This window comes from Drosophila rhopaloa, unplaced genomic scaffold (genome assembly GCF_018152115.1).
Source record: "Drosophila rhopaloa isolate 14029-0021.01 unplaced genomic scaffold, ASM1815211v1 contig_2, whole genome shotgun sequence".
Classification (NCBI taxonomy): domain Eukaryota; kingdom Metazoa; phylum Arthropoda; class Insecta; order Diptera; family Drosophilidae; genus Drosophila; species Drosophila rhopaloa.
The window spans coordinates 6,047,568-6,178,511 of NW_025335083.1; the positions used below are offsets into that span (position 1 = coordinate 6,047,568).

Genomic DNA, 130,944 nt, shown 5'->3' on the forward strand with positions numbered 1-130,944 from the left:
GAACAGAACAAATTGGCCAAATTTGCTTGACTTGCTAGCAAGTTTGCATTCGTATTTGCCGCTCTTTGTTTATATTAACTGAGCAAGGGTGACACTTTTTCTTGTTTTTCATTTGCTTGGTTTTCCTTTTACTTTTTCAGTTCCTTTAATGAGGGTTTAAGTATTATTTGCTCAAGGGTTGCCTTTGGCCTTTGTTTGACCGGTAGGTCCCCATTTCCTAAGTCGAATACCTTGTCGCCGTAATTTGGGAAGGAAATGCCAAGCGAAAAAAGGTTTGCGTGTAATAATTTTTAATTTTAATTTTTAGTTCGCTGCGGCCAGGAAAGTTTTCCCGGCCCCCTTTATTTTTTGAGCCACTTAAGCGGGCTTAGGGTCAAGTGAAGAAGGTTGGGCCAAAATAAATGTGGCAACAACAAAAGTGTTTGTACTTGGCGGATGCGAGATAACCAAATGAGATGTCGCTGGCGGAGTAAATAACCGGCGAAACTTATGACAAAGGCAAAGTCCGAGTCTGATGTCATTTGCAAGATTATTTCTAGCAGTTGTGGGGCTATTTTAATACAAATTTACTTAATTGTTGAGGAAATGGTAAGTGGACGAGTTTCGATGGCGGCCTAAAACAAAAAAGTCAACGAAATCAAATAAGTTTTATTTTTGGCACATTTTTTGTAAGAACACCAAAGCCATGGCATTCAAATCTGCACATGCAATTATATACATTCAAACTTAAGATGAAATACGTTACAATTTAAAATGATTCATTTCAACATTTTTATGTTTTAAAGAAACTTTGGAAATATACTGAGAAGTAAGCTGAATCCCAACCTCTTCATGCAAATGCTGAATATCTGAAAGTGACATAAAATAATGTTGTTAAAATGTTATATCAAAGAGAAAACAAGGAAGTTATCATACTTAAAAGAGTATTTGCTTAAGTATAAATCAAGTGATGGAAAAACTTTAACAGTTTACTCAAAAGATGATCAATAAAGCGACAATCAGAGAGAGCTGTAAGCCTCCTTGTGTTTTCCGCTCATTCGCTGCTTTTCCCCGCTTTTCGTTAAAGTAAATAAAGGCTCTTCCCCGCAGGAAGTTGATCAACAAAGGCTTCAATCAGTCGGCGCATTGAAAGCTACTTTGTTTCTCGGCAGACCTTCCTCGTCCGCCGATGCCGTAATTTGATTGACTGTTTTCGGTATAAATCACTCCCAGACGGCCGGCCGCATGGGTCAATCGATTATTTCAACAATCTTTGCGAAAACATTTTCGCTCTCGACTCCGACACTCACTCCACGCAATTATCGTTATGATGAGATGCGGAATAATTTGCCAACAAGTGCACGAAAGGACGAAAGATGGTTTGACATTGCCATTCGAAGGACTGGCAGGATGTGCAGAGTTTGCGACGACGAGACATATAAAAGTAAATTCCATTTTTATTAATTGTCCGCTTTCTTGTTTGTCCTCGGATCGGAGTCCGTTGGGTTTTCATCTTTAACCCCACGATTCCACTTCAACGGCACTCGACTAGCGAACCGCTGAGGGCGTGGCAGGGGCGGTCGGTGGAATGCCACTTCGAGTGGCTGGCATCCATTGAAACACTATCGAGTGTCGGCGGTCCTGCGGATTCCGAGGGCTGGTCCTCGTTCCGGTCGGGTCCTTTTCAATAATTATAATTTGTGTGCTTTAATGAGACGCGAGGAGAACGGGTGGGAACGGGCGAAAAGGGATCAGCTGCCAATCCTGCACATTAAAATTATTTTAAATCAGCTGCATATTTACCCAAAGCCTTATTTGATTTTAATTGATTTTTTCGCCAGCGATATTTGCTTTTAATTTGCCCGGCGAAGGCGCAGCGCCTCTGCAGACACGTATTTGCCCATAATTCGACTGTTTGATCTGACGAAAAAATATACGCGTACGTTTACACACACGTTCGTGCGTATTTTAATTTTATTTGCTTTTCAAATGAAGCGTCATTGGCCCAAAGCGAGCGCAACTGATTGTGTCTCCGCCCCGAGCGATTGACAATCAGCTGGCCGGGGTAGCTGCAATCCTTCGGTCCACCCACTCCACCCACTCCACCCACACCACCCAAAACACCCACTCCAATCACATCCCCTGCAAAAATTAACCTCAATGCAAGTTATGCGCACGCCACCAGCGAATAAATAAGAACCGTTTCAACAAAAAACACAAAGTGGAAAAATTACTTTTGCCCATGGTGAATTCTGAATATACTTTCACTACTTTTTTCAAAAGTAACTTTTTTATTTGAAATCATAAAATCATTATGATGATTTAAATTGACTTTGGCTTAGACTTTAGGGAATAAATATACATACGTTATAAAGCTGAATTTTCATTAAAAAGCGAGATATTTGAATGTGACTATTTTGAACACTTTTTGTATTTGTGTGGAAACTAAGCTAAAATTGTTGCTCACATCACATGTTTTTCTTTCATTTTTATTGTTTTCTAAATTCTTAAATCTAAATTGATAGTTTTATTGTTTTTATGGTTGGATGACAACGACATTGTAGTCCTTATAATCAAAATTATATAATGATATTTAATGGTTTTCTCATCAATTTAATTTAATATTATATCAATTACTTAGCTTTGTTGACTTTCTATGATTTTAAATTAGTACTCGAATCGGGCTAATTTATTTCAAGTTTATTGGCCAGATCGCAGTTCTAGTGTAAATGACCGAACTAAACTTTATACAAAATAAATTTATAGAAATAAGCTCTTAATTATATAAAATAAAAAGGTAAACACATTTATTGGGTTACCACTCTAAGAATTTTCCTTAACCAAATGACTTATATATTTATTGTTTACATTTCAATACATTTTTCCGGTTATTATTTTATTAGATTGCTTCAAGACTTTTGTCACAGCCTTCTCAGTCTAGTTAATAATGCCACCGTAAATATTGTTCAACAAAAATAAGGGAAAATTTTATTTACTTTGTTTCTTTGCACGCCTGAAGCTACTTAAGTTCTTGGCTTTTCCCTGATTTCCCAGTCTTGTTGTTTTGGTTGTTGTGTATCGTAAAATATTTGCGTTATTATGCTAGTAATTTTTCCTCTTTTTTGTTGTTTTGCCCTCGCCCCTTTTTGCCAGGTTTATATTGTTGTTGTTTTCCCAGTTGTTGTTGGCTAGTTGGCGGTTGGGTTTGTGACGTTGTCGTCGCAGTTCGGTAGCTCATTTTTATTTCACTAGCCCCGGGCGGGAATGACAAAATCAGGGCTTGCATGTGAGTGCCGGGCTGCGACGTTCTCGGGTCCTGTGGCAGCTTTTCCAGCTTTTTGCAGCTCGTCATAAAATGCCAAGCATTTCCCAGAAATACACAGCTCAGAGTAGCAACAGCAACCAGAGATACTGCCATTAAAACTAAATAAAGTACGGACAGCTTCCCCCAACACTGGATTCCGGTTTCTCAGAAATTTTCAACTTCTACTTCAACTTTGTTTGAACAAAAAAGCGAAAAGGTAAAACATCGAAAATATTAGAGTAAAGCTAGAGCCAATTGCCGAAGCCGGGCGAAATGTCCTTAAGCCAGCAAATCGGATGAGGAACTATGTCGGGACACAGACTGGCATTTTAATGACCTTTAACTTTGACAACAAGGCATAAATGGGCCAACAATTGGGGCGTTAACGGAAATTGGCTTAAAAAGCTATAAAATTTGCTCGACAGCTCGGACAGAGAGCGAACACATTTATTGGTAAATAAAGTTTCGTCCAAGGTATAAAAGTTAATAATAAATTGAAACAATGAGGCAAATTTTGTTGATCTGCGTTAGAACAGGATGAAATCTCAAGCTACAAAAGTCGACTTTTATAGCTGGCAATAAATTTGGTAATTGGTTGAAGGGCATATGAAATTAGCTACCGAAATGGGAGTTGATTTAATTAAACATCAGAATGCAAGCTGTTGATTAAAAGTTATTTTCATGGGTTCTTCGGCTAGACTACATTTATTTATTTTGTATTTTAAAAAGTTAACAATATATAAGTTCTGTGTATTAGCTCTCTATTGATTTAAAAACCATAAAAATATTTGTTTAAATTTATTTATTTCCATTTTAAAACAAATGAGTTTTAAAATCTTCTGTTAAATAAGGAAAATTTCCATTACCCCAATTTTTAAATCATGTTCACCTTTTTCATCACTTCAACTCGGTTCTGTTTGAAAAGATCACGTTTAATTTTTAATTAGCCCTCGCTTTTCTTGATGCCTTGAGTGCTTAATATACAAGGTAATATTAGAAAAAAAATGGAAAAGAATATATCAGACATAATTAAATATTAATAAGGTTTGCCAATTAAGAGGCCGCGACAAATTCTCAAGTAGGAAATTTCCACGTCTATTCATGTCATCAAATAATCGCATAAAGTGAGAAAGGTAAAAATTCAGTAGAAATTGGCCAAGGACATGGTGGGGGAAGGGGGGCCGGAGAAGTAAGTGGCAGAGGACATTTGCCCCTAATAGATGGCAATCTTGGGTGTGTGTCGTGATTGCTATGCTACTCGCCTCGCAGATGAAGACGCAGTGCGCATGTGACATAATTGAAGGCGACAGCCGCCTCGTATGAGCAGGTGAGCAGGATACCTGTCCGTCTTTCGTCCTTCGTCCTTCGTTCTCCGTCCAATAGAAGATTATAATGTACGCATTGCTTAATTTGAATGGTGCGTGCTGGGCCTCCTGCCATCTTTGAAATGCTGTCAGAGACGCTAAATGAAATTAAAGACTGCCTCCCCTTTTCTCACTCCGCTTTTTGGTCGCAGATAACAGGGCACTCATGTTTTAAAATTTAAGCGAAAATAACGAAATTAGCATAAATAAGCGTCGCTAATAGGATTTCCTTTGTAATTATCAAATTGCCAGGCGGGCAAAAAAGTCACAAGCAATAAATAAAAACTGTAAAATAAATTAAAGAATCACCCCGGCATTAAGCATTCTTTTGTGGTGAAACGTGAAAAAGTGCGCGAATTTACACACATGTTGGCACCTGTTTTTCGTTTGTTGATTTCTGTTTTGACGCCTGCGCTTGTTTTGTGGGTAATTTATTGCCTTCCTCGCCAAAATCGATTTCGCATTATTCGCGTACATCAATGCACTGGCTAATTTGCTTAAAAGCATAATTAACACGGCTCACGCAGACAGACACAATGCGCCCCATTTTATGGGTGCACGTGAGTCGTAAAAAACCGGCAACACGCGAGGTGCAAAAGACACGGCAAAAACATGCACAAAAAAAACAGCTGTAAATCAGCGCACAGAGCAGGCAATGCCAATAACAAAGGTCCACGCCACACCTCGTATACGTAATGAATATTTTGTATGTTTTGTTCGCCTGTTTTGTGGCTTTTGCGCTATTTTTGAGCGCGGTAAAAAAAACTATCACTTGGGATGATATTTTCCAAGAGAATGCATAAACAAACGATAAGTGAAAGTGTAAAATATATATACAGCATTTTTAATGAATGTAATTTTAACTTAACAAGCTTTAAATTAAACTGGAGTGACAAGAACGAAACAGAATGACTGTTTAAAATTCAATTTATAATTTGTCTTTAATAAATTTTACACATTTTCCCCAAATACAAGTAGCTGCTTGAATACACAATTCTTTATATGGGCCAAAATGTCTGTGGAACCATCTGCCACAATGCTATTAAACAGATGGGAACGCAACTCAGTTTAAATCATTGTTTAAAATAATTGTAATATAATAATAATTTTAGTACTCTAAAATAATTATTTAATAAATAGTTTTAAGGTAGCAAATGCAACCAATTGTGACTAGCGCCATTAATAAATGTTCAAAACTTGTCGCGCTGGGATAATAAATAAAATAAATAATATTAAAAAAATGTACATTCAAAAATCAGAAATAGATAACCATAAGATAATACTTATTTTTGGAGTAGAACATTTAAAAAATTTAATAACAATTAAATTAAATTGATTTAAGCATTAGTAATTAAACTAAAGTGTTAAGAATTAACAGGATAATTAAAGTTATAGTTAGCCAAAATTGGTGTTTGATTATCTTTCAGTCCCTTCTCAATAATAAACACTAAATTGCTAATTAAAAACTTGACGTAATAATGTTCAGTTGCAAGCATTTTCGGGTCATCAAATTCTCTGTCACAGAAACTTAATGTGGTCCCCTCTTCAAAACAGCTTAGTATATTAAATAAAGGACGTCATTTTTCTAATTTCATTTGTGACTTGTTGGCTCAAAATGGTTTCACGTCTTTACTTCAATGCTTTGCGGGCCAATTAAAAGCGATTAGTTTCATATTGCGCGCCATTTATATTATTTTTATTATTGCTCAATGCGAGTTCTGTGTTTCGAATGGCTAAAAGTACGAAAACCTTTTTGAATTCTGTGGTAATTAATTAGCCTGCCCATTCAAATTGCCCAGCGGTCCCAGGCACTCACTTTTCACGGGACTGGAAAAGCTTTTCGGCAATGCACGTAAGCGTTTACCTATAATTTTATGACTTTATGTGGCGGGGCCAGGGGCGGGAAATAGCGGGTGGACTTGGTGTTGCCTGTAAACAAAGTTTTTGTTGGGGCCAAAAACTTTTCTAATTATAATCTACATAACTTAAATTTGCAAATGAGACGCGAGGGCAAAGGCACAAAAGTTTACCGCTGCCAAGGCATGTGAAATTAAATTATGTCGGTGTCTACGCCATGTGTGTTTGTGTAAAACAAAAACAGCTGTTCAGAAAAAAAAAATGTAAATACGCAGACACACATTTATATTTAAGAGTCAAAAGCAATGCAACCAACGAAATTCAAAATTGAAAACATCTACAGTTGAAATGGCAGCCTTTGTACAATTTTTTTGATTGCTTCATTTAAATACACATACTCATACTTAGGGAAATGTACTTTGGAGGCATTTCCTTGGATTCGAAAAGTGGCTACCAACTTTCTGCGTTTATCTTGAAAAATCATCTAATCTTAGCTAGACTTCATATTTTTCTCAACGCTAAGCTGGCTGCCATCTAAATGTCTATGGCTTTTGTGTACTGTTCTGAAAAAGAAAAACTCTAAAAATGATAAAACATTTTACCAGAAAACTAAAACCTTTCTTGAAAATATGAATAATAAATATAATTGTTATATAAATAACAAATATTCACCATTTATTTATTTTAAGAATTGTAAAATCAATTCATATAATTTTTTAGCTATGGTTAATTTTTGATAAGCTTAATTAATTTGAATTTGTCTTTATTAGTTCCTAAATTATATAGTTGCAAATATGCCTGTTGAATTGTTATTAAATAGATTCCATTTCAATTTATGTATATTCTAATAAGTGATATCCATTTTAGTATTTTCATACTTAAAAACAGTATGCCAGCTATCCAGTATTCGCCTTGGTGATCCTTTGAAAACTTGCACACAATTTATAGTCTGAATTTAATATTGATATAACTTGTAAATTATGATTGCTTTCCCATCTTTACCAAAGATTCCAATTTTTTTTTTGAGAAATTGGTTTTAAAAACACAATTACCGAGCCGCACGAGGTATGTGTGTGTGGTTGAAAGCTATTGGCTTCCTTCTTACCAAACACCCTTGGGCATATTTTAGAGGCTCATGTGACAAATTGCGGCAGCACGTGTATCGCATGCTCATTTCTGGAATATGCCAGGTCCTGTTCCCGCTGATACGAGTATCTCTTAGTTGCGCACACGCTGACAAATCCAATTCATTCTCCGCCGCCTTACGTGGCGTATACGTAATGGGCCAGCAACTAAAGGTAATGTGATGGGTGCTACGCTACCTGCCATCCACTCTGATTTCGTGTTTATGCATGTACACTCCTCAAATTGGCTCCCACTTCAATCATTTCCAGCTGCCTCGTTATTTTTTTTAGTTTTCCATTTGCTTGTTTCGCCGGCGGTCCATCAAGTGGAAGGCAATCGAAAATTGGCGCTTCGCAACAAAATGCTCAATGTTCAGCAAGAAATGGCCGGACTTCACTTGGCCGGAATGATATTGTTGCACCGACATGGACATGGGCATGGGCATCTGCATCGGCATCGGCATCGGCATGGGCATCATCCAGCAACTGGCAACAATTACGCGCCGCCTTAATTGCCACATACACACACTCGCTAACAGGAGGATGTTGGAAACACGCCAACAATAACAACACAATTGGGCAGACAGGGGCGGATCGGGCTGGGCATCGGACCTGAAATCAAAATCATTGGTGTAAAAATAAACTAATTGAAGAAAAATTTCATTTGCAGCACCGGCAGCAAGAGCAGCAGAAACGGCAGAAAAAGCAGGAACAGAGCCACTCGACGCACCGCATCTTGTTGCATTTGACCCGGGGTCAAGTTGCAGGCAGGCCAGGCCACGGCACACATGCCGGGCCACATCCTCGCGCCGGAACAGGAGACTCCCGAGAAGGGGACAGTGGACACTGGACAGTGGACAGTGGACACGGGCACGGGACACGGACACCGGGGAGTCCGGTGCGACGTGTGCTTATTTATCAGTTGAACCAATCCCCGCAACCGCACAGTGGCTATATGGAATTATCCCATGGCAACAGCGCTTTTTGCCAAATGCAATTGTGATAATTTTAATCAGTTTAATGAGGAATTAGGGTCTCTTTTCATCATAATATTTACGAAAGTCAAAATGTGTTAAAAAGTTCAACCACATTTACATTACATTATCGGAGTTGACGTCTTTAAATTATTTATATGGGCAAAATTACTTTTTTTAAATATGCAGACTTTAAGTTATGATAAGTTTTTTTTATAGATATTCTAAGATGTACTCGCCCAGCTCAAAAAAAAAGTTTAGTAGTCAAGTAAAATATTTCTTATAATTTTAAAAGGCAATATGTTTCTGCCTAGGAGCAATAAAAGCATTGCCCATTTTATCAACAGATATAAGAAATTATAAATTTAACAAGAATCTTAGTTAAAATCAAGATAGATCTCAAAACAAATATGCCCACTTGCAATTCTATAGGCCCAGGTAACAAAAACGATGAGACGCTATTTAGCATGTTATGTTCTTGTTAGCAAGGGCTAAAAATATTATAATTTGTTTGTTTTTTTTTAAATAAACCTTCGCTTCTTAGACAGCACTAGAATCTTCTATCTAGGTCTCAATACTCTAGCTCTTATAGTTTATCGATAGTTTATTGGGCAGATAGAAGGCAAAACAGACGGACTTGGCAAAATGGACTTGATGGATGATAGTGATCAAAAATGTTTATACTCTTAAGGTTCGATAACTTATCTTTCCACCTGTTACATACATTGCAACGATTGGAGTTCTAATATATAATTAGCATTTCTTAATATTATACTGTTGCAGCTATTACTTTTGTTTTGGTCCACTGTGCAGGTAGGAAGGTCCCTTAATGCCTGGCGCACTTCGGTGTACTGTCCTTGTCTGGGTAATATTTTCAGGGAGTTGCCTGCCGCCCGGCTAACTATCGGAATGAATGCATGAAAAACTACGAAACGGTAATGTGCAGTTGCCACGCAGCAGTGGACCAACGACAGCAGCAACAGCAGCAGCAGATGTTGCTGATGGAGCCGCCCTGAGTTGTATGCTACACTTTTTGCACAACACATTCGATGGCATTCGTGCGATAGTGTGAGTGGGCGAGGGCGTGGCACATATCCTTGACTGTTTATTTGCCGCTGCCTACTAGCTGCCAGCGGCTTACGCGTTTCCAATTCTGTTGCAAAAGCCGATGTTGCTGTTGCTCCCAGCGTTGTTGTTGCCGTTGTTGCCGTTGCTGCCGTGCAGTTGCCAGCAGCAACAGTTGCGTGTAGATAGATGGACAGCCATCTGGCTGACCGTAGATATTGCAGCTTGTTTGCGTGCGCACAAGCAACAAAAGCGGCAAAAAATATATATGAAACACACTCAGGCTTCGCCGAATGGTTTTTCAAATTTTTCACCTAATTGGCAGCCAGCCGATTGTTTTTCAAGTGTGAATTCATCGTGCGAATTACAGTTATTATTGATACGAATCAATGGTCTATATTGGCTTCATTTTTAATGAGTGTATTCAAGGGTCTTCTGGGGAAATCATTCAATAGCAAAGTTACGAAATTGATAGTCGATTCCGTGCTAAAATATAAATTCATAATAAAGTACTGGTTTTCATAAAATCGAATAGCAAAAAATCTAAATCTTTTGTTTAATAAAGTAAATTTTTCCACAATGTTTATTCCTAACAGGATTCTATTATTATTTAATTAATAATTTGATTGAATATGTTTGTCAGTAGTAGTAATATTACTATGTTTGAGTTGTATTTTAAAATAAATAAATAGATACATATTCTTAAAAGAAAGTAATATTTTAGATTACTTGAAGCACCTATTATCTAAGACACCCATAATTTTAAATATAAATTAATTTATCACTTTAATTTTAATGGATGTGGGAGGCAAAGCATCCCTAGATTATTAGGTAATTTGAAGCCAGAAGGCTTAAGCTTTAGATTTTAGAAAATACTTTCCAGACACTTAATCCACCAAAATTTAAAATTGAATTCTTTTCTACACTTTTTGACCTAGTCACAAATCAAATCTGTGATTCTTACGTTGGATAAGAAAGAGGAGCCACTCCCTCGTCTGAACTAATTTCTTTCACGCTGCGGTCTGAGTTATGGAGCTTAAATTGGGCAGCCCCCATCCCCTGGCGGCGACCAAGAACCACAAAATTTGCATCTCACCCAGACTTCGTACCGCCCCACCGTCCCAGTCCATCTAGTCTATTTCGTTTCGCTTCTGGAAGTGTGGAGGCATCTACATAAATGTGGCTTTTCATTAAAATCTAAAAGCATAAATCTAAAAAGTGAAACCAACAATGCCCGAGCAGACACAGGCGGACATCTGCGGTGTGCACCACCCCTGCTCCTCGTGATTCCACAGGATCTGTGGGCTGACTGCTTTATGCCTTTCTTCCTTCCTGTCTGAATCTGTGTGTGTGTGTTGCTGTATCTGTGTGTGGGTTTGTCGGGGTGTGCGTCGCAAAAACTAATTGAATTTTGAAATTCAAGTCGAAATTAAAAAATTACGAACAGCCGGCCGCATTTGGCAATCGCTGGCCGAAATAAACTGTAAAACGGAAATGTATTCGGCAGGTGGAAATTGAAACTGATTGAATTGTAAAGTGAAGCATAAAATGCTTTTGCCTGCGTTGTTTTTGTTTACAGCCGCTGGCACGCCCACCATCCACCGCCCACCGCCCACCGATTTTCCCCAGTTGTTTTTGTTTTTGTATAATTTATGGTTTTCGATTTTAATTTGCGCACTTAGGCGCGTATTTTATGGGAGCTTTCTTCATTTTTTTTTTGCATATTTCGACGCGCCTTCTGTGTTTTGTCACAACAAAATGTGGGAATGATTTAGAACGAGAGTTGATTAAGGAATTTAAATTGGTGAAAATAAAAATGATTTTCGAGTTCTAAATTTATACCGCAACATAATATTTAAATATTATAAAGCAGAAGGAATACACTTTTTAATTATATATCCCTTTGAGATTTACTTAAACAAAAGAAGTGAACCCTTCCAAAATACATCCTAAAATAAGTTTTATTAAAAATACATTTATTTCAGTTAATTTTTAGTAATATTTCATTAATATAAATAAAAAAAGACTTTCAAACTTCAGTTGGTTTCCAACTTACCTACAAATGGATATCTGCCCTCGCTGGAAACTCTAAGACATATGCATTATGATTAGCGACCGTAATTGAAGTTTAACTGCGCGTGTAATAAAAGCGATTTTTGGCCATTTGCAACGCATTAAAACCATAAATAATACAAGGCGACTGTGTGAAAATAAAGACACGCGATATGTTGTGTTTTCGAAGGGCTTCGCCCATTTCGCAAAAGAAATCCGAAAGCATTTCTCAAAACAGGAGAAAATACGGCACAATTTTTGATGAGTTGAGGATTTGGGGCACGCGAAATGGGCGCGAGAAAATGTGCGAAATGCGATATTGTAGCAAGGCATTAAGAACGTGCTGGCATTACCAAACCTAGACCGACTTATATGCGTTTGTATGGAGGTGGCGGGAAATGTGGATGTGCTGTAGACCGCAAACAAACGACGGCGACTTATTCATTGCGCTTGCCATTAAGGTGGCTCTCGCTGCCATTTGGCCATGCCCACTGCCACTGCCACTGCCTTTTTCCACCCCCTCCCTCCGCCAGGGTGATATATAACACGCTCATAATTGGTCATAAATCTGACAAATGTAATTTGTCATCACTCAAGCAGCTAGGAAACCGGGGCCAGCATCACCGCAATCTTTCTCAGCACCAAAAAAAGGACAAAGGTATTTTCCGACTTACAGATACCTAGTGTTTTTTCAACGAAATGCCATCCTTGAGAGCATTCCATACCATTAATATATTTTTCAGGGCTTCATTTTATATTATCAAAAGTATCGTGAATCATACAATGCCATCAAATGATTACTATTCTATTTTTCGTAGTTTTTTGTATAAAATAAAATTTGTTGAATTTTTTTGCTAAAAGCAGTTCAGGGTTTTATATGTACCATATGGATACATCATATTTATTATTATATATATTATTATTTTTTAAAAATATAATCCTCTCGGATGACAATATTTGAAATGATTTGATAGTTATTTAAGGATTATCCCCATAAAAACATACATTTAATTTAATTAAAATTTTAAGTAAAATAAAAAGAAAGCTGTTGTCAACTTTTATTGTCTTATATATTATATTTAAGTATTCTGGATATTCATGTTAAATTTAACCTTTTTTTAAAACATATACACACTTTTATTAGAATAAGAGATTGTAAATTAAATTACAGTCATAGCTGAAAAATATAATATTTCAAAGGTTTTAAGCAAAATATATGCCTTAGCGTACTTTACACTTTTTAAACTTTCAAAAGCTTTAATCCACATCTAAAATTGTTTTAATATTTATTATTTTTTTGTGTATAATACACCCACACCGAGCCGTATATCCTTTGAACTTCCTGGAATGGGAATAACCCTGATTCCTTTGGCTTTTCCCCAATCCCCACAGTTCCTGCTTTTGGCCCAGTTGGTCGACTTGGTCATGCGACGAGTATACTGAAGTGCCAAAATGAAAAAGGTGCTTGACACAAAATGTCAGCTGGATATTTTTTATTACACAATCACAACATACACCCACACGTACGCACACACACACACACTCGGACACCTTCGAATATGCCCAGAAGCCGACTGTGTTTTTGTTTTAGTTTCCGCTCGACACCCACACATAGACAAACAATATTTTCGGGCAGTCCGCACATAAGCCACAAAGTAGTTACTTTTTATGCTCTCGACTCGCACACACTCATAATCGGACTTGGGCCCCGATTCTGATTGTTTTCCCCAACGCTCACTTGAGCTCGTAAATATTTTACAAGTTTGGCCCGGTCCCCACTCCCGGAACTAACTGAAGCTCTTGTAGATGACATACGACGCTTTTTTGGGGCTCGTTGAGTTCGAGACCGGTCCAACATCTACATTTCGTTATAAATGACTTTCAAAGGGCCTAAACGTTGTAAATGGAGTAAGTGCGTGTTTCTGGTCAGAGCATCGTCATGAACATTAAGTTTAAATGGGCGGCAGCAATCAATAGGCCATGATAATTTATGACGATTAATTCACAAAAGTTGAGAAAGTTGTCTAAAAATATGACTTAATATCAAACTTTCAGTTTTTAGTAGAGGTGGAAAATCAAGTAAATATAATTGTAAATTGTTTGCAATATTGATAAGAAAATACAGCGTTATAAAAAAGGGGTTCAGTAGCACACTTTTAGGCAGCATTATAATATTTAAGCAAACAAATGTATTAATAATAATTATAATAATATTAATAATTATTCACCAGTAAATCTTAAAATTCAATTTCTAAACTTCAGTTATTTAAATGATGAAGAGTGGCGAGGGGAAGCATCCAACCGTAGTGCATCATCCATTGGAGAGTCACATAAATAACCGTCAATATCAGGAGGTAGAAAAACAGGGAAATGCGAAACTCATAGCCACTCATTGCGATGTGAAGCAGACTGGTGGACACGATGAGAAAAATGAAATAAATGCCTGTCTCCGTTGTGGCCGTGGTGATTTTCTGGAGACGAAAATAAATCAGTTTACCAAAACCAAATTAATAATATAATTACCCAGCAATTGGTGTTGTAGCATCCCTGGTAGTACAGGAGGGGAAATGCCAAGAAGACCGCATAGGTTACCATGCTCATCACGACTCCGAAGGTGGCATCCCACATCTTCATCTGCTGCAAACACCTGACCACAATAGCCTCGCTGAACATTTCACCGAATCCAAAGTACAACAAGGCCGTGACATCGGGCATCAGATCGAAATGTATGCTTATATACTGCCAGGTGATGTTGTCTATCTCACGACTGAGAAAACTCATGGCAACTGAGCTGATGATCAGCCCCAGAAAAGTAAAGATCCAAACATTATCGGGTCGCCTCAAGGAGTGGGTGGACATGAAGGTCAGGATGCTGAGAGTCCAGCAAACCATGAGCAACATAATCCATCTGACAGCCATGAAGCCATGGGGAAGTCCAATAAATGGCAGGACGATCAGACAGAGGCAGCTTGTATATTTGGTCCACCCAACCAAATAGCGGTCTTTGGATATGACAGGGACAAAATTAGATATTATAAAATAGATGGGCATCTGTAAAAGAAATTATGTTTTAAAGTCAAATAACATATAACAAATTAAACAGTTAAACTTAAAGATTTTTAAATTATTATATCCGGGGATCGGTATATATATGTATTGAATATATATTTTAAGTACTTTAACGATTTGTATATACCTTGAGAAAAAACATATTTAGGTATTTATATAAACATTTATTTTTAAAATTTAAATTTGCCTGATACCAGAAAATTATTTATTTTATTACTTATAAATGTTAATTTGATAATTACCTTTAATTCAAAAAAGGAGTTATGTTGGTTATAAATAAATAAGTGTCGGTAGTTACCAGATACTAGATGTATCTATGTAGAAAATTCTTGCACCTATCCCAAAACTAATTAATAGATTGAATGATATGACTTAATTGAATGATTTGGTTACCCACCATTAATATCCTATATATCACATGCGAGTCCTTCATGTTTTTGTATCCATTCACCGTCTTTAACCAAAGTTCACGTCTGGAAAACACTCTTTGCTTCTGGTATTTGCCTAAGACTTCATCCCCGCTATCCATATCCCAAAATAAGTTTGATCTTGGGTTTGCTTTCCGGGCACTTTGTTGAAATGTAGCGTACGACACGACCAGGACTACCAATAAAACGATCACAAAGGTGTAGAGAAACACAGTCACCCGAAATGTGAGCAAATATGAATCTGTATACTCTGGATCAATATGGTATGATTTCTTGGTAACGACAAACAGGTAGCCCAATCCGATCAAAATGAATGTCATGCAGGACCAGAGGGTGACTCCATCAGCTCGATATCCTTGCATGCAGATAACCATAACGCCCATCACAAAGTATCTCATAATGTCTCCCACCATTTTCGAAAAATGCAAGGGGCTCATGTTAAATTTCGGAAAATAACATACCCCACAGAAACTGTTATAGTAGGATACAAAAAAACTTGGACCAAAGAATAGAAAACTGAATCCGAACATTGTCAAGGGTGCAAATTCAATGAGCGTCACTAAATTAGGAACGAAGCTGCAAGAAATCATCAACAAAATATGAATGAAATGTCATATTTTAAATTACCTACAAATATTTTGTCACCATGAATAGCAGACTAAATTGTATCACCAATATAACAGCACTTATGACGCCATATGCTACCATTTTGTGCAGATTGAATTCGCAGAAGAAAATCTCTAAGTAGTTAATAAGGTGCACAAACGATCCACAACTGAATGTACTCTTTGCAAGATCACAAGTCTGATTGGCAAGTCGAAAAGATTCATGTGGCAGTGAACAGCGTTTCTGGAAAAAAAACATTAAATTATTCTGAAATTTTCACCTCTTGAGTACTTGCCACTATTGAGAGGTTTACGAACGACATAATTAATTAGTTAATTTTTGATAATTCGTATTTTATTTGAACACGTTTGCTAAGGTGTCTGAGCTGCAGCTAAAATTTGTTATTATCGTCTTCCCTTTTTAAATATTTGCAAATTGAATTTGGTATTATTTTTAACAAGAAAGGAACCAAACTTAGGCTAGTCAAAGCTTATACATATACCCTTGCAGCTGTTACAAAAATTAAATATTCTATATTTCGATGACGTTGCTTAAAAACAATAAAGATAGGTCAAATTTCCTATCAATTTTTCGATCATTTCTATTTTTTGAAATTACCCAAAAATATTATATCTCTTTTTTAATCTTAAGTTACAATTTTATTTATCTTTTTTCCCGATTGTTTATACATATTTAAATATATTTCTATAACTAAATACATTTAAAATAGATAATTAATACTTTGAAAATATATGTCATTAAATTATTTTTTTACCAAAATACATTTAAAATTATATTTTTAAATTAAAATCTATTAACTAATATTTATACGGAATGGGAATAGATTTGTATGAATAGTACCAGATTTCAATTCAAAGCCTGCAGTCAAGCTTAGATTGGCTCAGTAAATTATTTTTAGTGAATTTATAACTAAAGAAACTGAACTACTAAGTTTTCCAACAAAATAATGGATTCCAATGGCCTCACGGCGTCAAGGTGCAGATGCAAATGCACTGCCTTCGAAATGGGTCATCATAGGGTTCATGTGCGATCGCCGTCGTCATCGTCAACGTGACGATGCTCAAGTACGCGGCACATCTCTCCACAGTCGTTATTTATCTTTTGTGATTGCCCGGCCCCAACAGCTAAAGATTCGAATTCCTGCCGTAATGAAACTTGATGCGACACATTTGGCAAATTGCCGTCGCATCAACGGCAGGCATCAACATCGCCCGAGAACATGATATTCAGCTTTTCGGGCTCCAAGAGAAAATCCGAGAAGTTTTCGAGCTCGTCTCAATTAGCGCCAATTGAATTATTACACGGCGGCACTCATTCAATTTTCAGCTATAGGGGAACAGGCGCACTTCTGATATTCGAGTGCGACATGAGTGCGGATTCGACTGGATAAAGGAATCACGCAATCACCCTACCTCAGTAAAACTTTATCGGAGTTCGTTATTCTTTAAAATTTAATAAAAGTAAGATCTACTTTTAAAAATTATTGAATAAGGCGAAATTTCCTGCAATTGGGTTAAAAATGCCTTATTCAGAAAATGTAATATTGTCTCAAACAAGTTCTCAGCATTTTTAAGTAGTTGGATTAAGAATGTTTGTTGTATGCGTACTTGGCATAAAAATTCTTACCTACCGTACGATTTGTAGCATTCGTTCTTAATTTGTCAACAAATTATCTGATTTAGAGATATGCCCTCCCATCGAATCGTAGCGCATCGTGCCACACATTGCCACTTTCCTCGGATAAACGCGTCGCAGTTGTGCCGCCTGTCACCAGTTCGTCCGCACCACGCGATCAGTTGGGATCAGTTGAGATTCGACGCGATCAAGATGAGATCCTGGTACTTGGTACTCTGCCTGCTGCTAATCGCAGCATTCACATTTCAGCCCGCCGAAGCTCGGGGCGGAAGGGGGCGTGGCGGCGGCTCGTTCGGCGGCCTCTTCGGTGGATGGCGCAAGTACAAGAAGCCCTCCTCGTCGGGCGGTGCGCGGCGGGTGGTGAGCGGATCGCCGGTTCACACGGCCATGACGGTGCCGAAGCTACCGCCGCCGCCCCCTGCACCGCCGAAGCCGATGATGCCGCCCAAGCAACAGATCCCCAGCTATCCGCGCCAGCAAATGCCAGCGGGCTACGGATACGGGTCGCATCCTGGCCAGGGAAGCGGGACGTACTACGCCAATGCACAGGCCCTGCCCGCAGGAGCTGTCTACTACGCCCAACCACCTGTGGGAATGAACAGGGGACTGGGTGAGTACCAGGGGCAAAGTAGCATTAGATTGCAGTATATATAGATCACAAACCTACATAAATAGTTCACTCTGAACAAATTGAATTTTTAAAAAATATAAACAGACTGTGTGCTGAAAATAGAACTTATGATTCTTATGGCTATATCCTCAATGAAACTTACATACATAACATACATATTAACATCCGTCTTCTGGCTAAACGAATTACCTAAGTCTATGTCATATTTTTCTAGCAATTGATATACATATATAAAGTACCAAAAAATAATATTCAGACCACATTAAATGGTAAAATTTATATCAATAATTATATTCTTCTTATTATAATAATTAACAGACTCAGACATAATTACATGAATACTTTTAAAAAATATGTTGGTCAAAAATAGAGCTTAATATGCCAATAAATCATTACATTAATTTCTTATTTATGTTAGCTTGGAAGCAGAAGATTGCTTTTATTCGTATAAAAAAACATACTTAAAATGAACCAGTCATGGAAATTAAAGATTATCATCTTTTGAAGTCAAGCACCATCAGTGAAATACTGTGTCCATATGCACCGAACCAGTTCGAAATTTTAAAGTGTCCCTTATGTTTTTGTAATTTCAGGAACGGGTGATTTCCTCACCGGAATGCTGGCGGGGCACATGATGAACAACCTGCTGTTTGGCCACCGACATCATGTGTACCACAGAAATCAGGAGGGAGGACCGTCACCTCAGGGAAATGGTCGCCAGATCATCATCGTCAATAATGGTCAACAGGAGGGAGTTTTGCAGAACGAAACCACTATTTCGGGGGAAGCCTCCGCTGTGGTGCCCCCCGAAAATCCACTCACTGAGGAGGAGGAGGAGGAGCCGGAGGAGGGGCTGGGCGAGGGGGAAAGTGAACCCGTTTCTAGTGAGGAATCCCCAGAATTTGAGGCAACTTCTCAACCCTATCCAGATGGTGGCATAATTTGCTTCCCCATCACTTTGAACGAAACAGATCCCCAAAACTCAGAGGTGATGCGAGAAGTGGAGCGGGTGGTTTGCTTCCCAGCACCGCCCAACAATCCGGACCAATTCCAACCCACCGCAACCACTGAGCCACCCATTGTTGCCGGCGATATTGTTGGTGGTGCAGAGGATGGGTCGCACGGTGGTGCAGGTGACGAGGTCAGCAATGCCAATGCCGGTGCCCCTATCGAGGTGGCCAACTTTGTAGCAGCAAGAGCCGCACAAGTCGAATTGGACTCCTAAGATTTTAGCTAAGTGAAATAAAGTTAAATAAACATAATAACTTATTTGCAACTTCAATTTATATTTTCTGGTAAAACACACATGTGTGTTTAGAACTAAAACAATAATGATGGTAGCACTGACAAGCAAATGGAAAATGCTAAACTTTTTAGCCTCTTGTAAAAGAACATCTTTCCAATTCATAATAACAATTTTTTAAAGAAAAACTATGTTATGACATTAAGGATAACTTATTTTAAGGCATATAGTATAGAAACCAAAAATGAAATTAATTTGTGACGTTGTGTCAATTTTGGCATCTAATAAAATGTATTAAATTTACCCTTAGGTGAAATTACATTATTTTATGAAAAAAAGAATTTATTTTCGCTTACAAATGAATGACTTTTTACAATTACAAGGTAATTAAATACCGTTTGTTTTTCTATGTGAGCCGTTTCAACAAAACGCTTGGAAACACAAATACGGCAATACAAAAAATTCGTCAAAGATTTATTCTAATTAAAATAATGGAAGAAAATTAATGATAACAATGGTTCCGTATGTGTTAGAAGCTTAAATACGTGAATGAACCTATTATATACTTAAGTGTCGAAATCATTTCTAAGAAAGATTAGCAGAAATCACCAAAGTCATTTGGCATTGAACGTACCTATTAAAACAGAAATCACAATAACTTAAGCCCCTTGTATTATATTTAGTTATTTCACCGAAGATAAGATTTCAGGTGATTTTCAGTAAATATTATCAATTTTTTTTTTTTACATATACATATTTGTGCTTGTGGAACTGACGTATATGTTAACAGTAGCTTTTAACCAAATTAAAAACAATATTTCAACCATAATCACGCAAAAGTGACGCAAAACATAAGACTATGAATAGAACCCACGTCACTGACGCCCCAGTGCACCGTCCTAATGTTAACCTTTTATTAGAAGACTTGTCTATGTAAAAGCACACTTAACAACACACTGGAAATAACTTTACACTTAGTATATCATATTATTTAATAGGTTTACATTTTTTGTTTAACAGGTCGAAGTGTATACCAGGTCAAGCTTACCATATAAAACAAAAAAGTATATTCACCACGATTTACTTGACATTTTGACTCTACAACCTCATAAAAACATTAAATTATAAAACCCTACTCTTTATTATTTAAAATATCGAAAGAAAAATGTATGTTCGCAGATCCAGTTTTAAAACTCAGCTGATTGGCGAAATATCACATGACAGCATTGTTTTCGAAGTATTATGCGAATATCTCGATGGTTTTCCCTTCTAAGAGCCCTTGAGTTAACTATTCCTACAGTTTTCTTATATCTTTTTGAACAATCATCAATTTTTGGTATAACTGCAAAGGTATTACAATTTTAACTTGCCGAAGTTAGTTTTCAATCTCATTTTAGTTGTAACTTTTTTATTCTTCTGTTTATTTAGCTCGAATTTTAAACATAAGATCGCAGTGATAATTAGGTCAATAAGTTTAAGTACAAAGATGGGGAGAGTGGGTAAATATATTTAAAAAAGCTTAGACCAACATCGCAACTATAATTAAAGTGGCTTATGATGTAACGTGTAACGTTCGACTGAAGTGCTGTGTTATAAAGGATTCCACTGATCTGTATTGGAGGGGCACCCTATAGGGTCCGGCACTAGCTCGTCGGCTTGGGGGGTGGAGGTCTTGCTCGTACAGATCGGCCACTGTCTACGCATTACTATTATTAAATCTAGAATTGAGCGAGCTTGCGACAAAAATAAGAAAGCTAGTTGACTAAACCGGAAGAAAAAGATTTATAAATTCAAATAAAAGACTAGAGAAGCTAGAGGAGAGTTTGAGGAGAGAAAAGTAGAAAAGAAGAGAGACTGAGAGAAGCTTAATGTTTGGGAAGCCTGAGATGTAATGGGGCTCGCATGTTTGCCCACCCTACCTATGATCTCCTGCCGCTAGAACATGACTCTGGAGATCCCTTTTATACCCTATGTTCGTCGAGACATCAGCTGAGTTCAGTAGAGTTATGTTTAAGCTATCATTTTAATTCAGATAAATCACAACATTTTAGGAACAGGTGTATGTAAACATATTTACAAAAGGTAAATAAATGCAATAGCAATATTATTGTCCGATAGAAATATTAATACAAAATTTATAATAAAGTAAATAGTAAAAATAAAATTTAAATGTATGGATAAATATGGTTGTATTATATAAGCATGGGAATTTCAATAATAATTCGGGATAAATTTAGAATTTAATTTAATTTTTACTTCAATGGGTGTCTTATTTTTCTCATTCAAAAATGCTCTTAAATAGTAATTAATAGCAAATGTTTTAGCTTAATATAGCATAGCGCTTGGAGTTACGTTAACAATAATCGGGGTAAAATTTTAATAATTAGTTTTCTCCATGCAGGGCAATTTGTGTTTCAAAAAAAAGGTGTGAAGGTAAATAAATGTTGTAAAAGAAACTTATCCATCGGCGACGGATCGATCTCCCGGTGTGGTGTGCTGAAAAAGAATTCTAGGATGTTTTGTAACACCCCATATTTTTGGAATAACTCACTTTCACACGGTAATTTTAGAGAAATGGTTTTAGATAAACTTTTGGCCCATTTTATCCGATATTTTAAACGCGTATCACCATCAGAAATTTAACATTTAAATAATAATAGATTTTAAGAAAATTATTCTAATAATTGTTATAGCTAGGTTGATCTGGAAGATAAAATTATTTCTAGAAAAATGAGGCAAATAAAGCCGAATTGATTTGGTTTCAATTTATGTTAAATTAAGTTTCGATTTTTTTTTGATCAGAAGTCTTTTTACATCTTGAGCTTGGTTTTAGAACAAAATCGTATCGAACGCAGATTTTCTAGGATTAAAGCCCTTTAAATAGAAGGCCGAAACATGAGGCCGACAACAGCAGATGGTTAGCGGACGACGGTAAATGCACTGCGCGCATGAGGTTAGGCGGTAGAGGTCAGCCGGACAGAGGTTAACACTGCACGCGTTGTTGGGGCGGCCAAAACCATTACACAATCACACACGTTTAAACCATCCCGAGTCGCACTGCGGTTTATACAACTTTCTGGGCGTTGTACATGATTTGGGATGATTATTTTTCTATAACCCCCACGGGGTTATTATGTGTGCCGCTGGCGGTAGTTTGGCTGAAGTCCCCAAAAAAAAACTGCTTAAGTTGACGGATTTTCCATTAAACTTTTCCGGCGAAACTGATGCTTGAGATGGCTGCGCATGCACATAGGTACCTACCTGTTGTTGTTGCATGCGCATGCACATATGTAGGTGCGCCGATGGCGTTAGGTTTGGTTTATGCACACATATTTATGCTGGGGGTGCTCCCGGGGACATCGACTTATTTACTGCTCTCGCGGGCACAATCTAAAGAATTCACAATGATCGGGGTCAGCACCAGATAAAAATGGGATTTAATAATTTTAACCAACCTTCTGAAGAAATGGTGAGGGTGCTGCCGGCCAAATTCGGAAAAAATCCAGAAATACCTTTTTATTTTCCTCCAGCCAGGCAGCCGCCGAGAGTTGCGTTTATATTTTTCACAGATATTTTCGATCAATATTTATATGCCCTGCACGTGGCTTTCACAAAATTGAATTCTTTTTTAAAAGACATCGAAAAGAAATAGACCGGCATCGGAAACGGATGACTTAGGCTGTAAACGGAAATGCCGTGCAGCTGGTGTAAAACCATGTTTAAAACTTGCAGCTTTCCGGAGCCTCCCTGGCTCAGATGGTATTTTCCAAAAACACTAATTACTGCTAATCATATGGGATGCACCTGACTAGTCTCCAAGTGTGAACTTACAGCATCCGTCCGATAAAGCATACATTTAGAATGAACCAAAAAAAACGTTCTTCAGGCGCCGCTACAATGATTAAAATATATCATTAGAAAACCTGACTCTTACTTTGTCATCTATCATTTTGAAGTAAACGGGATATGTCTTGGATAAATTTTCAGAAATGTCCAAAGACGTTTGAAACTAATTTTTTAATACATATATTTTTTATTGAAAACGCCACTCAAGAATGAACCTTGTCTTCGTGTATTTTCAAAAGAATTCTAATGATCCCAAGAATGCGAGTAGCGGGTGCGCCATTCTTGAGCAAATTATGTGTACGGATATCCGGTCATAGTGAATCACGATGTGTGGTTATAGAAGACGCCCGTGACTGTCAGTAAGAGTAAGAGTATTTGAGTTCTCAATTAAAGTTCAGAATTTCCTGGTAAAGTGAATTTAAAAATCCATCATTTAAGTATATACAATAGATACAGATGCTGTCGGCTCCCAAACCCTCCCCATCTCCTCTTACACGCAACTTGAAAGATCGGTTGATAGAATGAGTGATGACGAATAAATATTTTAGTATAAATGTATATTTATTGTATAAATTAAGTTTAAGATTTGATTACACTCTAATAGAGACAATTAGTTAAAAGTGAAAAAGAATTTAGAAAAAAAATGTTTATATTTATGTGGCATATCCGGCATATATGTACAACGAATGTACATTGTATGTGTACCGGTGGTCTTCTTGATCTATTAATGAAGCATAAAAAAATAAAAGCAAAAAAAAAATACTTTATAATTATATAATATATCATTTGGACCTGTAGAATTTGCATAAACATCTTGTCACTTTTCTTGCGAAAAGAGTATGCATAATTTCGGGTGCACGGTGCAACAAAAAACCCTGTGTAGTCAAAACCATTAAAGCAGAAAACTTTAGGACGTGTAGTTACTTAGTGCTTACTTAGTTTTCGTCACAAAACTTTGATATCAACGTTTTGTGTTTTGAAAATGCGATCGTCACGACTTTTTTACTTCGTTAGGAGGTGTTTTTGCTTGAAATCAAATACAAAGAGAAAACGGTTGAAGGCAGAGCACAGAAAAAAATGATCTATAGCTAAAGTTTAGTCTGTATTTCTAGCAAATTGCCTTTTATCTGCGGCCTATTATTACAATTTAAATACAGCTATTTCACCTTTTATTTATATTTATGAATAATATATCATCTTACGAAATAAATAGAACTATATTTACAAATGTAGAGAAAAATGTAACATTATTAGATTAAGTTGTATATCAAATTAATAAACTTAGATTGTTGCAGTGTATTTTTTTTAGTATACTGACCACTTCCACATGGCGACAGTTTGTCTGTGCTTCCTCAGTCGCTGCTCTGCCGCCGATCTGCGCTGCTCTGCAAAAACACTTAAAAGGCGAGCGATCTTTTACTTCAGATCAGTTTTTCGAGAATCCTTGCGCGAAACAAAAGTGAAAATCGCAATCTGCAAAACATCAAACCACGGAATACACAGCAAATCAAAGTAAATATCATACAAATTAGCGTTACATTTATTACATTTAAGAACAAGGACGTTTTGAGTGATTTAAAATTTTTTAAATTTGTTTTTTTTACCAAAAATGTGTATCGTTACTTAATTTTTTTATTAGGTTTATGGAAGCAATCCGAACGTTGTTACTAACTGAGCGTATAACCCATTCCAGAATGTTCCTTTATACGAGGCGGCTCAGTACCTTCGTGTTGGTGGTAGCGCTCATATTATTGGCGCTAACCACCGAGGATGTGCATGCCAAGAGGAATTCCAAAAGCAGCGGCAGCTCCAGGTCCACTTCCAGCAGAAAGACCACTCCGCGCACCACCAAAGCTCCCCCGCGCTCCTATTTGGCTCCTTCGCACCGCTCAGCTCCTTCGAACCATGCTGGTCCTGCGCACCACTCAGTTCCTGCCCACCGCTCGAAGTCGGACAACGAGAGGCTGAGCTACGGAGGTGGAAAGGAGAGCAAGGTGTTCAATCCGCAGACGGTGCCCTCGGTAACCACCTCGCCATTTGGCCGGAATGCCCCGGCCCAGCCCCAAGGACCTCCGCCAGTCTCCTCCCCTAAGGAAAAAAAAACCTCCACCATTCTACACCCCGCCCACCCACAAGAACGGCAGGCCAAATATTCATAGCCCATCCCGTCCAGCCGCGGGGGGCCAGTCCCAGTTCCAGAGGTTCCCACTACGGCGCAGCACACTCCAACACTGGCCACCGCGGTCGCAACAACTCCACGGGAAAATATGGATCGTCGGGTGGCTATCAGCCCATTAAGGCCACCAATGCCCACAAAGTGCAGTCGAGCTATCCGCGCGAGCAGTTGCCACCCGGAGCCACCTACCACCCGGCGGGGCAGATTCCAGCTGGAGCCACATACCATCCGGCGGGGCAGATCCCGGCCGGAGCCACCTACCATCCGCCTGGTCAGATTCCAGCCGGAGCCACCTTCCATCCGGCTGCTCAGATTCCGGCCGGAGCGTCGTACCAAACGGCTGGCCAGGTGCCACATGGAGCCACTTTTAACCCCGGCAGCCATCCGGCCGGAGGCTCATACTATCCCCAGGGACCCGTGGCCGGAGGAGTCCCTCCAGGCGCCACCTTCCTGCCCGCCGGAGGAGCCCTGCCCGCAGGAGCTGTTTTCCATCCACAGGCGCCTCAAAAATCTAGCTCAGGCTTGGGATTGGGTGAGTTTAAGTCCACTTCTGAATAAGGATTATCTTTGCTGACTTGTATTCTGTATTGTTTACAGGCACTGGTCTCATTGCTGGAGCCTTGGGTGGTGCCATCCTGAGAGAAACAATATCATCATCAATCCCTTCAACCCAAACCAGCATGGTGGACAGAGAGGAAGGCGGCGACGACGAGATCACCATTATCGACAACGGAGCAGTCCCACCTGTTTTTGCATCTCCTCCTGCTTCTGACTTCCAGGAAGATCTTGTTGCTGATCCTTCGGCTCTTGCCCCTGAAACTCCAGTTGCCCCTGAAACTCCAGTTGAAGCTGAACCTGTAGTTGATCCGGATGACCTCTATCCAGCGGATCCCAGTTACCCAGTTTATTCTGCACCTGACGCCTCTGCTGACCCCAGTGCCCCGCCCGCTGGACAGAGTATTTGTGTGGTCGTGAAAGTACCACAACCAGATCCGAAGGATCCCACCAAGACGATCGAGGTGGACCAGAGCGCCTGCTATGAAGAATCAACGGCGGAAACTGATCCTTCGGCCATTGGATGGGACTAACTAGCTCCCTTCAAAGCCCTGATTGTAGCCTACTGTCTCAACTAAATGCCCATATCCGCACAATCTATTCCTCGAAACGAATTTTTTTACATGTACTCATATTTAGACTTCAAACCAATAAATGTACTATATTAAAATATTAAAACACAGTTATTAATGTTATTTTTCAAAATGGTTTATGAATTTAGTTTCATTATTTCAATTACGAAAATTGTACAAAATGTATTTGTAAACACGAAAATATAATCATAATTCGTTACAACACTGAATTGGAAATTTTGAAAAGAAATTCACAGTTTACCAAGTATAATTTGTTGTATTTTCACCACAATTTTTATACCCTTGCAGAGGGTATTATAATTTTGGTCAAAAGTGTGCAACGCAGTGAAGGAGACATCTCCGACCATATAAAGTATATATATTCTTGATCAGCATCACCAGAAGAGTCGATCTAGCCATGTCCGTCTGTCCGTCTGTCTGTCCGTCTGTCTGTTTCTACGCAAACTAATCTCTCAGTTTTAAAGCTATCGAATTGAAACTTTGCGCACACCCTTCTTTCCTTTGCACGCAGTATATAAGTCGGAACGGCCGGGATCGGCCGACTATATCCTATAGCTGCCATATAACTGATTGATCGGAAATGCCATAACTTTCGTGTTTGTAAAGTTAGGAAGTTGGGATTTTCTATGGGTCTTATATTTGGCCAATCAATCCGACCTACCAAATTTCATAAGGATCGGCCGACTATATCCTATAGCTGTCATAAAACTGAACGATTCGAAATGCCATAACTTTGGTGTTTTTAAAGTTAGGAAGTTGGGATTTTTTATGAGTATTAAGAATGCATCATATGAATAATTTTGGAGAATATAATTTACAGAGTATTCTGCAAGGGTATATCAACTTCGGCTCCCCCCGAAGTTAGCTTTCCTCTCTTGTTTACTTTACAGATCCGCAGGAGCTGTCTACTACGCCCAACCACCTGTGGGAATGAACAGGGGACTGGGTGAGTACTAGGGGCAAAATAGCATTAGATTGCAGTATATATAGATCACAAACTTAAATAATTCACTCTGAACAAACCAAATTCACTAAAAATATAAATATATATATTAACATCCGTCTTCTGGCCAAACGACTTACCTAAGTCTGTGTCATATTTTACTAGCAATTAATATACATATATATGAAGTATAATAAAATAATATTCAGACCACATTGAATGGTAAAATTGATATCAATAATTATGTGGGAATAGGTCTGGCAGCTCCGTTCAGCCCAACCCATCTCTAATGAGGGGATTTCAAAAAGTATTCAGGAAGAGAAAAAAAGGATTGAACGAGCATTAAGATCGAGAGAAGCGAGAGAAGAAGTGCAAGACAAACGAAGTTGAATAACGACGCGATCGAAATATCCAAAAAACGCAGTTTAACGCGATTTAAATTTATTATAATACCTAAAATTATTATCAGAACTACTTATCACTAATTTCATTTAAATAAAACTATAAGCTTATTATAATAAAACAACAAGTAGTGGGACTTCTTATTTAAATAGGAAAACCAATCCCGCAATTATGTTCATATTATTATAACTGGTTATAACTAAGACATAATTACTTGAATACTTTTAAAAAATATGTTGGTTAAATATAGAGCTTAAGGTGCCAATAAACCATTACATTAATATCTTATTTATGTTAGCTTGAAAGCAGAAGATTGCTTTTATTTGTATATATAAAAAAACATACTTAAAATGAACCAGTCATGGAAATTAAAGTCATGCACCATCAGCGAGATACCGTGTCAATATGCTCCAAACCAGTTCGAAATTTTAAAGTGTCCCTTATGTTTTTGTAATTTCAGGAACGGGGTATTTCCTCACCGGAATGCTGGCGGGGCACATGATGAACAACCTGCTGTTTGGCCACCGACATCATGTGTACCACAGAAATCAGGAGGGAGGACCGTCGCCTCAGGGAAATGGTCGCCAGATCATCATCGTCAATAATGGTCAACAGGAGGGAGTTTTGCAGAACGAAACCACTATTTCGGGGGAAGCCTCCGCTGTGGTGCCCCCCGAAAATCCACTCACTGAGGAGGAGGAGGAGGAGCCGGAGGAGGGGCTGGGCGAGGGGGGAAAGTGAACCCGTTTCTAGTGAGGAATCCCCAGAATTTGAGGCAACTTCTCAACCCTATCCAGATGGTGGCATAATTTGCTTCCCCATCACTTTGAACGAAACAGATCCCCAAAACTCAGAGGTGATGCGAGAAGTGGAGCGGGTGGTTTGCTTCCCAGCACCGCCCAACAATCCGGACCAATTCCAACCCACCGCAACCACTGAGCCACCCATTGTTGCCGGCGATATTGTTGGTGGTGCAGAGGATGGGTCGCACGGTGGTGCAGGTGACGAGGTCAGCAATGCCAATGCCGGTGCCCCTATCGAGGTGGCCAACTTTGTAGCAGCAAGAGCCGCACAAGTCGAATTGGACTCCTAAGATTTTAGCTAAGTGAAATAAAGTTAAATAAACATAATAACTTATTTGCAACTTCAATTTATTTTCTGGTAAAACACACATGTGTGTTTAGAACTAAAACAATAATGATGGTAGCACTGACAAGCAAATGGAAAATGCTAAACTTTTTAGCCTCTTGTAAAAGAACATCTTTCCAATTCATAATAACAATTTTTTAAAGAAAAACTATGTTATCACATTAAGGATAACTTATTTTAAGGCATATAGTATAGAAACCAAAAATGAAATTAATTTGTGACGTTGTGTCAATTTTGGCATCTAATAAAATGTATTAAATTTACCCTTAGGTGAAATTACATTATTTTATGAAAAAAAGAATTTATTTTCGCTTACAAATGAATGACTTTTTACAATTACAAGGTAATTAAATACCCTTTGTTTTTCTATGTGAGCCGTTTCAACAAAACGCTTGGAAACACAAATACGGCAATACAAAAAATTCGTCAAAGATTTATTCTAATTAAAATAATGGAAGAAAATTAAAGATAACAATAGAGTTTGTGGAAGTACAGCTTTAACAATGGTTCCGTATGTGTTAGAAGCTTAAATACGTGAATGAACCTATTATATACTTAAGTGTCGAAATCATTTCTAAGAAAGATTAGCAGAAATCACCAAAGTCATTTGGCATTGAACGTACCTATTAAAACAGAAATCACAATAACTTAAGCCCCTTGTATTATATTTAGTTATTTCACCAAAGATAAGATTTCAGGTGATTTTCAGTAAATATTATCAATTTTTTTGTTACATACATATATGTACATATTTGTGCTTGTGGAACTGACTTATATGTTGACAGTAGCTTTTAACCAAATTAAAAACATTTTCCAGCGACCTTTACAATATTTCAGCCATAATCACGCAAAAGTTACGCAAAACATAAGACTATGAATAGAACCCACGTCACTGGCAACCCAGTGCACCGTCTTAATGTTAACCTTTTATTAGAAGACTTGTCTATGTAAAAGCACACTTAACAACACACTGGAAATAACTTTACACTTAGTATATCATATTATTTAATAGGTTTACATTTATTGTCCCGTTACCCGCCGTAAAAATATTGTATTCTTTGAAAAGTATTCAACAGGTCGAAGTGTATACCAGGTCAAGCTTACCATATAAAACAAAAAAGTAGATTCACCACGATTTACTTGACATTTTGACTCTACAACCTCATAAAAAAAATTAAATTATAAATCCCTACTCTTTATTATTTAAATTATCGAAAGAAAAATGTATGTTCGCATATCCAGTTTTAAAACTCAGCTGATTGGCGAAATATCACATGACAGCATTGTTTTCGAAGTATTATGCGAATATCGCGATGGTTTTCCCTTCTAAGAGCCCTTGAGTTAACTATTCCTACAGTTTTCTTATATCTTTTTGAACAATCATCAATTTTTGGTATAACTGCAAAGGTATTACAATTTTAACTTGCCGAAGTTAGTTTTTATACCCGTTACTCGTAGAGTAAAAGGGTATATTGTATTCGTGCAAAAGTATGTAACAGGTAGAAGGAAGCGTTTCCGACCCTATAAAGTATATATATTCTTGTTCAGGATCACTAGCCGAGTCGATCTAGCCATGTCCGTCTGTCCGTCTGTCTGTCCGTCTGTCTGTCCGTATGAACGCTGAGATCTCGGAAACTATAAAAGCTAGAAGATTGGCATTTTGCATGTAGATTTTAGGAGTTCCTACGCGGCGCAAGTTTGTTTCAAAATGGTGCTACGCCCCCTCTGACGCCTACAAGCCACAAGCTGTGGCCACAGTTTTGATGCTATTATGAAAATTTTAATTGATATGTATTTGTTTCGTCAATACCTATCGATTGGCCTAATAAAAGTTTGCCACGCCCACTCTAACGCCCAAAAACCCATTAAACGCTAAAGACTGGCTAGCGCCTACATTTCCGCCTTTCATGGCCCGTAGCGCCATCTAACGGATGACTTTGGAACAGCTGGCCAAGGTGCTAATTCGAGCGGCGAAAAACATACAAGAAGGCTAATTTATATTAAGTTGTTTAGCTGAGTAACGGGTATCTAATAGTCAAGGCACTCGACTATAGCGTTCTCTCTTGTTTTCAATCTCATTTTAGTTGTAACTTTTTATACCCTTGCCGAGGGTATTATAATTTTGGTCAAAAGTGTGCAACGCAGTGAAGGAGGCATCTCCGACCCTATAAAGTATATATATTCTTGATCAGGATCACCTCCTGAGTTGATATAGCCATGTCCGTCTGTCCGTCTGTCTGTCCGTCTGTCTGTTTCTACGCAAACTAGTCTCTCAGTTTTAAAGCTAACGAATTGAAACTTTGCACACACCCTTCTTTCCTTTGCACGCAGTATATAAGTCGGAACGGCCGAGATCGGCCGACTATATCCTATAGCTGCTATATAACTGATTGATCGGAAATGCCATAACTCTGCTGTTTGTTAAGTTAGGAAGTTGGGACTCTCTATGGGTTTTATATTTGGCCAATCAATCCGACGTACCAAATTTCATAGGGATCGGCCGACTATATCCTATAGCTGCCATATAACTGATTGATCCGAAATGCCATAACTTTGGTGTTTGTAAAGTTAGAAAGTTGGGATTTTCTATGGGTTTTATATTTGGCCAATCAATCCGACCTACCAAATTTCATAAGGATCGGTCGACTATATCCTATAGCTGCCATATAACTGAACGATTCGAAATGCCATAACTTTGGTGTTTTTAAAGTTAGGAAGTTTGGATTTTTTATGAGTATAAAGAATGCATCATAGGAATAATTTTGGAGAATATTATTATAGAGAATTCTGCAAGGGTATATCAACTTCGGCTCCGCCCGAAGTTAGCTTTCCTTTCTTGTTTTTCTTCTGTTTATTTTGCTCGAATTTTAAACATCAGATAAGTAGGTCAATAAATTGTACAAGGATGGGGAGAGTGGGTAAATATATTTAAAAAAGCTTAGACCAACATCGCAACTATAATTAAAGTGGCTTATGATGTAACGTGTAACGTTCGACTGAAGTGCTGTGTTATAAAGGATTCCACTGATCTGTATTGGAGGGGCACCCTATAGGGTCCGGCACTAGCTCGTCGGCTTGGGGGGTGGAGGTCTTGCTCGTACAGATCGGCCACTGTCTACGCATTACTATTATTAAATCTAGAATTGAGCGTGCTTGCGACAAAAATAAGAAAGCTAGTTGACTAAACCGGAAGAAAAAGATTTATAAATTCAAATAAAAGACTAGAGAAGCTAGAGGAGAGTTTGAGGAGAGAAAAGTAGAAAAGAAGAGAGACTGAGAGAAGCTTAATGTTTGGGAAGCCTGAGATGTAATGGGGCTCGCATGTTTGCCCACCCTACCTATGATCTCCTGCCGCTAGAACATGACTCTGGAGATCCCTTTTATACCCTATGTTCGTCGAGACATCAGCTGAGTTCAGTAGAGTTATGTTTATGTTAGCTATCATTTTAATTCAGATAATTCACAAAATTTTAGGAACAAGGTGTATGTAAACATATTTACAGAAGGTAAATAAAGGTAATAAATGTAAATATTAATACAAAATTTATAATAAAGTAAATAGTAAAAATAAAATTTAAATGTATGGGTAAATATAGTTGTATTATATAAGCATGGGAATTTCAATAATAATTCGGGATAAATTTAGAATTTAATTTAATTTTTACTTCAATGGGTGTCTTATTTTTCTCATTCAAAAATGCTCTTAAATAGTAATTAATAGCAAATGTTTTAGCTTAGGCCACTTATTTTTATACCCTTGCAGAGGGTATTATAATTTCAGTCAAAAGTTTGCAACGCAGTGAAGGAGACATTTCCGACCCTATAAAGTATATATATTCTTGATCAGCATCACCAGGAGAGTCGATCAAGCCATGTCCGTCTGTCCGTCCGTCTGTCCGTCTGTCCGTCCGTCCGTTTCTACGCAAACTAGTCCCTCAGTTTTAAAGCTATCCGCTTGAAACTTTCCCAAAAGTTGTCTTTCTATTGCAGGTAGTATATAAGTCGGAACGAGCCGGATCGGGCTACTATATCATATAGCTGCCATATAACTGAACGATCGGAAATGCCATAACTTTGGTGTTTTTCAAGTTAGCAAGTTAGGAAGTTCTATGGGTTTTATTTTTGGCTAATCAGTCTAACTTACAAAATTTCATAAGGATCGGACGACTATATCCTATAGCTGCCATATAACTGATTGATCGGAAATGCCATAACTTTGGTGTTTGTAAAGTTAGGAAGTTGGGATTATCTATGGGTTTTATTTTTGGCCAATCAATCCGACCTGCCAAATTTCATAAGGATCGGCCGACTATATCCTATAGCTGCCATATAACTGAACGATCGGAAATGCCATAACTTTGGTGTTTTTCAAGTTAGCAAGTTAGGAAGTTCTATGGGTTTTATTTTTGGCTAATCAGTCTGACTTACCAAATTTTATAAGGATCGGACGACTATATCCTATAGCTGCCATATAACTGATTGATCGGAAATGCCATAACTTTGGTGTTTGTAAAGTTAGGAAGTTGGGATTATCTATGGGTTTTATTTTTGGCCAATCAGTCCGACCTGCCAAATTTCATAAGGATCGGCCGACTATATCCTATAGCTGCCATATAACTGAACGATGGGAAATGACATAACTTTGGTGTTTTTAAAGTTAGGAAGTTGGGATTTTTTATGAGTATTAAGAATGCATCATATAAATAATTTTGGAGAATATAATGCAAGGGTATATCAACTTCGGCTCCGCCCGAAGTTAGCTTTCCTTTCTTGTTAGTTATAATTTTCACTAATTAAATTTCATGTAGTTTATTTAAAATTTACCAAAAAAATGTATTTTTTCTTTCCAAAGAGAGCTGCTGCAATATGTGCAAGCATAGCGCTTGGAGTTACGTTAACAATAATCGGGGTAAAATTTTAATAATTAGTTTTAAAAAAAAATTAGTGTTTTAAAAAAAAGGTGTGAAGGTAATTAAATGTTGTAAAAGAAACTCACGGCAACTTATCCATCCGCTAAAGATTCTAAAATGTTTTCTAACACCCCATATTTTTGGAATAACTCACTTTCACACGGTAATTTTAGAGAAACGGTTTTAGATAAACTTTTGGCCCATTTTTACCCGATATTTTAAACGCGTGTCACCATTAGAAATTTAACTTTTAAATTATAATAGATTTTAAGAAAATTATTCTAATAATTGTTATAGTTAGGTGGATCTTAATGACGAAATTATTTCTAGAAAAATGAGGCAAATAAAGCCGGATTGTTTTGGTTTCAATTTATGATAAATTAAGTTTTGATTTTTTTTTTATCGGAAGTCTTTTTACATCTTTAGCTTGGTTTCAGAACAAAATCATATCGAACGCAGATTTTCTAGGAAGGCCGAAACATGAGGCCGACAACAGCAGATGGTTAGCGAACGACGGTAAATGCACTGCGCGCATGAGGTTAGGCGGTAGAGGTCAGCCGGACAGAGGATAACACTGCACGCGTTGTTGGGGCGGCCAAAACCATTACACAATCACACACGTTTAAACCATCCCGAGTCGCACTGCGGTTTATACAACTTTCTGGGCGTTGTACATGATTTGGGATGATTATTTTTCTATAACCCCCATGGGGTTATTATGTGCCGCTGGCGGTAGTTTGGCTGAAGTCCCCAAAAAAAACTGCTTAAGTTGACGGATTTTCCATTAAACTTTTCCGGCGAAACTGATGCTTATAGGTACCTACCTGTTGTTGTTGCATGCGCATGCACATATGTAGGTGCGCCGATGGCGTTAGGTTTCCCTGCAGTTCCGAAATTCATCACTACAAAAATTCATCACTGTTTAATCAGCAGCGGACTGCGACGCCGGCAGAGACAAAGGCAAAGTCGGCAGAGCCGAGTGCGACGCAGGCAGAGCCGAAACTCTCAGTCCCCGATCGTAGGCAACGCAGAAAAATTTCCATCTCCCTCTCTTACTCTGACTCTCTCCCCATAAAATGAGCTGACAAAATGGAGTGGAGTGATGAATTACTGATTAAAGAGTGATGAAAAACTGAAAAAAGAGTGATGAATTACTGATTAAAGAGTGATGAATTTTTCACTGATTAACTCCTAGGACATGCCAATGTTAAATTCATCACTAATTTGTATGAAGTTTCATCGCCGATTAATCAGCAGTGATGAATTTTTGGTGATGAAAAAGCGATTAAAAGGTGATGAACGGTACTGCAGGGTTGGTTTATGCACACATATTTATGCTGGGTGTGCTCCCGGGGACATCGACTTATTTACTGATCTCGCGGGCACAATCTAAAGAATTCACAATGATCGGGGTCAGCACCAGATAAAAATGGGATTTCATAATTTTAACCAACCTGCTGAAGAAATGCTGAGGGTGCTGCCGGCCAAATTCGGAAAAAATCCAAAAATACCTTTTTTTTCCTTCAGCCAGGCAGCCGCCGAGATTTGCGTTTATATTTTTCACAGATATTTTCGTTCAAAATATTTATATGCCCTGCACGTGGCTTTCACAAAATTGAATTCTTTTTTAAAAGACACAAAACTTGTTGCATGTGCACGCCACGAAGGTTCGATCGAAAAGAAATAGACCGGCATCGGAAACGGATGACTTAGGCTGTAAACGGAAATGCCGTGCAGCTGGTGGCCGGAGCCTCCCTAGCTCAGATGGTATTTTCTAAAAACACTAATTACTGCTAATCATATGGGATGCACCTGACTAGTCTCCAAGTGTGAACTTACAGCATCCGTCCGATAAAGCATACATTTAGAATGACCCAAAAAAAACGTTCTTCAGGCGCCGCTACAATGATTAAAATATATCATTAGAAAACCTGACTCTTACTTTGTCATCTATCATTTTGAAGTAAACGGGAAATGTCTTGGATAAATTTTCAGAAATGTCCAAAGACGTTTGAAACTAATTTTTTAATACATATATATTTATTGAAAACGCCACTCAAGAATGAACCTTGTCTTCGTGTATTTTCAAAAGAATTCTAATGATCCCAAGAATGCGAGTAGCGGGTGCGCCATTCTTGAGCAAATTATGTGTACGGATATCCGGTCATAGTGAATCACGATATCCGGTCATAGTGAATCACGATGTGTGGTTATAGAAGTCGCCCGTGTCTGTCAGTAAGAGTAAGAGTATTTGAGTTCTCAATTAAAGTTCAGAATTTCCTGGTAAAGTGAATTTAAAAATCCATCATTTAAGTATATACAATAGATACAGATGCTGTCGGCTCCCAAACCCTCCCCATCTCCTCTTACACGCAACTTGAAAGATCGGTTGATAGAATGAGTGATGACGAATAAATATTTTAGTATAAATGTATAATTATTGTATAAATTAAGTTTAAGATTTGATTACACTCTAATAGAGACAATTAGTTAAAAGTGAAAAAGAATTTAGAAAAAAAATGTTTATATTTATGTGGCATATCCGGCATATACAATGAATGTACATTATATGTGTACATGTGGTCTTCTTGATTTATTAATGTAGCATAAAAAAATAAAAGCAAAAAAAAATACTTTATAATTATATAATATATCATTTGGACCTGTAGAATTTGCACAAACATCTTGTCACTTTTCTTGCGAAAAGAGTATGCATAATTTCGGGTGCACGGTGCAACAAAAAACCCTGTGTAGTCAAAACCATTAAAGCAGAAAACTTTAGGACGTGTAGTTACTTAGTGCTTACTTAGTTTTCGTCACAAAACTTTGATATCAACGTTTTGTGTTTTGAAAATGCGATCGTCACGACTTTTTTACTTCGTTAGGAGGTGTTTTTGCTTGAAATCAAATACAAAGAGAAAACGGTTGAAGGCAGAGCACAGAAAAAAATGATCTATAGCTAAAGTTTAGTCTGTATTTCTAGCAAATTGCCTTTTATCTGCGGCCTATTATTACAATTTAAATACAGCTATTTAACCTTTTATTTATATTTATGAATAATATATCATCTTACGAAATAAATAGAACTATATTTACAAATGTAGAGAAAAATGTAACATTATTAGATTAAGTTGTATATCAAATTAATTAACTTAGATTGTTGAAGTGTATTTTTTTTAGTATACTGACCACTTCCACATGGCGACAGTTTGTCTGTGCTTCCTCAGTCGCTGCTCTGCCGCCGATCTGCGCTGCTCTGCAAAAACACTTAAAAAGCGAGCGATCTTTTACTTCAGATCAGTTTTTCGAGAATCCTTGCGCGAAACAAAAGTGAAAATCGCAACCTGCAAAACATCAAACCACGGAATACACAGCAAATCAAAGTAAATATCATACAAATTAGCGTTACATTTATTACATTTAAGAACAAGGACGTTTTGAGTGATTTAAAATGTTTTAAATTTGTTTTTTTTACCAAAAATGTGTATCGTTACTTAATTTTTTTATTAGGTTTATGCAAGCAATCCGAACGTTGTAACTAACTGAGCGTATAACCCATTCCAGAATGTTCCTTTATACGAGGCGGCTCAGTACCTTCGTGTTGGTGGTAGCGCTCATATTATTGGCGCTAACCACCGAGGATGTGCATGCCAAGAGGAATTCCAAAAGCAGCGGCAGCTCCAGGTCCACTTCCAGCAGAAAGACCACTCCGCGCACCACCAAAGCTCCCCCGGGCTCCTATTTGGCTCCTTCGCACCGCTCAGCTCCTTCGAACCATGCTGGTCCTGCGCACCACTCAGTTCCTGCCCACCGCTCGAAGTCGGACAACGAGAGGCTGAGCTACGGAGGTGGAAAGGAGAGCAAGGTGTTCAATCCGCAGACGGTGCCCTCGGTAACCACCTCGCCATTTGGCCGGAATGCCCCGGCCCAGCCCCAAGGACCTCCGCCAGTCTCCTCCCCTAAGGAAAAAAAACCTCCACCATTCTACACCCCGCCCACCCACAAGAACGGCAGGCCAAATATTCATAGCCCATCCCGTCCAGCCGCGGGGGCCAGTCCCAGTTCCAGAGGTTCCCACTACGGCGCAGCACACTCCAACACTGGCCACCGCGGTCGCAACAACTCCACGGGAAAATATGGATCGTCGGGTGGCTATCAGCCCATTAAGGCCACCAATGCCCACAAAGTGCAGTCGAGCTATCCGCGCGAGCAGTTGCCACCCGGAGCCACCTACCACCCGGCGGGGCAGATTCCAGCTGGAGCCACATACCATCCGGCGGGGCAGATCCCGGCCGGAGCCACCTACCATCCGCCTGGTCAGATTCCAGCCGGAGCCACCTTCCATCCGGCTGCTCAGATTCCGGCCGGAGCGTCGTACCAAACGGCTGGCCAGGTGCCACATGGAGCCACTTTTAACCCCGGCAGCCATCCGGCCGGAGGCTCATACTATCCCCAGGGACCCGTGGCCGGAGGAGTCCCGTCAGGCGCCACCTTCCTGCCCGCCGGAGGAGCCCTGCCCGCAGGAGCTGTTTTCCATCCACAGGCGCCTCAAAAATCTAGATCAGGCTTGGGATTGGGTGAGTTTAAGTCCACTTCTGAATAAGGATTATCTTTGCTGACTTGTATTCTGTATTGTTTACAGGCACTGGTCTCATTGCTGGAGCCGTGGGTGGTGCCACCCTAGGTGCCATCACTCCAAACAAAACCAGCATGGTGGACCATTTGAATTCCTTTTTCGGCAGTAATGGAGGTAATGGCAGAGAGAAAGGCGGCGACGACGAGATCACCATTATCGACAACGGAGCAGTCCCACCTGTTTTTGCATCTCCTCCTGCTTCTGACTTCCAGGAAGATCTTGTTGCACCAGTTCCAGAAGCTGTGCCCTCTGATCCTTCGGCTCTTGCCCCTGAACCTCCAGTTGACCCTGAAACTCCAGTTGAAGCTGAACCTGTAGTTGATCCGGATGACCTCTATCCAGCGGATCCCAGTTACCCAGTTTATTCTGCACCTGACGCCTCTGCTGACCCCAGTGCCCCGCCCGCTGGACAGAGTATTTGTGTGGTCGTGAAAGTACCACAACCAGATCCGAAGGATCCCACCAAGACGATCGAGGTGGACAAGAGCGCCTGCTATCAAGAATCAACGGCGGAAACTGATCCTTCGGCCATTGGATGGGACTAACTAGCTCCCTTCAAAGCCCTGATTGTAGCCTACTGTCTCAACTAAATGCCCATATCAACACAATCTATTCCTTGAAACGAATTTTTTTATATGTACTCATATTTCTGCTAGACTTCAAACCAATAAATGTACTATATTAAACTATTAAAACACAGTTATTAATGTTAATTTTCAAAATGGTTTATGAATTTAGTTTCATTATTTCAGTGACGAAAATTGTACAAAATGTATTTGTAAACACGAAAATATACTCATTATTCGTCACAAAACTGAATTGAAAATTTTGAAAAGAAATTCACAGTTTACCAAGTATAATTTGTTGTACTTTCACCACAATTTTTATACCCTTGCAGAGGGTATCATAATTTTGGTCAAAAGTGTGCAACGCAGTGAAGGAGACATCTCCGACCCTATAAAGTATATATATTCTTGATCACCTCCTGAGTTGATCTGTCCGTCTGTCTGTTTCTACGCAAACTAGTCTCTCAGTTTTAAAGCTATCGAATTGAAACTTTGCACACAGCCTTCTTTCCTTTGCACGCAGTATATATGTCGGAACGGAACGACTATATCCTATAGGTGCCATATATCTGATTGATCGGAAATGCCATAACTTTGGTGTTTGTTAAGTTAGGAAGTTGGGATTTTCTATGGGTTTTATTTTTGGACAAACAATCCGACCTATCAAATTTCATAAGGATCGGCCGACTATATACTATAGCTGCCATACAACTGAACGATTGGAAATGCAATAACTTTGGTGTTTTTAAAGTTAGGAAGTTGGGATTTTTTATGAGTATTAAGAATGCATCATATGAATAATTTTGGAGAATATAATTTACAGAGTATTCTGCAAGGGTATATCAACTTCGGCTCCCCCCGAAGTTAGCTTTCCTCTCTTGTTTACTTTACAGATCCGCAGGATCTGTCTACTACGCCCAACCACCTGTGGGAATGAACAGGGGACTGGGTGAGTACCAGGGGCAAAATAGCATTAGATTGCAGTATATATAGATCACAAACTTAAATAATTCACTCTGATCAAACCAAATTCACTAAAAATATAAATATATATATTAACATCCGTCCCTTTTATACCCTATGTTCGTCGAGACATCAGCTGAGTTCAGTAGAGTTATGTTTAAGCTATCATTTTAATTCAGATAATTCACAAAATTTTAGGAACAAGGTGTATGTAAACATATTTACAAAAGGTAAATAAAGGTAATAAAGGTAAATATTAATACAAAATTTATAATAAAGTAAATAGTAAAAATAAAATTTGAATGTATGGGTAAATATAGTTGTATTATATAAGCATGGAAATTTCAATAATAATTCGGGATAAATTTAGAATTTAATTTCATTTTTACTTCAATGGGTGTCTTATTTTTCTCATTCAAAAATGCTCTTAAATAGTAATTAATAGCAAATGTTTTAGCTTAGGCCACTTATTTTTAGTTATAATTTTCACTAATTAAATTTCATGTAGTTTATTTAAAATTTACCAAAAAAATTTATTTTTTCTTTCCAAAGAGAGCTGCTGCAATATGTGCAAGCACAGCGCTTGGAGTTACGTTAACAATAATCGGGGTAAAATTTTAATAATTAGTTTTAAAAAAAATTAGTGTTTTAAAAAAAAAGGTGTGAAGGTAATTAAATGTTGTAAAAGAAACTCACGGCAACTTATCCATCCGCTAAAGATTCTAGGATGTTTTCTAACACCCCATATTTTTGGAATAACTCACTTTCACACGGTAATTTTAGAGAAACGGTTTTAGATAAACTTTTGGCCCATTTTTACCCGATATTTTAAACGCGTGTCACCATCAGAAATTTAACATTTAAATAATAATAGATTTTAAGAAAATTATTCTAATAATTGTTATAGCTAGGTTGATCTGGATGATGAAATTATTTCTAGAAAAATGAGGCAAATAAAGCCGAATTGATTTGGTTTCAATTTATGTTAAATTAAGTTTCGATTTTTTTTTTGATCAGAAGTCTTTTTACATCTTTAGCTTGGTTTTAGAACAAAATCGTATCGAACGCAGTTTTTCTAGGAAGGCCGAAACATGAGGCCGACAACAGCAGATGGTTAGCGAACGACGGTAAATGCACTGCGCGCATGAGGTTAGGCGGTAGAGGTCAGCCGGACAGAGGATAACACTGCACGCGTTGTTGGGGCGGCCAAAACCATTACACAATCACACACGTTTAAACCATCCCGAGTCGCACTGCGGTTTATACAACTTTCTGGGCGTTGTACATGATTTGGGATGATTATTTTTCTATAACCCCCACGGGGTTATTATGTGTGCCGCTGGCGGTAGTTTGGCTGAAGTCCCCAAAAAAAAACTGCTTAAGTTGACGGATTTTCCATTAAACTTTTCCGGCGAAACTGATGCTTATAGGTACCTACCTGTTGTTGTTGCATGCGCATGCACATATGTAGGTGCGCCGATGGCGTTAGGTTTGGTTTATGCACACATATTTATGCTGCTCCCGGGGACATCGACTTATTTACTGCTCTCGCGGGCACAATCTAAAGAATTCACAATGATCGGGGTCAGCACCAGATAAAAATGGGATTTAATAATTTTAACCAACCTGCTGAAGAAATGGTGAGGGTGCTGCCGGCCAAATTCGGAAAAAATCCAGAAATACCTTTTTATTTTCCTCCAGCCAGGCAGCCGCCGAGAGTTGCGTTTATATTTTTCACAGATATTTTCGATCAATATTTATATGCCCTGCACGTGGCTTTCACAAAATTGAATTCTTTTTTAAAAGACATCGAAAAGAAATAGACCGGCATCGGAAACGGATGACTTAGGCTGTAAACGGAAATGCCGTGCAGCTGGTGTAAAACCATGTTTAAAACTTGCAGCTTTCCGGAGCCTCCCTGGCTCAGATGGTATTTTCCAAAAACACTAATTACTGCTAATCATATGGGATGCACCTGACTAGTCTCCAAGTGTGAACTTACAGCATCCGTCCGATAAAGCATACATTTAGAATGAACCAAAAAAACGTTCTTCAGGCGCCGCTACAATGATTAAAATATATCATTAGAAAACCTGACTCTTACTTTCTATCATTTTGAAGTAAACGGGAAATGTCTTGGATAAATTTTCAGAAAAGTCCAAAGACGTTTGAAACTAATTTTTTAATACATATATATTTATTGAAAACGCCACTCAAGAATGAACCTTGTCTTCGTGTATTTTCAAAAGAATTCTAATGATCCCAAGAATGCGAGTAGCAGGTGCGCCATTCTTGAGCAAATTATGTGTACGGATATCCGGTCATAGTGAATCACGATGTGTGGTTATAGAAGTCGTCCGTGTCTGTCAGTAAGAGTAAGAGTATTTGAGTTCTCAATTAAAGTTCAGAATTTCCTGGTAAAGTGAATTTAAAAATCCATCATTTAAGTATATACAATAGATACAGATGCTGTCGGCTCCCAAACCCTCCCCATCTCCTCTTACACGCAACTTGAAAGATCGGTTGATAGAATGAGTGATGACGAATAAATATTTTAGTATAAATGTATAATTATTGTATAAATTAAGTTTAAGATTTGATTACACTCTAATAGAGACAATTAGTTAAAAGTGAAAAAGAATTTAGAAAAAAAATGTTTATATTTATGTGGCATATCCGGCATATACAATGAATGTACATTATATGTGTACATGTGGTCTTCTTGATTTATTAATGTAGCATAAAAAAATAAAAGCAAAAAAAAATACTTTATAATTATATAATATATCATTTGGACCTGTAGAATTTGCACAAACATCTTGTCACTTTTCTTGCGAAAAGAGTATGCATAATTTCGGGTGCACGGTGCAACAAAAAAACCCTGTGTAGTCAAAACCATTAAAGCAGAAAACTTTAGGACGTGTAGTTACTTAGTGCTTACTTAGTTTTCGTCACAAAACTTTGATATCAACGTTTTGTGTTTTGAAAATGCGATCGTCACGACTTTTTTACTTCGTTAGGAGGTGTTTTTGCTTGAAATCAAATACAAAGAGAAAACGGTTGAAGGCAGAGCACAGAAAAAAATGATCTATAGCTAAAGTTTAGTCTGTATTTCTAGCAAATTGCCTTTTATCTGCGGCCTATTATTACAATTTAAATACAGCTATTTAACCTTTTATTTATATTTATGAATAATATATCATCTTACGAAATAAATAGAACTATATTTACAAATGTAGAGAAAAATGTAACATTATTAGATTAAGTTGTATATCAAATTAATAAACTTAGATTGTTGCAGTGTATTTTTTTTAGTATACTGACCACTTCCACATGGCGACAGTTTGTCTGTGCTTCCTCAGTCGCTGCTCTGCCGCCGATCTGCGCTGCTCTGCAAAAACACTTAAAAAGCGAGCGATCTTTTACTTCAGATCAGTTTTTCGAGAATCCTTGCGCGAAACAAAAGTGAAAATCGCAATCTGCAAAACATCAAACCATGGAATACACAGCAAATCAAAGTAAATATCATACAAATTAGCGTTACATTTATTATATTTAAGAACAAGGACGTTTTGAGTGATTTAAAATGTTTTAAATTTGTTTTTTTTTACCAAAAATGTGTATCGTTACTTAATTTTTTTATTAGGTTTATGCAAGCAATCCGAACGTTGTAACTAACTGAGCGTATAACCCATTCCAGAATGTTCCTTTATACGAGGCGGCTCAGTACCTTCGTGTTGGTGGTAGCGCTCATATTATTGGCGCTAACCACCGAGGATGTGCATGCCAAGAGGAATTCCAACAGCCGCGGCAGCTCCAGGTCCACTTCCAGCAGAAAGACCACTCCGCGCACCACCAAAGCTCCCCCGCGCTCCTATTTGGCTCCTTCGCACCGCTCAGCTCCTTCGAACCATGCTGGTCCTACGCACCACTCAGTTCCTGCCCACCGCTCGAAGTCGGACAACGAGAGGCTGAGCTACGGAGGTGGAAAGGAGAGCAAGGTGTTCAATCCGCAGACGGTGCCCTCGGTAACCACCTCGCCATTTGGCCGGAATGCCCCGGCCCAGCCCCAAGGACCTCCGCCAGTCTCCTCCCCTAAGGAAAAAAAACCTCCACCATTCTACACCCCGCCCACCCACAAGAACGGCAGGCCAAATATTCATAGCCCATCCCGTCCAGCCGCGGGGGCCAGTCCCAGTTCCAGAGGTTCCCACTACGGCGCAGCACACTCCAACACTGGCCACCGCGGTCGCAACAACTCCACGGGAAAATATGGATCGTCGGGTGGCTATCAGCCCATTAAGGCCACCAATGCCCACAAAGTGCAGTCGAGCTATCCGCGCGAGCAGTTGCCACCCGGAGCCACCTACCACCCGGCGGGGCAGATTCCAGCTGGAGCCACATACCATCCGGCGGGGCAGATCCCGGCCGGAGCCACCTACCATCCGCCTGGTCAGATTCCAGCCGGAGCCACCTTCCATCCGGCTGCTCAGATTCCGGCCGGAGCGTCGTACCAAACGGCTGGCCAGGTGCCACATGGAGCCACTTTTAACCCCGGCAGCCATCCGGCCGGAGGCTCATACTATCCCCAGGGACCCGTGGCCGGAGGAGTCCCGTCAGGCGCCACCTTCCTGCCCGCCGGAGGAGCCCTGCCCGCAGGAGCTGTTTTCCATCCACAGGCGCCTCAAAAATCTAGATCAGGCTTGGGATTGGGTGAGTTTAAGTCCACTTCTGAATAAGGATTATCTTTGCTGACTTGTATTCTGTATTGTTTACAGGCACTGGTCTCATTGCTGGAGCCGTGGGTGGTGCCACCCTAGGTGCCATCACTCCAAACAAAACCAGCATGGTGGACCATTTGAATTCCTTTTTCGGCAGTAATGGAGGTAATGGCAGAGAGAAAGGCGGCGACGACGAGATCACCATTATCGACAACGGAGCAGTCCCACCTGTTTTTGCATCTCCTCCTGCTTCTGACTTCCAGGAAGATCTTGTTGCACCAGTTCCAGAAGCTGTGCCCTCTGATCCTTCGGCTCTTGCCCCTGAACCTCCAGTTGACCCTGAAACTCCAGTTGAAGCTGAACCTGTAGTTGATCCGGATGACCTCTATCCAGCGGACCCCAGTGCCCCGCCCGCTGGACAGAGTATTTGTGTGGTCGTGAAAGTACCACAACCAGATCCGAAGGATCCCACCAAGACGATCGAGGTGGACCAGAGCGCCTGCTATCAAGAATCAACGGCGGAAACTGATCCTTCGGCCATTGGATGGGACTAACTAGCTCCCTTCAAAGCCCTGATTGTAGCCTACTCTCTCAACTAAATGCCCATATCCGCACAATCTATTCCTCGAAACGAATTTTTTTACATGTACTCATATTTAGACTTCAAACCAATAAATGTACTATATTAAAATATTAAAACACAGTTATTAATGTTATTTTTCAAAATGGTTTATGAATTTAGTTTAATTATTTCAATGACGAAAATTGTACAAAATGTATTTGTAAACACGAAAATATAATCATTATTCGTCACAAAACTGAATTGGAAATTTTGAAAAGAAATTCACAGTTTACCAAGTATAGTTTGTGTACTTTCACCGCAATTTTTACCAATACCTTCGGGTAATTTCTGATTTTTAAAATGAACAAGAATGGCAAGCCGATGTTTTTATACCCCTGCAGTTATTACAAAACGACTAAATTTCGATTTCTATGCCTACATTATTAAAAACAATTCAGTTACACATGTCGATTTTGAGCTGCATTTTGCCATATTTTTAATGGCAGCTAATTAAAATTACAGCTTACATGAAACAACCCCTTTAGCCCCATTAAATTTGCATTTGAAAATTTTGTCATTTCAGTTAAGCTGTCAAAAAAACGGAATAGAAGTTTAGCGAACGCGAATTGGATATCCGTTCTGATCTGGAGTTCGTGGACAGTCTGTTGAAGGACCTTCGATTGGAGGCGGAGCCACAGGCTCGTGGTGTGATCCTAGATCTGGCTTACAGTGAGTTGAAACCCTCATCCAAACATATGTGCTCATACAAATAAGTGGCTGGTTCAGCTTTGGCAAGGGACAAACTGGTCGAGGCCCAACGCTTCGCCAAGCTGGCGAACCGCTCCAACGTGAGTGTCGAGGATCTGGAGATGGCGGACCTGGAGCGGACCGTGGAGCTCAGGAGGAGACCCCGCCAGCAGTCGCTGAAGTCCCTGCTTCCCGGCCAGGCATCTCTGCCCACGCCGGGTCTGAACCACGGTCTATTGCTGCCCACCTTCCGCCACTGCCAGGTGGGCATGACGGCCGAGCTGAAGGGCAAGGGCACTGAGCCCCAGCCGAACCCGAGGATCAGACTGCCCCCAATCCGGTGGCACCTGTCCGGTGTCCCGCTCTACGTTTCAACTCTCGGCCCGGTGGCTCCCATTCGACTCTTCCAGGCATCAGTTCCACCTCCCCAGTGGTGGCCACAACTCCTGGAGCTCGACCCCGTGCTCATCCTCCAGCCAGGGCCCATTCAACTTCTAGGGCTTTCAGCGGGAGACCTGGGATGGCATTCAACCCAGGTTCCTCCCCGATTTCCACCACTGGGGTTCTCTGAAGCATTCCACCGGTGAAGAAGCAACGCATGCAAAAATAAAATCGTCACGAAAGAGCTTGATTTTTTACTGTTATTTAGTTTGTATAATAAAAACGATAAGCATGTGGTCGAAAATGTATGCCAATTTTGTTGGTTATAAATAAATTAATTACATTTAATGGTCGTTGATGAAAATTGTATGCTTACAATACACATACAAGACTGAATACATGAATACAACTGCAGCTTAAAGTAAAGTCGCATATTCCCTCTCTCCCATTCTCGCCCTCTTGCGGAAAAACTTGTCAAATAATGTAGAAATCGTGTAATGTAAAAAAGCATCTTTGAACAGGAAGTGCGGTTTTAAACAGATTAACATTTAAAAAGTTGTTCATTTATAATTTAAACTTTTAATTTATTTTACTAATTAGAAATATTTTTAAAGTTACAGAAGAAATAGTGAGCAAGCGGTACGATATTTTATATACAAAAACTTTGACGTGCGATTTATCGGTTTTTCATTTTTACGATTACTCCTAACTGGCGGGAAAGATAGGGGAAAAATTAAACGTCCTATCAAAACGAGCCAACATTTATTGGATACGGGATTAAATTCTCTTCTAGTTGAACCTAAAAAGCCTTAAAACAGTTATGATTAACCCACTTTTGCAACAATCTGAAGTGATTTTTTTTTCAAAATAATAATTGTTTTTTTATTTGCGATACATTTTTTCAATTTTTCACTTTTTGATTTTTTTTTTTTTGGGCTACCTAGCTTTGCACTTGAAAATAGAACACACTCGAGGCACCTCGATATGCTTGAACCAGGCATAATATATATTGAAATTGAAATATATACCAATAAATCCTGAAAGTTTATTTTCAATCAAAAATTTCTTTCCTTCCCAAAAAAGTCATCGGAAAATCGAATTTTTAAAGCTTCTAAGGCAGGTTCCCCCTTAATCTCCTCATATATATAATTTTATATTCGTTCAACTTAAAGTGAGGAAGCGAGAAATTATTAATATGCACTTTTATATTCTACAAATAATTTGCCTGAATCAACAAATTTCCTATCTTGTTTAAATACTCAAATATTTTTAACAGATACTTTCTCTGTCCCTATCTCCCTCTCTTCCATCAAGACACTTTCCACTTTAAAATCACTTAGGATATCCTTGCGCATACAGGGCGTTTTTCAGGTATAGAAAAAGTACATGTGTTTCTACCAAAATGTGGGATACAGAATAAATGCACTGGGAAACCCATTGCTTGCGTAAATCCCGAAAGTCCCATGAAATAATATATCGAATGCATTAGTTGTAGCTAATGACATATTTTCGAAATCCTATGTTGAAATCATAATTAAATTGAGTTTTGCTGAAAGAAAAAAAATTTATTAGGCATTTTTCTTGAAACCCTTGTTATTTTAATATCAAATTACAAAAAATGTTTCTGTTGGACTTATTCAGTTTAGTTATTAAATTATCTCACGCAAATTCTAAGTGTAAGCACTTCTAATTCTAGCAAGTAGGATTTTAAAGAGTCCAAGATAAAATAAAGCAACATCAGAAACATCAAAAATTAAGAGAGAACAACGGAAGGCAGTGGTCGGTTACACTAAATAATTACAATTTAAATATGAACAAGAGAGAACGCTATAGTCGGGTGCCCCGACTATCAGATACCCGTTACTCAGGTAAAGGGAGTGCGAGGGAGATGGAGATAGAAACTTTGATCACGCATAACTTTTTAACGAATGGTCCGATTTGAAAAATTTCTTCTACATTTCGATAGGTATTGATAAACACAATAAAACTGCATTTTTACTTTTCCGAAATATTTAAATTTTTAAAATCGTATATAAGCGATTGTGGGCGTTAAAGGGGGCGTGGCACCTTTTTGAAACAAACTTGCGCTGCGTAGGAACTCCTAGAATCTGCATGCAAAATGCCAATCTTCTAGCTTTTATAGTTTCCGAGATCTCAGCGTTCATACGGACAGACAGACAGACGGACAGACAGACGGACAGACGGACAGACGGACATGGCTATATCGACTCGGCTAGTGACCCTGATCAAGGATATATATACTTTATAGGGTCGGAAACGCTTCCTTCTAGCTGTTACATACTTTTGCACGAATATAATATATACCCTTTTACTCTACGAGTAACGGGTATAAAAATTGTTATTTCACCTTTTATTTTTATTTTAAACAATTCATTCATTTTCTTATGAAATAAAAACAGTTATATTTAACAAAAAATAAAATCTTAAGTCAAGAAATTTAGTTTGTGATTGTATCAATTTTTTACGTATACTGACCACTGTCCAATGGCAACATGTTGCTTTCGATCCCTTATTTGCTGCTCTTCTCAGCCGCTGCCGCTGCCGCTGCTCTGCTCGCCGCATTCCGCTCCAGAAGAACACGTTAAAGGCGAGCTATTTTGTATTTCACCTCAGTTGTTCGAGGATCCTTACCCGAAACAAATCTGAAAATCGCAAGCTGAAAAACAGCAAACGACGGAAATCACAGCAAACTAACGTAAATATCATATAAATTAGCGTTACAACAATTTAATTTAAAGACGATGGTGTTTTGCGTGCTTCATTTAATATATTTTATACTATGTTTGTAACTTGATGTTTGTGTAAAGCTTACAATAGATCATGGTTAAGCAGAGTCGCAAATAAGTCTTAAAAAACAATACAAATGCAAGCAATCCGAACGTTGTGAGTAAATGAGCATTGAACCCATTCCAGAATGATCATTTCCCCGAGGCGGCTCAGTGGCTGCCTGTTGGTGGTAGTGCTCCTAGTATTGACGCTAACCATCGAGGATGTGCATGCCAGGCGGAGGCTCACTACTGGCGGCAGAAACCGCGGAAGAACCCGTCCCTACCCCAAAAACACTATCTGTTCAACTCCAGTGAGGAAGCCCAGACCCAGTCCCAGACCCAGACCCAGAAGACTCCCCTCCAGCAATCCGACCTTCAAACCGGGCACCCAAAGCCAAATTCGTCCAACCGCGCGGCCCAGACCCAGTAGTTCCCAACCGACCTTCAATCCGATACTACTTAGCTACACGGGCCCCCAGAACCAAACTCGTCCAACCGCGCAGCCCAGACCCAGAAGTCTCCCTTCCGGCAATCCGACCTTCAAGCCGACACTACCTAGCTACCCGGCGGGAGGATATGAATCATCGGATGACTATCAGCCCATTATGGACACCAATGCCCACAAAGTGCAGTCCAGCTATCCGCAGGCGCCGCAAAAGTCCTCATCAGGCTTGGGATTGGGTGAGTTTAAATGCACATTTGAATTAATATTATCTTTACTGACTTGTATTCTGCATTTTTTACAGTCACTGTTATCAATTCTACAGCCTTGGATGTCCTGGGTCACGCCCGCACTCTAATGAAGATTTTATCGTCCGGCGGTGGAGGAGGTGGTGGCGGCGGCGGCGGCGACGACAAGATCATAATTGTCAACAACGGTCCACCTGGATCTGTGACCACCAGTGATGTTGGGTCTGGCACTACGGTGATAAATACTGGAGGAACCCAGGCAGCGGCTAATCCCTCGCTGCCAGTGCCGCCCGTTTACGCGGCTCCTCCTGCGCCTGGTGTCCAAGCTCTTCCTGTTCCACCAGTTCCAGGAGCTGTTGCCCCTGAAACTCCAGTAGCCCCCGAGACTCTAATTGACCCTGGAACTTCAGTTACCCCTAAAACTCCAATTGCACCCGCTGTCCCGAATCCAGCTGATCCCAATGCCCCACCTACTGGACAGCTTATTTGTGTGCCCCTGAAAGTACCACAACCAGATCCGAAGAATCCCACCAAGACGATCGAGGTCGCCTGCTATCCAGCAACACCGCCGGAAACTGCTCCTCCGGCCAATGGAACCGCACCCGCTGAGTGGCCTGTGCCCGCTCCGATTTCTGGCCCCGGAGCGGTCAGTCAGCCGGATGTCATGAAGATGCCAGGACCCACCCAGGCTAGCCTGTCCGCTGATGCACACAATGTGGCTGCGCCAACCTTCTTACACTTCAGCCTCATCTCCACTGTGGTGACCCTGATTGTAACCTTCTGTCTCCACCGAACGCCCACCTCTTCACAATCATTATCTCAATCGAGTCCAATGACAACCAGAAAGCTTTAACTAATTTATTGCCTTTCTGCGGAATACGAGATTAAAATAGATTTATAAATCCGAAAACAATATATTTTTACATATTTCTACTCGGAGTTCTGCTAGACCTCAAACGAAGCCAACAATAAATGCCTAAAACTATTAAAACGCGCTTACTTATGTTTTTTTTAAAAGAAGTAAAAGGGTTATGAATTTCCGTGTTTGTTGCGAGCTGTTACATCGAGCTTGAAAAAGTTAGTTGAAATTTTATATATTTTACTTTTTAAATAAACAAAAAATAAATATTACCTTTTACTGTTATACTCCATTCTACTATTTGAACCGCTTATCATGTCACTTTGAAATAATATCATAAATAACAAGAAAGGAAAGCTAACTTCGGGCGGAGCCGAAGTTGATATACCCTTGCAGAATACTCTGTAAATTATATTCTCCAAAATTACTCATATGATGCATTCTTAATACTCATAAAAAATCCCAGCTTCCTAACTTTACAAACACCAAAGTTATGGCATTTCCGATCAATCAGTTATATGGCAGCTATAGGATATAGTCGGCCGATCCTTATGAAATTTGGTAGGTCGGATTGATTGGCCAAATATAAAACCCATAAAAAATCCCAGCTTCCTAACTTTACAAACACCAAAGTTATGGCATTTCCGATCAATCAGTTATATGGCAGCTATTGGATATAGTCGGCCGATCCTTATGAAATTTGGTAGGTCGGATTGATTGGCCAAATATAAAACCCATAGACAATCCCAACATCCTAACTTAACAAACACCAAAGTTATGGCATTTCCGATCAATCAGTTATATGGCGGCTATAGGATGTAGTCGGCCGATCCCGGCCGTTCCGACATATATACTGCGTGCAAAGGAAAGAAGGGTGTGTGCAAAGATTCAATTCGATAGCTTTAAAACTGAGAGACTAGTTTGCGTAGAAACAGACAGACGGACAGACGGACAGACGGACATGGCTATATCAACTCAGGAGGTGATCCTGATCAAGAATATATATACTTTATAGGGTCGGAGATGTCTCCTTCACTGCGTTGCACACTTTGGACCAAAATTATAATACCCTCTGCAAGGGTATAATAAAACCATTAAGTGTTTAACATAATTAAATTTCGTTTTAATGTCAGCACTTTCATTTATTGGCTATTTTTGTACCACGTAAATCTCAAATCAATAATTTTATTTTGGGGAAGTGTATCAATTTTTTGTTGCCTAGGGCACATTTGCTGATCTGCCGCTTCTCTGCTTGCAGTCCGCTCCAGATTAAAACGCAAAACTCGAGCGATTTTTGTTCAGTTGTTCGAGAAACTTTGCACGAAACAAAGGCAAAAATCGCCTTGATATCACAGTGACTAACTGGACCAACTATCAGAATGTCCCTTTACCCGAGGAGGCTCAGTGGTACCCTGTTAGTGGTAGTGCTCCTAGTATTGACGCTAACCACCGAGGATGTGGATGCCAAGTGGAAGTCCAGTAACGGCAGCAGATCCAGGAGCTCATCCCCATCCCATTCAGCTCCTTCCTACCACCCCCCTTCCTACGATGCGCCACCTGCACACTTCGACCTCACTCCCAACCAAACCGATGTCCAAATGGTCCACAATTCGAATTCCAAATCCGGCGGTGAAGGAGGTGGTGGTCCACCTGGATCTGTGACCACCAGTGATGTGGGGTCTGGCACTACGGTGTTAAATACTGGAGGAACCCAGGCAGTGGATAATCCCTCGCTGCCTCCTGCCTTCCAAGCTCTTCCCGTTTCACCAGTTCCAGAAGCTGTGCCATTAGCGCCTTTGGGTCCTTCCCCACCAGCCCCGTCTGATCCTCCGGCTCCTATCCCTGGAACTGGAACTCCAGTTGGCCCTGGAATACCAGTTGGCCCTGAAACTCCAATTGCCCCTGGATCTCCAGTTGGCCCCGTGAAAGTACCACAACCAGATCCCAAGGATCTCACCAAGACGACCGAGGTGGACCAGATTGCCTTTTCTCCAGCACCACCGCCAGAAACTGCTCCTCCGGCCAATGGAATCGCATCCGTTGAGGGGCCAGTGCCCGCTCCGATTTCTGGCCCAGGAGCGGTCCAACTACCTCCCTCCGGGGCCAGAAAGCCCTTAACCATTCCAGAGGGATCTGTGCCGTTGGCTCCAATAATCCCCGGCAGTCAGCCGGATGCACACAGTGTGGCTGGGCCAACCTTCGGACACGTCAGCCTCATCTCCACTGTGGTGACCCTGATTGTGGCCTACTGTCTCCACTGAACGCCCATCTCCACTCCAATCATTTCTCAATCAAGAACGCAGTGTCATTGGCAACCGGAAAGCTATAACTAATTTATTTCAATTCTGTGGACACGAGATTCAAATAGATCTATCCATTTGAGCCGCAACTAATAATAAAAAAAAACGAGTCACCAATAAATGTATAAACTATTAAAAGGAGATTATTTATATTAATTTTCAGAAGGGGTAAAAGCTCCACGTTCCAAGTCTCGGCCCGGTGGCTCCCATTGGACTCTTCCAGGCATCAGTTCCAACTCCCCAGTGGTGGCTTCAACTCCTGGACCTCGACCCCGTGCTTATCCTTTCAGCGGGAGAACTGGGATGGCATTCAAGCCAGGTTCCTTCCCCATTTCCACCTCTGGGGTTCTGGGAAGCATTCCACCGGTCAAGAAGGAACACATGCAACAAGAAAGGAAAGCTAACTTCGGGCGGAGCCGAAGTTGATATACCCTTGCAGAATACTCTGTAAATTATATTCTCCAAAATTATTCATATGATGCATTCTTAATACTCATAAAAAATCCGAACTTCCTAGCTTTAACAACAACAAAGTTATGGCATTTCCAATCGTTCAGTTATATGGTAGCTATAGGATATAGTCCGCCGATTCTTATGAAATTTGGTAGGTCGGATTGATTGGCCAAATATAACACCCACAGAAAATCCCAAATTCCTAACTTTACAAACACCAAAGTTATGGCATTTCCGATCAATCGGTTATATGGCAGCTATAGGATATAGTCGGCCGATCCTTATGAAATTTGGTAGGTCGGATTGATTGGCCAAAAATAAAATCCATAGAAAATCCCAACTTCCTAACTTAACAAACACCAAAGTTATGGCATTTCCGATCAATCAGTTATATGGCAGCTATAGGATATAGTCGGCCGATCCTTATGAAATTTGGTGGGTCGGATTGATTGGCCAAATATAAAACCCATAGAAAATCCCAACTTTCTAACTTTACAAACACCAAAGTTATGGCATTTCCGATCAATCAGTTATATGGCAGCTATAGGATATAGTCGGCCGATCCTTATGAAATTTGGTAGGTCGGATTGATTGGCCAAATATAAAACCCATAGAAAATCCCAACTTTCTAACTTTACAAACACCAAAGTTATGGCATTTCCGATCAATCAGTTATATGGCAGCTATAGGATATAGTCGGCCGATCCCGGCCGTTCCGACTTATATACTGCGTGCAAAGGAAAGAAGGGTGTGTGCAAAGTTTCAATCCGATAGCTTTAAAACTGAGAGACTAGTTTGCGTAGAAACAGACAGACGGACAGACGGACAGACGGACAGACGGACAGACGGACATGGCTATATCAACTCAGGAGGTGATCCTGATCAAGAATATATATACTTTATAGGGTCGGAGATGTCTCCTTCACTGCGTTGCACACTTTTGACCAAAATTATAATACCCTCTGCAAGGGTATAAAAATAAAATATTCACGGAGTAGCTTGATTTTTTCCATTTTATAAAACAACAACAAAGTTTGGCGACAAAATAAATGTACTAGTTCCACTTTTTTCAAAAGTAAACTACTATTAAACAAGAAAGGAAAGCTAACTTCGGACGGAGCCGAAGTTGATATACCCTTGCAGAATATTCTGTAAATTATATTCTTCAAAATTATTCATATGGTGTATTCTTAATACTCATAAAAAGTCCTAACTTCCTAACTTTAAAAACACCAAAGTTATGGCATTTCCAATCGTTCAGTTATATGGCAGCTATAGGATATAGTCGGCCGATCCTTATGAAATTTGGTAGGTCGGATTGATTGGCCAAAAATAAAACCCATAGAAAATCCCAACTTCCTAACTTTACAAACACCAAAGTTATGGCATTTCCGATCAATCAATTATATGGCGGCTATAGGATATAGTCGTCCGATCCTTATGAAATTCGGTAGGTCGGATTAATTGGCCAAAAATAAAACTCTTAGAAAATCCCAACTTCCTAACTTTAAAAACACCAAAGTTATGGCATTTCCGATCGTTCAGTTATATGGCAGCTATATGATATAGTGGCCCGATCCGGCTCGTTCCGACTTATATACTACCTGCAATAGAAAGACAACTTTTGGGAAAGTTTCAAGCAGATAGCTTTAAAACTGAGGGACTAGTTTGCGTAGAAACGGACGGACGGACAGACGGACAGACGGACGGACAGACGGACAGACGGACAGACGGACGGACAGACGGACATGGCTAGATCGACTCTCCTGGTGATGCTGATCAAGAATATATATACTTTATAGGGTCGGAAATGTCTCCTTCACTGCGTTGCAAACTTTTGACTGAAATTATAATACCCTCTGCAAGGGTATAAAAACAAGAAAGGAAAGCTAACTTCGGACGGAGCCGAAGTTGATATACCCTTGCAGAATATTCTGTAAATTATATTCTTCAAAATTATTCATATATTCATATATTCTTAATACTCATAAAAAGTCCTAACTTCCTAACTTTAAAAACACCAAAGTTATGGCATTTCCAATCGTTCAGTTATATGGCAGCTATAGGATATAGTCGGCCGATCCTTATGAAATTTGGTAGGTCGGATTGATTGGCCAAAAATAAAACCCATATAAAATCCCAACTTGATAACTTTACAAACACCAAAGTTATGGCATTTCCGATCAATCAATTATATGGCGGCTATAGGATATAGTCGTCCGATCCTTATGAAATTCGGTAGGTCGGATTAATTGGCCAAAAATAAAACTCATAGAAAATCCCAACTTCCTAACTTTAAAAACACCAAAGTTATGGCATTTCCGATCGTTCAGTTATATGGCAGCTATATGATATAGTGGCCCGATCCGGCTCGTTCTGACTTATATACTACCTGCAATAGAAAGACAACTTTTGGGAAAGTTTCAAGCAGATAGCTTTAAAACTGAGGGACTAGTTTGCGTAGAAACGGACGGACGGACAGACGGACAGACGGACGGACAGACGGACAGACGGACGGACAGACGGACATGGCTAGATCGACTCTCCTGGTGATGCTGATCAAGAATATATATACTTTATAGGGTCGGAAATGTCTCCTTCACTGCGTTGCAAACTTTTGACTGAAATTATAATACCCTCTGCAAGGGTATAAAAACAAAGAACTTCAATGGAAAGCATTATTATACCCTTGCAGAGGGTATTATAATTTTGGTCAAAAGTGTGCAACGCAGTGAAGGAGACATCTCCGACCCTATAAAGTATATATATTCTTGATCAGGATCACCTCCTGAGTTGATATAGCCATGTCCGTCTGTCCGTCTGTCTGTCCGTCTGTCTGTCCGTCTGTCTGTTTCTACGCGAACTAGTCTCTCAGTTTTAAAGATATCGAATTGAAACTTTGCACACACCCTTCTTTCCTTTGCACGCAGTATATAAGTCGGAATGGCCGGGATCGGCCGACTATATCCTATAGCTGCCATATAACTGAACGATCGGAAATGCCATAACTTTGGTGTTTGTAAAGTTAGGAAGTTGGGATTTTCTATGGGTTTTATATTTGGCCAATCAATCCGACTTACCAAATTTCATAAGGATCGGCCGACTATATCTTATAGCTGTCATATAACTGATTGATCGGAAATGCCATAACTCTGCTGTTTGTTAAGTTAGGAAGTTGGGACTTTCTATGGGTTTTATATTTGGCCAATCAATCCGACTTACCAAATTTCATAAGGATCGGCCGACTATATCCTATAGCTGCCATATAACTGATTGATCGGAAATGCCATAACTCTGCTGTTTGTTAAGTAAGGAAGTTGGGACTTTTTATGGGTTTTTTATTTGGCCAATTAATCCGACCTACAAAATTTCATAAGGATCGGCGACTATATCCTATAGCTGCCATATAACTGAACGATTGGAAAAGCCATAACTTTGATGTTTTTAAAGTTAGGAAGTTGGGTTTTTTTTTTGAGTATTAAGAATGCATCATATGAATAATTTTGGAGAATATAATTTACAGAGTATTCTGCAAGGGTATATCAACTTCGGCTCCGCCCGAAGTTAGCTTTCCTTTCTTGTTTTTGAGTAATTTAATAGAACTTAGCTTATAATTTTTTTTTTTCCATGAATACAAATAAAACTAAAAATTAATGATTAAAAAAATAAAAACTCAAAAGAAAGAATACTAATCATACATTACAAATCTAATTTTCCCAAAATAAAACTTATCGGTACTTTACTGCTTCTGCGTTAGATGATCATGAATATGTATATTTCGAATGTTTACTGATGCCTATAAAAAAAACTAAGATCTTCTTATCAAGTTGTACTTTTCCAAATCGATTATTTCCCTGAAAACGAACATGAGTCATATCCGAACATTTTGAGGCGGCAGCATGTGCCTATATGATTATTAAATTAATTGTCATGGCTATTAAAAATGAACGCCTAAATAGGATTAAAAATGTTCGTAACTAGGCAGGCTGACGAAAAAAAAAAAAAAGAAACCCAATGAAAGATCACAAAAATATAACAATCAAAAACGAATTCGGAAAGCCGAAGTTTATATACCCTTGCAGTTACAAAGTTCTAGTGGAGAAGGAGCAAGCTCCAACACTGGCTACCGCGGTCGCAGCAACTCCGTGATTATTAACGCCAACAATTTAAATTTTTGTAATTCTGTTTAGAATAGCTACTATTGAACACTGGGCGATATTCTTGGGCTATATGTATGACTCAAAATATAATCAATCCCATTAGCGGCTATGCCCTACTCTACTATTTTAACCGCTTATCATGTCACATTAAAAAAAAGGAAGGCGAAACAAAATAGTATTAAAAATCCCTTATTCCCATAAAAAAAATTAATGAAAAAACCGATGTACTTTTTAACCCTTACAAATTTATTTACCCTAGCATACATTTTTATGTTATATGTATTTTACCTCTACATCCCTGTATATGTTTATGCTAATTAGAATGATAGGTTTTAGATGTTATGTCAAATCTACAAATCTACTGCTTAAAAATACATTTTATAATTTTTCGTAAAATGGGGTAATTGTAGACGATTGTTTTCAGTTGTGTAAAATGTAGTATACTTTTGGGATCACCAAAACAATATAAATTGGTCATTGGCAGCATAACAGCTGCTGTTGTAAATCTGCAACAGCCTAGTCCGTACTTGCCCATTGAGTCCCATGAGTCCCATGGGGATCCTAATATTTCTTTTAGCAGCGAAGAAGACATCTCCGACCCTATAAAGTACATATATTCTTGATCAGGATCACTTCCTGAGTTGATATAGCCATGTCCGTCTGTCCGTCTGTCTGTCCAAAACATTCCAGGCTAACAGAATTATTGTTACACATAACAGAATTATTGTTACACATAACAGAATTATGGTTACAGGCTGCTTATTAACATCTGTTAGGACTGTAGCTTACAGTGAAATGGCAACGCCGGGATGGGGAGGGTCGTCTTGAGGGTCTGATTTCGGGTCGGGAGGCTTGGGAGCGTTTCCTATGCTTTTCTGAGGGTCTCCCAGGGTCGTGGCGGGTGTGGGGGAGCGGGGCGCAACTTTTGGGGGGCCTCACGCTGGTGGCCGAGTTCGGAAAACTGAGAAATTGGGGAAAAACCGGTAAAGTTCAGTTTGACGGTCTGGCAGCACTGTATTTTGCACATGGGTAACACACGCGACGGGAAAACTGGTGTATTCGATCACTTTGCACGGAAAACTGATCGCGGCGACCTGCCCCCCACCCCCGGCTCCCGTCGACGTCACTTTTTTCTCGCGGAAAATGCAACGGAACGGAGAATTTCGCGACACATAGATTTCAGGTCCAGGCAGTGTGACCACCTTTGGGTTTAACGCAAATATAGGCGCTTTCTGGCCACTTTCGCATGGCGTTACGGGACTTTCTGCGTTTTCTCCAAGGTGGTCATACAGTTTTAGCGCCGTTGTTCAAACTTTTTAAGTGACAATACTTGCGTTTTTTATATAATGGACCTTTTCAGGCTTAAATTCTTTGCTCTCTGTTATCTTGTAACATTTATAACTTGACAAGCAATATTCAAAATTTATTTATTTGGTGGACACAACAATGAAAAAAACTCTTAATTTAAGCATATTGAAGTCCATTTTGGTGCAAAGTGGAGAAAATCCGGGAATTCGTGATAAATTCCGACAATTATCAGGACAATTATCCCAAACACACATCAGGAACTCTGCCGATATGGCTCATTTAAAATTGCCCGCATATCATGAAATCATCAGCCTGGTCTCCAGATAATAATATTATTGATAATTGATGGGCTATATTGGACAGAAAAATTCGAAAGCTCAAACGGACCTAAAAAACGCATTACTCAAAGAACGGGCCAAAATGAGTCCCCAAGTGACTTAAAAATTGGTCGAATCAATCGCAATAAGACTTAAAATGATTGTTTACACGAAGGCTGGTCATACAAAATATTATTTTATCATTTTAGTTCTTAATCTTTAAAAAATATATACTTTTAAGGGCTGGTTGAAATAAGCTGTGGCATTCATTTTATCTGTTATTTAAGTCTTAAAATCAAAATAAATATTACAAAAATATTTAAAAATGTAGGAATTCATGAAATAAAAGTTAAAATACAGAGCTATAAATCTGCGTTTAAAATGTTCCAATATCTCTCTTAATTTGGCAAATACAGCGATTTAAAGTTGTACTTGAGCACTGGTTGAAATAAGCTGTGAGCCACTGTATGTACAGTAAAAATCTTAAAAATACTGCACTCATTCATTCTGCATTCATGCAGAAGTCTATTACAAACCTTAAAATCTCTGCCTTCAAATATGTGGATAGCAATGCGACGAATATATTGTTTTGAATTACAATTATAATTTTTTTAGTATAAATATGTAACTATATAATAGTTAAACTTTTCACCTTATCATTACGATATATTTGCAGTAGATCAATAGACTTTATTTCAGGGTTACGAAGAAAAGCATGTTTAACATTTAAGTTAATATGTAAACACAATTTTCAATGCAATGCGAATCATCAATCAAGAATGGATCAGAAATTGCCCCCTTACCATGTTGCATTTATTTTAATAACAATATACCCACTCAGGTAACGGGTATTCTCGAAATCAAAAACAAAGTAGCGACACGGGCTCAAAACACACGAACAAAAGCGTGCGATGATCTAACGAGAGCAATGAAGCTCACTTGGCACTCATTTCATCCCACAACACCTACAACCAAACGCGCCGCAGAAACAAAAATAAACCAAGAAAGGAAGCAAGCTGACGTTTATATACCCTTGCAGCTTTTACAAAAATTAAGTTTAATTAATTAAGTTCTTTATTTGATTTTTTTCCATTATGCTTACAAATAAACGCTGTTAATTTTTTATTTTATATATTTTTTTATTCGTTAAAATTATTTAACTTAAATGAAAGATTTTGTATCAAGTTGAACTCCTCAAATATATTTTAATATTCATTCAATTATTAATATAAAATTTTAGATGCTAAAATTATTTCCCATATAGTTTAAATACTCAAATATTTCTTAGAGAGACTTTCTCTGTCCCTCTCTCCCTCTCTTTCATCTACATAGATAATTTCCACTTTAAAATCACTCAGGATATCGAGATTCCTTTATACTATCTTTGCGGATACAGGCACGGTTTTGTAGGTATAGAAAAAGTATATGGGTTTTTTCATGACCGAAATATGAGATACAGAACAAATACACTGTTCGCCTTGGTGAAACCCATTGATTCCGTAAATCCCGTTTTAGCGCCCATAAAATAAAAAAGCCAATGCATTTAAACTTATTTGTTTTAGAAATCCCATTAAAAAATCGTAAATAAATTAGGTTTCGCTGAAAGAAAAATAATATTTTGGGCACTCAAATAGGTTAATTAAAAATGACCAGTAATTTTGTTGAGATCCTGATTTTTTTAATATCTTAAATCCTTTAAATAACAAAAAATGTTTCTGTTGGACTTATTCAGTTAAGGTATTATATGTTTATTTATTTATATTATCTCACGCAAATTATAAGTGTAAGTAAGCACTTTAATTCTAGCAAGTAGGATTTTACAGCACAAAGATAAAAGGGCTACACGGGAGATTCTCATCGTAGGCGCACACAAAAAATGCTAGAATGAAATAAAAACATAAAAAAAAGTGCCCAAGAGACAATAAAGCTATGTACGTCAGAAACAAACATCAAATATAAAGAGAGAACAGTGGAGGGCAGTGGTCGATTGCACAGAAAAAAATACCTAGGGCTAAAGTAAGGCCTACATATGATAAAATTTAAATATGAAAATAACATATTTCTATTTCAAAAATGCATTTATTTTCTAATGAAATAAATAAAATTATATTAAAAATGCAAACAAAAAATAAAACCATTAAATCTTTAGCGTTATAAAATTTCGTTTTAATGTCAGCACTTTCATTTATTGGCTACTATTTTTGTACTAGGTAAATTTAAAATTAATAAATTTAGTTTTTGGAAGTGTATCAATTTTTTCAGTGTACTGACCACTGTCTAACGTCAACATCTTGCCTTGGCTCCCACATTTGCTGCTCTGCCGCTGTGCTCGCTGTACGCTCCAGAGGAAAACGCAAAACGCGAGCGATTTTTGTTCAGTTGTTCGAGTAACTTTGCACGAAACAAAGGCGAAAATCGCACGCGGCAGAAACAGCAAACGACGGAATACACAGCAAACCAAAGTAAATATCAAATAAATGGTTTTTACACTTATTGCATTCAAAGACGAGGGTGTTTTGAGTTCTCCATTTCAAATATTGTACTGTTTTTAATTCACAAAACTTTTGGCGTAAGGTACGAACAGAAATTTCATTAATTGAAACACTAATTGCGACGCCTGCTCTTTGTTTTTGTTGCTTTTAATTCTTTTTTGCAATGCTTGGTCGAATGGAAGGTCACTTTAAACAAAACAAAAAAATAAAACATTTTGTTTGTGGAACCGCGATCATAAATGTATATATGTATATATAACAGAAGCCAGACATATGTATTTAAAGACTATTCCCCATCAAAATCAATTTGAGGTTCCTTACCTCCACTTAAAAATTTATTTTGTATTTGAATATGTCAGCAAATGTGTTTATGGGTTTATTGTGTATCTCTTAGGTTCTGAAATATCCAGAGATATTTTATTTTCTGCACCTAACAGTTTGGTTTAAAATTAGAAAAACCCACTTTGTTATGACGCTGATTGAACGTTTGCAGTAGACAAGGGAAAACATTTGAAAAGGCGCGAATTTTATTCGTTTTACTCAGCAAAAATTGATGCATAGGTACATTGAAGTGAAAAAAATACTGGAAAGAAGTAAAAAAATTAATCAATAAGCCAAGTTCAGATTGTAAACTTTTGACTCACTACACATTTGTAGTAAATTTATTTCCATATAAATATGGAAAATATAATATAATAAGACTCTCTTACTAAACAGTATTAGATCATCCATAATAGCCAGTAGAAACAGCTGCTACATCTCTTTAGATCTATGGCTCAAAGATTTACATAAATAAATTTAGTTTTAGGACCAGCTGACTAAATAACAAATAATAACAATTCGTGCCAAAACGGTTTTCAAGAGTCACCCACTCAAAAACCCACATAACTAACCGGCTTTTGACGCCCAATTAACTTTTATTTTAGTATCTTTTGTCTTTATTATATAATGTAAGTCTTGAGCAAATAAAGCTCTCTCCAAGGCTGAGAAAAATGTGAATCATTTATTATTGAAAGACTTATTTGCATTGAAATCAAACCAGTGGTAATCTTTAAGCGCTTTGACATCTAACCTTAGCTCTGCGATAAGAATATGATTTCTAGACCGAGTCTCTCTGTGATTATGGTGCCCCGGCGGACACTCGTGTAATTGGTAGAAATCGAAAGAAACATGAGGTTAACAGCTTCGTATTAGAGCATTTCCCCATTGACGTCATAGCTGCGCATGCGTTGCAGTTCAGCGGTTTTATGAGTCATCAAACGAGTATATCACGTTTTCATCATCGCTTGCAGTCTACAGCAAGTGCATGTGTCAGTCCCAAACAAAAGTCTGACTACAATTGTAGTTGAACCTGTTTGTTTAAATAAAACAATGCAAATCTATGGCTTATTTACACGGAATTTGAAAGAATTTTTTTTTTAAATTATCTTTGTTAACTTGACAATTAGAGTTATAGGATTGATCCAATTTCATTTCAAATTCCTTTTCCTAACAAAATTCTGCTTTATAATCGTGTGCTAATCTTAATCAAAAACAACAAAGCGGGGATTTCTTGTATAATTATAATGGCGACTTGATTATACAATTAAAGTAATACCATTTTAATCTCAATAGAATGTTTATAGTTATAGCTTTTTAATCTTAATATAATTCATATAGTCAGTATTATAATAATTTTGATAATAAAATTAAATTAATACCTTTTTTACTAATTTGAAAGCACTTTAATATGTTGTTTTACCATTTTGATTAACACGAGTTGATGATTTGTATTAATATATAAATGCGTCAAACAAGTTTTAATGCGCAGGTTGTTAAAATATAGGTTAATAAATACAAATGTATTTCTTTTCTGGTTTTCATTTTAATCGATAAAAAAAATATATTATATTTTTACGAAATTTGTATGGTTATCAGAATTAAAGCGCATGACGTTTCACGACACTTTTAATTTGCGATTAATTTTTGTTCAAGTTTCTTTCTCCTTCTGGCATAATAATGAGCACATCCGTTAGCCTCGTAACCCCCAGTCTTGACCTCCGAATTTGTGTGTTTATAGTTCTGGAGCCCAGTCTGGGTGTGTTTGGTAAAAGTCAATGGAGTGTAGCCACGCGACAAGCCGTCCAAATCAGCAAGTTAATTATCATTAGGCGGCAACCCAAGACACGCATATCGCGCTTCTAATTTGGGCAAATAAAAGGGAGGCAGTCCGTTCTAAACCTCCTGTAAACTCGAAAATCAGGGCACGACAACGCCTCATTCTTGAATAGTTCAAGTGGTTCGGAAATATTTCAGAACTGTATACAAAAATTCGGCTTCAATAATAGCTCTTTAAATGTAAAAAATCTAGAAAACCAGCGGGAAACTAATTCTCAGTTGACTTACCATAATTTTGGTATATTATTAGCGTAAATTGAATCTATTGTTTTTTTTACACAAACATAACAATAAAGCCATGGCGGCTGATGATGACTGACAATGGGGAATGAGATGAGGGTGCTTTAGGGGAATACATCAAAATAAACCTAAGCGATGTCTGCAAAAGTCGAAACATTCATACCCTCTGTGTCATTTGAGGCTTTGTAAGGGTATTCTTAAAATACATAACCTTTTGTAAATTATTTAATATGATGAAAGGAAAAAGCGCATAACAAGTGATCACTTGTTATAAGTTTAGATTTTGTAATCTTATTAGCAAACGAATTGTAAATGTTGTTTGGGGGGATCCGAAACTTTCTGGTACCTCAATTAACTCAAACTGTTGTTTATGTATAACTTGACAGCAAAGTCGAAAACAGACTTTATCATGACTGACACATAAGTCTTTAAAAAAACCATAATAAATGCAAACAATCCGAATTGATATCACTGTGACTAATTGAGCGTTGAACCCATTTCAGAATGTCCCTTTACCCGAGGCGGCTCAGTGGCAGCCTGTTGGTGGTAGTGCTCCTTGTATTGGCGCTAACCACCGAGGATGTGGATGCCAAATGGAAGTCCAGTGGCGGCAGAAGCCGCGGAAGCTCCAGTTCCAGTTCCGGCAGAAGGACCTCATCCCCATCCTATTCAGCTCCCTCCTACCACGTTCCTTCTTACCACGCTCCTTCCTACCATGCGCCACCTGCACACCACTCAGTTCCAGCACACCACTCAGCTCCTGCACACCACTCAAACGTGGACAACACGAGGCTGAGCTACGGCGGTGGAACCCATACGCAGCCGGCCAAGGTGGCCATTCCGCAGACACACAGTGCGGCGCCCTCGGCCCCCCGCCTCCCCAATCGGCTGGAATGTCCCTGCCAAGCCCCAAGGACCTCCGCCGGCCTACTCCCACTCGAACCCCGTGGGTGGAGCTCACACCAACATCAACGAGCGTCCGCCAGCCTACAATCCGGCCTTCAAGCCGGCACCACCTAGCTATACGGCGGCCACCCAGACGCACGGCAGCCCGAGTCTGCAGAGTCCATCCCGTCCAGCCAGTCCAAGTTCCAGTGGATCCCACTACTATGGCGGAGCAAACTCCAACACTGGCTACCGCGGGCGCAGCAACTCCACGGGAGGATATGGATCGTCGGGTGGCTATCAGCCCATCACTGCCACCAATGCCCACAACGTGCAGTCGAGCTATCCGCGCCAGCAGTTGCCACCCGGAGCCACCTACCATCCAGCTGGTCAGATTCCGGCCGGAGCCACCTACCATCCCTCCGGCGGATATCCGGCAGGAGCCTCGTACCACCCGGCTGGCCAGGTGCCCCACGGAGCCACTTACTACCCGTCGGGCCACGTTCCGGCCGGAGCCACGTACCATCCCGCCGGCAGCTATCCGGCCGGAGGCGGATACTATCCCCAAGGACCCGTGGCCGGAGGAGTCCCAGCAGGAGCCACCTTCCTGCCCGCCGGAGGAGCCCTGCCCCCAGGAGCTGTTTACTATCCGCAGGCGCCGCAAAAGTCCTCTTCAGGCTTTGGATTGGGTGAGTTTTAATGCACTTTTGAATTAACATTAACTTTGCTGACTTGTTTTCTGTACTTTTTACAGGCACTGGTCTCATTGCTGGAGCCTTGGGTGGTGCCATCCTGGGTCACGCCCTCACTCCAACCCAAACCCGTGTGGTGGACCATTCGAATTCCTACTCCGGCGGTGGAGGAGGTGGTGGCGGCGGCGGCGGCGACGACAAGATCATAATTATCAACAACGGCCCACCTGGATCTGTGACCACCAGTGATGTGGGGTCTGGCACTACGGTGATAAACACTGGAGGAACCCAGGCAGCGGCTAGTCCCTCGCTGCCAGTGCCACCTGTTTACGCGGCTCCTCCTGCTCCTGGCGTCCAAGCTCTTCCTGTTCCACCAGTTCCAGGAGCTGTGCCATTGGCGCCTTTGGGTCCTTCCCCACCAGCCCCGTCTGATCCTTCGGCTCCAGCCCCTGGAACTGGAACACCAGTTGGCCCTGGAACTCCAGTTGCCCCAGGAACACCAGTTGCCCCAGGAACTCCAGTTGCCCCTGGAACTCCAGTTGCAGCAGGTGTCCCGGATCCAGCGGATCCCAATGCCCCAGTTCCTCCTGCACCTGGCGCCCCCGCTGATCCCAATGCCCCACCTGCTGGACAGATTATTTGTGTGCCCGTGAAAGTACCACAACCAGATCCGAAGGATCCCACCAAGACGATCGAGGTGGACCAGATCGCCTGCTATCCAGCACCACCGCCGGAAACTGCTCCTCCGGCCAATGGAACCGCACCCGTTGAGGGGCCTGTGCCCGCTCCGATTTCTGGCCCGGGAGCGGTCCAACTAGCTCCCTTCGAGGCCACTACGCCCTTAACCATTCCAGAGGGATCTGTGCCGTTGGCTCCAATAATCCCCGGCAGTCAGCCGGATATCATGAGGATGCCGGGACTCACCCAGGCAAGACTGTCCGCTGAATCGGGATTGAAAGATGCACACAGTGTGGCTGGGCCAACCTTCGGACACTTCAGCCTCATCTCCACTGTGGTGACCCTGATTGTGGCCTACTGTCTCCACTGAACGCCCATCTCCACTTCAATCATTTCTCAATCAAGGACGCAGTGTTATTGGCAACCGGAAAGCTTTAACTAATTTATTGCCATTCTGTGGGACACGAGATTCAAATAGATTTATAAATCTAGCCGCAACCAATAGGTTCTCTTTATATATTTTGTAAAAAAACGAATTTTTGATATGTACTCGGAGTTCTGCTAGACCTCAAACTAAGCCACCAATAAATGTATAAACTATTAAAACTTGCTTATGGATATTCATTTTCTGAAGGGGTAAGAGAATTTTGCTTTTCAGTGACGAAAATTTAAAAAAAGGTTTTGTTGACGCGAAAATATAATCGGCTAGCACCGATATTTAAAAGTTTTTTGGAACATTTCGTTTCGGGCGATATAACTTCGGAAAAAATTTTTTGTGACGCATATCATATTTTAACCTGTAGATAGAGTCATAATTAGCAATATTAATTTCTCTCATTCTGTTAAGTTCGTAAATAGACAGGCTTACTAAAAAAAATATTGCTAAGAAAAAAAACCTTAGGAAAGATCGAAATAATAAAACAATCAAAAACGGAAGCACTCATCGGCAAGCGGAAGTTTATATACCCTTGGAGTAACAAAAAAAATGTTATGTTTCATTGAACGACTATATATTGCGTGTATGCTTAAGAACAACGAAATTATATTATTATCAAGATATTTCGATATATTTATATAGTTGTTCGACTTTCATAAAATTAAAAATGTAGTTCTTAAATTGTAAAAATTACTACTCGGAGTAAAAGCGTATATGTTTAAAAACAATAAAGTTCAAATTTTTTAAAGTTATTTTTTAGTTAGCCGACCCTGTCCGTACCATTTCGAATGCTGTTATCAATGGAATGAACACTTTTGGCAGATTTTCTCCTAGATTCTTTTGAGTGAAATTATTACCGTCTGCAATGGTATATAATCCCTCTCAGTTTCTCAACACAACGGGATCAACGAAAACTTAACTGATAAAAATTTAAATTTAATTTCAAGACTACCTATGTTTATAGCAAATTGCTTTTACCTCGAAAAGGGTAAATAAAAATGGTAATTCTACAAAAAAAAATTAATTACTACTTATTTTCTTTATAAAACAAACAAAAACAATATATAGGTAGTAAATAGGTGAAAATAAACATATCCACTATTCAACACTTAAAAAAGTTTATGGATTTTCGTAGCTCCTTAAAAATGCGATAGGTGACCAAAGTTGCCAGCTAACATAAAACAACCCTTTTAGCCCCATTAAATTTTCATTTGACAATTGTGTCATTTCAATTAAGCTGTCAAACGATTTATATTGAAAAATCTGGAAAATTTACTTAACGATGGACAAAAAAACGAATTACAAGTTCAGCGAACGCGAATTGGATATCCGTTCTGATCTGGAGTTCGTGGACAGTCTGTTGAAGGACCTTCGATTGGAGGCGGAGCCACAGGCTCGTGGTGTGATCCTAGATCTGGCTTACAGTGAGTTGAAACCCTCATCCAAACATATGTGCTCATACAAATAAGTGGCTGGTTCAGCTTTGGCAAGGGACAAACTGGTCGAGGCCCAACGCTTCGCCAAGCTGGCGAACCGCTCCAACGTGAGTGTCGAGGATCTGGAGATGGCGGACCTGGAGCGGACCGTGGAGCTCAGGAGGAGACCCCGCCAGCAGTCGCTGAAGTCCCTGCTTCCCGGCCAGGCATCTATGCCCACGCCGGGTCTGAACCACGGTCTATTGCTGCCCACCTTCCGCCACTGCCAGGTGGGCATGACGGCCGAGCTGAAGGGCAAGGGCACTGAGCCCCAGCCGAGGATCAGACTGCCCTCCAATCCGGTGGCACCTGTCCCAGCGGTGCTGGCTCTTAGTAGCTCCAACTCCCATTCGATGTCCCCCACGGCTCGACCCGCTCCACGTTCCAAGTCTCGGCCCGGTGGCTCCCATTCGACTCTTCTAGGCATCAGTTCCAACTCCCCAGTGGTGGCTTCAACTCCTGGAGCTCGACCCCGTGCTCATCCTCCAGCCAGGGCCCATTCAACTTCTAGGGCTTTCAGCGGGAGACCTGGGATGGCATTCAACCCAGGTTCCTCCCCGATTTCCACCACTGGGGTTCTGGGATGCATTCCCCCAGTCAAGAAGCAACGAATGCAAAAATAAAATCTTTACCTAGGAGCTGATCTTCTTATTTTAAAACCAACAACAAATTTTGGAGACAAAATAAATGTACTAGTTCCACATTTTTCAACAGTAAACTACTGTTATAACTACAAAACTAATAACACCGCAATGCTCTACTTAATTACTTGGAAAATTAAAATAAAACTCATCGCTACTTCACTGCTTCTGCGTTAGATCTGTGTGTGATCCCTTCACAAGTATATGAAACAATATTGGTGAAAAATCACGCAAAATCCGTAAATTACGAATAATTAAAAAACTAAATCAAATATAATGACTTGATCAAGCCGAACTTAATTTGTATTATTTAATTTAAAATAATTACGGTGCCTGTTTTTTCGATCATATCACTTAATTCCATAAAATTGTTATCTAGGCCTGTTAAGTAAATCTAAACGATCCAGTAATACGATATTTTAAAAAACGCTATTGCAAATATTGGTTAAAATAAAAAGGAGTACCAGAAAATAATATTAAATATTGATAATTTGAATTCGTGTACATTTCAGCTACACTTTAAAATTATCTGCATGTATATTTACAGCATATCTTACAATATAACTACATTAGAGTAGTCTCAACAAAAAATAAATACTATCACCATTTATGGTATGGGTTTTGGTAAATAAATGCTTACGTAAAAAGATGTTATACGGCAGATAATTTTAGTTAAAATTAATTATTTGACCAAAGGCAACAGTCCGTATGAGTAATAAACTTTGAAGTCAATGCTCTGAAGCGCCAAAGCGCACAGAAAATCGGGGTGCTCATTTTAATTTGGACAGCCTTGACGTACATAGACTGAATCAATCCAAAAAACATTCAATTAGTTGGCGGCACGTTTAGATTGTCTTGATAGCATTAAGTTGACATCAGGAAATAAAGCTCCCAGTAGCATGTTTTAGATCCCGCGCTCGCTGCTTTGATTATCGCAAACAAAACCCCCAAATAAATCGGGAAACGCCACCATTTATTTACTCCTGATTAGTTCTTTGATATACTTTGAACAAACGAAACCAAAAATCATTCGGGCAAAAAAACAAATAAAATTAGCAAAACAATATTTTTTTGAGGACACGAGGTCAACGAGGCCTAACGAGTGTCAACCCAATACTGGCTGCAGGTAATAGCTTACGATCTTTTAACCGTTTTTTTTTTAATTTTAAAACTATAAAGTTTCAGCAAACGACTGAATACACAGCATACCAATGTAAGTACCGTACAAGTTAGCGTAACATGTATTACATTTAAAGACAAGGGTGTTTTGCGTGCTCCATTTAATATACTTTATATTTTTTCATTGGCAAACAATTTTAATTTTTTTTGCGGAGATTATAATTTAATGTTTGCAGGCGCAAATAAGTCTTTAAAAAAAATACAAATGCCAGCAATCCGAACGTTGTAAGTAACTGAGCGTTAAACCTATTACAGAATGATCCTTTCCCCGAGGCGACTCATTGGCAGCCTGTTGGTGGTAGTGCTCCTAGTATTGGCGCTAACCATCGAGGATGTGCATGCCAGGCATTGGTCCGTTGGCACCAGAAGCCGCGGAGGCCTCAGTTCCAGGAACAGGAACAGGAACTCTTCCTATTCAGCTCGTTCTTACCACGCGGCTCCTGCGCACCACTCATTTCCTGCTCGACCGTCGGTCAACCTTTGGACACTTTAGCCGAATCTCCACTGTGGTGACCCTGATTGTGGCCTAATGTCTCAATGACCATATCTGAATGCCAAACTCTACATAATCCATTCCTGGAAACGAGTTCGGCTAGACCTCAAACTAATAAATGTATAAAACTATTAAAACGCTGTTATTGGTGTTATTTTTTAGAAGGGGTTATGAATTGTATGTGAGTTGAATATGTATTTGTTGACCCAAAAATATAATCATTTTTCGTTACAAAATTGTATGTTTGAAATTTTGATAATCAATAATAATAAAAATTAACAAATTCATTATTTCAGCTCCAACCCTGTCCATAGTTTATCAAGTATTTTTTTTTGTACTTCCACCGCAATTTTTAGTATCCAAATTTAAAACACAAGCAATACCCTCGGATCAATTTTGGGTATTAAACTGTAATAGAATTCCTCTGGTTTCGCTAAAAATTCTAAATTCCTCTGGATTCGCTAAATTTTATTTAAAATATTTAAAAACGAGGTTTTAAATAATAATCGATATGCATAGTTGCACAGCTGATATTTTTCTTCAATGAACAGCTTTATGTTGGGGAATTTTATTTAAAACATTTTTACGGTAAACTTATTTAAAAATATATTTTTGATTTTTACACCACTACAATTATTAAAAGGTTTCTGCGGAAATATTTATAATAACCAAGCTTATAAACAAAATATTTGCTTATTTAAGTAGCTTCTCCAAAGGTTTTTACATATAACTCTTACGCAACAGTGCGTATAAGTGATAGTCTTGAAAGTCAATGCGCAGACCCAAAAACGCATTTTTCCCAACAATTTTCTTCTTTCTGCGTCTTGATGGAACAGTAAAACCGGGTGAACCTTAAGATGTTCGTTTAAATTTGGACGGCCCTGATGAACATAGAATGAATCAATCCAAAGAACATTTAATTAGTTTGCGGCACGTCTAGATTTTATTGATAGAGTGAAGTTGAAATCAGGAGAGAAAGCTGCCAGCAGCATGTTGTTTTAGATGCCGTGTTCGCGGCTTTGCTTATCGCAAACCAAACCCAAAAAGTGGCGAAACGCCAACATTTTTCCACCGCTGATTAGTTCTTTGAGATACTTTGAACAAACTAAACCAAACATCGTTCGCGCAAAAAACAAATAAAATTATAACTCACACAATTTAAAGTTTATAAGTAATACGTATTATTATATTCATTTACTTGACGACACTTTGGGGCAACGAGTCTTGACCTAATAGTGGCTACAGGTAATCGCTTATTTTGTTTCAAACTATGAAGTTAAAAAAATAGACAATTCTTTTGTCCATAATACCTGTTGACAAACAAAACCCCTGAACGGTACTATTTTAATAACGTTTGACTTTTATTGCTTTCATGTGTTGGTGTACATTAAACGTTTAACAAAACAAAAAAGGCATTTAAATAAATTATTTAGAAGTTAGAAGGCATCCGTCTTTCTGAATAAATATTTTGCCTCCTATAACCAACAATCAGAACTCGATGCTACTTTGTCCGCGTCTATCACATTTGTAATTAAATGTTATGAAACACATTTATAAATACTATGTAAACTAAAAGTTCCTTTTCGTTAAAATAAAACAGTTTTTGTGTTAAAAGTCGCTTAATATAATTTAGGAAAATTGTTACACTTTTTCTGATGATTTATTTTGGGGCACATTATTCTTCAATGCAAACCACTTTTTCCACCGTCTTTTACAATGAAGGGAGAATATACCTTTTATCGTTTCAGTATGTACTCATATCAGAGGCGTCCTTTTGGCATTCTGCTGGTGGTGGTTGTCCTTCTGGTCCTAGGCACACTTGCCATGGCGAAGTCCAGCAGCCGAAGTAGCAGTAGCAGTAGCTCCAAGTCCAGTTCCAGTTACAGTTTCAGTTCCAGATCCAGTTCCTCCTCGAGCTCCTTCTCGTGGCCATCCTCCTCGAGCTCTAAATCGTCCCCGTCGTACCACTTCAATAGTTACAGCTCGTCAGACAAAAGCCGATCCCGTCGAATTAAAAAACCGAGTTCCGTTTATATCCCCGATTTCAGCAGTCTATCCGAATATAGCCCTAGTAATGATAATGATGACTATAATAGTGATGAAAAATATGATTACCTATTCAACACAGCCACCAAAGCTCATTATCTCCCCCGTGGAGACTTCGTCCTCATCTCTACCCTTTTAAGTTTGAGCTTGCAGTTATTGTTATAATTTTAACTTGTACAAATTATGTTTTACAATAAGAAATAATAAAAATAAGAAATGTTTTCTAAATAAATATTATTTAAATCATATTTTTCTCTGTGTTGTTATTGTAATTTGGAACATCCCTTATTCTGAAAGCAAACAAATTTCGAAAATTTCATAGGCCATAACTAATTTAGAAAATTTGTTTTCCATTATACACAACGAAAACAGAGTACTAGAGAAGTAATTTTTGCATTAAAAGATTATTTTATGGAAGGAGGAAATTCTTTTACATTAACAAAATTTAAGAACTTTATAGTAAAAAATTACAAAAGAAAAGGAATAGAAAAATACATAACATCACAGTAGTGAAAAATATCCAAGAAAAATCCAGTTGTGTTAGGACAAATATTGGAAATTAGTGGCAAATTGAAAAACAGATTAGATAAAAAACAATGGGATAAACACAAAATAGAATTAGAAATTTAGAAAACATTATAAAAGAAGAACAAGACAAAAGACATTTTTCTTTAAAATATTAAAAATTAAAACAAGAGAGAACGCTATAGTCGGGTGCCCCGACTATCAGATACCCGTTACTCAGGTAAAGGGAGTGCGAGGGAGATGGAGATAGAAACTTTGATCACGCGCAACTTTTTAACGAATGGTCCGATTTGAAAAATTTCTTCTACATTTCGATAGGTATTGATAAACACAATAAAACTGCATTTTTACTTTTCCGAAATATTAAAATTTTTAAAATCGTATAAAAGGGATTGTGGGCGTTAAAGGGGGCGTGGCACCTTTTTGAAACAAACTTGCGCTGCGTAGGAACTCCTAGAATCCGCATGCAAAATGCCAATCTTCTAGCTTTTATAGTTTCCGAGATCTCAGCGTTCATACGGACAGACAGACAGACGGACAGACAGACGGACAGACAGACGGACAGACAGACGGACAGACGGACATGGCTATATCGACTCGGCTAGTGACCCTGATCAAGAATATATATACTTTATAGGGTCGGAAACGCTTCCTTCTAGCTGTTACATACTTTTGCACGAATACAATATACCCTTTTACTCTACGAGTAACGGGTATAAATATTGTAAAAAAGAGATAGAAGACTATCAGATATCTGGGTATCCAAATTGTAATAGGCCCACTATATGGTATTGAAGTAAACATTATAGATTTACGTTTTTTATTAAATATAATCAATAATCAGAATAACAAGAAAGGAAAGCTAACTTCGGGCGGAGCCGAAGTTGAAATACCCTTGCAGAATATTCTGCAAATTATATTCTCCAAAATCATTCATATAATGCATTCTTAATACTCATAAAAAATCCCAACTTCCTAACTTTAAAAACACCAAAGTTATGGCATTTCCAATCGTTCAGTTATATGGCAGCTATAGGATATAGTCGGCCGATCCTTATGAAATTTGATATGTCGGATTGATTAGGCAAAAATAAAACCCATAGAAAATCCCAACTTCCTAACTTAACAAACACCAAAGTTATGGCATTTCCGATCAATCAGTTATATGGCAGCTATAAGATATAGTCGGCCGATCCTTATGAAATTTGGTAGGTCGGATTAATTGGCCAAATATAAAACCCATAGAAAATCGCAACTTCCTAACTTTACAAACACCAAAGTTATGGCATTTTCGATCAATCAGTTATATGGCAGCTATAAGATATAGTCGGCCGATCCTTATGAAATTTGGTACGTCGGATTGATTGGCCAAATATAAAACCCATAGAAAGTCCCAACTTTCTAACTTAACAAACAGCAGAGTTATGGCATTTCCGATCAATCAGTTATATGGCAGCTATAGGATATAGTCGGCCGATCCCGGCCGTTCCGACTTATATACTGCGTGCAAAGGAAAGAAGGGTGTGTGCAAAGTTTCAATTCGATATCTTTAAAACTGAGAGACTAGTTCGCGTAGAAACAGACAGACGGACAGACAGACGGACAGACGGACAGACGGACAGACGGACAGACGGACAGACGGACAGACGGACAGACGGACAGACGGACAGACGGACATGGCTATATCAACTCAGGAGGTGATCCTGATCAAGAATATATATACTTTATAGGGTCGGAGATGTCTCCTTCACTGCGTTGCACACTTTTGACCAAAATTATAATACCCTCTGCAAGGGTATAAAAATGATTACGTAATCTTTTTTTTTAGACCTACCCCTAATAATCAGAGATAGTCAATTCGTTGACCCTCCTCAATAATTACGTAATTGGGGCAGTGGTTAGCTAAGACAAACACCTCAACTTTATCCTTGAACAAGTATGCATGGTCTCAGATCATATGTTAAGCCAAGACAACAACGAGATAATTATTCGTAAGGACAAGCCAGTACCGTTAGCCGATGGATTAGGATAGCATTAGAATAAGCAAATATACCCTCTCAACTCAAGTAACTCTTACCACTAGTGGTTGTATGGTTTGTGCTCTTATCCAGTCAAGGCTAAAACCTCGCCAATTCGTCTTCGAACACAGCAGTTTCCTTAAACGCTTTTCACAGCGCTTTTAATAGATACACAGCATTTGATGTTTGAAACGAGGTAGCTTTTGATGGGCCTCGCAAGTCAAAGGAAGTCAGTCGTTCGTGAACTCGCAGCCAAGTAATAGAGAAAAAAATGTATAAAACACATCAGCCAGCGAATTTCTTTTATTGAATTAGATATTGATATAATACGAATATTCCGCTTAAAAACTGAGTTAAAAATTTGAATTACATTTTATTTACGAAAGTGATAGTCGTGGTCAAATCATTTCTGGTGTTACTAGTTGTTAGTGTTGCTCAGCAATAGAAATCAAGGCTATTTTTAGGATTGCAGTTGTTTGATAATAGTGATAGCTTATCAGAAAGCTGTTTTTTCTGACAGACTTACAGCCCAATTCCTCTGGCACATAGTTTAATATTCCTACCAATGTGCATAGTTTCCATATAATATTTGTACCTATTAACATATGTGCTATTAATAGATTGGTTTTTTTTCAGGATGACCTCATATCAGAGGCGGCCATATGGCATCCTGATGGTGTTGGTTGTCTTTCTGGCTCTAAGCACACATACCATGGCGAAGTCCAGTGGCAGCAGCCGAAGTAGCAGTAGCTCTAAGTCCAGTTCCGGCTCCAGGTCCTCTTCCTCCTCGAGCACCTTCTCATTACCATCATATTCAAGTTCCAGTGTTGGAGGTGGATACCGTTCGCCCAAAGGACCTCCGCCGGCGTACTCCTTTTCAAATCCTGTGGGCGGAGCTCACACAAACATTTACGAGAGACCGCCATCCTACAGTTCTTTACAAAGTCAAATTCAGAGCCTAAGGGACCTAATCGCGAATTTCGGAAGAGGAAGCCAAATTACCTCCAGTTCTAGCTCCAAGTCCTCCTTGAGCACCCTCATATCGCCATCCAATTCAGGTTCCTCGCGATCCTTTTCGGCCCCTTCCCCGCCGGCAAAAGAACCCAGTTACTCCACCTACTACTACCATAGCCAATCCCGCTCCAGCACTGGTTACCAGGACGAGAACCCCTACAACTATACTCTGTATTATCAGTTCAATACAGCCATCAAAACACATTATCTCCCCAATGGACACTTCGTCCCCATCGCCACCCTTCTGTATTTGTGCTTGCAGTTATTGTAAACTTAAAACATATTAAGTTTTACACATTTTAGTTTAACTTGTATTTATTTTTTTACAATTAAAACTAAAAAATGTCTGGTTCGGCTCCAAAAATGTATTATTTCTAACTAATTAAAGATATGGTTAACCGATTTAAGACTATCTAAGTTTCAATTGGATTGGCTGTCTCTTATTGTTTTTTTTTAAATCATAATTTTGATATTATTATAATCCCTTTTTGAACCCTTGCAGAGTGTATTATAATTATGGTCAGAAGGAAGTAATGTAGGAATTTTTGACTATATAAATTAGTCAGCATCACTAACATGGTTAAATTTGGATTTCATACTGTTTTATACTCTTGAGTTGACTATACATCACATATAATTCTTACTTACCTTATGGTTATACACCGTATATTCGCTCAGTGCAGCTAATCACGTTTAAAATTCTTCCACAACATTGCTAACTCTACTAAATAATATTAAATTATAATAAGTATATTCATAGAATTCTGAGCCTAAAAAATCTCAGGAATGGTTTTTGGAATCTTTTTGAGAGAATTCAGCTTGCTTTCGACCTTTACTGACTAATGACAATAAATAAACTCACAAAAAAAAAGGATAGGTGCAACTCTGCATAATTTTGGTGTGCCTAAAAAAGTAACAAATTTTTATTTAAAACCTTTTTTTTTTCTTAAGTTTTTAAAATAGTCATACATTTGTATTATTTTCTTTAATTTGAGTGAATATTAATATTGGAAATATTTTTCTTTTTATATTTTTCCCAAAAAGTTCCTTCTGGTATCTATTAAATAATCAAAGGCGGAAAGTATAATCGGGTAAGGGTACTATATAATAATAAATTGATTATAAAATATTGGGAAATTTTTGTGAGACAACATTGTTGTGCACAACACTGTTAATTTAAAAAGTCAATTGTAATCTGTGAAACCAAAAACTGGGCATAAGTTCAAATGTTATCAATTTTAGTCCGAACTGTCTCGCTCCAGAAAAAGACGCAAAATGCGAGCGATTTTCGTACCTCAGATTAGTTGTTCCATAACAAAACCGAAATTCGTGTCGAAAGCAGCAAGCGGATTATACAAAAACAATAGTTAGTATAAAATAAATTAAAGTGCATTTCATTCAAAACATTATTAGAAAAATTGCTTGCAATGATCAATTAATGCTAATTTAGATCATTGCCAAAATTGTAAAGTAGGTTAACAAGTGATAAGACAGTTTTCTGCTTTTGACCTTCATAAAATCTTGATTAAAATAATAAAAAACCATGAAAATCTATTGCGTCTTTTGGCGTGCTTATGTTACTTACCTTCATTTTTTAGTTAACTTGAAAAAATGTTTCGTTTCCATTACGAGTATATCCACTAAACTATATGTGTGGACTAATCAAATTAAATAAATTGGAATATTTGATTAAATTTGATTTGTCTAGAAAACTACATTTTAAATGATTAAGAGTGAGTCATCTCAACAGACTAATAGTACGCCTTCTTCCTTGAAGATTATTCACGCACAATTTATTTTTCTCAAATCAATTAATTTATATTAGAAATCTTAGATACCAAAACAAATTTGCGTATTTGTTATAGAAATTATAAAATTTGAAATGTACTTAAAATTCTGTGATCGAATTGCATTGTCAGTTTGTCATTTCACATCTACCTTATATAAATCCATGACCTTTGGATTCCAGCAAGCCAATAAGCACGACTCTATCTAAAAAACTAAACCATAAAATGAACGCATTTCAGAATGTCTTTTTACCTGAGACTACCCAGCGGAACCATGATGGTGGTGCTGCTCCTAATGTTGGCCGTAGTCACCGATGATGTGCATGCCAAGCATAAATCCAAAAGTAAAGGAATTTTTAGTATTTTTCGCAGCGGATCCTCTCACTCAAACTCACACTCACACTCCAATTCGGGGCATTCGGATTCGGGGAAGAGCCATTCTGGATCCAGCTATTCTTCCTACCACCACCGCTCAAGGTCCAGCAGTTCTGGAAGCCGCCGTAACAACACGGATGATTACCAATACAACACGGCCACCAAAGCACCTAATGTTCCCCAAGGTCACTTCCTCCTCATCCCCGCCCTCTTTTGTTTGTGCCTTCAGTTCTTGTAACCTTAATTGAACTTTTTACAAATATTTTATAATAAAAACGCGATTATGTTGCCTGACGGAATCCTATTATCTTTTTATTGTCATTCGAGGTCCCACCTGTTTCCACTGCTTAGCCGATTTTAATTTCTTCGGCTTTACAAGTATTCGCATACTGTGTGTGATATAAATGGGTTCGGAAAAGCTTTCCCCCGCCTGTTACATACTTTTAAGGAATACAAGGTGTCCTCAAAAGTTTCTGAACATTACTCCCAGGACATTTTTTGGTGGCGGCACCTCTTAGTGAGTACGTAAATTTTTCATTGACAAAAACCCTTTGAGAAAATAGTTGCAGTTAATATAAACCGATTCCAAAGTGGCATGCCTCTAAAGACTTGTGATTAGATTCTCTAAAAATCTGCGTTTAAAATTTTCAATTTAACGTTGATCAAATTGGTGACCCATTTTCATGTTAGTAATTTCTAATTTTCCGACAATTAGACTTCTAGAGTCTTTACTAACCTCAAAGTTACTTTAACGTTGATCAATTTTTGAGCCCACTCTCATATTAGTTATTTCTAAGTTTCCGATGACTTCTAAAATGGTGACCCAGAATTGGACTTCTAGAGACCATAACTTTACTAACCTCAAAGTTACTGATTCTGCAATAATCTGCATTCAAATTTGACATTTTAACGGAAATAAATTTTATTCAGAAATGACATAAAGTATATATATTCTTGATCAGGATCACCAGGCGAGTATCATCAAGCGAGTCGATGAAGCAATGTCTATTAGTTTTAAAATCATAGGAATAATCGAAATTTTTTTCGAAAAAACATTTCATTTATTTCATTGTTTTAAGCCTTGACAAAAAATCGAATTATAGTACTTTCTTAGAAAATTAAGTTTTTATTATAGCTACAATGATATTAAAATTACTGCTTTCCGAAGTTAAAGTTGACGAGGCACTTGGACAATTAAAGGTCTTAGCGAATGTGGGCATCATGGTCAAAACTTCGGTGATAAAGTTGGTCTGCGCCGAAAACAGAAAAAAAAGCTGTTCCACGGACTTATCGGTGAAGTTGGGTTGCGATTGGTCGAATCCTGACCCCGGTAAGAAGTAAGCCTCATGTATCAAATTCAAGATCACTCCGACATATTTGTGTGCCACATCCCCTTCCATGTAATCTTTGTCGCAAGAAAATTGACTGTTGCCAAATATATCATGATCATCCAAAGTCTTGATCAAATTTGTGTTGGCATGGCAATTGGCAGTAAGTAAGGCGTTCATCAATAAGCTAGAGATATCAAAAGCAACTCTGCTGAACTGAAATATAAAAAGATTTTTGTCAAACAATTTTGAAACCAATTAAAAACTGTTATTTACCTTGAATATGTCGTGGCCACGAGTCATAAAAAGAGGTTCGACCAAAACGGAGTAGGGTATGACAATTGTGCTTAAATTAACTAAATTAACTGATTGGATGCTCCTCAAAGGGCTCGGATCATTCGACACTGGATTGCCTAATTTCCCCAGCTCGCGACTTGTCTTAAACACACGCATCTTTAAATTAATGATGGTGAAGTCGTCATCGCTTTCCAAGTCAAGATCCTCATAGTAAGATGTCACAAAGCGACGGTGATCTTCATTTTTTGGCATGTTTCCCACATTTACAGTGATTCCGTTCAAAGTCTTCAGGTGGTCTGATATCTGGGAAGTTGGTAAATTAAGGCGATTCCTCTCTAACCCACTTCTAAAGGGCTTGAGTAGCGCTTCAAATAATTGCGTTGCTTGTAATTGGTACTCCCCAAGTTTCTTCTCACCCAGGATATGTTCCTCAAAAATCAAATTGCTGGCAAACTCCATAAGATCTCTAACGATCATTCCACAATGGTAGGATGCATCAGAGCGGCCGCTTAAAGTCATAAAGTCGATGAAGCGTTCCATGAGGAGGACGGCCACAGCCTCTTGGTCGGAGCTGCTTATCAGTTGATTGAGTCTTACTAAGTAGTTCACATCCTCAATCTGCAACTTGAAACTAGGTGGGAACCTGCGATCGAACACGACCTCGAGATATTTTTTTAGCGAAACTCCATGCTGACTTTCTAACTCCAGAAGACTTAAACGCTTTTTTAACGGCTTATCCTCATTCTCATTTTTTAGATTATCCCTAAGTTTTTTAATTTCTTCATTTAAAAACGTTGCTTTACTCTTGGTGAATCCCAGTTCATGCAACAAGTCGTCGTAAAACAAATATCTGGGCTTATTGATCACCACCGTGTACTTGCTGTGATCCTCGGAATCCACTTGAACGCTCATCTTTAGTAAAACATCATCCATGCCAAAGCGACGCAATCGGGCGAGCGTCACTAACCACTGGAAGCGCTCCTTCGGCCATTGTCTGCCATCAGGCGTATTTTGGGGCCAGGAGAGATTGATGTCCGGCTGAACCACCTCCAAATAGTTGGTTTTCTTTTCCTTCTTTTGGTCAGCTTGGCAAGCGTTGTACAACTTAAAGACCTTCTCCTCCGGACTGCCGGATTCGTAGGCTCGGTTCTTAAGTTGCTCAAACACTGCATAAAACTTACGATTCAAATTGTCAAGCGCTGGTAAAGAATAACTGGTGTAGAAGGCATGAGAGGTGCTGCCGGTAGAATATTTTTTAAAATTAGTGCATGGATTTTCCGTCTCGTCCATGATACGCAGAATGTGGTCCATAATTTGTTCATTTTGATTAAAGAACAGCCTCTTATCAGTCTCTGCTGATATTCCAAGTAGGAACAAACATCCGAGCCACGTAATTGTTCTTGATCTCCGCTCCATGTCTGACGGCAAACTGTTGAGCTTATAAGCTTAGCAATGGAACTTTTGAGTCAGTTGTCGGTACTCAGCTCCTATCTGTTACACTATGTACTTCAAAATGGGTATAGGTTTATTTTAACAAGAAAGGAAACCTAACTTCGGGCGGAGCCGAAGTTGATAAGCCCTTGCAGAATATTCTGCAAATTATATTCTCCAAAATTATTCATATGATGCATTCTTAACACTCTTTATAGGGTCGGAGATGTCTCCTTCACTATGTTGCACACTTTTGACCAAAATTATAATACCCTCGGCAAGGGTATAAAAATTCAGAATGTTGACACACGAAAAATAATTTATTGTAAGAAACATTGTTGTCAATTTAAATCAACTTCCAAACATTCACTCAAGCGTCCATAAAAAAACTAGACGTAAACTAGTTTTATAAGTGTAAAGTATGTTAAGATTAATATGCTGAATACATTTTATTGGCTTATATTTTGTTTTATTATCAGTAGGTCAGTGTTGAATCTCTCTTTAAAAACAATGATTGTAATGACTTCTACTTTGAAATTAAGATGACAATATGGAACCGTAAGATAATTTTAGTTCAGTGTACTGACCAACAGCATGAGTTATTTGCTGCTTTGGTCGTGTCGTTATTATTTGCAGACTTCTCTTCAAAAAGAACCGAAACGCGAGCGATCTTCGTACCTTAGTTTAGTTGTTCGAGATACTTTACGAACAGAACACCAAAAATCAGAAGCCGAAATACACTGGAATAAAAGTAAGTATTCATAAAATGTATGTTATATTCAAATGGTTCAAATATTAAACTGGTTTTTGTGTGGTTAGTGCTCATAGGTAGTTCAATTACTTAGCTATTTTTTAAAATATCTCTTGACTTGGCACACGCTCTGTGAGGGGCGTAGGAATTTTTCAAAAGTCGATAAACGACAGAAATTAAGTTGGTTCATGCCATGGCTAATGGAGTAGGCGGTACTTTTAAATCCCTTTAAACTGCGCAAACTGTAATGCGATTTTCTTAAAAACTGTAAATACATTTTTTATCAAATTTTCCAGAAACATCACGTAAGCATCCCTACATAGGCATTTTGGCACACGCTCTGTCAAGGACTTTATTTCTAATTCAATTTTTTAGCAGACCTCATTTTCCATATTCCGACATCGCTGCTAAATCACAGACGCTATTTTTACGCACATCAAAAGTACGACAAGAGAGCTGAGCTTTTTGCCGCCCAGCCGGATCGGCAGACTTCACTTTACTTCAGTCTTCATTGAGGCGTTCGCCTAAATACATTAGTTTTTCTGCCTAACATTGAAAACAAATTATAAATTCGGGATAAGAAACCATTAATAAAAATTAAGCGAAAATGTTCTTTAAAAAGTTTGTGGTTTGTGCACTGATCTGGGGCTTTTTGACTGATGTCCTGGCCTACTATGATTATCGAGATATAGATAATGAGGATTTGGATAATGCGGAAGCATCGGGGCACGGGGAATCGCCCACAACAGAGAAATTAAAAGTTCAAATATCACCCTTTCGAGGTATTGGTAAAATAAAATCTAAACACTTTCACGAAAGTTATCTGATTGTAAATATTGTGGGTGATAAATATTGGGATCCTGATCCAATGCTTACAAAGGCTGCAAAAATGTCTTGCTTTCTTTCTTCTTCAAAACCCAATTTTTAGTAAACGGAATGAAAAAAAATTTGCAAAAAAACTTATTAGAAAACTTTATTTTTTAATAAGATTATAACCAAGTAACGAATATCTCACAGACCTTTCCTGTCTTCCAAATAAATACTTTTGTTCTGTTTGAATTTCTGGCAGAGAATCAGCCCACTATCAGATTGATTTCGTTGCCAAATAGCGAGGGTTACTTCAAGGAGGGAACTGAGTTTAAAGCCGAATGTACCGCTTATGATGGAGAGCCAATGTGGAACTTCAGCAAACTGCAGGATCAAATCAAGATCAATGCTTCCGGATCGTCATTTAAAGTAAAGGAAATTCAGTTTCAGTTGACGCCCGAGCACAATAAGATGGTACTAATGTGCTCGCGATTGGATTTCCCTTACTTGATGGTCCAATTTATTATCTATGTGGAATGTAAGTGATCCACGATGTCTAATTTTAATTTATAATTTTCTTAAAGTAGTAAATTGAGGAATTATTCACAAATGAAAGTTAATTTAATGGCTTAGCATCTTGCCAACCTATTTTTAAGTAAGCTGAGCAATCCAATATCCAATATTTAAGTACACAATTTAAGGGCTATAAATATTTTGAAAGACCAATATAATATAATATAATGGTTTTGCGAAATGCAGCTTGTTTTTTGGTGGCGACGAAAATTCCGCTCTCTCCGCTAGCACAAAGTTCAGAGCGTATAAATCTAAATATATATTAATATATAAAATTATATAGATCATATTGGTCTTTGGTAATACATTTAAAATCCATTTTTAAGTTGGTTTTGGAAAAGAATTGGATTATTTTTTAATTTATGTCTCAAATTTACCACAATTTCTTTTCGATAAAGCGATGCAGGGTGGCATCCAGAAACAGAATGTCATTGAGGACTTCTTACAAACCAATTCCTCGAGCAAACCACCGAACTGCGATTCGGAAGCGGGATCAATTGTTGGCATGCAGGTTGCCATCGGCGTTTTGGTCCTGACTGTTTTAGTCCTGGGGGTCCTCTTGTTTGTGGTTTCTCGAGCCACTGGCCGATTGTCTATTGGCGGTGAGTCTCATTATTTTTACTCTGCGCTTATCAACAGCTTAAGTACTCGGTCGGAAATCTCTCACATTTCCTATTCTTGTTTTGTCATTTGTACAGGGTCAAAACCATCTGAAACCAATGACAACGAGTAGAATTGAAGCGCTAAATGCTTACGACTAAGTTCCAGTTTAATGCGCCTCGTTTGCTGATAGCGAAAGAAAAAAATTGAGGCATGTAATCAATCAATCTTGAGGGCCTTGAATAATATATACACACATTAAAAATGTCAATTTTATTTTTGGATTATAGTAATTTAATCTAATTTGAAATTATAAATTATTTTTATACAGAAAACATTTGTAGGTAATGTTACAGTTTGGAAATTCATTTGACATGAAAAATATGTCGATTTCTTAAAATTTACGGCAAGATAAATATCTTACCAATTCTCATTCATGATAATTATACATTTTGAAGACAATAACGTAAAGCTTTCAATAAAAAATCAGTTAGATATCATTATTTTATTAGAAATCCAAGGCTTTTCTGGCTTTGATTAATTGTGAATAAAGGGTAAGGTCAGAATTTTGCGCAGTGGAGTTTATGGTGAGCATTTAGGAACGCTTTATTATCAGTTTAACTTCTCGTACTGGCGTCTTACGTCATTTTCGTCGAATGCCTCGAAGGTGAACACCACCTTATTGCGTCCATGCACATTGGGGATACGCACATTGTCCAGCTCCATGCTCATCAGAAAGGGATTATACGTAATAACGGTCTAAAGCAGGGATAAACATAAATCAATAATATATAATATATTGTACCACTGCACCCACGTCCTTCGTATGGATGCACTTCTCCTCAATCTCCGCGCGGGTCGCAATGTTTTTGTTCCAGTTCACGAACCAGTATATATTCTCGTTGAACATTATGGCGCAGAAGTCCGGCGAAAGGAAGCTGTAAATCGTGGGTTCCCAGGTGCCGCGGTTGAATTTTATCACACGGAACCTGGCCTGAAAGGGAGGATCAATAATACTCGAAACACCTTATATAGCGAAATTTCTGGTAATTGCGGGCTAACGTTAGCGTTACACCGCCGTGTTCCCAGATAACATCCAAAGGCCTCCCCCAGCCCATGAAAGCGTGAAATCCATATGGTTCATTTTTATGTCAAACTACAATTAAATTGGGCTAATAACAAGTGATTCCAGTAAAAAACAAGAAAGAAAAGCTAACTTCGGGCGGAGCCGAAGTTGACATACCCTTGCAGAATATTCTGTAAATTATATTCTACAAAATTAATCTTATGATGCATTCTTAATACTGATAAAAAAACCAAACTTCGTAACTTTATAGTTCAGTTATATGGCAGCTATAGGATATAGTCGGCTGATCCTTATGACATTTGGTAGGTCGGATTGATTGGCCAAATATATAACCCATAGAAAATTCCAACTTCCTAACTTTAAAAACACCAAAGTTATGGCATTTCCGATCAATCAGTTATATGGCAGCTATAGGATATAGTCGTTCCGACATATAAGCTGCGTGCAAAGGAAAGAAGGGTGTGTGCAAAGTTTCAATTTGATATCTTTAAAACTGAGGTCGGAGATGTCTGCTTCACTGCGTTGCACACTTTCGACCAAAATTATAATACCCTCTGCAAGGGTATAAAAATAAAAATATTTCATGCTTTATTATACTGGAATCACTTGTTATCAGTTATGGTTTGTTTCCGATTTCAAAGTGGCATACCTCTAACGACTCATAATTTGATTCTCGAAAAATCTGCATCAAAATTTTTCATTTAAGCGTTGGTCCAATTTTTGACCCATTTCATGTCATTTATTTCCAAGTTTCGATGTGTTTTTATTTTTACCAATTTTTTACCCATTTTCATGTCATTTATTTCCAAGTTTCGATATGTTGTTCAAAGGTGGCCCACAACTGGACTTTATTTATTTCCAAGTTTCGAAAATACTTTTGAATATGAGAAAAACGCCAAATACTTATTCGGCCAATATGTATCGACACACTTATTATGACGTCACTGCATATTTGAAAACATGGTTTATATATTTGAGAGAGCGGATGAGAGCGAGAAATTTGCAAATATTTTAGAAACGTGGCTTTGAAATATTTTGGAGAGAATTCACCATGTTTGCGACTGTTTGTGACCAGTGAGAACATATCTATGTTTTAATTGTGCAGTACTAAAAATAATTTTTAAAATAAACAAACAAATAAAAAAAACTTAAAACTTGTTTCTTCTTTTTTTCAAAATAATGTAATCGATGGAGGGGCTGTCCATTTATAGGAGTTTTGGGGATTTTTAAAGTAGCGATTGTCACGACTTTCTTACCTCGTTCAGAAGTGTTATTGGTTGATATCAAAAAACATACCAGAAAATCGAGGGAAATCGGTAATTCGAGTACTTCCTATATCAGACTATATCCTATAAATATATGAAACTTGTAATTTCCAAGCTCACATGATTTATCATCTGCTCAATAAAAAAAACACAATATCGGATGCAAGCCCTCTAAAAAATCATAACTATTAATTTTAAGACTATTTTTATATTTTTATAAAAGTTTTTAATTAATACTATTTGCCTTATTTTACACATCATGTTCATTCTGGTATTCATTAAAAGAACTAAAGCGCATTGTATAATCGGGTAAAGATTGAAAAAAAATTTTTAAAAACTCAGAAAGTTGACATACGAAAATTAATTTATTGTAAGAAAAATTGTTTGTCAATTTAAATCAACTTCCAAACATTCTCTCCAGCGTTCATAAAAAAAACTAAACGTAAACTAGTTTTGAATACATTTTATTGGCTTATATTTTGTTTTATTATCAGTAGGTCAGTGTTGAATGTCTCTTTAAAAACAATGATTGTAATGACTTCTACTTTAAAATTAAGATGACAATATGGAACCATAAAATAATTTTGGTTCAGTGTACTAACCAACCGCATGAGTTATTTGCTGCTTTGGTCGTGTCGTTATTCTTTGCAGACCGCTCTACAAAAACCGAAACGCGAGCGATCTTCGTACCTTAGTTTAGTTGTTCGGGATACTTTAAGAAAAGAACACCAAAATTCGCGCGTCAGTAGCAGAAAGCGTAATACACTGGAATAAAAGTAAATAAGTGTTTGTTATATTCAAAAATTTTTGAAAAAATGCAAACTTATTTCGTTTTTAATTTATAAAAGACATAAGATTAAGATAAGATTTTTTCGTAGAGCATATTAATATAATAATTCTGTCTGAAAAACTTATCCATAAAATCAACCTATTTTAGAATGTCTCTTTACCTGAAACGGCCCAGTGGAAACCTTATGTTGGTAGTGCTCCTAATGTTTGCCCTAATAACCGATGATGTGCATGCCAAAAAAAAGAAGTCGAAAAGTCATGTTTTCTTCGGATTCGGCAGCGGAAGCTCTAAGCACTCCACCTCCCACTCCCACTCAGACTCACACTCCCATTCGGATTATTCGCCCCAAGGACATCACACTGATATTAACGAGAGTCCGCCGTCCCACAATTCATTTTTCACGCCGAGGAAGAGCTACCACCACCGCTCCAGAACTAGCGGGTTTGGTGACCGCCATAACAACACGGATGATTACCAATTCAATACAGCCACCAAACCTCATAGTGTCCCCCAAGGTCAATTCGTACTAATCCCCGCCCTTCTGTGTTTGTGCCTGCAGTTCTTTGATTTGTGTGATCGAGGCAGATTTTAAGTTATTCGGCATTACAAATTTCATCTTTTGCAAACGCTTTATTCAGCATGTTACAAACTTTTCAAAGAAAACAATAACAATTTCCATAAAAAAACAAAACGTGGGATTAGGCTGTGGGGGTTTCAAAACTCAGGTACGTTTTTATCTTATTTTCTATCAGTTTGTAACCTTCTCAATAAAATATAAAAAATGTGGCTTTAAAAATATAATTATATATATTATATAAATGTGGGCACGTTTTGGATAACTGCCAGGTTATTATAATTGTTCTGACAAATAAAATAAATTAACTTATAACAAGTGTATGTATATACCTGATATTCTCATGCAGTGAGTTTATTTTTGTGTCCGAAGGCCGATATTTTATTGGTATGGATTAAGAGCACAAATAATTTTTGTTTCCCAATAAATTGTATTATCCCCAAAAAAGGAGTAGTTGAAGTCCTTCCCCCTTGAATCTAAATCGGGGTCACAAGTAACTAAAGTATTGTTATTTTAAGCCATATTTCGCGTATTTACCATTCTCCACTGTTGTTCACCAGGTCGTCGAAGCCCTGCTGCACATCCTGCGAGAAGCGGTTGAAGTATTTGGGCACATGAACGCCCAGGGTGTTGAATGTCTTCTTCACCGACTCGTTCCAAGCATCCACCATGGACTCCCGCCAGGGCTTGACCTCCACATCCTGGTCGCACTTCTCGCAGCGCCAGCAGCAGAAGCTGTTCATCAGGTCCTTGGTGAAGGGGCTCACCTCCCGTTTGGCCCCCTCGAAGAGCTCCTGCGTGTGCCGGGAACTTTCCCAAATTCCCAGCTCCATGGTCCCATAGACCGCACCGGCCACCATGGCCAGCCGGATGAGGAAGAAAGCCATTGGGCCACAATAGCTCACTTAAATTTTGACTCAGACAAATAATGTGTGTATTCTTTGGAAAATTTTGACAAAACTGGCTTGGCAATTCAAACCAATTCCTGGAAGACCAAAAATCCCTTCCCAACTCTTTCTTTAACTATGAACTAAAAATAGGTAATTTAACCAGAAACAAAAGAAAAACCAAATTTGAGATAGATATCCTCCAGATATTTTAATGAGATCACATAGCACAGCACGAATATACTGCATCGACGTATGAGCGATTTAAAAAACTGAATTGATCGGACCCTAATGGTATCATAATATTTGCATAACGAGTGTGATCTATATGCATAGTTTTTAGAAATGAACATAAAATGAACTAATACCCAATGTTTCTTATGTCAGCATACATATTTATCGGCATATTTTTTATAATCAGTATACACATTAAGAAACTCCATTTTTAAAGTTCAATCTTGATAGCTATTTACTTAGAGCGAATAAATAAATATATGACCTCTAATTTTGATCAAAATTAGATCCTTATAATCCTTATGTTAGACAAAAACATCCACAAATACACAAATATTAATTAACAACAGAAAAATTCAACAAATTTTACCCACTTTAAAAAGACGATTGCGAATCACTATATATTTAGGATTAAAAATGTCACCTTCACCGCGTTACAAGCTTCCAACCAAAATACAACAATAAAACCCTCCGCAAGGATTAAAATATGGCTAAAAACAACTTATGCTATTCTTCTAAGATTTATTGATATATATCCGTCTAGTAATGGTATTTGTATTGAACAAAATACCCACGTTCACTATGCTCACACTTACACTTAACTAAGATATTCGATTAATTGACTCTGAGCTTTTCTCAACTCTGTTAATTTTTCTAAGCAGACTGTCGTGTTGCGCTTTTAGTTCCTTGACACGATCACGCTTCTTCAGGATAAATTTCTCCGTTTGATCAAAATCAGCCAGCAACTTTGGATAGTACATAATACCACCTTTGTAACGAAGTTCTTTGATGTTGGCGAGAATTTTGTTGCGCATTATATTACAAGCAAATATTTTATCGCGCAAGGCAAAATGTTGTTTCTGTTTTATTCTCAGCTCTTTTTTGGCATTCAGAAAGTTTCGATTCAGCAACTTTCTCCGACATTTCAGATGTGAAATGGAATGAATTTTTTTCTTAATCAGGGCACACATTCGATGGAGTTCTTCGTTTCTACCTTTAAAATAGAAATAAATCTGATTAGATTTGAGGAAGAATCTAAATTATTATTCCTAAAAAATGTATGAAGGAATATTTACCTTTATACCTTTGACTTTTAATTTATTTTTATTTGAATAATATATTTTGATTTTCAGGACTGTACTTACTATGTATAGTGTTAGCTAACTGCTGAACATCAGTCTCAGTGGATAGATACGTATCCAATTTAAGTTCTTCAGAAATGGTCTCTGTTTCATCGATTTTCTATGGATAGACATTTATAGTTTCCAAAGTATTTTCATCGGAAACTCTTACCATTTCGATGTAGGAGTTGTTGTGCTGCTTTATGATCAAAACAAGACGTGTTTCTGACAAATTATTGCGCTTTTTTCTCATTTGTCGTAGAGTGGCCTCAGTTACCTATTAAAATAATTTAATTAGGTTCTCAAACTGACTATTAATTATTAAAAATGAGAAGAGTTTAATGTAGAATTAAAAAAAATATTCTTTTTTGTAGAACGTCTTACGAATTTAAGGCGATCCGATGGGTGAGCACGGCGAAGAATGGTTTTTCTGATCAGTTGCTCCAGCCGCTCTTCATTCGCCACGTCCTCCGCTTGCTTCTCCTCCAACTCCTGGAGCAGTCGATCCCTCTCCGCCAGGTGCAGCTCCTCCGCCTCCCGTTCCCGTCGCATCCAGTGGTCCAACTCGTTCAGGGTGCTCAAATACCGCCGTCGAGTGGACTCCTTCACCGTGGAACTTTTGCTCGGCGTGATCAGGGAATACTTGGAGCGGCGCAGGTGGTACTCGGTGAGACGTTTGATTAGATAGTCGTTCTCGTACTTCTCCCAGTAGTTATCGTCGACCTCCTCGAGCAGCCGATCCAAGAGCTTACTCTTGTCCAGACTTCCTGCCCGCTCATAGTCTGCATTTCCAAACCTCTCCGCGACTAGATCAATAATGCTGTTCAGGTAGCTTTGGACAACTTTTTGGATGGGAAAAGTCACCAGCGAATTCTCGTGGGAATTTTCGAAAGACCCAAATGGATCTTCAGTGAAAGTCGGTATAATACTCAGCTTGACCCGGTTCCTTTGCGACAACCAACAGCTGTCGTTATCGGATTCCAGTCCCGACGTCGAGATCATGGCCAGGCTAATCACGTCGGGATCATCTTGAGACCAAGCCTCCTCGGTAATATCTTCGTAGTCGGGATCGGATAGTGGGTGTATAGTGCCGGAGGAGCCGCCAGCCAAAGGATTCCGGAAGATCCCGAGGTCCACAAGGTCCTCCTCCCTCAGTTCCTTCACCTCGATCGGGGTCGTGATTGCACTAAGTTCCTCCAAATAGGGTATCTCCATGAGGTTCTTGAGTAGGTCAAAGCGCATTCTGATGTTCAAGTCAGTGGATAGACTCATCTGGTTATCATCGTCGAGATAAAATGCAGATTCAGAGTTTTCTTCAATCCTCCGGTCTTCACTTTTATTAGTGTTATCAAGGAGTTGTTCCTCTGCATCCCCATAATCCTCACTTTCCGTAGAACTACTGGTAGAAGAATTGGGCGGACTGGCCAATTTGATTGCCTGATCTTTCTCGTTTGATGGCGGTTTTTTTAATTTAAATATTATGGAAGGCTTAGGTCTTATGTCGCTTTTCTTTTGGGATGCGGAAGTAACCGAGATCTGTGAGTGCCTAACTTTTTTCTGGGGTCCGGAAATAACCGATATCTGTGAGTGCCTAACCCTTTTTTTGCCAGCCACGCTCGACGTCTTACTAAGTTTTTGCCGCGGAGAAGAAACAACAGAGCTGGGGGTATTCCAACCGCTTCCCGGTCCAGATGGGTCATAATCTTCCGATTCCGTACCTTCGCTTAGAGTGGACAAGCTGGCTTGCGATTTCAAGGAATGTAGTGAAAGCGAATCGGCCTTTTCAAGCGAATCTTTACTGACTTTGGGAACTTTTCTTGTCTGCGGAAGGACATTTTTTTTTGGCGATGTAACGTTGCGATCATAGGTTTTGGAACTAAAACCTAACAATTTGGATTGTTTTGGCTTGACCATTACCAAAAGACGACGAAGTGTGCAGTAACACGTGCAAAACCAGCACGATGCAAAACGTGTAAAACTAAAAACAACAAAACAACAAAACAGTAGAATTAAATATTGTGTAGTATGATCATATTTGATTGAAAACTCCCAAGAAAAAATTGTTTTCTACAAAGTATGCATTTTGGTACCTAATATAAATTTCCAACATATTCAAAAATTTGGAATGCATTTATAGCATTCAAGTTTAAATACAAAATAAACTATTTTTTTTCCCAAAATAACCCGAAAAAATATATGTTTAATTTATCTCTTGAATCTTTATTTATTTATTTTAAATTCTCATAATCAAAATGGACTAAAAATATATTAAGCTTTTGGGAATTTGGCTAAGAGAAGTCACTAAAGCTTCATGAATATGCTCAACATTTAACGTTACACTAAGCCGAGTATTGAATAATAGGAATATAGAGTTATAGTAAAATAAAAAAAATTAATTAAATTTGAACATTTTTCGTTAAAAGTTTCTCAAAATTTGGTGGAAAACTTGGTTAAGCCAGAGGCTTTTGCTGCTTTTATGGTATAATTTAGTGCTTTTTGGCGGGCTTGGTGGTTTATTTCAGTGTTTCAGTCGCGGTCACACTCCGCACTAGAGGTGTCAAAACATAAAAAACAAGTTTTGAAAATTTATTGGCACATTGATACTTTTGCATTAACAAGCACTATTTAATAATTCGTAAAATATACCCTAAAAATTTCACAATACACTCATATTTTTAGAGTTCAATTGAATGAATAACATTTTGCAATTGAATGAAAACTTTTAGCAATAGAGGTAAAAACCGAAAAAAGTTTTGCGTAATTATTATTGCATCTGGCAAACAGCTGATCAAAATTTAACGATTCATCAATTAAACGAACTAGGGAATACCCTAATTGTTTTCCGTATTATCGTAGCCTTAAAACAATCGATGGTGCTGGCCATTGCCCAAAAATCGATAGTATCGATAATGGCATCGATGTTGTGACAGCTCTAGTGGAAAAGTGACGTGAAGTTGTGCTGTTTTTTTTTTTTGTTTTTCGTTCGTTTATCGGTGGCGTTTTTTCGTTGACCATTCGTCATCGTTTTGGACTGTTTGTCCTTGCAAAACTGGCCGTGTGCCGTGGAGTTGTAGTTCCGCCGCGTTTTTTAAAGGAACTTCCGGAATCCACGGATGCGCTGTTGTTGTTGCGCGAACGAAAACGGTAAAAGTCGGCTATCCCGTTTTTCGTCCGCCTGTTGCATCTGCCCCTCTCTTTCCCGCGGGGCTGGAATTGGGGTGGAGCTCGCCCCCTCTCTGTCGCTCGCCCATTCAGCTGTTGCGTTTGCGTGCCTGTGTGTGTGTGCGTGAAAGACTTTCGACCGAGGGAATATAAGAATACGCAATGTTTTTGGCCCAATAAGCGTGTTTGTTGGCCAAGATAAGTGTCTGCAAAACGAAACTCCAGTCCGAAAAGCGTTTATATAATTCGCTTTGCTTTCCACCTTTGTGCGTTTGCCAGCTTTTCTTCTCTTTCTTTCATTCGGCCAACTTGTTTTGCCCGCACGCCTGTGTGTGTCAGTGTGTGTGTGTCGGTGAATGGTGTGCGTGTGTGCATACATGTTGCTATTAATTTACGCTTTCTGCTCGGCTGCTTCAATTAATTCTTTGGCTTAGTCCCGATGCTCTAACTCGAGTGCTTAATTGCCACACATTTCGTTTTCGCAAACATTAACCACTCGAAAAGCCAAAAACCCAGTACCTGCCTCTCTGCCCACCCACTTTCCACCCCACTCTGCGGTTGTATTTAAATTACATTCGTTCAATTGTGAAAACCGCGGTTTCACAAAAATTGTGAAAGTTTCGTTTTTCCAATGCTTCGGTTTTTCTACTTACTCCTATACCTTAGCTATGTATAAACAGCAGTGGCCAAAAAAATAATAAGCTTTCAAAAAAGCAAACAAAAATATAGCCAAGGCAATGAATAAAAACATTATAATGTTTTTGTCATGTCAGTAATTTATCCTGAAAAAGATAAATAAAGAAAAGCTCATGGTCGAAAATGTTATACAAATATATTGTTCATAAATATTTATTATATAATCTTTGGCGCCGATCATATACAACCACATGATATTAGTTTAAAGAATTGGTTATGGTTTCAATAATTAATATTATTTAAAAAAGAATGGTTCAAGGGACAAAAACTATTTAATTTCATATATCACCTAAATTAGTTCATAAATAAAGAAATATTTTATCTTAAAGATCAAATTAAATTCTGATAGTACAAAATTAGTTTAGTACTTATAAATTTTAATGTTATCATAATGATATTTTTTATTTAAAATAGGTGATATAAATGTTTCAACATAAAAAAATATTTTAATTTTGTCTTAAAATTTTGAACACATCTGTATCTGTTTAGACAAAGATAATTAATGCAGTCATTGCTGTTGGTTTTTTAACAATAATCATAGTGGGATTAGAGTTCATGTTACGGTCACGTTTGCACTATCACCATGATCAACAGGTAAAAGTTACGATTGGTCTTAGATGTTAAATATTATTTACAATTTCACCATACCAAATTGATACAATTCTTAACTTCTCGATTATAACTTCAATTGGCACCCAATAAATCTAAGTTGTTATCTTGTTCGAATCATAAATAGTTGTCGGTTAGGTAGGAGTAAGTAAATTGGTTTTATTTATTTAACAGGGAAAACTAGACTAATTGACAACTAAAATAAATCATATTGATTTGGTATACTTTATTTTACTTCCTCCAGCATAATCTTCATGTTGAGTATTACCTAAAGATGCTGTGATGGCGAAGATGGCATCGGGAGATCTCTCGCTGACCAGCACGAGCAGTCAGGAGGGTGAGTCTAAAGTTCATTGACCAAAGTACATCTACCATAACTTTACCTGCCATTTCAGAGGAGAGCTCGGAGTATGTGGGCTATGATAACACCCTCCGTCCGCCGTCCAACTCCAGTGGCAGTACCACGGCCGCCAATATTGCCAACAACAACGGCCCCTCGAAGGGCGTCAACAGCGGAGTGGGCGTGTCGGGGGTTTCCGGCGGAAACGGCACAAAGTACGATCTGCTGCAGGCGCAGTACAAGTCCGCGCTCGTGGAGCTCAACACATTGCGCCACCAGCACGCCAGTACGAAACGGCGCTGCGATGAACTGGCCACCGAGCTAAGTCTCTATCAGGAGCACTACGTGGCCGATCGCAACAAGTTCACGGACATAGTGGAGGAGAGCGCCCGGCTCAAGCGCTTGCTGCTGGAGACCCAAAACCAGCAGAGTCAGCAGGCCCAGAATGGGAACACCCAGGGTCCACCCGGGGCCGGTGGGAATCCTTATTACTTTGGGAAGTCCCAGGGCTGCGATGGCAGCTGCAGCGAGAAGCTGGCCGAGCTTAAGAAAGAGCGCAACATGGCCGCAGTGGAGCGGGAGAAGTACAAGAAGTCATACATCGAGCTGGAGAAGGATCGCAACTACTACCGGGAGCGGGGCGATGAGAACCAGACTCTGAAGCTCCTGCTCTCCAAGGAGACCAAGAACGTGGTCTCCCTCACCGAGGAGCTCAATCAGCTACTCTCCGAGAAGGATAACGTGCTGCAGGAGCACCAGAAGATGTCCGATGATCTGGTTTTGGCCAACAAGGAGATCGAGCGATTAAAAAAGGATGAGCAGCTGTCCAGGGGCGAGATAAAGGCTCTACAGTTGGCCAACGCTGAGCTGAAGAAGCGCGACCTGCTAAAATCGCGAGAGAGCTCGTGGTCAAAGGAATTCCCCAGCGGAAAAGAGCTGGAGAACAGCAAAGAGTTGGAAAAGCTGCGCAAGAGCCTGGAGAAAGCCCTCTCCGAGGTGGAGCGCTCCAGCCAGGACGCAGAGGAGGCGAAACGCGTCCGGGATTGGGCCATATCGCAGCGCGAAAAAATCGTACAGGAGCGGGACTCGGTAAAGACGCTCTGCGACAAGATGCGCCACGAGCGAGACAAGGCCATCTCCGACTCGCTGATGGCCATCCGCGACAGCGAAAAGATCAAGAAGCAGAAGGATGAGGCCCAGAAGAAGATTGACCTGCTGAAGGAGCAAATGGAGCAGCAGGAGCGCCACAATCTAGATAGTAATGCCTCCGGATCCCGACGTAGTTTCCGCCTGAGCAGCTACGAGGGTGAGGATCTCCTGGAAGTAGAGCTGTGCGGCTACGAGCACACCTCCGATCTGGGCATTATCCTGGATGACAGCAACAAGCGGAAGCTGGTGTGCGGCGTGACCAGCAGTTCACCCGCTTGTGGCAAGCTAAAGATCAACGATGTGATCTGCAAGGTGAACAACCTGGACTGCCAGTCCCTGACCAAGCGCATGGTTCTCGACGAGATTCGCGCCTGTGCACCGCGATCCCTGCTCCTGGTTTCCCGCACGCGTCACAGCAAGCGGCATGCATATTCGGTTCAACTGAAGACCAGGGATCGGGACTGCCCGCATGGCCTGCAGCTGGACATGGGCGTATTCATCGCAAAGATCGAGCAGAACTCGCTGGCCTTCTACGAACCGGAGCTGGACGTGGGCGACCGAGTGCTGAGCATTAACAACAAGTCGATGGACTCGGTGCAGTCCATCGAGGAGGTGATGCAGCTCCTCAATGATCCGCGAAGCGATGGTCTCAACCTGTTTGCCCTGAAGTACGTGCAAGATCAGCTGCCACCGGGCATGACTACCTCGTCGGCGCAAACGGACTCCATCGACTCCATGCAGCACGTGACGAGTGGCGGCGGAGGTGGAGGAAGTGGAGCCATTGGCGCCACAAAACATCCGTCCAAGTTCGCTGAGTTCTTCTTCAGAAAGCTAAAGTTCAGCAAGCCGGGCACACCGGAGGAAAATTTGGAGCAGGAGCACGACGACGCCATCGCGGCCCTCGACTCGGTGCTGAGTGAGAACAGCTCTGAGAAGAGCAAGGAGAATCTGTTTAACCGCAAAAAGCGCACCAAGAAGGAGAAGGAGGCCTCCAAGAGCATGGGCACCTGGCCGCGCACCAACATCTCGCACGACAATCCAACGGGCACCATGCGGGGCAACGAGAAGAAGCACGCCCTGATGTCGCTCTTTACAGCCGGTCCCATCAACGTGGACAAGGACGATGAGCTGGTGGGCGAGGTTGGAGTGCCGGAGAAGCAGCCGCCAGTGTTGATGCAGGAGCAGCTACCTCCGCCGCTGCCCCCTCAGATGTCAAAGCCCCTGGCCCACATCCGGGGAGCCAACGGGAGTGCCATCAAGGCGCATCCGAACCGCAACTCCAATCCGGTGAGCTCAGGAGTCTCGGCACTGTTTCCCGCCGCTTCATCGGGAGGAGTGCCCATGGCCGGCTATCCCACCCACCCGAGGTACTCGCTCTACGGCGGAGTCGTGACTCCCGAGGAGACCAACCAAAAGCCGATGCAGCGAGCCCCACTGATGGGCGCCAATGCTAGGGTGAAAATGCCCTCGCAGGAGCGCTACGGATCCAGACCGCACAGTAACCACCGCTTGTCGCTGAACATCACACCCAGCGGGGATTTTTACCAGCCCAAAACCAGTGGTCAGCAGGCCCAGCAGCAGGTGATGAATGCCTCGTCGGCTTCGGCGGGCTTTGCCATGGGATCGGGATCGATGGGTGGCGTGACGGGTCCGGCGGCCGGCGAGTTTCCAGTGCGCAAACAGCAGGTATTCGACGTCTTCCACCCGCCGCCACTGCCCAAAAACAGCTCCGGATCCAATCCTAATGCCGTGTTCATGCCTCTTAACCCGCCGCGGGGTAGTCACCTGCTGCCCGTGGGCCAACCGCCGGACGTGGTGTCCCTGAAGTCGCAGAACTCCATAGAGTCCATACTGTCCGCCAAGAGTCCGGCCATCAGCGAGTACGGGGTGTATGCCAAGCGCCATGTGCCGCAGGCGGTGAGGCATGTGCCCAAATACCCGAGCGACAGTGAGAGCATTGGCTCTGGCATTCACGGGGGCTATAGCGGCTTCCTGCAGTCCAACCACCATCCGGGAAACCGGCACACGCAGCTCTTCCCCACTTTTGGGCCCGGGGTCAGGAGCAACCGTAGGTCCAGTCCATTGACCCTGCCCTCACCACCGCCTCAACAGCAGTTGCAACAACTGCCGGCGGCAGTGGCACCCCACGACAGCGTTGGAATACCCACTGACCTGGATTACCATCAGCACCATCATGCGCAGACGAACCCGCTGCCACATTCTCATCCCCACCCGCATGCTCCCTACGTGGACTACGGTCACGGGCCGTATCCCTACATGGGAGTGGCCGGAGGAGGAGTCCCGGGGGTGGGCGGTGTCATCTACGAAGGCGGAACCTTTCCGCGTAAGAAGGACAACCAGCGGTTGAGGATCCCATCCAATCCCAGTGTGGCCAGCAAGAGCAGCAGCATGGTGAAGAACAGCTCCGGCAGCATTGACCATCACTACATGATGAGTACGGCGCCAGCTTCCGGTGGATCCATGTCAGCCTCGTCCTCGGATCGTGCACCAATTTCCCTCATGAGCTCCAGCATTCACAATAGCTACGGTGCCAACATGGCAGGAGGAAATGGAACTGGATCTGGAGTAGGAGTGGGAGGAGGCGGAGGAGGAGGAGGTAGTGGACGCGGATCGCCCATGCCGCAGGTCCATGTGGAAGTCCTCAGCCACGGAGGTGGCGGAAGTGGCAAACGCAACTCCAATGTGCCCGCGGATTTTCTCTGCCCTGGAGACCTTAGAAGAGTCACCATCGACAAGCGCGACAAGTCGCTCGGTATTACCATTCAGTGCAACAACAACGGCGGTGGAATCTTTGTTTCCACCGTCGCCGACAAGAGCACAGCGATGCGTGCCGGTCTCCAAGTGGGCGATCAACTCTTGGAAGTATGTGGCATCAACATGCGGGCGGCCACGCAGGAGATTGCGGCCAACGTGCTGCGGCAGTGCGGCGACTCCTTCACCATGCTGGTGCAGTATAATCCGGAGAGTAAGTGGATTTATGCCTAGATTACATTATACACAAAATGGTAACTAATCGTAATTCTTGTTGCAGAGTTCCCTTCAATGGAGTATGACGGAGCGCACAATCTGGAACCAGAATCTCCCGTCAACCATTCGGGCTCCCCAACTCCACGCAACTCCCCGCGTCCTCCAGCTCGCAACTCGCTCTTCCCACTGCCTTTGCAGCCGCAGGCCCCTTCAACACGATCCGGCTCGAGGGCCCCGCTCTCGCACCAGTCCATCAAGGACCAGAGCTTCACCGACAGCCTGGAGAACCAGTCGGACATCAGCAGCAGCCAGGACATGCCCTCGTCGGCGGCCACCACCACCACGACGACAGCCTCGGCCACGTCGACGGTCTACGATGAGGAGCCCAAGCCCGCCTTGCCGCCGCCGCCAGCATCCGTTCCGGCAGAGAGTACGTAGCCACAACACTCCACCCACTACTAACCACACTCCCGGGGTAGTAGCATGCTCCCACATTTCTTCCCCTCGTCGGAGAAGCTAACCATGCAGCAGGAAGCGTTTCCGGCTGTATAAGGTACTTATTCTCTGGCTCATAGCAGAGAAGACTAAGGCTTACAGGATTTATATTTTAAGTTCATTGGCGAATTTTACTTTGCAACAGGGCTTTTTATGAAAATTATTTTTTTTTTTTGGTGAAGAAGAGTATCCTATAATTGAAAAGGCTACCATTTTTAAGGAACAAAGCGTTAAACAAAAACCGGTACTTATTGCATTTTCCTATCCAGTACAAATAGTTTTAGATACTCCGTATAGAACATTCATCCCTACTAACAAAGTCTTCCATTCAAGATAATTTCCATTTGACCTGATTTAAACTATTTATTCCAGCTCTGAGGTATGTGACCTTGCACATGGACAAGTCCAAGAACCTAGGCATTAAGCTGTTCGGGGGCAACAAAGTGGGCATCTACGTGCATGACGTGGCGCCCGGATCGCCCTCGGATCATGCAGGAATACGCAAGGGCGACCAGATACTGGAGTACAACGGTGTCGACTTAAGCGGAGTCACTGCCGAACAGGCGGCCAATGAGATCTCCAAGCTCACGGATACGGTCACTATGCTGGTGCAAAATAAGCTGCACAGTAAGTTGCGAATATATTTTATTTTGATTTAAATTGTAATAATCTGCCGCCTCACTTTAATGCAGCTCTGAAACAAATTAAAGATGAGCCTGGGGACTCCTTTTACATTCGAGTGGGGTTTGATCGTATTGGTGAGTTGAACGAGGACGACTTGCGTTTTGTAAAGGACGAGGTGCTCTACGTGGACAACACGGTTTTTAACGGCACCTTTGGCTTGTGGCGAGCCTGGAAGCTGGATGCCATGGGCCATCGGAAGGAATGCGGCATCATACCCAGTCAAATGAAGTAAGTAGCCATTAATACTAAATCATTTAATACTAGTCATACGTTTTTCTTGGTTAGTTGAGTTGAGAGAGCAATTAATATTTACAGCGAACACGACATTAATGATTCACAACTATGAGAGCAATTGAATTTTAAACTTATCGTAAATTAATCTTACTTATTTTCGGCTATCAATTTAGACGTTTACAAAAAAAAAGGTCCGCTTCCCTAAAGACATGTTAAAGTTCTAGTTTTTAATGTGTCAGAAAAAGTTAACAAAAGTTAAATGACTCGGTAACACATATTTGCAATCCTAATGCATAAAGAAATAACTAAATCAGGGATAGTTAATAGTCAGTCAAGGTCAATGTTTCCGAGACGTAAAATTAACTTAAGGATAAACCTTAACATGACATTGAGAAATGGTACCTAACAAAAATTTAGCATTAATATTGTTTGTATTGATTTTAAACAATTTCCGAATAATAACACTTTGTTTTTTCTTCCCCGCAGGGTGGAAGAGGAACTACGTTCGGGAGAAGTGGTGGACTGTGATACTGGAACCGCCAGACGCGGCAGCACTTCTGCCAGGAGATCGTTTTTTCGTCGCAAGAAGAACCAGCGTAGCTCGTCCCGCGACTCCACGGAGATTGCCAGCTTCAGCAATACGCAGCTTAGCTTCTTTCCAGACTTAGGCCTGCTCAACGATGATGGCGGAGCCCTTAGCTACCAGCGTGTGGAGCTTTTAGATTGTAAGTTTGGATTTCTTGATAAAGAAACAAATCAGTTAAACCTTGTTCCTTTCTAGCGCCCATTCGTCGGCCTGTACTGATCATTGGGCCTCTGTCCGAGTGTCTCATGGACCGCCTCACCATTGACTTTTCCAACCTCTTCAAGCTGTGCGAGGTGACTGCCATGGACTGCTCGCAGGAGGCTATGGAGGAGGGTTTGAAGGAGAACATATTTGTGGACTACCGGCGACGGGGCAACAAGTTCGAGTGCACTACAGTGGAGGCCATCAGCAATGCCTGCAAGAACGTGAGTAGCAGCTACATTACTACCCGGAGAGCTTATGTAAGCATTAAGTTTTCCTCCCAGGATCGACGTCACTGCATTCTGGACGTTTCCATCTCCGCAGTGGAGCGTCTGCAGCGCCTACAAATCTACCCTATTGTGCTACTGCTGCGCTTTAAGTCCGCAAAGCAGATTCGCGACATTCGCGACTTTGGCACCGACAAAATCTCGGCCAAGGCGGCCAAGGAGATGTACGAGCGGGCCATGAAGCTGGAGACCGACTATAAGCAGTACATATCAGGTGAGTTTTCTACTTGGTCCAGACTGCAAGTTTAAGCACTCGAATCAAAAATTGCATCATTAATATTCTTCTCCCCTTTTAGCCGTCATCCCCGGCGTTAGCATCAAGCACATGTGCACCCAAATCAAGGACGCCGTCGACAAGGAGCAGGACAAGCTGCTTTGGGTGCCCGTGTCGAGTGCCTGATGCGATCGGATCACCAGGACAACCGCGTCCTGGGATCTTCCTAGTTTTAGTTATTAGCACACAACGCGACACTCACGCCTAGTATTTTTTCAACGCGCATCAATAGTATCGAGTTCGTATTCGTTTTGTTTAACGCAGAGTATTCAATGGGCGTCGACTTGCAACTAAGTAGTTTGCATTTAGGGCGCGGTATTTCTACCTGTTTCTTGTCTCTGTCACCTAATTTATGTCTGTAGATGTAGTCTCTGCTCGCGGATCGTCTGTCAAGCTTACGTTGATCACAAGAAAGGGGAATGCTTCCACAAGTTATATATCTTATTTATATATCCCGTTCGGAACTAGATTTCCTCCTTGGGCGACATTCTAAGCCGAAAGTCTGTTTGAATGCAATTTATTATTATGTATTTGTAAGTAAACACATTGACTTTATTTTATTTACATAAACGATTCGATAAACTCGGTGGCAATAGGGAGTTTGACTTTAAACCCTTGAACTGTTCAACTGTGTATATTAAATAGTTTCAATTAATCCAATTTTCTTTGAGAACTGCTTCTAATTCGAGCTTTACTTACAACTTTACTTATTTTGGCAAGTGCCTTTGGCCGACCCTGAAAATAAAAACTCGGCTAGTTAAGCAACACTAGAAGTTTTATTTAATTGAGTGATTGACAAAAAAAGCTATCACTAGCCTTAAATGGTAAACGGTTAAACTGAAATGAAGTGCCTGAAACGCCTTTAAATTGCTAAGAAAGGAAACCCTTTCCCTTACATAAATACAATTTATAAATCTAATTTATCAGCGTACCCTTGTATGCACTAAAGAGTAAACAGTAATATATCAACGTATTAAATACAATAAAATCTATTTTATACATACGTAAGCATTCTAAATATACAGACTACATTAATATATGATCGCATACATTTTTGCAATAAATATTTTTCAAAAACGCCTACACTTTAATCTGGGATCTATAAAAAGATTTGGGGTTAATGCTATGGCCACTTTTATGGTTATACTTATGGCTAATATATGAATAAATAAATTAAGTTAATAAATAAATTAACTAGTAAATACCATCGTACGCAGCTCAATGGCTGCGATCCGTTCGCAAGTATTTCAAGGTACATTCGCTCTGCAAGTTGTTGCCTAAATTCGGCATTATGTTGGCCTATATTTACATTAACATAATGCCGCTTTTTAAAGTAAACTTAAGGTTAATGGTTATGCCAACTCTGATCAAAGGAAGGTGGATTGGGAACTGACCAATTTATAGTCCCTTGTCGTAGCTGATGGAACTTTATCAATTCAAAATCCTCCCAAAGTGATCGGAAACAGATATAGGGGTTGTATGTTTTTTGAAAGGAGTTTAGTTATAGACTAGAAGACAGACGAAACTGTGACTCAGATTGAAGATGGGATGTGCAGCTTATTTCTATCAAATCTATAGCTACTGTACAATTGATCGCCGGAGGGGATGCGTGTGGATTACCCCTCCAGGAAGTCGAACTCATCGCGTGGGCGGTACCACTCATCCGTGGCGTGTTCGTAGATGGCTCTCTGGACTTCCGCCTCCGCCGCCTCGATGGGATCGGATTTCGGGGCATCGAAGCGGCTGTCGGAGCGGGGACTGCGCGAGGTGGCCCGGAACTCCATCGGGATGTTGTAGCACTTGCAGATGCAGCTGGACGGGAAGCGGAACCAGTCGGAGAAGATGCCGCGGCACTCGTTGTGCGGATCGTAGGCCAGCAGCCGGTGCAGGCGGTACTGCTGTTCGCACCTGCATCCATCCCGGCAGAACATCTGCTTGAACTCGTGGGTGCACTTCTCCCAGTGGACGTACTGCTCGAAGGGGTAGAGGTTGAGCAGGGCCAAGACCTCGCCCCGGGTGTTGTTCGCCCAGAAGGGGGCCACCACTTCGTCCTTGACGGGACAGGCATTTCTGGAAGCGAAACAAGTTGTTCATTTATTATTTAATGGTATACCAACTCGTTGGGCTGTACACTTACACTCCCCGCAAGTTGTTGGCCACCGCCACGGGCTCCTGCTTCATGGCATCCTGGAACAGCTGCCCCTCCCTCAGCAGTCCCGACTTGGTGGCACTACCGGTGGCTCCTGCTGGGGGTCCACCTGCGGCAGGAGCTGGAGCTGGAACTGGAGCACTCGTACTGCTGGTGGTCAATGGCCTGCGCAGCTTCTCCGGACTGAAGAGCCCACTGGAAGTGCCGGAGAAGAGCGAGGCGAAGCTCACGGGCGTGGTCACGGATGCGGGTGAGTACTTGGTTACGTTGCGTCGGATCAGCAAGGTGGACGTGGTGGTGGTTGGAGGCGGCACGGTGCTGGAGGTTTTTGGACTGGCTGGTGTCGTGGTTGTCTCCACGGGCTTCCTTCTCCTGCTGGCTGAAACCGCCGAGCTCTTGGGCAGAGAAGTGGGCCTCAAAGTGGTGGCAGTGGGTGGCTCCTGGGTTGGCTTCGCCTCTCCGCTGAGGTTACGCAATCCCAGCTGCGGCGAGTCGATGATCTGTATATTTTCACCAACTGCCGGCGAAGGTTTCGCAGTGGAAGTGGTCGATGGAGCGGCAGAGGGCACCACTTCGTAGACGCTGTTCGACTCTGGACTGGGTTGGATCTCCACAATGTCCGCCTCAACTTCGGGTTGTTCGGGAGTAGGTGGAACGGCAGTGGGCTTGCCTGTTGTACTTGAATTGGTGGCATTTCCAGGTGTTGTAGTGCTAACCACTTCACTGGGAGTTCTATCCGTGGTGCTACTCACTTCTGTGGGAGTAGCTGTGGTCGTCGTCGCCTTGGTCGTACTCGTTGTACTCGTGGAAACCGGTCGAAAGTGGGGCTCCATGAGCACATCGTTGTTCTTGAAGCTTCCGAACTCATCCCGATCCCGGTTCATCAGATACTTGGCACTGCGCCGACCTCCATCCTTGCTGTACCGTTCCGCCGCCTCTTCAATGTCGTCCGCATCCACCTCGTTGTTCTGGATCTCGTCCCGCAGAATGGAGATGTGCCTCACATCGCCGTACATGCGCTTCATCAGGCCCTGGTTCTCGTGCACAAATCTTCGGACGGCGTGCCACGGATACGCGGATCCGGGCAAATGGCAGAAGGCCTGCTGTCCCAGGTCGCAGGGGATCGCAGCCAGCATCTGGGCACGACCACGTCGCGACAGCTTGCCGTTGGGACTGCAGGAGTTGGCCGAATCAAAGCCGAATCCGGCACTAGCTAGGGGCAGAGCCACCACCAGGATCAGCAGCAAGCGCCAAAGGACATCGCTCTGCAAAGATTAAAACCCAATATAAGATTTGAATTTAGCTAATATTATTTCAAAGAAACCTAATCATATTGAAAACACGAAAACATACGCTTAACTATAATTATTTTACAATAAGTTCTTTATATGAAAATAGCTACAACTTTGAGATATTTTTATTGGATCGGTGATAAATACTACATTTTGTGGACAAGTTTCTACGAATAGCAAACGTTTATTATAAAAGGAATTAAATTTTGTGCTTTAAGATAATCTAATACATGTTATCAAAAATTTAAAGGTCACGTTGAGCTTTAAGGTTCAAATATTGGGGGTAAAGTTTCCTTTAAAATACTCTACTCTTAGTCTACATAAATCACAGTTAAACAAAGTACTAAATATAATCTTTGATTTGCATTTTCCTGTAGAAAAACGTTTCTTTTTTTAAATATCCCAATGCAATTAGCTGTGTTTTTGATTTTTTTTTAGGAAGTAATGTTGTTTTTGTTAAGTTATTAATCAACAGAAAACAATTATAAAGTCCACCCCAAATTACAAAACAGTGAAGCAATTTGCTGCTAAATAATTGTTTTTTTTATTTTAACAACTTTGGATTTCACTTCTTTCAAACTCTGAGTTTTAATTGTCGGTGGATTCATAATTCATGATTTGGGTGTGAACTTTATTATCCGGCATTTCCTGCTGTTGGAAAGGCTTTTCCTCCCAGCTGGATGGACTGGGCAAATGACCTCTCCGACTAATGGAAAGCCTCAGCAGCCCCAGCTGAGCAGAGGAAATCTTAATTGAAACGACAGGCGCTCGCTGATAAGCAAATGGCGTGACGCTGAAACTCCATTTCGGAGTTGGAGTCAAGTGGGCTCAATGCACCTGGGAGGACTGAAAAGGCCGGGCGGCTCTCACTCGGCCAAAACGAATTGCCAGAGACTGTGCTGCAGCCGGTAGAAAATCAAATTTTACTTTCACGCAAAGCCAACTGGACAATCACAAGTCATAAAGATGATCGATGTGCATTTGCATGCCACCTCCAGACTTTGCAGTCAGAGAGAATGGCCGAGATTGCAGCCACCATTACACTGAGACAATGATTTTGGTGTTTTCTACTTAAAAAAAAACTCCATTTACTTATAAAGAATTTATTGAATTTGAACTCGGCTTGGGAAAAAATTGTTTAAAAATTGAATGCTACAAAGTTGGTTAATTTTGCATATAATGGTATAGTTTGATTTGTATTTAAATTGGATTTTATGAAGAAATGTCTATGGCTTTTTAACATACAATAGCTATAGCTTTATGAGCTAAAAGGTCAATTATATAAAAAGTCTAAGCTTATAATTGTTTCACAGTCAAACTAAATGTATTGTTTGAAGAAAGCCATGCATATCACGAAGTACAAAAAAAATATTTGGGTTAAGGAGACAACTAATTTATAACATTTTCATATCAAGACTATTTGCTGTATTTTCAATGTTAATTTAAACACAGTTTGAGATTTGAAAAATTGAATCCTACAGAAGTTAAATTTCGAATGGCTAATTTTATAAAATCCAATGCCAAAATCCAATTTGACTTTAATTCTGTATTTACATACCATAGCGTTCAGGTTATAAGCTAATATGTAAACTTGAAAAAAGGTTAAAACTTTAATTTTCTATTTTTCCTCAATACAAACTACATATATGTTTAAAAATGAAAAAATGCTGCTCACTAAATACAGAAACAACCCAAATAATGTTAAGGGAATAATATTTTGGTACACGGTATATGAGTTGCTAAATGATCAGATTAAAAATATGTTGCAAGTGCTGTTCTGAACATTGGATTTTTCCCTGTGCATGGATACCAGCACGCCAGACTAGCCGCCGACCGGGCCACACCACCGTGCACCACCCTGCCCCCCGCACCACCCGAGTGGCTCACCGGCAACCGGCAGCTGGCCACCGACCAGTGGCCACTTGCCACTGGCAGCCGGCAAAGTGAAATGCAAAGAGCAATCAAAAGCGAAATGGGTTACCCAAGTAAAAGTAAATTGCGGCGCGCTGGAAAAGCGATGGCATTTCCCGCCCCGCCCCTCTCGTCCAGGGGCCCTTTCAACTTTCCTTTTCGGTTGCACAATTGCCGCCAGTTAGCCGGGACTTGCTTCAGTTCGGTCCTAATAGGGTCTCTCGGACCCCGTATCTTGGCTCTTTCTTCGGAGAACCGGTTGGCCAAAAATTGATATGCACTCGGTTTTTGGTTTTCGGTTTTCGGTTTTCGGCTATCTGCCAAGCTTAAAGCCACAATCACATGTGGCGCACTCATATCGATCGCGGGTGATTCACGAAAAGAAAAGAAAGTGATCGGCATCGGCTCCCTTGGCGGATGTGTGTCCAAAATGGGAGCGCAACACGATTGGCCATGCGGTTAGGTAATATTGACCACTGATCTGTCCATCTCCCATTTCTGTGGTTTTTAGGAAAATTCCAGCCCGATTAGCATATGCAATCAAGGTCAACGCTTAAGCAATTCGTAATATTATACAGACAATTTCGGATTGTAACATTTCTCCTTAAAAAATCAACAAAAAACTAAAATTAATTTAAAATTAATATACATTTTCATTTTTGAAAAGATATATAGTTTTACACAAACTATAAATGCTAGCAAAAACGATTCTGATACATTTTAAATAATATTGTTTGTGTTTAAGACTTTTAAATTTAGTAAATTTATTTTTTCAAGGTTTTATTTATCTGTAAAATCCACATTTGTATAAGATACATAATTTAAACCATTCCATGAGAACGCAATGCAGCCAAGAAAGTTTTCTCAGTTCTCATACATCATGAACTCTAATCAAATTAAAATATCAATGACAAGGTGGAATTCCTTCTAGCACTAACTCCCTTTTCTCCGATTTTGAAAAGTACTTCAATCAAGTGCTTCACAGCCCCGAGACCATGGCAATTACGAGAAGAAAGTGATCTGAGGTCTGAAATCCGAGGATGAGACCGCAACTTGGGTGCGAAACAAATGGCTCTCTGCGAACTAATTTGTGTTGAAAATCAAATCAGGTCAACCGCAAGAGAAGACGCCTGAAATGGAAAGCAGAATTACTTTCGCTTTGTTCGGCAAAAAGATAAATAAGGCGGCTGGCATTAGTGTCGATTGTCATGTGCAGCGAGACAATTAAGCCAAATCCCATTCATTAACATTGTCATATTTCTTGGAAGCGCAGGAGCCACGGGGAAATTGGAGCAAATGCTGCTGTCAGCGTCCCAAATCGGCGAAACAAATCAATATGTCCAATCAGCCGTGAGAGCTTGCAACTGCAACAGTCAGTGGTGGCAGAATGGCTCTTTTTAAGCCAGTCTTAAATAATTATCTAAACTATCGTAATTCCTAACACCCTAATATAATTATGTGTCGGTGAAAAAGTTTCAAAATCTAAGATGATTTTATAATCTTTATAGGGCCCTATTGTTCTTGATTAGTCCCAATTTTAATCTTTTTTAGACTGTGTACACACCATATCATAGAAATTAAAGTAAAATAAAAAAATTCGTTAATTTACACAGAAATACAAATTAATATAGGTGGAAATGATTATTTTATTGATTTTAGATATACTTTTTTGATCAGTTTAGGGAGTGTTACATATTATAGGAAGATATTGAGCAAGGAAATACAAATAAAATTATTTGGGAAGCGATTGGAGTTGAACCTGGTTCTTTTAAGCCTATAAGGCCATCTTACATGAACAAAAGTAGAATTGAAATAGAAATCAAAATCTATTGGACCAGTTAAAAGCTATTAAGTTAATATTGAGCTTTTTTTCTGAGTATTCCAAAAATAAATACAAGGTGTTTGTCGACCACCTTTGGCTACTTCTTGCAGACCGTACTTGGCACCGCTAGATGCGGCGGTGCAGTGCCGATGCTGTGGTGCAGTGCAAATGGGCATTAAGTCAACTCGCATCGAGGAAGACATTTGTCAATCGCAGACGATGCCGAGCTGTCGCCAGAGAAACGTATTGCAACACTTTAATGTGTCAGCGACTTTCTACGAAAACCCAGTCTGCCGGGGGCGGGGGAGCACGAGGAGACGTTCCAGTCTATGTCTTCATTTCCCAAATACAATGTTGCCCGCCGTCCGTCCATCTGCAACTCTCTTGGCGAGTGGCTAGAATGAATTATTTATAAATTCAATTGGCTCTGGAAATGAAGTTGATGTTACACTTAACCAAATTTGGCTTTGCCGCTGCTGTATCTGCTAATTGCCAGGCGACCAGCTGGCGAGTGGTGAAAATTTCCCCACCAAAACAAAAGACTGAGGCGACAAACCTGACGCGAGGTTGCAAGCTAATGCAAACAAAAGACTCAGGCAACAAACTTGCCTTAAATCGCTGCAAGCTCTTCATTTCTTTTCCCAGACCCAAGCAATGCATATTCATGGCGAAATTGTTAATTAATCGCAAAATTTCACTGATTGGACGCCACCGGAAAAGGCCGCGAACTTCGCCTCCCAATTTGGCAAGCCGACTTTTTGGGCTGCCGATTCGCTTTCGGTTTGGTTTGGTTCGGTTTTGGTTTTAGTTTTAGTTTTGGGCTTGGGCCAAATCCAACGAGTCAATCCCGGCCAGCCGCATTGCTCTCGAAGAAAGTGAAACTTTTTATTTTATTCCGTTTCTCTCTCTCTTTTTTCCTCCTCTGTTTGGGACCGGCAATGCCAACCACAACAGCAAACACAGCGGAAACTTTGAGCATTTTCGTTGTTGGTTATGCTTTTATGATTGCGTAGTCATGCGTTAAAAGAAAACAAAGCCCACTCGCACACAGAGGGACTGGAGTTGTTAATATGCATAAAACGCTTAGCCCTATCGTTTATCGATTTCAACACATTTTGAAAAATGACGGGGACGTGTGACCATCTTTTAATTGCGATTTCATTTTCATCAATGGCTTGTGGCCAGAGGGGACAGCAATATCGAAATTTACACAGCTGCTACTGATTTAGGTTGATTACTATATTTTGGTTGGCATTAAGGGGTTTCCTTTGGAAACTCTAATACCAGGTGGTTTATTTATTCTAATAACTTCGATCAAGGTAGGTATCAAAGTTGGGGATAGTTTAAATTAAAATACGAAATTAAATGCCTAGCACTAACTCGTCATTAATACAGAATCAGTTTTTTGCTTTAATTTTATTTCTGTAAAAGATTCATTGATAAATTATTCAATTTTTAATTTTCGAGAAGTAAAAAAAAAGGCTTTTAAGGAAGATTGTTGCATCTTTGATATGCAGATTTAATATATTATGAAACCATATAAGTTTTTTTATTGCCATTGACTTAGAATTTTCTTGTAAATCAGTCTATACTAATAAAATTGACATTTCTAATAGGGTATTTAAAAAAAATATAGGCAACCTGGAAGGAAATGAGATCATCGTACTTCTTTTATTCATTATATAGACTTTTACCTTTATCAGCATTTTCATTTTATAATTTGTTTTTCATACCTTTGGTATTTCTTTTGTGTTATCTACCACTTTTGCTGTTGCAATTGTATAGTTTTTGACACTTTGTTATGCAAGGCAGTGGCATTGGGCAAACCCCACTTACCGTTATTGGTTTAGCGATCTGCGATCGCCTATCCACTTGGGTCCGCACCATTGTTTACTTTCACTCGATTGACACTCGCGTCGATGGCAAATGCCAAATGTCGAATGCAAAATAGGTGCAAATAGAAATCTGTCGAAGGATTTGGCAATGTTTTACGCAGATTTCACACTCGCACGCTCACACTCACTCGCAGGGCTATGAAAATTAGTGGTAAAGTCCATATTTCCACACAACTGCAAATCGTATGCAGTTTCCGCGACCTCTGGGGTCCCGCTTCTGTTTTTCTTTGTGCAGGGGGGCTTTTCCCACTGCGCCGAAATCGGGAAAATCGAGGAGTCGAGGAGAACCAGCGAAAAGCCTAAAATCACGTTCACACGCTTCGGACTCACGTTTGCAACTGCGACGCCACCAGCGGCTGATCGAGCTCCAAGTCCCACGGCAAAGCGGCGGTCTCTCTCTCTCTCTTCCTCTACCGCGCCCCCAGCTACAATACACTCGGAGAAATCGGCACATGCTCCAGTGGGTCTCAATACACATGGGACTAAAGACTGCCCTTTGTAATTTCATTGAAATTCAGAAAGGGTTTTAGTTACTGGCAGACCTCCATATTCTCATACTTAATGTAAACTCACCTATGAAATAAGCAATTCAATCAACTAGGTGAGACAATTAAAAACAATAAAGAAAAATTGAAGAAAAAATAAATATAAATTAAAAAAAAACAATTGGTCAATAGCTAACAAACCACTAAATGAAGAAGCATTTTTTAAGATAAATTTAAAGCGAGCATTAATTTGTAATAATTAAATGAAATAAATAAAAAAAACAAAATTTCTACTCCAAAAACTGTAGCTATCAGGAATGAATAGGAATCCGAGTAAAAAAGTTTGTTATGTTAGCAAAGGTTGTTTCCAAAGACAGAAATAAAATCGAATTATGTTTTCGGCGATTTAAGAAATGATTTCTTTTATAAAAGTACATCATTATTATAAAGTTTCTGAAATTAAAAGTGAACTTTAATTTTTTTTTAAATTATGAGTTTGTCCATTATTGAACATTAATAACAGGCAATCGAAAATATGTTTTCGGAATTTTTTTTAACAATATGGCCAATATGTGCAATTCTTTGACTTTTGAGTTTATCTTTCTATTAATTATTGAAAAAAAATGTCAAATTTGTTAACACAGTGCTATAAATTTATTTGATATATTTCACATTTTAATATCTTATGTGAATATAAATATATCTTAATTTGTTTTTATGAGTGCAGAGAGGAAGTGTGGCGCAGAGAGAGAGGTGGTCGATCGATCTCAGCTCTGCGCCAGCGAAAACGCTTTTTATTTTTACGGTTCGGCTTGCTTTTGTTTTTGCTTTTTGGTTTGCTTTTGCAGGAAAACTTTTTCTTATTTATTATTCGACGACAAACGCTGAAAAACGACCCAGCGCAAATAAAAAAAAAGCAAAAAGCTAGGAGGCAGAGGAGTACACCGTACACGTACTCCGCGACAAGAAAAAGCGCCACACGCAACGCCGAACCCGAAGATCGAGCCGAAGAGCCCCCAGATCTCGTAGTGCTCCAATGCTCCAATGTTCCGATGCTCCATGCTCCATGCTCCAAGGCGAAGAGTGCGTCGCGGAGTCTTCTTAGTAGGTCAGTAGTGGACCCGAACATTTGTTGTTGCTTGGGCTTTGTTTTGATTCATTTGCTGCCGCTGGTGTTGCAAGTGTTGTTGCTGCTGCTGTTGCTGTTGCTGCTGCTGTGTTGTTGCCAAAGTCGAGGATTAGACGCCGCGCCGAGAACGGAGCTTGTTTTGGCGCCCATCTTCGGGACTTGATTGCGGGAGCGCTGCACTTAGCGAGGGTTGACTGTGCGGTTAGCCATCTGATTTGGGAAAACCATTTCTTCAGTTGTCTTAGAGGTTACTTGTGTTCATGAGCCAAAAACATTAATTTGTGTACACATCAAAAAGGTTTTTTGGCTATAAGATTTTTGTTATTTTAAATACGACTTTGTTACCGTTAAAATTTTTATTTTTTAGAACCGGTGAATATCATAACTGGTAGAGGATTTTTTTTTTAAAGTACAGCGTACAGTTTGTGTGTTAGTTTATTTGTCTACATTTATCGGGATTTTAGATTTTTAGGACTAGCAAAAATTAAAATTTGATTTCAATAAATCTCTTGAATAAAAATAAATTTTAAAGCACTTCAGAAAGAACGTCAAAATCATATTTAACAATTTAAGAAAAATAGTAATTTTTAATAAACTGTTGAAATCCCGCAATATCAGTGTATGGACATGGACTAATGGAAAATAACATTTTGTTCAACTAAATATTTTATACCTATATTTTTTATCTATCAACTAAGTTATGAATCTACAAATAAGAATTGCTTGTAATTATTTTTGACCGACCCTCGCTGCTATCAGCGAACTGTTGAAAGCGGTCTGCTGGCCGGACTTACCGCAGTTTAATTATCGTTGTGTGTTTATTATGTCCTCGTCCGCCCCTCGGGGCCGCCCACCGCCCACTGCCCACCGCTGCCCCATCCCCGCCCACAAGACACAGCTTGAACAATATTGTGTTACTGCAGTTCCTCATCCTCCGTTTTTTATTGGTCACGAAAATTCCCATTGAGTAAGAATTGCGCCACCAGGCGGCGGTGGGTGGTGGTGCGGTGGTGCGGTGGGTGGTGAGGTGGTGGTGATGCGGTGGTGCGGTGGGGCGACTTGTTGCTTGGCGGAGAGAGTTCGGGTCCACCAGTGGAGTGGGTGGTCGCTGATGGATTTTTTACTCCCTTTTTCCTGTCCACAAAAAACCGGTTTCCATTGGCGATTGCCAAATAATTGCCATTGCGAAATTTGTGCAAAAACGTAGGTGTACCCTAAGTAAACAATTAATTTTTTTATTTGTTGCTTAAAAATTTTGTATTCTTGAGACACAAAAAATATATATATTTAACTAATATTTTCTTTTGCAAAAGTTTTGCTCCCTTTGCAATTTAATTATGAAGGTGATACGCCACAAAAAATCATTCCAGTCACATCTCTGCCATCGATATTTAGGTCACAGCAAGTGAAAGTGGCAAAATAATAACTGCGGCAGTGTTGCGTCTGAGAAGCAGGTTCACTCCAGATGAACGCTTTAATCAGGGATCTAAAACCCCGGAGAAAAGATATGCGTACCGAAATGATAAGATTCTTGGCAAAGGATGTTCATTTCGAAATTTCACGAAAAAACTAAACTAATGTTTACTTGAATATTACGAAAACAGTACTTAAAAATCGTTCTTATTTTAAAGGGATCCGTCCGGTTTCTTCTTTGCGAAGTTTGAATTAATAATTTCGAAACAAAAGGTAATGTTTCGTATATCCTTTCAGCTTTTAAGCAGTTAATCTAAAATTATTGTTGTTAATTGAATAATGAGACATTCGAAATCGTCGGTCCCCCTGAATAAATCAATAAATATAATATGTATTTTATAACAAAATGGTACTTTTACTATTATTATTTTAGCAAATCCCAAAGCGACTAAAACGCTGAATCGTTGAAAATTCAACAAACATTTCTTGTATTTTAATCATGTTTTTTATTGTTTTTGCTTAAGTTATTAATCAAAATTTTAAGTTTGATCTGAACAATTTTTAATTTGACTTCTAGTGTAATTTTAATTGACTACTAATAATGCGTGCAGCGATATAATTTAATTACAGAGTTGTCCTGCGTTAAAAAAATTGGTGTGCAACTCTGGTTTTCAACGATTGAGCAGCTTAGAGGATGTTGAATTCATGAAATTTCAGGAAATGTATTCAGTCGTTTAGGAAATACCCCCATGTTTTTTAGCACACATTTTTGAAAAGGCGTTAGCTGCGTGACAAATCATCTAGCTTTTGACAGACGTATAGACTGCACTTTTGCACACTTTCTTTTCTCACGCTTGCGTTACCGCAGCCTCAAAATTGAACGCTTTCCACACTGGCTAGAAGTCAGCTGTTTTTCGAAGACGACAACAAATTGGATAATTCCCGACTTTAGAAGTTTTAACGCAGAATTAATGGATTTTCCGGACAAAATGGATATGGAGAACGAGAGGGTGCTAAAGCTGATATTCCCGGACGGAGTGCCGGGTGAGTGTGACCTCGGAAGCGGCTGAAATGGCCAAAGAACTCAGGTTTCGTGTGTCCACCAGACAACTTGCGTGGCAATCCGGAACTGGACAACTACCTGGCCAAACTGGGCACCTGCAAGGTGGAGCAGCTGAAGAAGGAGCAGACGCGCCTGGCGGACGAGGCCCGCAGCATCCTGGAGCAGACGCAGGACCTGGCCATCTCCAACTACAGGACCTTCATCACCACGGCGGAGAACTCGCGCTCGATCTTCAGTGAGTTCCTGCGCTCGGAGCAGCAGCTGGACACGCTGGTGGGCAAACTGCCCGACCTCAGCGTCCAGTGCGAGCGCTTCCTGCAGGACTCCGCCGAGCTGAACGAGCAGCGGCGCCTCAACTCCATCACGCTGCAGAAGAACGCCCAACTGCTGGAGGTCCTCGAGCTGCCGCAACTCATGGAGCGCTGCATCCGCGAGGGTCGCTACGAGGAGGCCTTGGAGCTGGCCGCCTACGCCACCCGCCTGGGCCAGCACCAGGGCCACATTCCCGTGGTCACAGTGGGTTCTTCTTGTCTTCTCATTCCCTCGCAATCTAATCAAATCCCTTCCAGAGCATTGTGCGCTCGGTGGAGGCCCTGTGGCACACCATGCTGGTGCAACTGGTGTCCCAACTCCGGACGGACCTGCAGCTGCCCAAGTGCTTGCAGATCGTGGGCTACCTGCGCCGGATGCAGGCCTTCGGCGACAACGAGCTGCGACTGAAGTTCCTACAGGCAAGGGATGCCTGGCTGACCTCTTGCCTCGAAGCCATTCCCACTGGAGATGGTAAGGCTTATTCAGAATTTAAATTAACTAAATTAAGACATTTAAAAGGGCTACAAATTAGTTCAAGTTTTGTAAGTACTTCTCGTTTCATGTGAGCTAAAGTGATAAGTCCTAAAGAATGAGTGCAATGAGCTATCAAATAAAGTCGCCAAAATGGTTACAAGAACAATTGAGAGTTTTTGCAGAGCTTAGTTAAATTGATTAATAACAAATGGGATATCCCAATTGATGCAAATCTTGAATTCTAAAGGCATTTGAACGAATAAGTTCAGTGTTTCAATTAAAAACAAGCTTGATAAATGGTTTTACATTAAGTATTTTAAATATTTTCTTACCAAACTCTACTACATATCTATCCCCTTTTTTCTCTCCCTAGCCCAGCAACACCTGTCGAAAACCATCGAGATCACGCGCATTAACCTGTTTAATATCATCACCCAGTACCGCGCTATTTTTCAGGAGGAGGAGGGTAGCTCAAAGAACCAGAGTTCGTTGAGACCGCTGCAGGGTGTCAGCTGCAATGGGGACCGACTCTTCCAGGCCTGGTTGCACAATAAGGTTTGATCCTCTTAACTATCTTCTAGAAAAGTATTCATTATTCTCTCTCCCCCAGATCAACGACTTCCTGGAGACCCTGGAGCGGGATCTTCAGCTGGGAGTGGGCTCGGTGGAGACAGTGCTGGGCCAGTGCATGTACTTTGGGCTGTCTTTTAGCCGTGTGGGCGCCGACTTCCGTGCGCTGATGGCCCCCATTTTCGTGGGAGTAATCCGGCGTCGGTTCGAGAGCAGTGTGGCGCAGGTGAACGAGCAGTTCGAGCGGGAGCTGGAGAGATTCACGCTGATCAACAAGGTGGCGCTGCACTCCCACGCCCGCAAGCAGGTGGATCCCGAACAGGAATCCTATGCGCCACCGGAAACGCTGTTGGATTTCTATCCGCTGGCCGCTCTGTGCAATGGTTATCTGAGTGCCCTGAACGAGTTGCGGCTGTGTGCTCCACTGGCCTTGGCCACGGATGTGACCCGCTGCCTGCAGCACTCCCTGCAACAGGCCGCCCAGCGAGTTCTGGCCTTTTATCGGCAGGAGCAGCAGGCCTTCGCCGGCAGCGAACGGGAGGCATTTGTTCGGCTCTGCTCGTGCCTGGCCTACGACCTGGTGCCCTATGTGCAGCGGTGCATCCACGGCGTCTTCCCGCCGCAGTCGCTAACCGTTCACCTGGGGATCAGCCTGCTGCAGCTGGAGCAGCAGCAGCTCACCTATCTGCAGCAAGCACATATTTTGGAGCCTCTGAAGCACCTACTGCCCATCAAGGCGCTGGTGCAACCGCAGGAAACGAAGCCAAACGTGGGAACGACTGTCACTGCCGAGGGATGATTGAAACCAAAACAACACAAATGGAAGTCAATAATAAAAAACTATTATGTAAAATTGTACTTGTAATATATATTCCAATATTTATATCTCGCCAAACACTTAGGGCATTTTCTTTTAAAAGAAGCTAATTAAATCAAAATACCGCATTCAATCGATTTTATTAATTTCATAATTGCTTATAATAATTAAATACTTTGTCATTAGATTTTTATCAAAAATTAATGTAGATACTGGAAGTTTCTGATCTATATGTCGTTCCAAAGAATTCAAAAAGTATCTTCTATTTATTTTACTGCTTGCAGGAGCCCGAAGCTTCGCTTGAGGTTAAGCCCCTAGTTGTTTTCCACGAAAGTCTGCCAGCCTTGTAACCGTATTTATCATGGCCCAATTATAAAAAGATAACACAATCATGGCCAGACATTTGAAAATATATCAATACCATTGGAAAACTAAAATCCAGTCGCATCTAGAAGATATTTTACCTTTCTTATTCGGTAAGAATTTCATCGATTGTTTATTCAATCTGAACAAATTGGGCAACTTGGGGGCTCCATATTTATCAAAGCAAAAAAGGTTACTAATATAAAAAATAAATGGTAAAAATGTTAATGGTTGTATTATTAAACAATATTTGGCTGTGCGTTTATTATCAGATTTTAGTATTCGGTTTTACTCGTAATTATAGTACTAACGTACAAGCTTCTCCTCTATATCCGATTACTAAAAATAAGCACTTTAATAGAATATTTGTAAAGGTTAGACCTGTATAAAAATCATTTGTTTTATATTTTAAAATTCCTAGGGAATCTGTTTCGTCACGGTAGCTTGCAGACAATCCAGTCTCGTGGAGCTTTCTAGTAAAATAAAAAATGTATCTTCGTTTTTTCTTAAAAGTAGTAGTTATAGAAGTTTTTAGTTATAGTAGTTTTTTACGATTTTATACTTTTATAAAAACCGGACAACTTTATCATATAGCCAAAGATATGGTCAAAACAATTTATCGAAAAATCGACCTAGCATATTAATATGCTAAATTTGAATATTTAACTTTTTAACAGCTTCAAAGGTATATTAATTTATTTTCTTTTTTTTTTAAATATTTAGTACAGTTTTAAACATAGTTCTTATGCTATCTTACGCACTTATCTTATATCTAGTTTTAAGGTCATTAGATTAGAACCCTATATAAGATATATGCTTCAGCGTATGATGTCTATTTTAGCTTTCGTTATTCGCAATTTCACCTGATATACCAAAATGTAACAGTTCCCCAGCCAATTGCATCCACTTCGGACGAAGTGTTAGCCCCAGCGGTTCTTCCACTCAATCGTTTTGTTAATTTTACAACATTTCCCGGCGAATAAACTCGCGATGGGGCGCAAGTGGTTTTCCGAGAGGCAGGGGGCCTTTTTCCCGGTTTTTGTATTGACCCACTGGGAAACCCCCTTTTACTGGGGGTCGCGAGAGTGTAATAATATTTTTACTTAGGCACCCGACGATCAAAAAGCGGCTCGCTGCGGTTGTCCAACCGCCAAAGCCAAAGCCAAAGAGTTGCAATCAGCTCCACGCACTCCCCTTCATCTGAATGTGCCCCAACTAAAGCGTCGACATGGCAGGTCAAATTGAGTTGGGCCAGGGGCAGTCCGGAAAATGGAGGGAAAGGGGGCCAAGGGGACCAAGGGGACCAAGGGAGTCGCTGACTAGGGCCGCTTTTATAAGCAATTTCGCGAACAATGACTAAATTTCGGGAAAAGCGAGCGACGATTTTCCCTCGCCGCTTGTTGCTGTTGCATCTGAACGAATCTAAACGAATCTGAATGCAACGCAGTGCGCCGAAAATTGGAAAACATGGCAGCTGAATGGACAACTGGTGAAGAAGGGGCGGATTGAAAACGGATGCACTGCGCTGGATCGGGAATCGACCGGAAAAAATTACAATTTCCTAAGAGTTATTCATATAACACTCCGGCACAACAAAATAAATCTTATACATACACTACTCAGTTATCAGAAATAATAATCGGCATATATCAGCTTACAGTTTTAAGTTTCATTGTAATTACTAAATGTGTTTTTTAAAATTATTAAATTTATTTTTAAGGCCACGCGAATGTAATTTAAAATTGAGTAATGCAAGACACAATTTGTTTATCAGAAGAATGAAAAGAAGGTCGATAAACAAAGTTTCTAACTTGAAATTTGAAAACTTTTTTATGAAAACGGTTATTAAAAATTATTATTAAAGTCCAAAATTCAAAATTTTTCTGATCATTTCATTTTCTAAATTGAAAATATTATAGGTAACTCCCAAATTTACTTATATTATTTTAATATTAGAAAATTTTGTAGTATGTTTTAAAGGCAGACAGATTGGGCAAATTAAATCGTCGACTATGAAAATAGTGGCTGCAACTCTGTTTAAAAAATCCAATAGCATTTAAAACGTTGATAACAAATAATTCATTAAAGATACAGAATAAAAATGACAAGTTTATAAAATGAAAAAATATAATTAAGACTGCCTGTCTTTCACATTTTAAAAAACTTTAACTATTGGGTAGACAAATAGATGATGCACGAAAATAATTAATAAACTATTAACACTATTTTAACATCTTGCTATAAAAATAACATTAATATCTTATGCCGGATGCTGAGCATGGTGGTGTAAAGTGGGATTTTTGGCCAGTGTTCGGAGCATGGGAATAGGACATGGACATGGACATGGGCTTGGGCATGGGCATATAGTGTCCGGCATTCAGCGGCGACTCATCGTTCAACGTCAGCGCCGGATGCGTTTGTGGCCACGGCCTTTGTGGGAGTCCCGCTTTTTGGGGGGAGGTGTGCCAGGGGCAAGGATCTGGTCCGGGGGCCTGTGTATTTTTAAGTCCACCACTAAATACAAACGAAAGCACTCAAGCACAAGTTGGCCACGAGTTCCCAATCGCAGTCGCTCCGGCCTGCTCCGCACACGCACAGATAGGCCGTATAGTCGTTCTGCACAGTCCGTACTCGTCATAGTACAAATGGAATTTGGGATTTTGATTGCGAATCGAAATAGATTTTGTGGTATTTGGCAAGCAGTGCGAAACAAGCGGCTAACAACCTGAGTCTGTGTGCGTGTGTGTGTGTGTGTTTGTCTGTGTTTGCGCTGCATGTGTGTCTGTTCATTTGTTACTTTGGCATGGACAACACTGCGTATACGCGCTTTATACCGTCCCGTCCGTTGATTGATTGAGTTTGTGAGGCCTTTTACACGCTCGCTGCCTTCGTTTTTGCCAGCCCCTCGTTGATTTTGCATTTTTCCAAAGCCCGTAGTCATCACCCATCCCCAACCCCTTTCTGTTTGCATTTGTGTCTGTTTTTGCTGGCCACTCGCTTTTCGGTTCGTTTTAATTCGTTACCAAGTTGATTTTGTTAACCTGAAAAGCCGATTTTCCACACCTGAAAAATGTTACCAACAAAAACTGGTCAAGGAGCAAAAAAACGAGTTACTTTGGGGGCTATAGGGACGGGTATGGACATCAAAATAAACGAAATGTACAAAGCCTTCAATGCAATGAAAACTAAAAATATTACTCTGGATTATTAAATTTAGGTGCGGTAAAGGACAAGTGACAGCTCCAAATATTTCATCACATTAGTTTAACTATTTTAGCCTCTAATTATAAAAATTAGATCAAGAAGATTCTCATTAAAAAAGTTTTTTTCGGTCTATAAAAATTGATTGGTTAATTTTCCAGTTTGGATATTTTTCCTATAATTTTTTTAGACTATTTAATTTTAAAAGTAGGGTTTTGTTCAATGGCAAATTCTTTTGTGGGCAATAAACAGTTTTGGTCTTTTCCATTAAAAAACTTGGTTATCATTTCTGTATCTGAAAATTCCCTAGGGTGATAAATCAAGGCAAAGTGGCGCGGGGATATTATTTTGAAAAGCTTAATAATTAAAAAATAACGTTAAATTAGTCGAATCGGAAGGTTTTCTTTTGGTTTTCTTTTGTTGTAATTTTGTTGTTTTGTGTGCCGCATTCAGCGGCGACTTATCGCCTGCAACTGTATCAGTGATATACAAACTAATTTGGTCCACAAAATATATAATATGCAACAAAAACTGTGGCGAAATCAACGGACACCAAGCTATTGCAAATTTCTTGACTTGGAAGCATTTCATCTCACTTTTGAATGGTACTCATCAACCGTTCAAAAGTGTAATCCAATTTGATCAATGTTAACCTACATACGGCTATAATCCTTTTGAATCGCAAGATTAGGCCGCATAAAATCGCTTGGACATTTGAAATCGCTAAATTCAAAGTCTACATTTAGCAATTGTGGCAGCCCTTGTTCATTTTCCGAAAACGAAGGAGGAAGTTGAGGGTCAGCGGCTGTGGGTGGTTGAATGGCGACGCGACGCTGCTGTGCCATTGTCCGACTGCTAATTTATCGGGATAATTGCCAAATGACCAAATGGGGAGTTTTATTACAGTTGCAAGGAGTGGCAAAGGGGGCAGGGGCTAAAGCAGGAGCAGAAGCACGATCAGGACTGATGAGCAAAGCACAAAAATTGCCAGACAACGATAGCCGAGGGTAAGCACCCCAAAAAGGGGCGAACACATGTGGCCTAGCTCTATGTATGTCCTCTGCCCTTGGCGCATTTTTAATTGTAATTCATAAATTACATTATTTACCGACTCCGGGGCAGGTTAGTTAATGATGCTGCCATTTGGGGACTGTTCGTCGTTCCCCGTCCCCGAAAGTGGCTGGAAATCGATATAATATACCACCGACTGAAAACCGCCACAAAAATGGCGTCTCATAAATGTCAACTCGGAGCTGTAAACTGCCAGCGAAATTGAATTTGCCACTTAACACCGCCACCTGATTTAGCTCCACTCCCTGGGCGTATTCCATTCTGCACTGATTCAATTTGGATACTTTTACTTATTCAACTTATTCGTTATGCAAAATTATTGCCGCAGCGTATTGAGTGGGATAAGCCTGGAAGAAAGGAAAAAGAAAGAGGGGAGCTGCTCAACGAGTTGGAAAACACCCTGGGAATTCTGGGGTACGGAGTGTGAATGTAAATTCGCAAACAAATCACTCGAGCTTGCGAAATACCCTTAGGGGAATCCTTTAGTTATCCTTTAGCGATTTTTCAAATAAACATGCAACACATTTTTTAGAAATCCACACCCTTTCACTCAGCCGGCGGCTGCCCAAGTTTGACGCGTTTTTGGGGCCAGTATCAGATTTCTCGATTCTTTCGGTCCAGTGTTGTCAACAATGGATAAATGGGGGAAAAACCAAAAATGTTGATTATAAGAGTAAAAGTATAAGTAGTTTTCCCTAATAAATTTTGAAATACGGTACTTAAGGAAAGTGGTATTTCATTAAAGAAATGCTGAACGGCCCACTACCTTTTAAAAACAAAAAAGGTTACAATAGAAAAAAAACTAAAATTATGATTTATTTTAAATTTTGTTTATAAAAATATTTTCCTTATGAAGGAGTAAATACTGACGTGATAATAACAAGTACATTAAAAAAGTGTTACTTCATTAATTAGCTGCAAAGAAGGTGCGCCAAAAAGAAATATAGTTTAAATAAATGAATTATAATAATGACCTATACGATCACAATAAAAATTGTCGCTTGTGTGTATTAATAATGTATCTTTATTGAAAAAATATATATATATAATTTTTTCATGAGACTACGTTTTATCCAAAAATTTGGGTGAAGACGAAAGTAAAAAAAAATTTGAGTAAAAGTACCAAATTTGGCTGGAAAATATCTGGGTACGCAGCACAGTTCTCGACGCGTTCTGGCTTCTGAAATGATGATGATGTCGATACTCCTGTGGATACACCGATAGCGATGACAACGTGCAGAGTGCGCCTGGAGGACTCTCGGCTGACATGTGTGGACGCTTTTCCAAGGCTAATGGCCTGCGATGGCTGCCGCGGGCCAAACGCCTCTGACTTTGACGGATTTTCCAAGCAAATTTCGTTAGGCTTGCCTGATTAGCTTCTGGGGAATTTACACACGCATCGCCAGGGTGTGCGGGGGTTTTTCACTTCTCATATCATTCGGGGATACTAAGCTGTGGGCTTGAGCACTGCCTTTGCTTTGTGTTACATTACATTTAGTTAAACTCTTTGGTTTCAAATTTTACATACATAACCTTAGACCGTCACAACCAGTAATTAAAATACCAAGTTGACAAATCTATTCGCAGCCCTAACAAATCTCAGTTATTTAATAGGAGTATAATAATACATAATAATAATAATATAATCAAAGCTTTTCAGGTACAATTTTCAAGGAAAGATGTTCCAGATTATACTGATCTATACCTTTTTAGAGATTCAAATTTGTTTACTTGGGTTTACGCCTTAAATCCATTAAAGTATTCGTTAATTGGGAAAACATTCAAGTTTTCACAGTTGTACATTTAAATCAAAATGTTTTCGAATTTAAGATCAAAATTATATCACACGACTAAATAATATTATAAAAGGATGTTCAAATATTAAATTTTTATAAGTTATACAAAAAAAATATATCTTTTAAAACAAATGACATATTTCGGATAAATTTATGGAAACTTAGAGAGTCTCACTTTTTTTCTAATAACTCAATTTAACTGTAGAATTAGTGGATTTCACCAAGATATTTTTTTCTGTGTGCTGGTGGGAACACAGGACGTCCCATGACTTAATTAGCGAATGCCGGGCGGGCAGAAAAGGGATCCTGCAATCCAGAGCCAAGTGCACAGGAATGCGCGTCATTATGACAATGGCGGCCACCCACTTGCACCCACCCACCCCCACTACCACCCCCCGTCAACCTCGGGTGCAAAAATGTCGCGTTGCAACAAAGTTGAGCTAAAATCTGCACTCTCTGTCCCCGCATTTCCAATAGTTTTCTATGGCTTTTTCCTCAGTTTTTTCTCAGCTTTTTCCGCTTTTTCCTTTCATTTCACAATTTTTATTTCACATATCTGAGTGTGTGTGGGTGTGTGTATATTATATTACTGCAACGCGAACCAATAACCATCGAGCGGGCAGCTGGAGACGCTGACGCTTCAGAATGCCATTGGCTCCGGGTCTCATCCTCATCCTCGTTCCCATTCCCAGGACCCCCGGTGACCTGAATCACCTGTCCGCACCCGAGTATCTTACGGATACCAACAGCGGATGCCTCCTTTTTTGTTTGCCCACCCAATTTCTTTGTATTGTGGTTATGATAGCGAAGCTGGCCACATCCCTCCACGAATCGCCGTCACAGGCAACCTCTGAACCCCCTCCCCTTCCCCCTCCCATCAGGCATCCTTTCTGTGGTCCAGAAGCAATATAATTTATTGAAGTTCTGGCATTTTTATACCCTTGCAGAGGGTATTATAATTTTGGTCAAAAGTGTGCAACGCAGTGAAGGAGACATCTCCGACCCTATAAAGTATATATATTCTTGATCAGGATCACCTCCTGAGTTGATATAGCCATGTCCGTCTGTCCGTCTGTCCGTCTGTCCGTCTGTCCGTCTGTCTGTTTCTACGCAAACTAGTCTCTCAGTTTTAAAGCTATCGAGTTGAAACTTTGCACACACCCTTCTTTCCTTTGCACGCAGTATATAAGTCGGAACGGCCGGGATCGGCCGACTATATCCTATAGCTGCCATATAACTGATTGATCGGAAATGCCATAACTCTGCTGTTTGTTAAGTTAGGAAGTTGGGACTTTCTGTGGGTTCTATATTTGGCCAATCAATCCGACGTACCAAATTTCATAAGGATCGGCCGACTATATCTTATAGCTGCCATATAACTGATTGATCGGAAATGCCATAACTTTGGTGTTTGTAAAGTTAGAAAGTTGGAATTTTCTATGGGTTTTATATTTGGCCAATCAATCCGACCTACCAAATTTCATAAGGATCGGCCGACTATATCTTATAGCTGCCATATAACTGATTGATCGGAAATGCCATAACTTTGGTGTTTGTAAAGTTAGAAAGTTGGAATTTTCTATGGGTTTTATATTTGGCCAATCAATCCGACCTACCAAATTTCATAAGGATCGGCCGACTATATCTTATAGCTGCCATATAACTGATTGATCGGAAATGCCATAACTTTGGTGTTTGTAAAGTTAGGAAGTTGGGATTTTCTATGGGTTTTATTTTTGCCCAATCAATTCGACATATTAAATTTCATAAGGATCGGCCGACTATATCCTATAGCTGCCATATAACTGATTGATCGGAAATGAAATAACTTTGGTGTTTTTAAAGTTAGGAAGGTGGGATTTTTTATGAGTATTAAAAATGCATCATATGAATAATTTTGGAGAATATAATTTGCAGAATATTCTGCAAGGGTTTTTCAACTTCGGCTCCGCCCGAAGTTAGCTTTCCTTTCTTGTTCAAAATGAAATTCTTTTTAACGATGATTGAACTACGTACGTGTGTGAGTATCTCATCCCGCTGGTCTGGTCTACGAGTTTAAGCTGGGCAGTGGTGGTGGTCCATTGTTTGGGTTTAGCACGTTTGGCCTGTCCATTGAACGCCATATTATTGGTCGATTGAAAAGTAAAACATTTTTTATTATCCGCACGTGTGCCAGCTCCCATTCGATCCTCCTTGCACCCTGTTTTTATGACTGTGGGGAAAAAGAAGAGGGAAAATATGTGAAAGACGGGGAGGTGGGCGGGCTTAGTGGGCGTGCTCTGACCACCTGTCGTGGCATCGGGCATCCATAAAACTTTCGACCCAACTACCCCTGGGTGGGCCACCCCCTCGACCCCCTGGCCGAAACCCCCCTCCCCCAGGTGAGCTCATGGCTTTTATGATACCAACGCCCAACCGGCGAACCACCCAAAACCTCGACCCACTTTCGGTTCCTTCATATTTGATAAGCAAGTTGGCGTTTCTTTTTTCCATGGGTTCCTTTTACTGTTGCGCCCCATCAATATCCTTCAGCTACCCATCTCTTTCTCCCACTGGCCTCCATCTCTCTCTATCTCTCTCGCCCTCTCTTTCTCTATATTTTTTCCCTCTATTTCCTGCTGTTTGCTGTGTGTCTGTGTGTGGTTATAAAAATATTTCATTCAATTTTTTATTCCTGTTGGCGCTCGCTGCCTCTCTTTCTTTCTTGGTCAGCCAGTCCTGGCTCTCTCTTTCGCACTTCGGGTCCTGCAACTTCTTCTTCTTGCCCTTCTTCCATCTCGCTTGCACTCGCCCGGCTTTATGTCCAGCGATTTATTTTGCCAAGCCAGCGGACCACACGGTTTCTCATTTTTTTCCCAGTGTGGGTGTGTGTGCCTCGCTTTTCCTTTTGTTATTCTGTTGTCCTTTGCTCAGGTCGACGGTGTCCTGTACACTCGACCACCCACTGAGCCCCCTGCCCGTTTTTCCGCCCAACCACCCACGTCTTCAGCTTCATAATTTCCCGCTTTGCTGGCTCGCTCTCTCCTGAATCCGACTTTGCCAACTCTCTCGCTCGCACAGTGATGCGAGGTATCTAGATAGTTGGAAATAGGTACATAAATAGGTACTTTATTGTTCATGGATATCCAATACCTTGAAACGCATTTAAAGCCAAGAGTAATTGTAAGACATAACATTTGATAAATAATATAAAAAGTATTTATCTTTGTATACGATTTTTTACCCTACCAGGTACTGAAAACATTTCAATAAACAAATAAAAATATTTTTTTCAAATTGTATTAACTAAAAAAAATATTTTTGCCACAGCTTAAAAAGTAATATTAAGATGTATTATTTAATATGATTATAATTAATTAAAGACTGGGCCTGATCTCTATTTGTGTTTATTAATAAAAAAACAACTTTATTTTAGACTGCTTCCATTAAAACACTATAAACATCACAGTACATATACATTTTCGAAACAAATTAATTTTTTCCTATTTAGCAGGAGAAGGATTTTTTATTTATAGTTAAAAATACGTTTAAATAGACATATATATTTGGATTTGGTTCAAGACTATAAGGTCGCAAAAAATGTAGTTGAAACTAATTATATTTTTTTTAGGGTTTCTGCTTGATATGAATTTTATGATATTAGCATATTTTGGTAAAAATTGTACCTTTTGTAGCACTAGTGGAAGGTGATGAAAAAATATTGCGCGTTTCCTCCTTGAATATTTCTGCGGCCACTGCTCCCGAGTCCCGGCTCCTCGCTCTGGTCAAGCTGTGGACTCGTTTCACTTCGCCTCCGCCCAGTTTGGCTGAATTCTCTTCAGATTCGGCTCGGTTGGGTGGCATTGTCCCCTACACCACCCCCTTTAGCACCCCCCTACTACACCCATGCCGGCCATGTTTGTTTGCACTTTTATAACAATGTTGGCCAGTCCGGGTTTAGGCCATGTCGTGTGGTTTTCTTTTTGGGAGAGCGATGAGTTGCGGTGGCGGGGGTGGTGGACCCTAAAATATGATGTCATACTTCAACAGTTTGCGGTGTTACTCTGAGCTTAGAGCTAAATTTATATAGCTCAGATATAAACAACTTAGGCGCTATAAGGTTTCTTATGGTTTCACGAAATGTTGATAATATTAATTAATGTGACAAGTCCATAATACTTTTCTTGCAATCCAGTGTAGAACAAATAATTTTCGACCATATGAAGAATATATATTAACATGATACTGACATTATTTGAGAATACCTCATTAAGATACCATTGTCTAACCACTGAACTACGCTTATTGAATTAAATATTGAGGAAGCAACTAAAATAATGAAATCATGCTAAATTGCAACTTTTGGCTAAACTAAATGGTATGTCGATACAAACCAACCAATGCCACCCTTAGATTACAATTAGAACCAGTAGTAACCAGTCTTTCAAATACCTCTCAGAGGATATCATTTGGATAATCCTCTCCAAAGATGACTCCATTAGAGAGCAACGGATAAGCTGGAATATATAACAGCAATGGGCTATGAACAGCAACCTGAAACTAATTAAGCTTAGGGCTAAATTGAATCGTGAAAATCGAAGCTACTCAAATATATAAATATGTATCTTAAGATATATATAGTATACCCATTTGTGGGAATGTGTTTATGGCACACAAAGAAATACAGAAACTTTTACATCTACTCACGAGAGGGTGTGTGTGTGTGCTCTAGATTCATTTTTGGGCTTTTCCCTTCTCCAGTCTAGTTCTGGCCAATTTATTTGAGCCATTAAAATTGTATGATAAAGCGAGTCCATTAATTGTGTTGCTTAATTTTCGTTTTAACGCATTTTATCAAGCCAAACAGCGAACGTCGTATCCATGAGTCCGCTCTGCCCTTCGGCCCCCACCACCAAACCCTCCTCCCCTTCGTAAATGAGGTTCTTAGCTGGTCTAATGTGTTTTTATTTGTGGCCAAGGGAAATCGATGGAGTCCAGCCAAGGAGGCGCTGACAGGCCATATGCCACATAGGAAAAGACAAGCCAAGCATGTGATGTTCAGTTGGGCTTTGTAGTGTGTTTTTTTGGTGGTCAAACTTTAAACTAAAGTAAAAATATCAAGATTATTAAACATAAAAAATGTCGTAAAATTAAACAAAAACAAGAAAGGAAAGCTAACTTCGGGCGGAGCCGAAGTTGAAATACCCTTGCAGAATATTCTGCAAATTATATTCTCCAAAATCATTCATATAATGCCTTCTTAATTCTCATAAAAAATCCCAACTTCCTAACTTTAAAAACACCAAAGTTATGGCATTTCCAATCGTTCAGTTATATGGCAGCTATAGAATATAGTCTGCCGATCCTTATGAAATTTGATATGTCGGATTGATTAGGCAAAAATAAAACCCATAGAAAATCCCAACTTCCTAACTTAACAAACACCAAAGTTATGGCATTTCCGATCAATCAGTTATATGGCAGCTATAAGATATAGTCGGCCGATCCTTATGAAATTTGGTAGGTCGGATTAATTGGCCAAATGTAAAACCCATAGAAAATCCCAACTTCCTAACTTTACAAACACCAAAGTTATGGCATTTCCGATCAATCAGTTATATGGCAGCTATAAGATATAGTCGGCCGATCCTTATGAAATTTGGTACGTCGGATTGATTGGCCAAATATAAAACCCATAGAAAATCCCAACTTCCTAACTTAACAAACAGCAGAGTTATGGCATTTCCGATCAATCAGTTATATGGCAGCTATAGGATATAGTCGGCCGATCCCGGCCGTTCCGACTTATATACTGCGTGCAAAGGAAAGAAGGGTGTGTGCAAAGTTTCAACTCGATATCTTTAAAACTGAAAGACTAGTTCGCGTAGAAACAGACAGACGGACAGACAGACGGACAGACGGACATGCTTATATCAACTCAGGAGGTGATCCTGATCAAGAATATATATACTTTATAGGGTCGGAGATGTCTCCTTCACTGCGTTGCACACTTTTGACCAAAACAAGAAAGGAAAGCTAACTTCGGGCGAAGCCGAAGTTGAAATACCCTTGCAGAATATTCTGTAAATTATATTCTCCAAAATTATTCATATGATGCATTCTTAATACTCATAAAAAATCCCACCTTCCTAACTTTAAAAACACCAAAGTTATGGCATTTCCAATCGTTCAGTTATATGGCAGCTACAGGATATAGTCGGCCGATCCATATGAAATTTGGTAGGTCGGATTAATTGGCCAAAAATAAAACCCATAGGAAATTCCAACTTTCTAACTTTACAAACACCAAAGTTATTTAATTTCCGATCAATTAGTTATATGGCAGCTATAGGATATAGTCGGCCGATCCTTATGAAATTTGATATGTCGGATTGATTGGGCAAAAATAAAACCCATAGAAAATCCCACTTTCTAACTCAACAAACACCAAAGTTATGGCATTTCCGATCAATCAGTTATATAGCAGCTAAAGAATATAGTCGGCCGATCCTTATGAAATTTGGTACGTCGGATTGATTGGCCAAATATAAAACCCATAGAAAGTCCCAACTTCCTAACTTAACAAACAGCAGAGTTACGCCATTTCCGATCAATCAGTTATATGGCAGCTATAGGATATAGTCGGCCGATCCCGTCCGTTCCGACTTATATACTGCGTGCAAAGAAAAGAAGGGTGTGTGCAAAGTTTGAATTCGATATCTTTAAAACTGAGAGACTAGTTCGCGTAGAAACAGACAGACGGACAGACGGACAGACAGACGGACAGACGGACAGACGGACATGGCTATATCAACTCAGGAGGTGATCCTGATCAAGAATATATATACTTTATAGGGTCGGAGATGTCTCCTTCACTGCGTTGCACACTTTTGACCAAAATTATAATACCCTCTGCAAGGATATAATAATACAAATAATAAAAGCGAATCAGCATATTTGTATAAGTCTTTGACTTATAATCTTAAAATAGCCATAATAAGTTACTATATCTATAACTTTGTTAAAGCTTTAAAGAGATGGTCTGAAAAAGAGTCAAAACATTTTTAGGGAGTAACTTAAAGACCTTATTCTAGCACTTTAAAGTGTAAATGCCATGAACAATTTTCCAATATAAAATACAAAATGTACCATAAATTTGATTCCGTATCTCGAATTTTAATAATTATTTTCATTTGGAATTAGTTAAGGTAGTCAAATTCACTTAAATACAATTAAATACA

At 39.8% G+C, this 130,944-nt stretch overlaps 18 protein-coding genes and 1 pseudogene across 19 annotated transcripts; 13 read left to right on the forward strand and 6 right to left on the reverse strand.

The window, feature by feature from the left end:
* Positions 1-10,612: 10,612 nt before the first annotated feature.
* On the reverse strand, positions 10,613-10,923 carry LOC108037266. The gene is given in 3 exon segments (XM_017113797.1): positions 10,613-10,724; positions 10,726-10,802; positions 10,897-10,923. Coding segments are annotated over 3 exon segments (216 nt in total).
* A 3,054-nt stretch (positions 10,924-13,977) lies between these two features.
* LOC108053370 (mitochondrial sodium/calcium exchanger protein) lies at positions 13,978-16,185 on the reverse strand. The gene is made up of 5 exons (XM_044460347.1): positions 16,118-16,185; positions 15,848-16,065; positions 15,186-15,792; positions 14,243-14,770; positions 13,978-14,190 (listed from the first exon to the last, which is right to left on the reverse strand). Exons 1-5 carry the CDS (start codon positions 16,142-16,144, stop codon positions 13,978-13,980), a joined length of 1,593 nt encoding a protein of 530 aa, XP_044316282.1. The 5' UTR covers positions 16,145-16,185.
* A 1,443-nt stretch (positions 16,186-17,628) lies between these two features.
* On the forward strand, positions 17,629-19,378 carry LOC108037268. Its single transcript, XM_017113800.2, has 2 exons — positions 17,629-18,088; positions 18,703-19,378. The coding sequence occupies exons 1-2, from the start codon at positions 17,671-17,673 to the stop codon at positions 19,332-19,334; spliced, it is 1,050 nt and encodes a 349-aa protein (XP_016969289.2). The 5' UTR covers positions 17,629-17,670; the 3' UTR covers positions 19,335-19,378.
* Positions 19,379-24,646: 5,268 nt separating this feature from the next.
* LOC108039118 lies at positions 24,647-25,357 on the forward strand. Its single transcript, XM_017116040.2, has 2 exons — positions 24,647-24,710; positions 24,892-25,357. Exon 2 carries the CDS (start codon positions 24,893-24,895, stop codon positions 25,355-25,357), a length of 465 nt encoding a protein of 154 aa, XP_016971529.2. The 5' UTR covers positions 24,647-24,710; position 24,892.
* A 108-nt stretch (positions 25,358-25,465) lies between these two features.
* On the forward strand, positions 25,466-26,462 carry LOC123036937 (glycine-rich protein A3-like). Its single transcript, XM_044460348.1, has 3 exons — positions 25,466-25,477; positions 25,543-25,906; positions 25,972-26,462. The coding sequence occupies exons 1-3, from the start codon at positions 25,466-25,468 to the stop codon at positions 26,460-26,462; spliced, it is 867 nt and encodes a 288-aa protein (XP_044316283.1).
* A 990-nt stretch (positions 26,463-27,452) lies between these two features.
* LOC123037813 lies at positions 27,453-29,004 on the forward strand (annotated as a pseudogene).
* An 8,245-nt stretch (positions 29,005-37,249) lies between these two features.
* LOC108037911 (protein transport protein sec31-like) lies at positions 37,250-39,251 on the forward strand. Its single transcript, XM_017114582.2, has 3 exons — positions 37,250-37,309; positions 37,491-38,503; positions 38,569-39,251. The coding sequence occupies exons 2-3, from the start codon at positions 37,492-37,494 to the stop codon at positions 39,105-39,107; spliced, it is 1,551 nt and encodes a 516-aa protein (XP_016970071.2). The 5' UTR covers positions 37,250-37,309; position 37,491; the 3' UTR covers positions 39,108-39,251.
* Positions 39,252-43,792: 4,541 nt separating this feature from the next.
* LOC108039113 (mucin-1-like) lies at positions 43,793-53,143 on the forward strand. The gene is made up of 5 exons (XM_044460349.1): positions 43,793-44,804; positions 44,870-44,977; positions 50,122-50,324; positions 52,240-52,264; positions 52,620-53,143. The coding sequence occupies exons 1-5, from the start codon at positions 43,793-43,795 to the stop codon at positions 53,099-53,101; spliced, it is 1,830 nt and encodes a 609-aa protein (XP_044316284.1). The 3' UTR covers positions 53,102-53,143.
* Positions 45,191-46,768, forward strand: LOC108039114. The gene is made up of 3 exons (XM_044460238.1): positions 45,191-45,235; positions 45,983-46,103; positions 46,161-46,768. The coding sequence occupies exons 1-3, from the start codon at positions 45,191-45,193 to the stop codon at positions 46,706-46,708; spliced, it is 714 nt and encodes a 237-aa protein (XP_044316173.1). The 3' UTR covers positions 46,709-46,768.
* Positions 53,144-61,731: 8,588 nt separating the features above from the next.
* On the forward strand, positions 61,732-67,128 carry LOC108040144 (basic salivary proline-rich protein 2). The gene is given in 4 exon segments (XM_017117438.2): positions 61,732-61,840; positions 64,771-65,137; positions 65,139-65,841; positions 65,907-67,128. Coding segments are annotated over 3 exon segments (2,055 nt in total). The 5' UTR covers positions 61,732-61,840; position 64,771; the 3' UTR covers positions 66,893-67,128.
* Positions 67,129-68,212: 1,084 nt separating this feature from the next.
* On the forward strand, positions 68,213-69,056 carry LOC108038184. The gene is made up of 2 exons (XM_017114929.2): positions 68,213-68,382; positions 68,440-69,056. Exons 1-2 carry the CDS (start codon positions 68,241-68,243, stop codon positions 69,054-69,056), a joined length of 759 nt encoding a protein of 252 aa, XP_016970418.2. The 5' UTR covers positions 68,213-68,240.
* A 6,959-nt stretch (positions 69,057-76,015) lies between these two features.
* Positions 76,016-76,754, forward strand: LOC108038187 (putative protein TPRXL). The gene has a single exon (XM_017114933.2). The coding sequence runs from the start codon at positions 76,048-76,050 to the stop codon at positions 76,618-76,620; it is 573 nt and encodes a 190-aa protein (XP_016970422.2). The 5' UTR covers positions 76,016-76,047; the 3' UTR covers positions 76,621-76,754.
* Positions 76,755-77,539: 785 nt separating this feature from the next.
* On the forward strand, positions 77,540-78,810 carry LOC108038186. Its single transcript, XM_017114932.1, has 2 exons — positions 77,540-77,715; positions 78,377-78,810. The coding sequence occupies exon 2, from the start codon at positions 78,378-78,380 to the stop codon at positions 78,747-78,749; it is 372 nt and encodes a 123-aa protein (XP_016970421.1). The 5' UTR covers positions 77,540-77,715; position 78,377; the 3' UTR covers positions 78,750-78,810.
* Positions 78,811-79,604: 794 nt separating this feature from the next.
* LOC108038182 lies at positions 79,605-81,553 on the reverse strand. The gene is made up of 2 exons (XM_017114928.1): positions 80,116-81,553; positions 79,605-80,055 (listed from the first exon to the last, which is right to left on the reverse strand). The coding sequence occupies exons 1-2, from the start codon at positions 81,550-81,552 to the stop codon at positions 79,630-79,632; spliced, it is 1,863 nt and encodes a 620-aa protein (XP_016970417.1). The 5' UTR covers position 81,553; the 3' UTR covers positions 79,605-79,629.
* A 5,545-nt stretch (positions 81,554-87,098) lies between these two features.
* Positions 87,099-88,958, reverse strand: LOC108038185. 2 transcript variants are annotated; one of them, XR_001768919.2, is made up of 3 exons: positions 88,552-88,958; positions 88,347-88,490; positions 87,305-87,415 (listed from the first exon to the last, which is right to left on the reverse strand). XR_001768919.2 is itself a non-coding variant. In XM_017114930.2 (2 exons), the coding sequence occupies exons 1-2, from the start codon at positions 88,899-88,901 to the stop codon at positions 87,289-87,291; spliced, it is 477 nt and encodes a 158-aa protein (XP_016970419.2). In that variant the 5' UTR covers positions 88,902-88,958; the 3' UTR covers positions 87,099-87,288. The 2 variants fall into 2 exon arrangements, 1 of the variants encoding a protein (XP_016970419.2); XM_017114930.2 differs by lacking the exon at positions 88,347-88,490 and having other exon boundaries at positions 87,099-87,415.
* Positions 88,959-89,643: 685 nt separating this feature from the next.
* Positions 89,644-92,265, reverse strand: LOC123037747. Its single transcript, XM_044459935.1, has 4 exons — positions 90,641-92,265; positions 90,429-90,533; positions 90,281-90,377; positions 89,644-90,129 (listed from the first exon to the last, which is right to left on the reverse strand). Exons 1-4 carry the CDS (start codon positions 92,168-92,170, stop codon positions 89,738-89,740), a joined length of 2,124 nt encoding a protein of 707 aa, XP_044315870.1. The 5' UTR covers positions 92,171-92,265; the 3' UTR covers positions 89,644-89,737.
* Positions 92,266-93,164: 899 nt separating this feature from the next.
* LOC108046013 (disks large homolog 5) lies at positions 93,165-102,726 on the forward strand. Its single transcript, XM_017125566.2, has 10 exons — positions 93,165-93,400; positions 94,968-95,060; positions 95,119-99,198; positions 99,265-99,630; positions 100,068-100,322; positions 100,388-100,607; positions 101,100-101,338; positions 101,395-101,624; positions 101,685-101,901; positions 101,984-102,726. The coding sequence occupies exons 2-10, from the start codon at positions 95,006-95,008 to the stop codon at positions 102,085-102,087; spliced, it is 5,766 nt and encodes a 1,921-aa protein (XP_016981055.1). The 5' UTR covers positions 93,165-93,400; positions 94,968-95,005; the 3' UTR covers positions 102,088-102,726.
* Positions 102,719-111,354, reverse strand: LOC108046014 (protein spaetzle 4). Its single transcript, XM_044459530.1, has 3 exons — positions 110,972-111,354; positions 104,099-105,375; positions 102,719-104,031 (listed from the first exon to the last, which is right to left on the reverse strand). Exons 1-3 carry the CDS (start codon positions 111,020-111,022, stop codon positions 103,578-103,580), a joined length of 1,782 nt encoding a protein of 593 aa, XP_044315465.1. The 5' UTR covers positions 111,023-111,354; the 3' UTR covers positions 102,719-103,577.
* A 3,583-nt stretch (positions 111,355-114,937) lies between these two features.
* LOC108044911 (conserved oligomeric Golgi complex subunit 8) lies at positions 114,938-117,421 on the forward strand. Its single transcript, XM_044459789.1, has 5 exons — positions 114,938-115,101; positions 115,164-115,636; positions 115,690-115,903; positions 116,280-116,461; positions 116,517-117,421. The coding sequence occupies exons 1-5, from the start codon at positions 115,029-115,031 to the stop codon at positions 117,273-117,275; spliced, it is 1,701 nt and encodes a 566-aa protein (XP_044315724.1). The 5' UTR covers positions 114,938-115,028; the 3' UTR covers positions 117,276-117,421.
* The last annotated feature ends 13,523 nt before the right edge of the window (positions 117,422-130,944 follow it).

Bases quoted from the DNA above. Each gene is read 5' to 3' on its own strand.
- LOC108053370 (XM_044460347.1), bottom strand. From the start codon at position 16,144: ATGTCGTTCGTAAACCTCTCAATAGTG. The intron at 15,793-15,847 runs GTAGGTAATTTA...GATTTCTTGCAG, and splicing joins TTCATGGTGACAAAATATTT to CTTCGTTCCTAATTTAGTGA. The intron at 14,191-14,242 runs GTAATTATATTA...TTTCGTCTCCAG, and splicing joins GCTACAACACCAATTGCTGG to AAAATCACCACGGCCACAAC.
- LOC108037268 (XM_017113800.2), top strand. From the start codon at position 17,671: ATGAGATCCTGGTACTTGGTACTCTGCCTGCTGCTAATCGCAGCATTC. The intron at 18,089-18,702 runs GTGAGTACCAGG...TTGTAATTTCAG, and splicing joins GGGAATGAACAGGGGACTGG to GAACGGGTGATTTCCTCACC.
- LOC108039118 (XM_017116040.2), top strand. From the start codon at position 24,893: ATGTTCCTTTATACGAGGCGGCTCAGTACCTTCGTGTTGGTGGTAGCG.
- LOC123036937 (XM_044460348.1), top strand. The intron at 25,907-25,971 runs GTGAGTTTAAGT...TATTGTTTACAG, and splicing joins TAGCTCAGGCTTGGGATTGG to GCACTGGTCTCATTGCTGGA.
- LOC108037911 (XM_017114582.2), top strand. From the start codon at position 37,492: ATGTTCCTTTATACGAGGCGGCTCAGTACCTTCGTGTTGGTGGTAGCG. The intron at 38,504-38,568 runs GTGAGTTTAAGT...TATTGTTTACAG, and splicing joins TAGATCAGGCTTGGGATTGG to GCACTGGTCTCATTGCTGGA.
- LOC108039113 (XM_044460349.1), top strand. From the start codon at position 43,793: ATGTTCCTTTATACGAGGCGGCTCAGTACCTTCGTGTTGGTGGTAGCG. The intron at 50,325-52,239 runs GTTCCAGGAGCT...TTACCCGAGGAG, and splicing joins AAGCTCTTCCTGTTCCACCA to GCTCAGTGGTACCCTGTTAG. The intron at 52,265-52,619 runs GTGCTCCTAGTA...CAGTTCCAGAAG, and splicing joins GTGGTACCCTGTTAGTGGTA to CTGTGCCATTAGCGCCTTTG.
- LOC108039114 (XM_044460238.1), top strand. From the start codon at position 45,191: ATGACCTCTATCCAGCGGACCCCAGTGCCCCGCCCGCTGGACAGA. The intron at 45,236-45,982 runs GTATTTGTGTGG...AAAACGGAATAG, and splicing joins TGCCCCGCCCGCTGGACAGA to AAGTTTAGCGAACGCGAATT. The intron at 46,104-46,160 runs GTGAGTTGAAAC...TGGCTGGTTCAG, and splicing joins GATCCTAGATCTGGCTTACA to CTTTGGCAAGGGACAAACTG.
- LOC108038184 (XM_017114929.2), top strand. From the start codon at position 68,241: ATGGACAAAAAAACGAATTACAAGTTCAGCGAACGCGAATTGGATATC. The intron at 68,383-68,439 runs GTGAGTTGAAAC...TGGCTGGTTCAG, and splicing joins GATCCTAGATCTGGCTTACA to CTTTGGCAAGGGACAAACTG.
- LOC108038187 (XM_017114933.2), top strand. From the start codon at position 76,048: ATGGCGAAGTCCAGTGGCAGCAGCCGAAGTAGCAGTAGCTCTAAGTCC.
- LOC108038186 (XM_017114932.1), top strand. From the start codon at position 78,378: ATGTCTTTTTACCTGAGACTACCCAGCGGAACCATGATGGTGGTGCTG.
- LOC108038182 (XM_017114928.1), bottom strand. From the start codon at position 81,552: ATGGAGCGGAGATCAAGAACAATTACGTGGCTCGGATGTTTGTTCCTA. The intron at 80,056-80,115 runs GTAAATAACAGT...TTTATATTTCAG, and splicing joins GTGGCCACGACATATTCAAG to TTCAGCAGAGTTGCTTTTGA.
- LOC108038185 (XM_017114930.2), bottom strand. From the start codon at position 88,901: ATGGCTTTCTTCCTCATCCGGCTGGCCATGGTGGCCGGTGCGGTCTAT. The intron at 87,416-88,551 runs GTAAATACGCGA...CTTTTATTCCAG, and splicing joins GTGAACAACAGTGGAGAATG to TGTATTACGCTTTCTGCTAC.
- LOC123037747 (XM_044459935.1), bottom strand. From the start codon at position 92,170: ATGGTCAAGCCAAAACAATCCAAATTGTTAGGTTTTAGTTCCAAAACC. The intron at 90,534-90,640 runs GTAAGACGTTCT...TTATTTTAATAG, and splicing joins CATCGGATCGCCTTAAATTC to GTAACTGAGGCCACTCTACG. The intron at 90,378-90,428 runs GTAAGAGTTTCC...GTCTATCCATAG, and splicing joins ACAACTCCTACATCGAAATG to AAAATCGATGAAACAGAGAC.
- LOC108046013 (XM_017125566.2), top strand. From the start codon at position 95,006: ATGGCGAAGATGGCATCGGGAGATCTCTCGCTGACCAGCACGAGCAGT. The intron at 99,199-99,264 runs GTAAGTGGATTT...TTCTTGTTGCAG, and splicing joins GGTGCAGTATAATCCGGAGA to AGTTCCCTTCAATGGAGTAT. The intron at 99,631-100,067 runs GTACGTAGCCAC...TATTTATTCCAG, and splicing joins AGCATCCGTTCCGGCAGAGA to CTCTGAGGTATGTGACCTTG.
- LOC108046014 (XM_044459530.1), bottom strand. From the start codon at position 111,022: ATGGTGCGGACCCAAGTGGATAGGCGATCGCAGATCGCTAAACCAATA. The intron at 105,376-110,971 runs GTAAGTGGGGTT...TAATCTTTGCAG, and splicing joins AGATCGCTAAACCAATAACG to AGCGATGTCCTTTGGCGCTT. The intron at 104,032-104,098 runs GTAAGTGTACAG...TTTCGCTTCCAG, and splicing joins GCCAACAACTTGCGGGGAGT to AAATGCCTGTCCCGTCAAGG.
- LOC108044911 (XM_044459789.1), top strand. From the start codon at position 115,029: ATGGATTTTCCGGACAAAATGGATATGGAGAACGAGAGGGTGCTAAAG. The intron at 115,102-115,163 runs GTGAGTGTGACC...TGTGTCCACCAG, and splicing joins ATTCCCGGACGGAGTGCCGG to ACAACTTGCGTGGCAATCCG. The intron at 115,637-115,689 runs GTGGGTTCTTCT...AATCCCTTCCAG, and splicing joins GCCACATTCCCGTGGTCACA to AGCATTGTGCGCTCGGTGGA.